This window comes from Aulonocara stuartgranti (assembly GCF_965226115.1).
Source record: "Aulonocara stuartgranti genome assembly, chromosome: 18".
Lineage (NCBI taxonomy): Eukaryota > Metazoa > Chordata > Actinopteri > Cichliformes > Cichlidae > Aulonocara > Aulonocara stuartgranti.
The window spans coordinates 26,961,234-27,077,165 of record NC_138954.1 but is presented as its reverse complement, the minus strand read 5'-3'; the positions used below and the strand labels follow the sequence as shown (position 1 = coordinate 27,077,165).

The following is a 115,932-nucleotide window of genomic DNA, read 5'->3' as shown; positions in this document are numbered from 1 at the left end:
AAATTCTACTTTGGTTTCATCTGACCACATGACATTCTCCCAATCCTCTGCTGTATCATCCATGTGCTCTCTGGCAAACTTCAGACGGGCCTGGACATGCACTGGCTTCAGCAGCGGAACACGTCTGGCACTGCGGGATTTGATTCCCTGCCGTTGTAGTGTGTTACTGATGGTGACCGTTGTTACTTTGGTCCCAGCTCTCTGCAGGTCATTCACCAGGTCCCCCCGTGTGGTTCTGGGATCTTTGCTCACCGTTCTCATGATCATTGTGACCCCACGGGATGAGATCTTGCGTGGAGCCCCAGATCGAGGGAGATTATCAGTGGTCTTGTATGTCTTCCATTTTCTGATGATTGCTCCCACAGTTGATTTTTTCACACCAAGCTGCTTGCCTATTGTAGATTCACTCTTCCCAGTCTGGTGCAGGTCTACAATACTTTTCCTGGTGTCCTTCGAAAGCTCTTTGGTCTTGGCCATGGCGGAGTTTGGAGTCTGACTGTTTGAGGCTGTGGACAGGTGTCTTTTATACAGATGATGAGTTCAAACAGGTGCCATTCATACAGGTAACGAGTGGGGGACAGAAAAGCGTCTCACAGAAGACGTTACAGGTCTGTGAGAGCCAGAGATTTTCCTTGTTTGAGGTGACCAAATACTTATTTTCCACCCTGATTTACGTATAAATTCTTTACAAATCCTACCATGTGAATTCATGGATTTTTTTTTCACATTCTGTCTCTCACAGTTGAAGTGTACCTCTGGTGCAAATTACTGACCTCTGTCATCATTTTAAGTGGGGGAACTTGCACAATCGGTGGCTGACTAAATACTTTTTTGCCCCACTGTAGTTTCAAATTCAGCTCATTTGACCCACTTAGCCTACAGATCAAAACAACACACAAAGGATACTGTATACTGAAGGTAAAGAAACTCAGTTGCACAACCTAAACCTGATCCTTTACATCACATGCAGAAGACTAAACTAAAGGCAGAAACTAAGTTTTAAAAGTATTTTATTACTACATTAAATTGTTTGTTTATACTGGAGGTTCTAAAAACTGGGAACCATTGTTTCTGTTCTTGTCAGTCTTATTCAGCAGGAAGTCTCATTCTATATTATCAATAGACATTCTACGCTGTAACTGAAATGTGTTTCGATACACACCTAAATGTGTTTTCTATCAGCTCAATAAGAAGATTAGTCATTTATATTGACAATAGGCCTTCATCGCCAAATTGCAAACACAAATTTGATAGCTCCACAAAAATTTTGAAGGTCAATTCATTTCACCTGAGGAGAGTTGATGATGTAACTATAGTTAAGTGGCGTTTAAAGGTTTTTTTTTTTATCATGTTTTTCCAGTCTGAGCAATTACAATTCATTTTGCTGAAGAATGCATTCTGAATGACCACTTTGAGATATTTAAGTGGTTTAAGTGTCTCCCGATCACTGCAACCTAACCTTATACACTAAAGTTGCCACTATTGATGAATCATTTAAATGTAGCAGAGGTGCAAGGGGTGAGCCCAGGATGGATATTTTTTCTTTGAGTCCCTAGGTAGATGTATGATCTATTATACTTTAAAGAGAGGTAGAACCACACAAATTAAAAGTGAATGAGATCGGGGCTGCACAGAATTGTAGGCTATTGAACTGAATTACTTCTCCCATGTCACACCTAGTTGTAGCCTAAAATTGGTGAAATGGCTTGAGGGAGCGACTGAAACACTGAAGACAAGAACGCCTTCAGGTGTTCGGCAGATTCTCTTTAAAGTTAAAGTGAGAGAGAAATCACAGTCAGACTAAAATGTCTCTTGCTAGACGTTGTTGAGATGGCTGGCAAACATATAAAGTGGAAAAACCAACATAGTTTAACTTCCTGAGGGGGATAAAACCCTCCTCTGCAACCGCACTGGTACTGAGTTTTCTGACAAGGGGATTAGAGTGCCAAATACTAGTAGAAATCTGCGTTCATGGTTTTTGAAAATCAGTTGAAGAGTGCCAAAGGCATTATGGGAAACACATGGTGATGTAAGGGTGGGTCAAGCTTATCTTCCAGAATGATTGTCTTTAAGGAAGTTTTCTAGCAGAACAAACCTCTGCCAAACGTCTAACATCTTTTGCCATTTGGTAATTCTGGTGACATCTCAGCCGAACTTTTCGAGCCAACTCATAGAGAGGAATTTACATTTTCTTTCCAAGCACAAACAGAGGAAATAGTGTAGCTCGATCTGATTCGCTACCACTGTAACATCAAACAAAAACAGAGTAGAGATTCGTCTTTTGCCATCGCTCCCAGGGAAGCTCAAATCGGCTGATGGGAATTATTAAGGGATTCAGAGGAGTCTGAATTGAGCATGTACGCATGTGTTTTGTGCATTTGGGTAAGTGAGGCCCTTTCTCTGGAGGATGTGTAGGAAAGCTGTCAGTGAAATGATGGATGAATTGTATGTTGATCTAGCAGAAATGGCCAGGATGTATTCATTTGAACTGACTGGTCAGTATTCTGAAGGAGAAACTGAGGTCCAGGTGTTGGGGAACGAGGAACAGGTAGAGAAAGAGATTGTCAAAAAAAATGACAATACACACAGTTTTATTTTTTTGAATTTCCACCCACTCAGCAAAAAATCTATATCCCCACATGAAAAGCCTGAAAGGGATGGAGACTGGCCTAATGATCAAGTGTGTTAAATACTGAGAAGGTGAGTAATGGAAATCCCTTCATAATGTGGGCCCATCTAATTAGATGAGGCCAAGGGGTATAATGAAGACCAGCAAAAGCTAGTCTAATTGTGACATCTATCTAAAACTGGAATGATTCCCTTGAATCCATCATTTCTTTAAACTGACCCCTGGCAAACACCACCACCTGCACCGTCAGAGTCGATGCTTTTTACTGATTTCTTTGACAAACCCAAAGGTCAATTCTGCTGAAGAGCAGAGTTACATCTTTGAGACAAATGTGGATTGAATTTTGAGGGGAGAAGCATCTCCAAAGTACAGCCAACACTCTGAGCTCTTGAAAGGTGACATTTTCAAAAATCGGTATCATTTCCTGTCAGTTATACATACATACATAACTTTCCATCAGTTGCCATGACCTTTTCCTGTCTATGTCTTTTTGCTTTCCCCCCTCACATGACTGCACGTACTGAGATTAGAATCACACTGAGAAAAAAATCGGATTTTGTTGTTATTTATTTAATTATTTACTTATTTATATTTCTCAGTGTAGCTGTAAATAACAGCTTCAATAAAACTGTTGCTTATATATTAAGTGATGTGAAAGAAAAGCAATGTTTGCAATCAGAAGAAGAGCATCTTTGCTGTGAGCACATTTTCACGCTGCACTGCTACAGACAGGAGGAGGACACCGAGGAGAGCAAATTTAATGGTTTAAATCAAATTTACTGAATTAAATTCAAATTGGTCAGTTTAGCCTAAGAGGTAGGTAAAATGATTAAAGTGCTAATAGTAAGATTGTGTGATTGTGGTATCATAACATCGCCTGGGTGATGCAGGAGGGACATAAATCCTGGAGTTAAACTTATTTTTTAAGAACTTGGTTCCGTTATGTGGTCCTCCTCGAAAACTTGATGGTATAATGATCACATCTTTAATATAACAATGTTCAGACTGAGTTTGGAAAGTGCAGCTCAGTTTAAGAACCTTCTGCCAGTTTCTTGACCTTTTTGTCTCCAAACTCGTGCCCTTCTTATACAGCTTTACTGACTCCCAGTGGTGTTTTGTTTTAAAAGCACAGGAGAGGTTAGTGTTTACAGCCTGTTGGCAAGCTATGGGGCAACATGTGCCACCATATGTCATATATCAAATTTATTTTGCAGATATAACACAGAGCAGAATCTTCCTTTGAGTTAGATGATGAAAGCTAGATGTATTGCTTCATCCATATGTCCAAACAGCAGAGACCAAAGATCATCAAGTCAGGTCATTGAATTTGACCCAAGGGTCGGACTTTCAATGCTAACTTGTATGTGGCAGTCATGAGGCATCTCAGGTGCAAATAACCTAATCTGGCATGATGGCAAGTGTTTTCTCCATCATGACAACACGGCCGCACTGTGACAGTAATAAAAGTACTTTCCACACACTTGGTGCTCCCTTGCAGCTCCCTCCTCCTTCTGTGTGCCGGAGCAGACCTATTTTTAGTAGTTCATTACTGCCGTACCAGCTGGTGGCATCCTCACATGCTTTTTCAATAACCTGGGTTCTTCTACTCAGGCACCACCCAATAATGTCAATCCTGATGCATAGAGAAATTTCAGATTTTGCATATTCAGCAAGTGTTCTCAGCTAACAAATGTAATAAATGAGATGCTGCCTTTTTGTGCTTTTGCTGAGCTGACATCCCACTGCCTTAAGGGGAGCACTCATCGTGAACGTCTCCTCCACACTATTCTGTACACCTCCATTTATCCCTTTATCTTGGGTCCATCCCTCCACATGGTGCATGAAGAATGGGAAAGAGTGCGCTGGCTACAGTGGAGGCGAAGAGTATCCTCCCTCACTCTGTCACTAATGCTTCATTAAATACTTGGCGGGGCCATTCATCGCTGTTATCGCATGGCCACAACGTGCCCCTGTGCCTTCTACTCCTTATGTGCACACACACACACACACACACACACACACACACACACACACACACACACACACACACACACACACACACACACACACGTGCATGCATTGTTTCACACACACATACCGCCACACATGCACATATGGGCACACAATCACAAATTCACGTCTCTATTGCCTGTTCAGCACTGCTGACACCCCCTCTGCTCAATAAATCTTGCTTCCTTTAATTCCTGTCTCAACATTTCAACATCCTGTGCAATTCAAAAAGAGTGATTATTCAACCTAAAAACAGTCTCAGGCCAGTAGGTGCAGAAACATACAGATCTTTATCAAAGAAGTAGGCAGTTTCCACACATACACAAACATGAACACACACACATGCATGCTAATGCTATCATTGATTCACTGGGCCTCAGTGCTGATTAATCCCTGTGTTGGTTGCACTGGATAGGACTGTTCCATTACCTGATTTCAGTTGCTCAATACATTGATTAAAGCATTACTCTGATGAGTAGATGAATTAGACACACTTAAGGTTCTCCTCTCATCATCCATTTAAATCCCTTTCGTGCTGCCTTGGCTCGGTGCATGCTAAAACTGCAAACAGGCTTCATTATGTGTGTAAATCATGCTTTGATGTTCTCATTAAGATAACATGGAGATTTCTATCAAGTTAATTATTGTAATGGCCACTGGTTCTGCATTACCTGTAGTTTTTGCCTTTACACAAGCAGAACCTATACAAAGCATCCTCTGTGTGGACCGTTGTTAGCCAAATGAATAAGGATTTTGTATACGATTGATCTACATTCTTCAATATTCATGGTAGTTAATATTTAGTATAACAGTTTGCTGAGATTAGGGCATCTTTTGGGCAGATTTAGTGTTTGAAATTGTCAGGATTATTATTTTTTTCTGAATCCAATGTGAATGCAAATAATTTATCTGAAGGCAGTTGATGCACAGAACATAAAACTGAATTAAATTTGGACACACCACCTTGCGTGACGACGACAAAAAAACTTTCGTAACTCAAGCATGCCACCTTTATCATTTTATATAAGTAATTTGAATATGATATATTATTATGCATTAAAGGCTATGTATATACGATGTTTTCAGATTGTGCTGAATGTAATTTATATACATTACAAATAACCAATATCTATGTTACGGTTAAAAATTCTGAAACAGTATGACACTGGGTTTTCATACAGTCTTGATAATTCTGGATTTATCATCAGTGATGTCTGGAATCAATCGGTGGTTTAGGTCTTAACATCAGACACCTTAAAGGAAAGGTTGATCACCACCCATGATTCGTTGATCAGGTAGGGCTACTTCCTCAGTAGCTCAGTGTATTAGTTTATGTGATCAACACAATATCTGGCATAATTAGCATCCATGGCCTTTTCTTTGTAAGATTTTTCTTACTGCAAAATCTTCCTAGTACAGGTCACCTGGAATTCTGCAGTCATTAAAAAGTGTGAGCACGTCAATAAAGGCAGATGTTGTGTCGGTTTACTGGTTTGGAGCATTCAAGTGTGTATTAACATAACATGTCATTGTCTTGGATGTTCCAGTTCACCTCAAGGTCAAACTGTGCAATGCTCAAAGAAACTGCAAAACCCCCAAGAGCTCCAACTCCGACCCAACAGACCTTAGTTAAGATGTTAACTGTTAAAGTTTGTGACAGTAACCTACTTTTAGCTGCATCCTTGTCACAAGGGATCGCCACAGCAGGCAGCATCACATGTTTCATTTAGTAGTTTTACACCAGGTGCTCTTCCTGACAAAGCCCCAAGGGTTAGTTGAGTTCCCATCTGGAATTGAACCAGTGACCTCTCACTTGCCAAGTAAAGGGTTAAACATTACACTTACAGTAGAGGCACATTAAATACCAATACACTTTGCATTTTTATTTTGCAGCCACAGGGCTTTGGCACCTTGCTGTCACTGAGTCAACCATGAACTTCTCTGTATAGTATTCTAGATTCAAATGTGAGGCCATCTGTCTGACAGTCTGACAACAGGATGATGCTCCGAAGCGCTGCAGCAAATCTACAACAAATTATATGACTTCAAGTCTTTGTAGACAATATATGAAAACAAAGATTTATTCCGTGCTTTTTCTTATTCTTTTTCACATGTGATTTGAAGAGGAAAGGTAAAGTGAACAACTCAGCAGATCCTCTTTTTTTTATCATTACCTTGCATGATCTTTGTTTTTACCCCATATGTTTGAATCTTTCTTAGAATTGCGAGAGACTCAAATAGAGATGGAAAGACTTGAGTTCTGTGTAATGAACATCATTTCCTAGTTTTTTTCTGTGCATGTAATGAATGCTCTGTAGTCTTACTTCACTATCTGAAGACATTATGATGATAAAAAGACAAAATTGTTTTGATGCACTTGTGGGTTTTTGCTAGAACACTAAGAAGTTTTGTGAATTTCTTTTAAAAATTCTTTCCTTTTGTTTTGATTTTTGAGAAGAGGACTGGTTTAGAGAACTGTGTCTTAGGAATAGTAAGAGAAAGATAAACAAATTTGTTCTGATGACAAGTTGGTGAAGATTCTCTGATTGATTTAGTTTTTTCCTTTAGTGTTTGTGGTCTTCCCCTTTTCTTTAGACCCCACATTACAATGTTGATGATTCAATGATTGTAATCAACAGTCATCTTTAAAGTTGCCAAATCTCATTTGCTTTCCTAAGACATTTCTAGGCGCTCACCATCTAGTCTGTGTGAGTGCAAGATGAGAAAGTTGAATGTGGGGACATACAGTCACAGCACATTAATTCAGCTTAGGTTCAGTTTAAGGTTTAGTTACAATAGAAGCACCACTAATCATATTAACTTTGAGAAATTCATCAGTTATGGGGTGTAGTCAGTGTTTGGACACAGCATTGCCTCAGTTCTCAGAGCGCAGAGTCTTCCTTGGACCTGTCGATGGAGTGGTGTATAGTGTTAGTATCTTTGCTTGTTCTGTCGTGGTGGCTCTTTATTACTGAAAGCAATTAAGGTTCTCTTTTATGCAGGCTGGGAGAGTACCAGTGACATATCAGGCATAAAGTACTCCAAACAAGTCCAGGCACATCTCCACCACACTCCCTGGTTGGGTCACAGTGACCTCTCTTTGCTGCTATGTGCCTCTTCCTGACAGCTCCATATTTCAGCTCTGCAGGCATCCACCTTCCACTCTGCAGGGTTACAGCACACAGCTTTTATTTACTTCCAATTTCTCATCCCATTCATAACACTCTCAGTGCCACTCATTCAGCCTCCTGCAGGAAACAAGGGAGTACTCCATAAAACTAGATAGATAGCCAGGTAACAGGCAAGACAATTAACCTGCTGCATATCCTCTAGAACAAAAGTTACATGCTTCCATCATGAGAATGATTCATTATAACAAATAATATTTCAAATCATAGCTTTTTATTAACATGTGTTTAGATAACATGGGGAATCAGCATGGTTGTGGCAGGACAACTAGGGGTCCTTGCGAGGGAGAATGACTTACAGCTTTGTGGAAGGAGAAAGCTAGTGCTTATCATTATTTATTGATCAGTATGTAAATGGATTATTGATCTCTGGCCATGTTTTATGATCATATTTTCAGCATTTTCTTCAGACTGCCACATACTTAGTTAGCATTCATGCTTCCAATGTCTAATTAGAAAGACACTGGACAGCAGTTTCAATGTCATTGTGTCATTACTGTGAGTATGAGTCTAATTAATCTGAAGCCTTTGCACTTAAAGACCTTTACCAAGATGAAAGAAATACTGGAAATAGTGTGAATGAGCTTTACAGCTCAGATGTGAGTTTATATTTTACACTTCTGGTTCCCTCACATTAAAGTCAGTGTTTTTTTTTTGTTTTTTTGCTAGATGCCTGAAATAAATGTGCGGTCATGATTCTACAGTATAAAAAAACATGTACCTTATTGTTATAATTTCAACATCATCACTTTGCATACAGGGCATTAATGGTGCTGCCGAAATGATGAGAAGACGGTAGTTATAACTCAACTGTTAGAAGTTAAATTCTACTACAGTAGAATTTAACTTCTAACAGTTGAGTTTATGCTTCAAAATTTATGAAACTGTTTAAAAAACATCCAAGTGTTGCAAGCTTTTATTTCCCACAGAGTTTACTTTTTACATTCAAAAGCCTGTTGTAAAATCCTGTTGGCTATTTTTGTTGAAGAGTCAGGTGCAACACAAAAGAGAAAAAAAGTCTTCCCTTTCCCAGCCATCCACTAATGAGATTATGGTTTTGTTTGTCAGATCACTGGACAGAAATGTTCTTGTTTTCCAAAAATAGTTTTTGCAAAGAATTGTTAGAATCAGCAACATTACAGTTTACAGTTACATTACAGTTTAAACCAGGAAATGACCGTTATGACATTAGACCTTCAACCAAGGTGCACAAGGTTCACTCCTTCCCTTTTTCAGAGCCGCCCTTACTCTAAATCCCACAGCTGACGGCTGTGGGTACATGGGAAATTAATTAAATGTCTGAAAATGACAAGCTCTCCTTCTCCCACTTATGACAGCTCAAGACATTTTTTCTCAGGGCCCTAGAGACAGCAAATTGATTTCCCTGCTGTCTCATTCTCTCAGCCTTCTTTGGATTCTTTTTCTCTGTGAATTGGGAGGATAAAGTGGAGAAATGAATGGGATGGCTCGAGAGGCCGTAGAAATACCAGCAGTGATGGTGGTGCACGTGTGCGAAATCATGTGGGTGGTTTGCTGATCTGTCTAGCAGAGGCATGATTGTGCATCCGTGTGCCTATAAACATCCCCTGTCAGTTGTGAAGGCTGTTCATTAACTTTCTGCTCAGTTCCCTTGGCAGTCCCCTCCTCTTCCTGCTCTGCATTTTGTTAGATGTGTACAGTTCAGAGAGGAAGGTCACTCAGTGAAAAAGCGTCCTACAGGGACATCATTAGCATACCAGCAGGCAGTTTTTACTAGTTCTGTCCTTTTCTGATACTATGCCTGAATTAAAGACTATACATTTTATATAAAATATAAAACACTAATACCTATGCAATTAATTATATTAAACTAAATAAACGGATTTAACACAGATATTGATTTAGCCAATCATATGGTGGTAACTCAGTGCATTTAGACATGCAGGCATGGTCAACACGACCCAACGATTTTCAAATCGAGCGGGCTGATCTAGCAGAAACTGCTGGGATTTTCACACATAACCAGAATGAGAAAATAGTGCCAGTGGTTGAGGGAGACTGGTCAGATTGCTTTGAGCTGATAGTAACACAAATAACCACTGGTTACAATGAAGGTATACAGAAGAGCATCTCTGACCGCAAAACACACTCACCCTTGAAGCAAATGAATGCATCAGGTTGGTGGTGGTGGTGTAATGCTGTGGAGGATATTTTATTGGCACAGTTTGGGCCTCTTAGTACCGACTGAGCATCGTTTCTGACTATGTTCATCTCTTCGTAGCTACAGTGTAGCCGTCTTCTGATGGTTGCTTCCAGCAGGAAAATGCACCACATAACAAAGCTCAAATCATCTCAAGCTGTCTTTTTGAACATAACACTCACATGGCCTCCACAGTCACCAGATCTCAGATTCACCTCGTGGATATGCAGCCAGCAAATCCTGGGTCCACAAGTATGCAAACATCCGTAATTTTGGTTAATCCCAGACGTTCAAAGTTGTTTCACTCATTTGTGTGGCTTTGTCTTTTGGTGGGATCAGGCACATTCAGTCAACATTGCATGGCATATATGTGACTTGCAAGCAGTTAGCAAGTTGTATCAAATGAAGGACTTCATTGTTTGTGTTTTTGAGGGAATGTGGAAATTCTACTTGATTTTTCAACAACAGTCAATTAAACGCTCAGAGCAAATGGCAGAAAAATGGTTACGACACACATTGTAAAACATTTATTAATCTCACCACAGCATATTTTTAAATCGAAAAAAAAAACAAATCAAAACCAATGGTTTCTGTGTTTGACACTGGAATCTCAGTAAATCAGTCTGTATTGATCTATAGCTGGAATGAGGGATTCAAACAGTGCTTGTTCTCCACAGCTGCTTTATGTTGCATAAAAAGTGTGTGCTTGAGCTCATTGAATCCCATTGGAAAGCAGCAAGGTACATATAATATATTAATCAGTCTGCAGCCTGTGGGTTCTGCAGTGCTGTGTCAGAGTGCAGCACAGTGCAATCATGCAAACATGTCTACCAAATCATGTGCAAGCGAACACAGTTGAATATATCAGACTATTAGGTCATGACTCAGGTCAGGTCAGGTCAGGTCAGTTACTGGATCCTTGCCAACTGTTCATTTTTACTGCATTAGGGTGCCATTGTTGCTGAGTCACATTTTATGGCACAATGTGGTGTTTAGAAGCCCACTGCTTCTCTTACTCACTTACTTAGACTTAGGTCCTCCTGTGCCGTTTGGCGCATTGGACGGCAAATGTCCGCCAGCATACTCGATCAGCTGTGGCTGCTTCGGCCTTATGCAATGTCTAAGGTGCATAAATCATCGATGAAAGTCCTCCGCCATGTTGTACGGCCTGGTTTGCGTCTTAGGTTCCACATGATGGTGATCTTGGGCAGTGAGTGTGGGGGTTGGGCTAGAACGTGACCTCCAAAGCACACACACCGCTCAGTCACAATGACATGGAGGGGACGTGTGGCAGTCTGACGGTGTACTGCTTCTCTTTACATGAGTTTATAGGTTAATATGTTTGATTCTGGAGATGGGAAAAAATTACAACTCCAGCCTCATCCAGCTGACTAATCTTTTTTTTCTCCTGTCTCTGGGCTAAGTTGAGCACCTATGATCACCACGCAGAATATTTTGCAGATCTGTTGCAATTAGGGACAGTTTTAACCATCTGTCACGGCAGCCTGACAGACTGACGGCTGGTTTGCGGTTATTAAGCAGCAGAAACAACTCAGCGCTTTAGAAGCGAGTAATCATCCTTCCTATATCTACTGCAGACAGTGACTTTCTGTCTGCTGGCATGACACTCGCTGTTGACAGTGCGACAAATGCCAGATTAAGAGAAACCTTGAGGAACTGGCAGGAGAATTCAAGCACTCTCTCTCTCACACACACACAGACAGACAGAGGGCTGAGCTCAGATACATGAAGGGTTAATATTGCTGAAGCGCTTATCTAAACAATGTTTAAATAAAGTTAATTTAAATAACAAACATCGCCCCTCAGTTAATTTACCGAAAGAAAATACACCAGCCACACTTCTGTAATTTATCAAAATAAATAGTTGGCTCTTCCTTCTGTGCTCTACAGATGTTAATCTTTTTCTTCATTTTCCTGTTGCCAAAACATGAATAAGAATATTTTTTAGTCTGGGACTGCAAGTCAAAGCACCTTTTTTCCTATTAAATGTTTAATCGTTACTTACAGCATGAATAAGCTTCGGGTTTGAATGACGCTGCTAGCAACATAAAAATTTGTGCATACTTAATTTGAAATTCATTTAATTCCTAATAATTTGTCATTTTGATCTTTTCTCACTAAAATAAATGATGAACAACTTGCTGCAGCCCCACAACAGCCCCACAGCAGCAACACGCACGTCCCGATTCAGGGGTAAAAAGCCCATTAAAATAACCGTTTGTTTTCCTAATTGACTCACAGTGACCTCAAAAGCACCTTGAAATAATTGTACGTATGTACGTGTCCGCCCTTCATTCCTCGTCAGGATGGATGGATCTTTGACCCGGTCTCCTGAGAGTCTCACTTCCCTTGTCTGCTGCGAGGCATTGGGAGATGGAGGCAAACCTTGTCTGTCTTTCTATTGCTCTTTGTTGTCATGTGTAATGTACCGTGACATGACAGTGGAAGACCCATGAATATAAATGGTAGCTCACAAATGACAGAAAGGAAAAACAATCAGCAGATTCTGAGTGTATGATCTTAATTAAATGATTGTTTCCACCCTCATTTGTTCTCTATATTGGTTAATATTTAATTAAATCTTTATTTACACAAGAGTTGTAAATGTTTCTGATAACATATGATGTTTAATTAGTTTTATTTGGTTCTGTCACATAATAACAGCTCTGTCTTTCATGTAATTCATGCATTTTAAACATTAGTACTCTACCTAGTAGACAATATCCTCCAGCGGTTATGGGTTAGGTTCTATTTTGTACCTGGACTGAAATCCAGTCTTTCTTCACTGCTATTATTCAGTAATGTAAATGATTTGCTGGTAAACTTTTTAGATTTAATACACAATCCTTGTATTACTTAAGAAACAATGCTGTACCAAAAGAAAGAATACAACTATAATAATCAGCAGAGGCATCACCATTATCATCATCAAAAGACTGACAACACTTGCTGGTAATGAAATTCCTTGGGTCTCTTCAAGAGTACTCATCTCCATTAGCGATTTTCCACTAGTATCTAATCAGCTCTGTTCAGCTCGACTCCAGCCGAGGGTTTTCCTTGTGGTAGTTATTTTTCCCATTTCTCAGTACCTAGTACCAAGTGCTTTTTTAGTACCTGGTACCAGGTACTGGTAGAAACCCAATAATGAGTGAAATGGCTACACAAAAAACAACACAATGATCCCCTAGTCTGACAAAAAGCCATACACTGAGCAGCAGGTATACCATTGGTTCAGCGTCCTCCACGGTTGATGTTACGGGACTTTCTGCAGCATTACAATAACGAGCCCATGCACATTAGGTGTAATGGAAAATCACTGAAAATGAGTCGAGCTGAGTAGGTACAAGTGGGAAAAGGCTACAGAGGAGCTCAAGTTCAATGGTCGCCCGAATGCCCTGATGTATTCTGTCAAAAGCCAGAACTTTCATGCTGGAGACAAGAATCTGACCAATACTGAAATTCTGGGGCTGATAATGACACCACGAAAAAAGATTGACATTGATACATCTGCTGTTGTTCTTGATTTCAAACTACCGTCTCTTCATCTATGATGCATAATCTGGGGCATGTACAGAAGAGCATTTTGAGCGATGGGGTTTGTGGCTCAAACTGCACAACAAACTGTGATAACACTGTGGGATCTGTTATTAGTGTAATGGGCCAATATTGTCCTCTGCTGGAAATTTGTACACCTATTTTAGTTAAGAAGTAGGGGTGTGTGGATGAATCCAGATGTTGATTTATTTCCACTACCAATACTTCCTACTGGTCCATCTCTGACACAGTGGTCTGCATAATGTATGTGTGGGAACACAAACAGTGGAGGAATTGTGTTGCCAATGGCATTAACCGCATATACAAATGCGACCAGTGAACCTCTCTCTGCTGATGTCGTTGCCCCAACTTGTTTAATATAAGTTAAAGTAATAGTGTGGCAAGTTGTAACATCTGCATTATTGTTACAACTGACCCAGACTCCTATAGCCATGAACTAGCTAACATTACAGCCAACGGCTAAAACACTAGCTCTAAAGACCTACACAGAATATATCCCCATAGACATACAAATAACATAATTTAAGTTTGATGAGTTTAACTGCAAAGCAGATAATGCTATTAGAAATTGAAATAAAGTAGAAAAACTTACTTTTTGGCATACAAATTACTTTTTTTTCGTGCTAAATTGTCTGTATTTGACAAAATGTGCTGATTTTTCACATGTGATAGCAGAACTGAATTGGGCATGCACAGGATGAGTCACATCATTTGAAACTTAGCCCTGATTGGAGAAATTGGAAGTGTTACAACTAGAGATGGACCGATCCGATATTACGTATCGGTATCGGTCCGATACTGACCTAAATTACTGGATCGGATATCGGAGAAAAATAAAAAATGTAATCCGATCCATTAAATATCACGAAAGCACCTCACAAAACTCGCAACACGCCGTAACTCACCTCAGAACGTATGCATCACGTGATAGAGCAGCTGTGGCATGCGGGACCTGTCGGTGGTCTGGATAGCATGTGGAGCTTCGCTAGCAACCTGGCATTTCATCTCCGACAAAGTTATCCCCGAGAGAAGTAAAGCAAGTGTGTAAGTCCATCTCTGAATGTTTGTAAAGCATTCCCACGTTAAGCTTAACGAGCGACTGCCTCTCGCTCTCCGGCTGCTACTTCAATCGTGAAACTGCTTAAATCAGCTGATCGGCTTTTCTGTCGCGAGTCTGTCTCTCGTTTGTTTTTGGTCCACTTTGCGCCAGAAAGAGCAAACCAGCGGCTGAACAACAGCAGCACGTTTAAGCTTGATAAGCTGTTGTTAGAATTTATTTAATATTAATTTCTACACCAGGATCTTTTTCTACGTAGCTGACGCTGGTAACTGTGCAGGGGCGGATCTAGCAAAGTTTAGCCAGGGGGGCCGATAGGGCATTAACTGGGAAAAGGGGGCACAAAGACATACTTTTCTTTCTTATTCTCATTTAAAATGTCTAGCTTTTAATAAATAATTATCTGACACCCAAAGTTTTAATTTGATGTAAAATGAATAGAAGTCAATTACTGTACATAGTGACTATTAAGTCTAATATATATACCCTAGTAAGCTATAGTACTTTTTACTTTGGGAAGGTACCATCTGTGCAGTCTGCAATTTTGTTGAAGAAAGATGTTGAATCTATTTAATATTTCTTGAAAAATAATTGATTTCTGTGCATTTTTTTCACACTGCATCAAATTAAGGTTGATTACGTCGATTAAGCATCATGAGGTGGAGCGTGAGGGGTGGTTCCCTATTTTTTATTTATTTAATTTTGTTGTTGCTGGGAGTTGGAACCCTATTAGTTAGGTTGCTTAATATTTACGCTAAGTACTCTTTAAAATACCAGAATAGGGAGGATGGTGTAGGTCTAAGTTTATTAGATTGATCAGTATTGCTGAACTATGAAATATTTTTTTTGTATACAGGTATAACAGAATAGCTTTAGTGTAGTTGTTGTTTTAAACTTGAGTATGAACTTGCAGACTTGCAAAATGCAGCAAGATATTTTAAAAAACAGTTTTGTTGATTAAAAAACACTATATCGGATTCATATCGGTATCGGCAGATATCCAAATTTATGATATCGGTATCGGTATCGGACATAAAAAAGTGGTATCGTGCCATCTCTAGTTACAACTGACCCACGTTACAACTATCCCCGGTCTCCCCTACTCGCCATCTCGACTTTCCTGGAGCTCCCCCGCGGACCCTCACCCCTCCCTCCGGCTCCCACGGCCCCGCTGTCACCGTAAGACTCATACTCTTCCCTCACGTATGCTGCTATTTCCCCGCGCCCCAATAATTCTTGTCCTTTTTCTGTTGCAGCCTCCCACAGTCCCGTTTTCGGCGGTCCTGCGCGACTCATCTTCCGGTCCCTTGGTTTCTCGAGTTTCACGCGTGTTTTCCTTCTACCCTCCCGGGACACCTTCAGTTAAAATAAAGTTTATTTTCTCGTGCTCCTGTGTGTGTTGGCTCTGCTTCTGGGTCCAGCTTGTGCGCTGAACTTCGGTTCATGACACAGAGAAGCTTTGAAGATTGTAGACATGTTCTCAGCTCTAGCATTATTAGTATTTTTACAGTCTGACTTTGTATTGTTGACTATGTATTTTTCTTCCTCTATTTTTATTCTTCACTTTCACTATTACTGCTGACATTGCATATGAATGTGCTGCCCATTAAGCCGCTGGAGGTTGGATACTCTTCACTCCTGTATTTATTTTAACAAAATATGGCACGCACACACACACAGCCATGTGTGTCTTAGTGGGACATGTAACTGACATAATGCTTTCCCTAGCCGCTTACCCTAACCATCAAAAATGAATGCCTAACTCTAACCCTTAGCCTAAACACAACCATAACACTGACACTAAAACTACATTTTGAGTCTCAAAAATGCCTTCTAACCGGGCATTTTGTCCCCATCAGGGCTGTGGGTCCCCACAAGTATAGTAACATTCCAATTTTTGGTTCTCACAAAAATATGTAAACATGGTACACACACACACACACACACACACACACACACACACACACACACACACACACACACACACACAATTACACACAAGAAAAATGACATGCAAAATGTAATTTGTGAGTTTCCTCTTTCATGTGTGCATTATAGGCATATGGTTAGATGTTTTTCATTATTTGGCTCTATCATACCTGCTGCGTGGAAGGACAGCAAGAACAAAGTGTGCGTGGGATGTGACAAAAAATGTGGAGAAGTGAGACTGAGATGAGGAAAAATATAAAATATATATATATATAAATGACATTTCAAGGTTTACACAAGAAAAGAAGAGATTGGCTCAATATGCCTGCCTTTTCAATTAAGTCTAGCTGTCACACAAGCTAGTGATTAATGAAATATTTGTTTCCCCTAGGAAATTCACCTCTCTATGTTCAGAGATTACCCTCCCAATACTTCCAGAGCATTTGAGCTTCTTGTATTCCAATGTACCTTTCCCGGAGAATTCACTAATTTGGGGTGGCCCAGTTTACTGCTGACTGGGGATACCGGAGTAAAGTTGTGGCAGCTAATGAGAAATTGATGGAAATTGGCAGAAAGAGTGGGGTGATAAAAATGGACTGAAGTATGCACTGAGGAATAGATGGATACTTGATGAACTGTAAGTAAACAAGGTTGAGGGACATGGCTTAAAAAAGAGAAGCTCTTAAGAATGCTGCCATTGGCAAACCAGGGGGATTTTTGGAGCAGTGAACTGGGACACTATAATTTCTATTATTATTTCTATTATTTCTTCACTACACTTCAGTAGGGAGTATTGATTTTGTGGTTTGAAAAGTTTGATTTTTAAAAAATAAAAAATAACTACGTTTACTGTGTGCACTGCAACTTTAAGGTCCAGAATCAAGTTTCATTTTTTATTTTTTATTTACACACTATCACCTAAAACCTAAATATTGTCCCAGTAGAGTTTGCTGTGAATCTAGCATTTCAATTGTTCTTTAATAACAAATAACTGTTTTTTATCTTGTGTACACGTCCCAGTGACTAAGTACATTTTTCCTCTGCATTATATCAAGGCAAAACAATACTTGCCTTGTATTGTGGTGCTGTACATTGTGGCTGTTTTGCTGGTAACATTTAGCTCAGTGTGGCGATTTTCTTTCAGTCTCGGAAGCAAGTTCTGCTTTTTTGGACATTTTCAAACTATAATTTAAAGGGTGGTCCTCAATCCTCCAACTAGCTTAATTTACTGGTTCCCTAATCACACAGTTCTCAGCTTTTTGTGGAAAAGTGATTATTCACCGATCCATTAGCTCTTTCACATGGTAAACCTGAATATGTGATTGGAACAGCAAATGCTGTGATGTTCTCTGTGCACCTGCATTGAAGAGTCATTAAAAAACCTTGAATAATGATGAATGATTTCATTAATCGTTTAACTGCGATCTACAAAATTTTTCATCAGTGTAATGAGATTTTAATGAAAAACTAATAACAGTTTGAGCAGTACTGATTACAGCTTGTATAGTATACAGCAAGTTTACTCTGCAGTCTGATTCACTCGTCCTTTGTCACTCATTTTTACTTCAAGCCGTGCTTTGGCATAGGAATGTTGTTCCATTCTTGTCTGTTACAGGATTTTAGAAGTTCAACAGTCCTGGATCTTTGTTTTTCATTTTATGATGGGACAAATGTTTTCCATTGGTGAAAAGGTCTGCACTGCAGGTACGCCAGTTCTACTGTTCTACTCTGAAGCCATGCTGTAGTAACAGCTGTAGTATGCGATCTGACCACAGAACACTTTTTCACTTGATCTCGGTTCATTTAAAATAAGCCCATGCAGCGATGTCCATGACAGAATCATACCTGTTTTAATGCCTCTTTGTGCAAGAAACTATTATCACACAGTAAGATTCTACAAATCATTGCACATTGAGTCAAGGTAAGAAACACCGCAGACCAATCAACAGAATATATGTGGGACTAACGGCATGGCTACCCACATTCTGACTTTGCAGGAGACCTGATGCAACCACTAACCACAGTTATTATAGCTGAATGATTAGAAGATTACATAAATTAACTATCTTGAGCTGCATTTTCCATCAAAAGTAATTGCCAGTGTAGAACAGATCTAGATTATATAAATAGCCTAACTGAAAATATTAAATACGGTACCTGCAGTTGCCCATCTGTTTATTGCTGGGAGATCCTGTTAATGGTTCCATCTGATCTTCTGTAAAGTTTACAGAATGTGTGAAGCCATGCAGTTAGTCCCACATACATTCTCCCGATTGGTCTGCAGTGCTTCTTACTTTGACACTTGTTCCGCCTTGTGCAGAGGCAACATGTATTGATTCGTAGAATGTGACTGTGTGTGTCAGTAGTTTCTCACGCAGAGAGGCAGGGGAGTTTGCACTCAGACCAGCTTCACTGATTTTATTGTGGAGGAGTGCACTCTGAGAACAATTTGGATTGCAGACACTGAGTGGCTGCTGGAGGCAATCTCCTCGTGGCATCGGCATCGTCATCAGTGTCATCCAAACAAAATACATACTATATTAGCTATTTGTATGCTTGTGTTTGGTGCTTTTGTATTCACGCAGTATTAGATCTTATGTCACACTCAAACTGGTAAATGAATATTTTTGTCTGTCAGACATGCTTGCCATCTTTCACAAAGTCATTGGGAAGGAGAAGTCATGTAAATGTAAGCAGATAACATCAATCAAGGTGGTGTGTACAGCATCAGAGTTATAGACCTGCTCAATAGAATTTAAGTATGACTTAAATTATTTACTACAGTTTTGTTATGAACTGTAAACACCTATATCACTGACTATTTACTGCAGTGTGAACTGTCCTAGCGTGTGTTGAGCTCATTGATCCAATTGTACATCTTGAGAAATTGTCTCTCCTTTTTGTCTCCTGCTTTGCATCTACAGTCTAAGAAAGATACGACTTTTATAAATGTGGTTACATTTCTGAGTCTACTATCGGTTTATGGTTGTTAATATGCAAAGCATGATGTTTTTTGTAAGGTATCCAAGATCTAGTTGTTTTTATTCATGATTGCTATTTGATTGACTGTCGTGTGTGATAGGCAGGTGGAAAGGCCCTGCAAGTGTTAGAGAAAGAAAATTAATATATATAACAAAAAATAAAAGCAATTTTAATTGATGGCCTTGCTTGAAGTGCGAGTGTTCTCCTTCACAATCTTACCTTCCGGCAAGAACTCACAGTTTAAACAGGGTACGGCTAGACTCAGATTTCCTCACAGGTTGATATTATGACACTGAAGACATCGAGGTCTTCATACCTCTATCAGACTTCAGAAGCAGTGCGTTCAATGCTTCTGATCTCACCAGCTGACACCGAAGGCACTCTGCTCATCCTGCCTGTATATACTTTGCACAAGCTGATCTGAGGTTTTTAAGGTTGTGTTCTAGCTTTCATCCTGTTTCCTTTATTTCTGTATAGCTGACTTAAAGCTTATGTCCAGTATGTACACTGGACATGTGGAGAGAGGAGAGTTTGCAATCCCAGTAACATGTTTTAAAAAAACACATCATTACTATTTGAGCTTGAGCGAGCATATAGGGTTAAGGTGTGGCCACACAAGCCAATTAAGAAAGACAGAGCAACCCTTTATTTTAGTAGCTCACTTAATGCAAAGAGGAAAACTTAGTAGTAGTGCTCTATGATAATGATTGAATACCAAGTAAATACAGGGCCAGTATTGCTGATACCAGTACTGATCCTGATACATATACAGTGGGGCAAAAAAGTATTTAGTCAGCCACCGATTGTGCAAGTTCCCCCACCTAAAATGATGACAGAGGTCAGTAATTTGCACCAGAGGTACACTTCAACTGTGAGAGACAGAATGTGAAAAAAAAATCCATGAATCCACATGGTAGGATTTGTAAAGAATTTATTCGTAAATTAGGGTGGAAAATAAGTATTTGGTCAATAACAAAAATACAACTCAATACTTTGTAACATAACCTTTGTTGGCAATAACAGAGGTCAAACGTTTACTATAGGTCTTTACCAGGTTTGCACACACAGTAGCTGGTATTTTGGCCCATTCCTCCATGCAGATCTTCTCGAGAGCAGTGATGTTTTGGGGCTGTCGCTGAGCAACACGGACTTTCAACTCCCGCCACAGATTTTCTATGGGGTTGAGGTCTGGAGACTGGCTAGGCCACTCCAGGACTTTCAAATGCTTCTTACGGAGCCACTCCTTTGTTGCCCGGGCGGTGTGTTTTGGATCATTGTCATGTTGGAAGACCCAGCCTCGTTTCATCTTCAAAGTTCTCACTGATGGAAGGAGGTTTTGGCTCACAATCTCACGATACACGGCCCCATTCATTCTGTCCTTAACACGGATCAGTCGTCCTGTCCCCTTGGCAGAAAAACAGCCCCATAGCATGATGTTTCCACCCCCATGCTTCACAGTAGGTATGGTGTTCTTGGGATGCAACTCAGTATTCTTCTTCCTCCAAACACGACGAGTTGAGTTTATACCAAAAAGTTCTACTTTGGTTTCATCTGACCACATGACATTCTCCCAATCCTCCCAATTTGATTCCCTGCCGTTGTAGTGTGTTACTGATGGTGACCTTTGTTACTTTGGTCCCAGCTCTCTGCAGGTCATTCACCAGGTCCCCCCGTGTGGTTCTGGGATCTTTGCTCACCGTTCTCATGATCATTTTGACCCCACGGGATGAGATCTTGCGTGGAGCCCCAGATCGAGGGAGATTATCAGTGGTCTTGTATGTCTTCCATTTTCTGATGATTGCTCCCACAGTTGATTTTTTCACACCAAGCTGCTTGCCTATTGTAGATTCACTCTTCCCAGTCTGGTGCAGGTCTACAATACTTTTCCTGGTGTCCTTCGAAAGCTCTTTGGTCTTGGCCATGGCAGAGTTTGGAGTCTGACTGTTTGAGGCTGTGGACAGGTGTCTTTTATACAGATGATGAGTTCAAACAGGTGCCATTCATACAGGTAACGAGTGGGGGACAGAAAAGCGTCTCACAGAAGACGTTACAGGTCTGTGAGAGCCAGAGATTTTCCTTGTTTGAGGTGACCAAATACTTATTTTCCACCCTAATTTACGTATAAATTCTTTACAAATCCTACCATGTGAATTCATGGATATTTTTTTTTCACATTCTGTCTCTCACAGTTGAAGTGTACCTCTGGTGCAAATTACTGACCTCTGTCATCATTTTAAGTGGGGGAACTTGCACAATCGGTGGCTGACTAAATACTTTTTTGCCCCACTGTAACTTATAAAGGCAGCTCATGTAGTGGAGAGCAGTGACACCTAATTTATAGAATAGAATAGAATTCAACTTTATTGTCATTGCACATGCACAGGTACAGGGCAACGAAATGCAGTTTGCATCCATCCAGAAGTGCTTTAGTGATATAGATATATTACAATATATATTAGCAATAATATAGATATGTGAGTATATTACAGAAATGGGTCTATTATGGTATGTTATAATGTACACGGTATGAAGTATGTTGTGAATATTCTATAACTATAAGTATGTACAGGCTGTAGTGAGTACAAGCTATGTACAGGATATGAACAGGATATAAATATGAAAAACTATACAGAATATGAAATAAATAACTTTACAGAAATCTGAGATATACAGTTATACAGAAATGGGAACTATGCAAGTTGTAAACAGTTGTAGGATTAAAAATTATCGTGTGCAGAATGATTATTTACAGAGCTATACAGTAGTGCAGTTAAGATAAGTGAGATATGTGGATGATTTCTACAGAGGCTATATAAAGTGCTGGTGGTTGTGAGTGGTGGTTCAGTCCATGTTATTATTGTGTGTTTGAGGGTACAGTTGTCCATTGTGTGTGTGTGTGTAGGTGGTTGTGTGTGTGTGTGTATGTTCAGTCCATGTGTTAACGTGGGTCAGATGTCAGGAGGCAGAGTTCAGGAGTCTGACAGCTGTGGGGAAGAAGCTGTTCCGGTACCTGGTGGTCTTAGTCCGGAGGCTCCTGTAGCGCCTCCCAGAGGGCAGGAGGGTGAAGAGTCCATGTGATGGGTGACTGGGGTCTTTGATGATTTTCCCAGCCCTTTTCAGACACCGCTTCCTGTAGATGTCTTTTATGGCAGGAAGTGGTGCTCCGGCGATGCGCTGGGCAGTTTTCACGACCCTCTGCAACGCCTTCCGGTCCGAGGCAGAGCAGTTCCTGTACCAGACTGTTATACAGTTGGTCAGGATGCTCTCGATGGTGCAACGATAGAAGTTCACCAGGATGTCTGAGGACAGGTGGTTCTTCCTCAGAGTCCTCAAGAAGAAGAGGCGCTGGTGAGCCTTCTTGACCAGCTTGGAGCAGTTGGTCGTCCAGGTGAGATCCTCGGAGATGTGGACTCCCAGGAACTTGAAGCTGCTCACACGCTCCAGAGCCGTCCCCTTAATGTGGATGGGTGGATGTGGGTCAGCATTCCTCCTGTAGTCCACGATGAGCTCCTTGGTCTTCTCGGTGTTAAGCAGCAGGTTGTTTGTGTCGCACCACTCAGCCAGACGATCCACCTCCTCCCTGTAGGCGGCCTCATCGTTGTCACTGATGAGGCCAATCACCGTGGTGTCATCTGCAAACTTAATGATGGTGTTGGAACCATCAGCAGGTCTGCAGTCGTGGGTGAAGAGGGAGTAGAGGAAAGGCTCATCACACAGCCTTGTGGTACACCGGTGTTCATTGTGATTGTAGATGAGCAGCGGTTATCCAGCCGGACATGTTGGGGGCGGTTGGTCAGGAAGTCCAGTAACCATTTGCAGATGAGGGAACTGATGCCCAGGTCTGTCAGTTTCCTGATGAGTTGTGAGGGGTGGATTGTGAGATGACTCATCAAAATGTGCAAATTTGAATCACAATTCTAAATCACTGCTATTTTTGGGTCACATACTGAATTTACAGGACATTAAGTAAGTATTGGTCCTATTGTGCTACTATTGTTTTAGTACCAGTACCAGTACCAGTGTGGAGAAGCTGATTAATGCTACTTAAAAATACAAAAAATGTTGGAGCTTAACGACCAACAGTGCATAATATAAATGAAATGTTCAGAGGTTCTGGCAGGATTTGTCGTACCACGGGACAAGGACTAACATATATTGACTGGTTAATCTTCTGGCTGTCATGATCCTGGGCCATTTCGACCAAGCGTTTTGAGTTTTAGTTTGTTTTTATGTTTAAGTCCTTTAGGTTTTCTAAGTTCATTTCTGTCATGCCTAGGTTGTCATTATAGTTCTTTGTTTATTAGTTTCCCCTTGTGTTTTCAACCCCTGTGCTAAGTCTCCCCTCTCCTTTATGTGTTTCATGTCTGCACGTCATTTGTTGTCAAGTTCATGTTGCCATGTCTGTCTCATTATGTTTCCTTTTATTTTGAAGAGGTCATGTGTTCATGTGTTAAGTTTTACTCTTCCACTGTGACGTCATTATGTTCCTTTGTGTCAGCTGTTTCCCCATGTGTTTCCATTTCCCCTGATCACCTCCTGTGTGCTCTTAGTCTGTGTGTGTTCATTCATTCCTTGCCCGAGCGTCTGTTATCCCACCTCGTCTCCAAGATTATGCGTTCATGCCAGGTCTATGTCTTTGTCCATGTGCCAGGCTTTTGTTATGTTTAGCTCACCCAGTTTAGGTTATGATTTAGTTTTGTATTTGCTTTTGTTTGTTATTGCTATCAGCCTTCAATAAACGGCTCGTTTTCAGTTAATATAAAGTCTTGTTATTTTGCGTGTCCGCCCTTGGGTCCACCTTCTTCACTCCATATAATCTGCCTCAGCCAGACTGTGATACTGGCACATAAGCAGCACTTTAGAAATCACTGCATCCTTTTGGCAAAGAGGAGAGGGACCTCCTGCCATCCTTTAAAAAACTCACACCCATCACCCTAGGGACCATTCTCAGCCGCGCCATAAAAAGACCATATATCCATATTTTATTCCACTTTAAATTAGCCAACCTTGTAAAACTACTTCTCCCTGAAATATTCATGTAAAGTTTTAATTATATTTTCGTTGTTTTAACCCTTCAAATCCCAGTGTTATTACATGAGCGCCCTGTGTTATAAGCCCCAAAAACCAAAAAACGAAACTAAATATTTCCACAAAAAACCAGTTGAAGTAATATGTGATTGTCATTATAAGTAGGCCTTTAGATGGACCAAAGATTGGCACCAACATACATTTTGACCTGCCATTATTTTTTTTGCATTTTTTTTGCAATTTAAAAATTAAAACTTCAAGGCCCTGAGTCTTCATTGACATCCAAGAAAAGAAGAAAAAATAAAATCATATGATGATAATTTGGGGTTGAAAAATAGCGTTTATAATGGAAGTCAATGGGCAGAAAATGGTCCCCAGGGTGATGGGTGTGGGGATTTCTGCTGCTCAGCCATTTTAGGCTGATTTAAGGAATTCACACTGGAATATTAACATTGACAGGTAAAAACTATCCTGTGGCAAGTTTGGTTATATTCCACTGAACACAGTGGAAATGGCAGCCATTTAACACATAGCAGTGGCACAAAAAGGTCCCAAGAAGGCAGGAAGGTTAAGCGTACTATCAAATTGCAGTTTAAGTACAAGCTTTACAACAGCATGCAGCTGATGTGCATTACATCTGTTTTGCAGAAGGCCTTGTTGTTTCAGCAAGACAATGCCACAACGCCCTTTGTATGTATTACATAACAGGTGTTAGGCGTTACTGTAGTCACATTACATTTTTCAGTAGTGCAGTAATGCATCTATTTAATGTACTAAATTCAGTAATTACATTACAATTATGTTGATGGTAAAAAAAAAACCCAAACAAACAAACAAACAAAAAAACACACACACACATGCTTTCTTCTTGTGCCAGTCAGCTGATTTCAGTTAGTGTGCAGGAGGTGGGAGATGGTGGAGTTTCTACAAATTTTCAGAAGCCAAGGTATGGAAATAACTTTTTATTCCACAAAAGAGCAAAAGAGCAATGATAAAGCGTAGACTATAGGTTTATATTGTTAACTGGTATTTATGTAAGGTGTTTCAGGTCATTTTATAGAGTAATGAGAAGGTAATGTAATGACTAGTGTAACAAATTACTTCCTCTAGTGCATAGGTGTCAAACTCTGGCCCACGGGCCAAATTTGGCCTGCGAAGCCATAACAAATTACTGTTAGAGCTGGCCTACTGGTATTATACAGCTAATATATATATTGTTTAGTATTAAGCTTTGCTTGTTCCATATTCAGTTTTTCAGCAAAACTTATTTGAGTCCATAAGAAAAGATTCCTTCTTATATCTAGAGGAAGATTTTTTTTTTCAATAAATATTAATGTTAGCCCGCGACTTTGTTCCAGTTTTTAATTTTGGCCCACTGTGTATTTGAGTTTGACACCTCTGCTCTAGTGGGTAATTAAAAAACATACTGCAGTACTTTTAAGAAAAGTATGATTACTTTCTAACAGCATGGCTTCATAAAGATTGTTTGTAGCTGATCGAGGGTGACTAATGTTTGACAAATCATGAAAAAGCTAAATAATTTATTTTTACTTACATTTTTTAAAATGACAACTTTTTGGGAGATTTGATTGCACGTGGTTGCTTGAGTCTAACATTTTATTGTTTGTATAATAAAAGCAAAAGAACACAAAAATGCTTGCTTTTTAATGAAAGCTCAGATTGGTCGAGTCTGATTTTTAGATGTGTACTCATAAAATTCTAAAAGTCATATCTAAAAATCTGTGGTCAAGGGGAAAAAAACCCCTCATTTTCTTACTTTGTGAGAAATACATTTTTGTGCTGCTCTAGTTTTTTCTGTCTTCACACTAAGATTTGTGGCTATCCATCTGCAATTTCTGGGATTTTTCTCCCCTCATGTTCTTGTGGATTTCTATAACACAGTATGCAAATTTTCAGCAGGGTTATGTGTAATAACCTTACATTGTTGACACTTTTCCTCAGTTAATTGGTATTAGTCACTGAGTAATTAAATTCAATCGCATGCGTGGTCTCCACTTGGATGGATGATTACAAAGACAGTGCAACCCTAACATAAATCACTGTGACATGCATAGAAAGGCCGCGCACACACATTTTTCACTGCTTTCAAGTGCCTGAGCAATTGTTTCTCTAGACAAGTTTACCGTTGTGTGAGAGGAAATGAAAACAATGGCAAGCTCGATATTGTAATATATCTATATCACTAAAGCACTTCTGGATGGATGCAAACTGCATTTCGTTGCCCTGTACCTGTGCATGTGCAATGACAATAAAGTTGAATTCTATTCTATTCTAAGCTCGATATGCACAAAAATGTGATATGAAGCAAATGATCCCTTTAATCAAAGATTTTGAATTCAGACAAGCACATTCATTAGTCAAGTCCACCTCCCCATCTGTTTATATTACAGCAAACAAAACAACAATGTGCATATGTTTCTTTATACACTGAGTATTTCTTTCACATCAGAGACCTCAGAGTGGATCTATTTCTAGATGGTCCTCATTGACTTCACAGAAAAGATGACCTGATACTGTCCACTTGGCCTCCTTACTGACTCCCAAGGCTCCAATTAAAACCTTATGATTGGGCTTAAGTGTGTCAAACTAGCAGCATACAGCAGCTCTTTAATGTCACATGACTTGTTGAAAGCTATGTGCACGATGGGAGGCATGCAGTGGGCTCTATGTCATGCTTTTATGCTGAAACAGTAATGTTTCCCATCAGTTATTGCTATTATTATTTTTAATAACTAATATTATTTTTGATTGTATTAAAAGTCTCAAAGATTTGGACTTTAAGCAGGATGAGGGACTGAAATGTCATTTTGCATGTTTGAAGTGGAAAATCATCTAATATTGCAGTAAAAGGCATGACTAGCCATCTACATAATTTTCTGTGGTTCTTATACCACCACAGGGGATCAGAGATTTAATATCTAATGTTGTGAGTTCAGATTTTTCTTGGTTGAGTGCCCATTGTTCAGCAGACGGTTTGTATTTCACCCTTCAGTTAATTACTTTCTCCGGGCAGAAGAGTCAACACAGTGCACCCAAAACGTGAATTTTATTCTGAAAACCCCCAAAACATACATGAAATTAAGGCATCAAATAAATGTAGGCTGTGTTTTTTTGACTTAGTCTCATAAAGCAGTGGTCTCTTTTCATAAATTACCCACTATAACTTATTGAGTCTTTAATAAAGCAGAACTCAACAAAGCGAAAAGAGGATGTTTGCTCATGACCTTGAAGCACAACTGAATGGGAGGCTCCAAAAAGCTTAAATGTTCTCTGAATAAAGCTTTTGGCAAGAAGTGACAGTTTGAGCCATCATGGGAAAGTGAATAGGCCCTTATCAATAGCAGCAAGAACCAAGAACTGCTTCAGGTTACACCCACCAGCTATAAAAGGACATGAAAGAAAAATGATCTCTCAAGTTTGCAGGAGATGTAGTGGAAAATGTCTCAGTGATGAATAAGAGAGCAACAGACTTTTACTAAGCTTTGCCTTGAGAGCACTTTACAAAGTGGGCGAACAAGATCTGTGGCTAGCAACAGGGTATTAACTATATGAATAATTATAAAAAATAATCACAATCAATCCAGCGCCTACCACTGTTTCCTTTTGCACTCTATTGCCAGACGGGCTTCCATTGTGAGCCACCTTGGCAGAGAAATTCCCCATCGGTAAATATTTTATTGTATTAATGAATCTCATTTTGACCAAACTGTCAAACGAGTTTTAAAGCTGAATACACTAATTAACCTTGACAAAGTCGGGTCGAAAATTCTCACCAAGCAGAGTGGTGCATTCAGAGTTGAGCAGACCACCAGATTTTAAAACGTGCTTGTAATTTAGCTGATTTTTAAATAATTTGCATCTTCAGTTAAAAGTGCAGCAAAATCAGATTCCAAAGATTGTCTTTGTGACATCACTGCAAAGGTTTCTATACTACAAACCCTGTAACTAAAAGAACAGGCGCCAGGGAACAAAACCTACCTACATTCACTAAGTATACAGAACCACCAGATGCAATAAATCTTTGCATCCAGAGGTCATGGATCAACAGGAGAAGAACAGCAAACCAATAAGGAACTGTCGTGGGGGTTGTGACAGAAATTAATTGGGAACCTTTTAGAAAGACCAAGGCTGGTTCAGTGAGATTCTCAGAAAGAGGAAAAGTTGGGAAGAAGTGGTGCTTATATGATTATTTATAGAAACCTGTTGTTTTCCTATCATCTTCGAGCCTCAGTCACTGGCTTGTTGAACACTCGACCTGTATAGTCTCCAAATGCAGCATGTACTGAGTATAACCTTGCATTATACAAAGTTGCTATTCCAAGGATGATGCACTCAGTAGCACAAGCAATTTGAAGGAGGCAGCCACTGTATATGCAACACATACTGCATTACATTTTTTGCAAGAGAGCTAACTTTTTCCTATTGGGGCCACTGCAGCAAGGAAACAATACAGTACAGAACAATGGAATACAATGCAGTACAAATTATTTCATTAATCTCAAGGGCAATTTGTTTGTAGCAGCTTGTTACAGACCAAATGCTGCAGTATGTCGCAAGATACAGTTACATGTAAATAACAAAGCTAAATGGGGAAAAAAATTAAATATGAAATCATCTCTGTAACAATATGTGTGTAACTTGGCAGATGCAATGAAACGTATTAACAAATCAAATAAAAGAAAATCAAGGTGACAATATCTAAAGCTAAATGGCAATCAAGCTGTAAAATGAATAAATTATTTAAATAATCATTTACAAGCAGGTAAAACATAACAAAACCCTCACAGCCACAGCAACAATCTGCAAGGATATTCTTTGATACTGTCTAAATGTTATTGGGTTGAGCTCTAAGCCTGTCCTGTGGGTGGTCAAACATATAATTTGGGGAGCCTGCGAGAAACGTCATGGTGGGTGGTTTCATGTGACAGTGGACTTTATTAATCAATTATCCATAGAACCGCCTGAGCTGTCTGCGCTCATTTACAGTGTGTTTTATCATCAGAGAGCTGGCTGGGCCCACCGGTTACCGGGCAGCCTGCCAGATACTACAACTGCCTTAGTCTGGCTAGTTTGGCAGGACTCAAAGATAAACACTCCATGTGTTTCAGGAACCATTAGTATCAGACAGTTTACAATATAACAGGCCACTATGTGCACATCACACCACAAACATAACTAAGTTTCTTACCAAAGCACCATCGGGAATCCCATCTGCAGGGAAAATAGGTCATGTGTGCGAAGGAAAAACAAAAGAAAGTAGCGGCTCCAAGAAAGAGGTACCACACTTTTTTGAGACCTTTTGTTTTTCCCTAACATCATCTCACTGACTGGATTACTTCATATTAGAAGTGAGGAAAAGTGAAGGCCAAATGTAAGTGAAGGATTTTTTGGGGAAAAGAGAGAATATTTTATTTCATAAAAAAGTGCTGATAGCATCTTGCAAACATCAGGAACAACTGGAAAAGCTGGAGTGTCGACTCGTCCACACTGTTCTTATTTATAAAGTGCTTTACAGACCCAAACATTACGGCTAACAGCAGGATTATCCCGTTTGAGTGCAGCTAGCTAAACAGCGATCAGCTACTTACTGCTAAAGAGACAGATAGTAAAAGTGGACAGTATAGCCTCGGTTTCTTAACATAAAACTCATTGTTGCATCCAGGGGCAGAATAAATGTGATCCCTTTCAACTGATTTTTAGTTTTATTGTAGTTATTTTCCTCTGAGTTATCGATTCTGTCATTAGTTAGCTAACATAAACTAATGTAAGTCTATTAGCTGCAATCAACCGACCAACTACATGACATCAGGACATCAGAGCGGGGCTCCATGGTGTATATTAGCCTTTATGTGTGTAGCATTTCATGTCCCCTCTAATAATTTATTTAGCAAGAACAAAGATAAAATGCATCATGAATGTGCAGTCGACAGAGTCCTTTGGTGCAACCTGAACTGATTGTACAAGGCAGAATGGATCCATACTTTAACGTTTTGGATGCCAAATTCTGACTGAATCTGTTGCAGCAGAAACTGAAGGCATTGGACCAGCCAGCATTTTTCCAATCATCTGTTAGTTAGCCAGTGTCCTGTTTTTAGCTGACAGGAAATAGACAAAGACATAGAAAATAGAAAAAAATCCCAAGGCACCTGATGTGGTCTTCTCCATGCCATGTTCAAAGTTACTTAAATCACCTTCCTCCCTCATTCTGATGCTTAATTTGAACTTCACAGCTGTATTTCCTCCTGGTAACTGTAGCCCTAACTGGGTCTTTCTTATACTCAAAGCTAAATTGAACATTGGAGTTTTCTCAGGAAAACATTAGGCTTCTGAATAATGACATGCTCTGTTTTTAATCAGACTGCAATAGTGTTGTTAGCAACAGAGTCACAAAGTCCACTGCAAGTGAGAAAGAGAATAATAACAGACTAAAAGGACGAACTGAGTATCTGCTGTTAGAGCTGCTACTGGCACAGGGTGGACTGGAAATAAGGGGTTACCCATTTTTACTCTCAGTTGCTTGAATAAAAACACAATAAAACATTTTAACTTACAGATTAATACATGTTGACATGTTTATGCTCTATACCCAAGGGCGTAGATTTGGTTTTGACATTGGTGGGGACGGATGATTCAACCACCGAACCCTGCCCTGCTTCTTATTTTTTTTCCTTTTTGTCTTTGCTTCTTGATTAAAGAAAAGGAGAAATATACTTGTCTACATATGCTATTCTACATGCTTTTAAACCATTTAAAATTACAATTCATAGTTTTATATGTGAATTATATAATGTTAAATTACTATTAAACAAATGACCAAGTATTTTAGACTTTAGTTTTCTTCAGCCATATTCCATATAAAAAGTGAGACATGTCAATTCAGATTCTTTGTAAAATTACATCAGCAGCCAAACAGTTGTCATGACAATAAATACTAGTTAATCAATAGCACCAAATCATGAGTCAGTCACCTGTGACCTCGCCTCTTCACCTCTGTCTGAGCTACAACATGGCAGAGCTGCCTCTGTCACCTGATGAATAACAGTGAGACATTCCAAATACATGCAGTCACACATGTGCTTCAAATACAGTCATTGAACCACCAAGTCATCATCCAATTTCACCTGTGATCTTGTATCACCGTTGCTCTCTGAGCTTTGTGTTGGTTCTTCTGTCACCTGACAAATAGGACATACATGACAATAAGAATAAAATGTGGAGCTGCTTCAGTGTTTCTGTCATTTTGTGCAGATCTTGACTCATCAGTAATGTTTGTAGGGTGAGTGCATTTTTAAAACAATTTGTGCAAACTGCACTACAAGGTGGAACATTTGCAAAATCATGACTACCTCATGATATTTTGTCTCAAAAATTAACCCTATGAATATGTCAGTGCCATTAGGATGAAATTATTGTGTGCCCAACATTTTAACGTTAGACATATAATTTTAACAGCCTCTGTAAACTAATATCCTGGCTTACTCGAGGCTCCGTTTTCTCTGACAGTTTGAATCAAGATTAGAAATGCTGCTCTGAGACTGAGAGAACTAATAGTGCTGCCTGTTGTGCAGTTAGTTTCCAAAACACGTTATTCATGGTTACATACAATTTTAGACTGATGTGGGCCAAAGCCTAGCATAGCCTGTAACGTTATTGTGACGGACACATTTCATGGGTTTACTTGGCTTTAAGTGACTTGCAGGTTTCTTTGAAAAATACTTTCTTATATCCAGGTTCTTCCTTTGTGCTGCCATCCTCCAGCGCAGGCTTGCCGCTGCTAAAACTAAACAGAACTCCCTGAAAGGCACAGCCAATAACATTGGCCATATTTGTCACATGAGGTAGGACTCCAGTAGAGAACGTAATTTATCTCTTTCTGCACCGCTGGGTGAATGAGACGTTGAAAGATCGTTTTTTTCTCTCTATCGGGTTTGTTTTTCTTTACTTGAAGAGATCAAATTATTGGTGGGGACAATTCATTAATCGCTGGATATTAGTGGGGACATGTCCCTTCCGTCCATGCCAAATCTACGCCTTTGTCTATACCAGATGGGAACCCTATTAAGTGAATGCATCAAAATCAACCAGCATCCTATTACTATCTCATTCATGCTTCCTTTAATAGGCAAATAAGACATACTTTATTTTTGAAGATAAAGCCATATGGTTTTATTACATTAAGGGACAAATCTGTGTTTGAGCAGTGCAAAACTTTTTTCCAATCCTGTTTTCTCTTTGCACTATAACTTAAGGAGCCCTTGGCAAAACACTTGGCTGAGATGCGTGGAGAGGTACTAAAAAAGTAATAAAGAGAAAGATTGAATGCATGGATTTAGGTGGGTGAATGGATACCACCACAGTTCAGTAATAATGTGGTAATTATGGGGTGGTAACAAGAAGATAATATTGTGGAAATAGGAAGGTATTACCACCTAATTACCAAAGTAATATCCAAGTGACTGTCTTTTATGAACAGTTTGTTTAACTGGATAATTACAGGTCAAAGGCTTGGAGTGGTAATGTGGTAACAAGCATGCCCATGAGGCAAAACCAATTAGTAATTGTATAATAATATCGGTACTAATATGATAACCTGCTGGAAGTAAAATGGCAATATTTTGCATTAGAATGTTACTGATTTGTGGTAGTGACCACAACAGAGTCATTTTCACCCTTTGGCATTTTAACAATCATATAACTGTTCAAATAACACCCATCATCTCATATTTCAAGACTTACCCTAAAATACAGTAGAACCCCGACTTACGAATACCCAGTTTCATGAAAAATTCAAGTTAGGAAGGCACTGAACAGCAATATTTTGCCCGTGTTACGGCAAAATGCCCGAGTAATGAAATCCGCTGGCTCTGATTGGCTGAGCCTACAATGCCCACAATGCCTTCCGAATCATGTGACAACCCCTTGGTTGTTGTTCTAGATAGCAATTAGCCTATAACCTGTCGTTCAGCATCGCCTCAGTCAAAACGCGCGATGGGTGCTTCGTCTTACGAAAATTTTCGTTTTACGAAGACTCTCGGGAACAAATTAATTTCGTAAGTCGGGGTTCCACTGTAGGCATATTCATCATACTGTGAATTATGGGGTACGTGGGATAAAAAGAGGACATTATTTCTCAGTGAGTGCTCAGTTTTTAATAAGTTCTTTATTTTTGTCTTACTCAATTTATTAGTGAATTCAGAAATATATTTTAACTTTACAATGTGAAATACAATCATTTTAATCACTTGTAAGTAACAAAACCTCCTAAAACATCATCTTAGACAGTTATTTTGTCAAATCTGACTTACAGTCAGGAAAATTTGATGAGACTCCTTGACTCACAGGCACATATTTGTTTTACATTATTACTCACAGCTTCTGGAACAATGCAATATTACTCAGTTATAATCACTGTTGAAATAAGATCAAAGAACAAAGGATACTACTCACCCCATCTTCAGTCTAGCCTTGAGACTATTCAGTTAAATAATCAGACATTATGCCCTGAGACTCAGGTTTAATGAAGTCCATCATCATAATGTCAGAGACAGATTGTCTCCTGACTCTACCCAGATTTGAGATATTAAAGGTCCTTGGAAGTAGTTCCCAGGACCTCAAGTAATGAAAAAACATCTTCTGCTATCTGACACACATAGTCTGAAATTCAGTATTAATAACAGCATGCAAAAAGCAATGCTTTTTAAGATTTACTTTTTTGGTCTTTGTGCTTTTGATACTGAGAGCCAGGAAGAGAAAAGAAGAGAAGAATCAAACTTGGGCTGTAGTGTAACCACTTGTGTTCATGCACTATGAACACAAGATGCATTGGAAAATACTTTCTACACACTGATCAACATTTGCAGCTTGGAAAGAATAGATAATAATAATTTATTGTAAAAAATCGATCTTTCTATGCTCGTCATTTTATAGTTTAAACACTGAAAAACCCTCGGAATAGAGATGTTCCAAAAGTGTTGAAATCTCTTGAATCACTGTTTAAACACTTTTTAAAGCAGCCGAAGGTTTTATCAGCTATAATTAACATCTCTTGTTAGCTTTTTTCTTTTTAAATGTCTATACATTGGTGGTGCTCTAAGAGCTTCACCACAAAATGAATGTAGCTCCTCTAGGCTCAGGGTTATGCAGGCAATATGCTTTTTAGACTGAGAGCTCACAGTCAACATTTTCATTTTAATATGTGTTTTGATCTAGTAACAAAAAATGACGCCAGCCCTCAAACTACACTAAATAGCTCTATATGCACCCATAACATCCCCTGAACAGCTAATGACAAATCATTGCTTAACATATACATACATGAGACATTACTGATGTCCGTCTTCTTTAACCTATAAGAGCTCAGACCCATTTTTACTGTCAGGAAAACTATGGGTGAGTCAGTTTTGAAACTTTAACAGAAACGTTCCTCAGTGTGTAAAGGGGCAGTGACACCTGTGTTACTGTTGGAGCCTGTGGATTATTTTTGCTGGTGACAGTACAGGGTTTTGTTTCCTCCCCAGGATTTCGCCTCTCTGTTTCTTCGGGTCGCCTCGTCTGGTTCGTTTCCTTCTGGAGGTTTTGGCAAACAGTACCAAATCGAGTGCGCTACCAGTGTGTGTTTCTTCACCTGCACGTCCTGGCTCCACGTTCCCATTCACATTCTGTTGTAAATACACTGTCCATGAAAATTCGCCCTTCACTGTAAATAAATTTGCTTCATTGCAGCTCTGTGCCTCCGTGCGTTCTGCTGTCTGAGTCCATCTGCATTTCCCATAACACATCGAAGTCAAACATCTAAAATCTTTGACCGTTCTGCTTTAGAAAGATTTTTCTAAAAAAACCCAACAAAAAACCAAAATCACACTGCAGGTATATTTAGATGTAAAAAAATATTGAACAATGCACCTCCAAAATTGTTTTGTTTTGTTTTTACTCAAAACAGCTTTTGTGGTAAAAGTGATTTACAAAAATTGCCAATACAAACTTATACCATTCAGCCACAACAGTGTGTAATTTTGTGCTCCCCTCTTGCTAAAACAGCTCTGAGCAGTCGATGAATGAACGCCACGAGACCTCCTGGGTTGTCAGGCATGAAGACATTAACAGTTGTTTTGGTTTTTTGTTTTGTTTTGTTGGCACATCCCAAATCACAAATCAAGGGAATTTAATGACCACATCAAAACCATCAAATTTTTCTTATATTAGTCAACTTTCCCGAACATTGCAGTTGATATTGCAGCATAGTTTGCTGAAAGAGCCCATTGTCATTTCAGAATACCCTGCCATGAAACATACATGGTGAGCAACAATATTTATGTGATACCTCTTAATGTGTCACATGAACTCCAAAACCAACCCATATGAAAAAGATTTATATTAATCTTATAAAGTTTGTATCTGTCTTGTGTGAAACTTGTATGAAAAGCATAAAAGAGTGAAAACACATATAAGATCCCTTGAAAAATTATATGAATGAAACTTGTATGGTTTGGATAGTCTGTGTTCTCTAGTCCAGTAGAAGAATAAAAGAATCAGGGTTCAATATTTACTAAAACAATATATGAAAGTAATGAGAAAGTGGCCACTTTCATGAGTAAATCATATAAGTTTTATAGGATTCATTATATGATGTAGACCACATCTTATGCAAGTCTTTTATAAGTTTTTTCCATTTCTTTTCCATATGGGAAAGCTTTCCCAGCAGAACATTTCCCATAGTATTACACTACCTTGGTCTGCCTAACTACTTCCAGTAGTGCATCCTGCTGCCATCTCTTCCTCTTGTAAATAATGCACATACACTCAGCTGTCAACATAATAGAAAAGAAAATGTGTTCTTCAGCCTTCAACCCTCCTTCAAGGAATCATCGTGCATCAGTGAGTCTTGGGTGCTCATGACCCTGTTGCTGGTTTACTTGTTTTCCTTCTTTAGCTCGCTTTTGGGAAAAATTCACAACAATCACTATTTTGGAAATGCTAGTAGTCCAGTTGTCCAACCATCAGAAGCTGACCAAGAAAAATGGGCACACTTACCATTTTCTCTTGTTTGTAAGTTATTTCCAGGTTGGACTTAAAAAAATGTTGATTTTTGCTGCCCAATAATTCCTACACACTGACAGATTGGTAATAATATAATCAATGTTTTTCACCTCACCTGCCATTGCTGTCCTTGTTGTAGCCAACAGGTGTATGCTGTATGCAGTAGCAAAAGTGGCTCCACATCATATACAGTTTAAACATTTACTGACAACACAGCTTTGATGCATTCAGAAACTCTACTGTAATCTTTGCATTTCAAGAAGGGAGAGATTTTTAATTTCTTAGCAAAAAAACCCCCAAAAACCAAGATGCTGACAAATACATGGAAAACATGATATGATAAAGCAAATTCTTTCCATTTAACTTATATGAGTTGCTTGCAATGGAGTGCTTTGGAGACACTTTGGAGCACATTGTCAGATGTGATACTGATTATTGAACTGCAAAACTCTGCAGAATGACTCTTGAGAAAATAAATATATCAGCTACTGTGAAGATTATGAGCTAAGCTGATTTGTGCCCAAACTTTGCAGACAGCATGCTTATGAACAATAAACTAAACTCGTAGTTATCTGAATCTTCTACTAACATTTTAGGATGTTACCTCTTTCCTCTGAATACACATTTAAAACTCTAACAAAACACAGCATGAATATAAAATTCGAGGTATACAAATGCTAAATATTTAACATTGCTAGATGCTGCATTTCATCAAACTCCTTTACATTAGACTGCACATTCACAGCCATTACTGAATGGGCTGTACAGTGATTTCCAACTTGCAGTTACAGTATTTCTTTCCAAAGTCTATCTCCCTGAAAAAAATCCAAACACCCCCGGCATACTAGCAATGTTAAATGTACAATTAACTTTTTATTAAGACATTTAATTGTGAATGCTACTCCTTCTCTTTACCCAATTTAACATCTTGACTTATTGCACTCGTTTGATTTTTTTCTTGTAACTGTTATGGCCGCTACTATTGCTGGTTTGAAGACTTAACTCTATAGTTTTCTATAGAATTTGCCACTCTATGGTGGTAAAGTTATCACCACTTCCATTTAAGTTTGCACCTCTGTCGTTTCTCAGGTACTTTATTGCATTACACTTTCTTGTGTTTCTGTGTAATTTTACAACTTTCTTTTATTTGTGCAAGTGCTGCAAAAGCATTCCCCTTGCACAGATTATTAAAGTTTTCTCATTCTGAAGGACTTCAAAAAGCTTGCAGTCATAAGTGGCTGGTGTTCTTCAATTTCACTTCACTTTGTAACTGCTGTCAGTAACAATCAGTACAGACCAATCATAGCCCTTCCCCAGCACTCCTGAACACGCTATTGTTATGACATTTTAAGAGAATGAGATATTGCACAAAATTATCCTTATAATTCCTCTTTTATTACAGTCTGACTCCAGAGCTCTGATAAGAGCATCCTTTAAATGTGCTTTCTAAGAAAGGATCATGAGTGTTTCTTTTCTCAGTAAAATATACAAACTCCCAGCTTCTGTAGATTTACTGTCATCTCTGATAGTTGCTCACATTTTCCAGAGACAGCCCTTTCTTACTGATCTATCATCTGTACTAGGCAGGCCAGAGTTAATGCTGGAGTCACATTGAATCCACCTGGACTGGCAGACCGCCGCTTTCCAAGTCTCAGTAAAACCACCTCTTTCTTTTTCACTGATCTCCTGGATGGGGACCTTAGGGTTTTATGATTATATAACCAATTGTCAGCATTCACGGTGAGCCACTAGTGAGACTACAACAGGTTTATTGTCTGAAGAAGGGGCTTTTGTGATATCAATAGTAGGTTCACATGAGAGCCCCAGTCGGGGGACTGTAGCAGCTGGTTGACCCAATGAGGCTACCATAAATAGGAATTCGTTAGTACGGCGGGGACCAGTTCCTGCTATTCCCCTCATGGCCTTGGTGGGGACCTTGGAGGAACTCTTTAAGCTGGAGCCTCTTCGAGGAGCTTCACACTGCAGCAGGGCTTGGAAGCACCTGTAAAACTGAGGCAAGCATACAGCACAAACATATGGTCAAGCTTCTTTTAAACTACACAGTTATATGCAAGAGACCACAGAGGACAAAACTTTATGAACTAAACACTTAGTTCTAATGTTTCTAGGCTGCATTTTATACCTTTTTCTAATATTGCTTTAAGGACAATACCAGCTTGATGCATTTTTAGCAAAGTTGCTGCTTCTTCAACAGGGAAGTTTATAGTGACTCATAATCTTTATTTTCTTAGTCTCACTCTTCTCTCTCTTAATTATGAGTGTGAGCCATCACTGTATTTTCAACTGATGTAGGTTATTTGTGCAAAGGATCATCGGTGTAACTTTGTGTTGAACATTGGGGGTATCAGGGTCCTGGGTCTCCTGACCCAGCGTTTTAGTTCTTTGTGATTTTTGTATTATTGTACTTGGTGTGAGTTTCTATGGTTTCTAGTTTCGATCCCTTGTCTTCATGTTTCTGTGTCCCCTCTGTTCTGTGTAAGTCTGTGTCTGCATGTTTGGGTTCCCCTCTGTGTCTCTCGGTTCTTAGAGTCCTCTGCCTTATGGTTTATATCTCTGTGTTTCTTAGTTGCTGTCTCCACTGTGTCAAGTTCGCGTCTCTGTGTGATCCTTCCTGTTTTACTTTGTAGGTCCGTGTCTTATGTGAATGTGTCCTGCTTTGCTTGTCTCGTCAGTTCTAATTTCCCCCAGCTGTGCTCTCCTTCTGTGTCTCATTCTCCTCGTTACTTCCCAGTGTATTTAGACCAGGGCTGCCCAATCCCAGTCCTCGAGAGCTACTATCCTGCAGCTTTTAGATGCATCCCTACTCCAACACAGCTGAATCAAATGGTTTGATTACCTCTTCAGCATGCCATCATGTTTGGCAAAGGCCTGATAACAAGCCATTCATTTGATTCAGGTGTGTGGGAACAAGGATGCATCTAAAAGCTGCAGGACGGTAGCTCTCGAGGACCGGGATTGGGCACCCCTGATTTAGACCCTGTGTTTCTCTGAGTCAGTGTTGCGTCGTACCCTCAACAAGCTGTGTGTGTTTTGCCTCCGTGTTACCAGTGTTTTGTTTCCAGCTCTAGTTTCAGTTCAGTATTTCTGCTTCAGTGTTTTAGTCCACCAGCGTTTTTGTTTGTCTTTTGGTGAGTTTAGTTAGTAAGAGGTTTTACAGCAATAAAGCTGCACTTTAAGTTGAACTTCTGTGTCTGAGTCCTGCATTTTGGATCCACCACTCCTGCTTGCCCACCTGCCACACAGCCAACCATGACAGGGGGGGTGTCAAGATCTCTGTCTAAATAAGTAAATAAATCTGGGTAAATTCCCAGATGATGAAACATGCAACTATTTTACTGGTAATAACCAGTGATGGGAATAATGGTAATTAGTAATCTAACTAATTACTATTTCTATCGTTACAACGTCGTTACAGTTACTAACAAGAAAATGTGGTCGCGTTACTATTTTTCAGCAAACAGACGGTTGAAGCTGTCTTCAGCTTACCGCACCTTCAGTTGCATGGAAGTAGCTGTCTATGTAAGTAATCTGGGCGCTACAGCTATAAGCAGCTGCGCGCGGTCTTGCAGACAGCAATCACTTTCTGCCTGACGATCACTTTTTGGCACAACACCTGGAGCTAAGGGGGCAAAACAAACGCATGACTGCTGCTGTTTGACTGAGAAAGAATAAAGTAGTCGTGGTAAGCCAATCACATGACCACGTCGAGATGACAAAGAAACAAGGTGATATATACCAGTTTTTAAATTGTGCTGATAGGGCACGTAAAGCCAGAGTCATGATAAACAATATATACGCAGCGTTTTTTTCCTGAATAGTTTCGTCACGTTTGCTGTCTAAGGACAGCGCAGCAAGCACGCTCTGCTTATGAGCAAGAAATGAAAAAACAAAAAACACCGCTTTCGTGTTGGTGGAAAAATTATACACCTCCTGCTGTCGGGGTGTGTGTGTGTGTGTGTGTGTGGGGGGGGAATTACGCCCTTGCAAAGGATGGCAAGTGGAGGGTGTATCCAGGTTCTACTGTGTTACCTCTGCTGTGCTGTGAAAAATTACTTTATTGCCAATCAGATGCTCTCCAGATGGCTTTGCATGATGGATTACAGTCTGGTGGTATTTTAATTCTGCCGAATTTGACAAGATCCCCAACAAAGCCTCCACCGTCTTTTACAGATGGCTGTAGACTGTCACTGCTGGATCTCTCTCCTGACCTCTACTTATGGCTGTTTATTTACATTAACAATTTCAAATTTGGATTCATCACTCCATAAGTCCTGTTGCCACTGATTCTCACACAAGTTATTGTGTCATTTGGCATACCTCATCCTTACTTAGGAATGGCTTGACAGCTACCCTTCCACCTTCTTTTTTTAGGGCTACCATTTCTTCTTTCACCCCACTTGTTCAACTCCTCTAATATATAACACTATATTAGATTTATTGTATTCTGGCTTTGAGAATGACCTTGTTAGTGCAAAAATACTATTTTATTCCTGTGAAACTCTATCATCTTTAGCATTTTTCATAGATTAAAACTTAGTAAATTACTTCTCTAGAAAGCCAGGAGAACTATTACTTGAGCTTTTGGCTTCCAGTCTGGTTGATTGGAAGCAAATTATGAAGAAATAAAAGGGGTGTGTTGTATTTTAAAAGAAATGTTTAAATTTAAATGTGAGTTCAGTGCTTACTGTTCACACACACAAAAAAGGGGTGAGAAAATGGGCTTATTTTGTATATGTATTCTCATACGTGGTTATTCCAAATGTTCCCAATTAGGTTCTCAATGTGTTTTGTGCAGTGCCACAAATCATTTAGCACTTTTAACAACATGAAAGTTGTGCCAGTTAAAACAGAAAGTGCACTCCATGCTGAAGCCAAATCTGCTAAATGCCAAATCCAAAAAGTTTAATCATTTCATTAAAAGTTTGTACAGCAGGGGAAGCAAAAGGTGCTAAAAGACAAAACAAGAAGAAAAAGAAAACCTTCAGCACAAGGCTTCATTCAAGTGGCCTTTCAAAACCATGGATTTCTTCCTGAAGCCAAAGCCCTCTTTTTCAGATTCACACACACACACACACACACACACACACACACACACACACACACACACACACACACACACACAAATAATCACATTGTTAAGTTTATTCTGCTTATACCACTTACATTTGTGTTTGTGGTCTAGCCTCCGTTCACCAGCCTTTGGGGTTTACCTTAAAAACTGTGGCATTGTCTTGCATTTCTGAAAGCGTTGGCTGTTTGATGTAATGAGGAAAATGTGAATGTGTAGCAAATAGAATGAATTTGATTTTTTTGTTTTTGTTTTAGGGAAAATAAAATGATATCATGCTGCTCTGAATAACTGACTTTTTGCATTAACCTTATTCGATGTAGGAATAATGTCCCATTGGTTTTGGAGCAGCACTGGCATCCACAATCATTATCTCCATTGTTCTTAATGCTGCAGAGTCAGCTTTGGATAAACATAACAACCCTCTGGAGACGAGAAATTGAGGACCTGTGGTGTCGCTCGGTCTCTGTATAACAAAATAGGCTGTAAGGGAAGAGGACGCTGACTCTGTAACTCTGAACATGAATGGTGTTAAATTAATGAAGCAGAAAACAAAGCTAGGGTTCATGCTGCGTTCACTGGGCTATTGGTAAGCTACTGCACTTTAGTTCCAGAATAAGGCTGACTCTAGGCTGAGACCTGCCCTGCAGATCTACAAACAGAGGTGATCCCCTACTGTGTGCTGCTACAGAAAAACAAGGACTTCAGGCATAGCAGAACACACCCGAGCCCTCCTTGTACCAGGAAAATTACAGTCCCACTGCTGGAGAAATGATGGCTGGTCTTTAGCATTAGGAAGGGGTACAATTATGTACTCATCATGTAGGTGCAAGGCTAGTAAAGAAACAAAACAATCATTGGGGAAATGCTGCAAAAACTCCCAACAAACTCTGACATGGTGACGACAGGGTTGTGTCCACCTGGTGGACCCTAATAACATACATTTATCACTTTTTTGGGCCTGCTTTAATCAGAAGTTTCTTCTATTTTGTGACAGAGATGTGTTTGATGTGAGCTGTGACAAAATGAAAATGTCTCTGAAGTGGTGGGAGGCAAAGATCTCAGCACCTTTGCCTCTTAATTTTGCAGCTCCTGCAGTACTCTGTTATTACCAGCTCCATTACTGCAACTTCACCGGAAAGGCAGTTTAGATGTTCAGCATCTTGTTTGTGAAGGCTATAAGCATCGTTGTTCTTATTCCACAAACCTAATATCCTAAATCCATATTTGATGATGTATATCATATATTCACTGCCATACACTGCCCTAGAGTAGAAGACAGTAGGAGACAGTGGATTTATATCTTTAGTTTGAGAGGTAATGGAGTGTTACCTTTCTATATGAGTGTGAGAGATCCAGACTTGCACTATTGAAAACTGGAATTAACATGCTCATCAGATGTTTTATATGGTGGACGTTTTAGACATGTACTTCTATTCTTTCTTCTGCATAATGCCAGGAGGAGCCAGTCAGAAGACTTAAAGGCTTAATTTAGAGAGGGGAAGACCTTAAAGAAGAACTAAAACAGCTTGATTCAGACTGTGGATGAATTGTAGGACTGCACCAAGGCCTAATATGAGATAAATAAGGTTTATTTTGAACTCTAAATCACTTATATAGTAAAGTCACTTTAAAGGTTGTAACATGGGATGTAAAAACTTATAAGTTATTGAAAAATGTGATAATCCTAAGATTCCACAGATACATAAAACATTGAAACAGTGAAATATTTTTGCAGAGTGTTGTTCAGTCTAATTAATTAACAGATAGTCCTTGATTAGGACATTTTGAAGGACCTCTCAGTTCTTCATTCATTTCCCAGTAACTACTCAGAGTGGGAAATAATAACAAAAGTACTGTTTAACATAATCATGGATTTTGCACTGTTAGGTTCTGCACTATAGTGTCACTGCTCTTCACAGGTAAATGGGATGATTGCAGGGCTTCACCTGAGCTCACGCTTCGGAATTATCACCAGTACATTCCAGTGCTTCTCAGCATATTAGCTTAATGGGTAATGAAAGACACGCACTGTGCAAAAAGCTGGATGCATGATTGAAGTTGCAGAAGAGCTTTACAATATAAAAGCAATCATAACTGCATTTCTCTGTAATCAAAATAAAGACATAAAGCTTTTATTAAATCAGCTGGTCTCTAAACATCACTTGGTGGATCCAATCAAATAAGCAGGAAATAAATCAGCTATAACTTAAATGGATAAAAGCATTTTAATCTTATAGTTGATCATGGCCTCTTCATCAACAGTAACATCATGCAGTAAATTGTATTATCTGCAAGATGAATACAAAAATGAATAAAGATAAAGTTAGGTTAAGTACCTTTGGACCGAATTCTGTAAAACTAGCTTTAAACTAACAAACAGCAAACTGCCTTAAAGTAAACAGAACTCTTTTAACTGATAACATTATCTTTCTGAACCATTACTGGTCTACACTTCCACAAATACTGTATTCTCACAAGCACCAAGAGTCAGAATACATCACAGTTTGTGAAAAGAAAGGACAGGCTGTCTCCAAGGTACAGAGGGAAAGCATTGAAATGTATACACCTTCTGTCAGGATATAATAAATAGTCAGTGGACCTCTGGATACATTTTTAAATCCAAGAAACAGAACTGGAAGTCTCGAGATTGAGATTTCATGCAGATTTAGCTGTTTTATATCAATCTCTTAACAAAAAAAGAAAGAAAGAAAAATAAAGTGTTATCCAGCATAAACCTGGGTATTTCTTGCACATAGATGGATAGAAAGATTCTGAATAATTAAAGGCCTCAGCAGCAAGTTAAAAATGTAACAATGGATTCAAGGTATACAGGTTTATTTTCAATTCTATGCATTTCTATCCATGTCTGTAACATATTCTCAACACAACGGCTGGCATTAAACTCCAATTTAGTCCTCCTCCTGAGTTCGTGTTAATGTGGACTCTGAAGATGCCACTCTTGAGTAAACGTAGTATACTTAGTATACTTTCTGAGTTTCATGTATACTTATAGTCTACTACATTTTCTCATGGGTGCAAAATACAGTGAAACTTTTTCGCAGCATGTGCTTAGATTTAAGGCATCACAGCAGTGAAATCGCACATGTGGCATTTGGAAAGAGACAAAAAGGTCGAGTGTACACAGATAATTAGTTCAAAAGTCATTTATTGATTGAATTAGATTCACGACAGTAGCATGTGACCCAGACATGTGTTTGTGTAATTGAAAGCATGTGTACAGAATATCACAGATTGTATCTTGACCATTTTTTAACCACTGATCATTAGAGACCAAAAAATGGCTTCTGTTAAGTGTTATTTGTGGAGCCAAAACGCAATGGCTTATTCCACTAAACCTCTATTGCTGCTTAAAATGAAGAAAAAATAAACCACAATGGGAATTCTGGAATTCTGCACTTCTCCAGTACAATTAGCGCAGGTACCACAGTCTGTTTATTTATTTGTTTTGAAATTGATTTTAAATATTCTGCCCTTTGGTTGTTGGTACTTTCAAATAAGGGTGGATAACATATCAATATCATGTGACTCTCTTGTGAGACAGTCATTCTTATATGGATGCTCTAAAAAGATTCCCCTCACTAATCTGATTACTTTATGTCTCCTTATATATTTGCTTTTTCAAATGAGAGGACAGTGAATCAATGTTTACAACTATTTTACAGAAAAGAAGAAGAAATTCAGACACAGGGGAAACGGTGAAAGAATGAGCGAAAGCTTACTCAAGGGCGGCTAAGATGAACTGCCACAATAGTGTAACTCAATCATACACAGACACAACTGCCAATCAAAGCTTGGACACACCTTCTCATTTAATCGTTTTCCTTTACTTTCATGACTATTTTTACATTGTAGATTCTCACTGAGGGCATCAAAATTATGAATGAACACATATGTCGTAAACAAAAAAGTGTGAAATAAATCCAAATATGTTTTATATTTTAGATTCTTCAAAATGGCCACCCTCTGTTTTGATTACTGCGTTGCACACTCTTGGCATTCTCTCGATGACCTTCATGAGGTTGTCACTTGAGACGGTTTTCCAACAGTCTTGAAGGAGTTCCCAGAGATGCTGAGCACTTGTTGGCCCTTTTGCCAGCTCATCCCAAACCATCTTGATTGGGTTTAGGTCAGGTGACTGTGAGCCAGTTTCGTCGTAGTGCTTGATGGGTTTTGCAACTGCACATTACTATTGACTGACTGACCTTCAGTTCTTAAAGTAATGATGTACTGTCGTTTCTCTGGACTTAGCTGGTCGGTTCTTGCCATAATATGAATTCTAACAGTTGTCAAATAGTGCTGTCAGCTGTGTACCAAACTGACTTCTGCACAACACAACTGATGGTCTCAACCCCATTAAGAAGGCAAGAAATTCCACAAATGAACCCTGATAAGGCACACCTGTGAAGTGAAAACCATCTCAGGTGACCACGTCATGAAGCCCATTGATAGAAGGCCAAGGGTTTGTCAACAAAGCAAAGGGTGGCTACTTTGAGGAATCTAAAATATAAGACATATTTAGAGTTTTTTATCATTTTTTTCTTTGCTACATAATTCCACATATCTTGCTTCATCTATTTGATGCCTTCAGTTTGTATCTACAATGTAGAAAGTAGTAAAAATAAAGAAAAACCATTAAATGTGCAGTGGTGTGTCCAAACTAGACTGTATATATGTAGGTGTGTGTGTGGTATATATAAAACCACTCATATAAAATTAAAAAGTAGCTATTTTGTGTGGATAATAGAATAATATTAATATAAGAGAATAGAAACTTTATTTCAAATTAAATTCTAATTCTGAATGAATGGACACAACTTGAACATCTGTTTTGCAGAATACAAGCAGAGGAAAACAAAGTAAATGTAAAAGAAATATCTGTTTCCTGTTGCTTACATTGTAGATGTAGATGAGTGACTGTCTCCACTCACAGTCACGGGTTAAAGTGAGATTCAGCAGGTGTTGGAACCCCGAGACTGGTTGTAGTGGGGCAGCGTTGGGAGAAGAGTCACTCTGAAATATGTCACAATAATTTCTATTGCTCTAGTTTTAGTTAAATGGTGGCCATGTTAACGTGCATGATAACTGTTAAAAACCTCAATGTTGAAACTGGAGCTGACCTCTCTTCAGTGATGTTAACATTCACTCATGTCGATGTATTCAGCTGCTGAGTGCCGGCCTGTCAACAGAGGTGCTGTGTAAAGTTATGCTGCAGTCACACTAGAGAAAAGAGTTGGGGAAGACTGCTGTGCTACCGAAAGTCGGCACTTACATGCCACCAGTTTGCAATAACATCACAATTAACTGTGATTAATCTCAAATCTGCAAATCCGTACCTTAGAGCTGGACTCGCCACCTGTGTGCAGAATTCACACATCAAGCATGATACCCTCAGCCATAGACTGGTCCACAGCTGAATGATTTAATAGCAAATAGAAAGTAGTTAATTTCATTAATAACCTGCATTCTTTTAAGAGCATTGCAAATTTGCAGCTCAAAAATGAGAATGCCAGTAACGCACTAACAAAATAACACAGTGAAAGTGCAGGTTTAATGCTGTGTTTCTCTCTGACAAGAGCATGGCAGTTTAGATAAAGATTCTGAAGGATGCTGAAGAAGAATCAATATGTTTATGATACAAGGGTGAACTTTTCTCTTAAGATTTACTGAGGAGTGTGTGTGGTTCTTACAACTGAGCAAAGAATGAAGGAGTGGATTTATCCAGAGTTGCTGTATTAAAAACTATTATTTCATGCAACCCTGAAAGCTTCATTTTGTAGCAGCTGACATGTGTGATGTGCAGAAGAAAACAAAACATTATATACTGTCAGACATTTGCAGCTCAGGTTTGTGTGGTTCAGTATTTGATGGAGCAGATCGTTTGCACCAATCAGCACAGACTGACTCTGATTAGAACATGTTGGCAGTCTGTCTGTATTTATAAACTAGATGGTGAATGTACTCCGTCTGTAAACCTTCACCAATCTGACTGAGATTGAGATTGGAGAGAGACAAGTTGCTTTCCACCAATCGCATTGTGACAAAAGTGGTCACCCGGGCTGAGGGTGCTGCATGCTCGTTGGTTGCCGTGACTACTTGCAATAAGATAAGATAAGATAAGATAAGATAACTCTTTATTGTCATTGCACAGTCATACATGGTACAGTAGTACAATGAAATTGGAAAAACTGTCCTACGTCGGCACTACATATAACACAACACGACACGATATGACACATCACAACGTAACAAACAACACAACACAGTATATTAACTTAGTATAAAAAAGAAGAATAAGTGTATGTGTATTGCACACTGTTATTATTGCACATTAATTATTATTGCACCTTGTTATAAATATAAATATTCTATTTGTTCGGGACCTCAGCAGCCTGAACCTCCTGCCAGACGGCAGCAGCTTAAACACCCGGTGTCCTGGGTGTGTGCAGTCCCGTAGGATGCTGCGTGCCCTCTTGAGACAGCGAGTGCTGTACAGGTCCTTCAGGGAGGGAAGAGGATGTCCAATGATTTTTTGGGCCATGTTGATGACCCTCTGGAGTGCCTTTCTGTGTGCTGTGGTGCAGCTGGAGAACCACACACCGATGCAATATGTCAGCACACTTTCAATGGAGCAGCGGTAGAAGACGGTCAGCAGCTCCTTCTTCAGGTCCATTTTTCTGAGGATTCTCAGAAAGTGGAGACGCTGTTGGGCCTTCTTTAAGACCGCAGAGATGTTAGAGCTCCATTGGAGGTCTGTGTCTATGTGCACACCCAGAAACTTGAAACTGGAGACCCTTTCCACGCACTCCCCGTTGATGCTGACAGGCTGCAGCTCGGACTTCCTCCTTCTGAAGTCAACTACCAGTTCTTTTGTTTTGGTGGTATTGAGGTCCAGGTTGTTGTCTGCACACCAATCTGACAGCCTCTGAACTTCAGCTCTGTATGCAGTCTCATCTCCCCCTGAGATGAGCCCCACCACAGTGGTATCATCTGCAAACTTGATGACTGTGTTGTCTGGGTGGGAACTAACACAGTCATGTGTGTACAGAGTGTACAGTAGGGGACTCAGTACACAGCCTTGTGGAGAGCCGGTGTTGAGGCTGAGGGCTGAGGAAAGATGAGGCCCCACTCTAACTCTCTGTACACGGTCTGAGAGGAAGTCTCTGATCCAGCGGCAGGTGGTGGAAGGAAGTCCAATTTCCAGCAGTTTATCTATTAGTCTGTCCGGGAGTATCGTATTGAAAGCAGAGCTAAAGTCAACAAAGAGCAGCCTGGCGTAACGGCCCTGCACTTCCAGGTGAGAGATGGTGGTGTGGAGCGTTGTAGCAATGGCATCTTCAGTTGATCTGTTAGCTCTGTATGCAAACTGGAGCGGGTCGAGTGTGGGTGGCAGGCAGGACATGGTGTGACGTCGGACCAATCTACCCCAGACAGCAAAAAACTGAATGACTCACCAACTAATGGCTTTTCTTCACCAGATGGAAATTGCCATCCTATTTATACTCTAGTGTGACTGAAGCCTACGTTGGATGAGGCACTGTTATATTAATAGGCTACCACTACATGTGAATATCTAGTCTGACAGTATTTTTTAATATTGTTACTTTGTGGAACTATCATGATAGCATTATACTGTGTGTTACTCAATGATTTTCACCACTATTTCCAACCAAATGTCTACTTTAGTTTGGAGAAACATCTCTAACTGCAGCACGTAGACGGCTGTTTTACTTAAATATCACAGTTTTGACATTTTGTGGGTTTCTTTTGGTTTGGAGACCAGATTCTATTCCTAAATTTGGTTTATAGTGTTTTGTGTTTCCATGTGTTCGTGATTTTTATTGTTATATTTTATTAATATTCTGACCCCTGTTACTAGTTTCCTATTTTATTATTTTTGTCTTTTATCTTTTGGTTAGTTATTGATGAACATAGGTTTATAAGTTCCGCTTTGTATTTCCTTCCTTTTCCCTCAGGCTCGTCTTTGTGCTAGTCTCCATGATTGTCTTTCTGTGTCAAGTTCATATATTTGAGTCCTTGTCTCCGCTTTAGTGTTTCCTGTTTTATTTTGCTAATCCTTGTCCTGTGTGTTTAGTGTTCAGTTTTAATTTTCCCAGTCTTGATTTCCCCCAGTGAGTTTTCCTGGTTTGTCTAATCTCCCTGATTACTGGGTGTGCGTTTATAGTTCTTGTCTCGCTGTGGCCTTTGGTTACGTCATCCTATTCAGTGGGAGTTCAGAATTCAGGGTCATGTAGCCTAGTGATGTGCGATACCACTGATTTCCTTTCCGATCCGATACCAAGTAATATTCAGGGTGGTATCGACGATACTGATCCGATACCGATACTTTGTACAAAAATGTATTTTATTTATTGTATTTCAAATTATAGCGTCATAATGATTACAGGGCATCAGATTACTTGTTCTTATCACTTAATAATGCAGGGTTCATCATATAGAAATAAAAAAACTGAAGTTGTGCCTATTTGAACACTTTGCCTGCCTGCAGCACTAAAGGACTCGTGAGAGACGTCTGTCTTGCCCTAGCAGCACCTGTCCCTGTCCTCCCACATCACTAATGTAGCCTTCAAATAGTTCCAGCAAGCGCTTAGTGGGCAGTTGGAATGTGTGTTCTTCTATATCTCTATGGCACATCTAGTACATTTTGCTAACTTTGACAACTATTGTGAGGCTCCACCATTCCTGTAAAAAATGGTCTAATGAAGTGAATGGAGATGACGCGACTCTTTCATTTAATAGTTCTGGTATCCCTTATATCCCTGCGAGCCTTACTATAATTGCATTCTTTGATGTGTTATGATTTACCTCTAGTGAAAGGTTGTTTTAAGTTACGAGTCTGCACTGGGGCCCTTATGGTGGCCCCTAGAGACAAAGCACGTACAAACTCCAAAATATGTACAAACTCCAAAACATAACGGAAGTGCTCCAGGATGCTAGGAGCAGTGTTGGGCTTCTCTCTAAGCCAACCACACTGACTGTTAGCTAACGTAGGATTTGACTCCACCATAAACTAAGCATTCATAGCAATTTTAAAAAAATCAAACAAACAACAGTTTGCACATTACCTTTCTTATAAAGCGTGGTTGTTCTATCCTTGCAGGTGTTTTCCGCCGGTATCCAACTCCATGTTTGCAACAAACTTGCCGTTTATTTTGCAAATTGAGCTCAACACTGCCCCTAGCGTCCTGGAGCACTTCCGTTCTGTTTTGGAGTTTGTACATCTCTAGCGGGCACCGTAGGCCCTCGCTCTTCCTTAAATACAACATTAAATAAGTAGTTTGTGTACTCCACCTGCTTCAGTTTAATCAACAATCTCCTGATTTAAAGCCCCTTACAGGTTGGCAAAGTTGCGAAGTGTTGTTGTTAGATTTGTATTGTTGATTGTCATTTATGCTTAGAAATATTTACTTATATATGCTTAGAGTTTTGTAATTAGTTGTAGATTGGTAGAGGTTTTGATCCTTGATAGTCTGCAAACTTTGTGTGTATTAGACAGCACTTTGGGAGCATGAGAGGTCATACCGTGTCTTATTATTTTATGGTAGGATTAACGTAGTTGCGTCTGTTCTAGTCTAAGTGTTCTTTGTTTAGATGAACTGCAGGACTTCCTCACCGTGTTATCTAGGATGAACCATCTAGGGTGAGGGGGAGGCTACCCTCTTCCTGACCAAGGATGTTTGACCCTTTGATCAGCAGTCCCCACACACACACACACACACACACACACACACAGTATTCTTTGTTCACATGTATACCTATGTAAGATGTTATATGTTAATGACCCTATGCATATTCATGTAACCACAATAAAAGGAGTGCTGTGGGGAAACCTGGCTGAGAGTCTGACAGTGGTCAAGTGGTGGAACGACGCTTGGCTCCAGCCAGGTCTCCCTCATGCATGAGTAACCAGAGAACTTTGGTGCCTTGAGTCTTGCTTTTGCTGCGTAGCAGATTGTCCTTAACGTTCCAGCGAATAGGTTTATGCTACAAACCTAACAGTTGTCTTTTTAAGACTTTTTATTCTTCGACTTAAAAACATATCTCAAACTTTTTTACCACACTGTGACCTCATCTCATGAGAGCCTGTAATCATTTGACTCGTCATTGAACTTCTCACGCACACTATGTCTCAAAACCTTGCTGGGCATGAACAGATGCTGAGGAGAAGAAGAGCAAAATGCCCCAGGACATAACCAAAAAGATCTTTCACGCACTGCGTCTATAAGCAACATGTTTGTCCCTATTGTCAGTATTTCAGTAACCTTTAGGTCATCGGAGAGTGAAAGCTAGCAAGGAGATGTAAAGAAACAAGATGATCAGCACCTCTCTGTAATGTTGATGCACACTCCCCACTTCCCTCAGCTGTCCAAACACCACACTGATGAGGGCTAGAAGGACGGGAGAGAGAAAGATGGAGACAACAAACAAATGCTAAAGTATGAAGTAAATTAGGGCACAGAGGCATCAAGGTTGAGGTCAGGAGAAAGGTGAAGATAATGACAGATAACTAGATAAAGCATGACAGGGAGATTGAAGGAACAAGATGCACTGACAGAATATTTCAGAGAGAAAGGGCTGCAGAGAATTTATGAAGAGTCATCTCAGACTGGTTAGAGCAGGTGTGGATGATGATGAACCCTGTGAACTGAGCGGATATTATATGGAAAGAGGAGCTCAACTTTCTCTTAAAAACATCAGACTTTGTCTTGGGTTTAATGTTATTCAGTTTTGCTGTGACTGTACATGAGAGTAGTTTTTTCCTAAAGGACAGATCTTTATTGTCTGTGTTTGTAAAGGTCCAGCACATTCCAAAAATATGTGGCATTTGTATTGAATGACATTCTTATTGGAGGATTAGATGGAAAATGGATAGACCCAAATAGATAGATTTTAACTGAATTCTCTGTATGACATACATCAAAACATTTGCAGTGCTCTCTCCACAGTTTCAGAAGAGTTAAACTGCAGTCAGTCATTCTTCTACATTACAGAAGACAGTCTCGTAGTTTAAGGGACTTGTATGAGGTGAGTGAATGTCAGGAAGCTTCTTCGATAGCCATCAGCAGATACCTTCTGCTTCATTTGACATTTGCTTGACTTAATCCAGGAAACTCCCCAGTGCTATGAATTACAATGCAAACCATAGATTGTATTAAAAAATCAGAGGGTTGGAGCTGGAAAAACAATGATTCATTCACATAAGAACTTGTGAATAGAATGATATTTGGGAAAACATTTTTGGCACATCACCAATTCAGCAGAGGCTGATCTTGGTTTATATTGTAAATCAGTCATATCCTCACTCTGAGGTGAAAAGGTAGGAACATTTTAGATTTCCTGCAAATTCAATTTTTTGTGATGTAGAGCGTCACTGAATGAATTCTTCCCAGGAGATCAGCAAAATATTCATAACCAGGAAACAAACCTCTACAGTTGTTTTGAATTTTGAGCCTAGTTGGTCCTTGTTGTCTTTCTTGATTGTTTTAAAATTAACATCAAGAAGTGTGACTTGGTACTTATGGGGCTGGACTGAGGCAATAACACCATTACACATATAATTTACCCTAACATACATGCATGTTCTCCCTGTGTTTGTGTGGGTTCTCTCTGGGTACTCTGGCTTCCTCCCACAGTCCAAAGACATGCTGTTAGTGGGGTTAGGTTAATTGGAAACTCTAAATTTCCCATAGTGAGTGATTGTGAGTGCGAATGGTTGTTTGTGTCTATGATTAGCCCTGCGACAGACTGCCGACCTGGCCAGGGTGTACCCTGCCTCTCGCCCTCAGACAGCTGGGATAGGCTCCAGCACCCCCCGTGACCCTGAAAAGGATAAGCGGAAGCGAATGGATGGATGGATGCATGCAATCCCTGTCTACAATGACAAGGTTAGGTCTTTACACAACTTATTGTTGGATTAAGAGATGCGGTAAGGACTTCAAAGACTGCAATGATCTATTAGTTGTTTCAGTCACCATCTTTTCAGTTTTTCATGTTTAACATTGAAAATGTATGTATTTTCTCTTTGCATTAAAGCGCTGTAACATGTACAAGATGCTACACAAGTGACAGTTCCTGTATATCTTTATTTTGTTTTAGTATATTTTTCCAAGTACACAGTCTGGTGTCATTAGTTCACTTTTTAAAAATGCCTAGTTTTTATTTTTATGTCAGTCAAATAAAATCATACTCAGGTTTTAGTTTTGAAAAGGTGACAATTGTGACAATATACAGATATTTTTGGATTGGTCTATATATAAAGCAGTGTATTCACGAGTATTCACAAGTTTATTTTCAAGTAGTGATTAAAAAATAAACAGATGATTAAACTTACCCATAATCCCTGTTTTTTAAACCACCCCGGGGGTCTCGGCTGTGAGCAGAGCTGATCGTTGACGGGACAAACCAGCTGATCCTTGTATCTGTACAGCATTTTTAGTCTTCAACTCGCCTCAACTCACAGTTTCCATAGTAATGGGCTGGGAGGAATTGAAGACTGAAAATGACATACAGGACATTTGGTTTCATTCTCTCCCACTGGCTCCCTCCCAGGGGAAGTTGAAGTTGATGACGTGTCGGCTAAAATGTCCCTGTAAGGTCAGTTAGCTGTGGCGGTGGCCTCAGCATCTGATGTAACATGTAAGGAGAAGCATGCAGTATCTCCAGATGACAGCAGCATATTGAGTTTGTATGCTTTTTCAGTAGATTTCCAACTCCACAGTAAAATAAGTCTTGGCAGTAACACAGTAACTTTCCAGTAAGGAAAGTTTAAGCCTGAGAAAAAGTATTGCACTTTGAAAGGCTCTCCAATATACTGCACTGCATATAATTCTTTGTATAGTACATCTCAGGATCTACTGCACATAGATATCCTGAGAGGGCTAAAGCCTTACATAGCATAATGCTTTTCATTGAGAAAGAAAAATAAGTTTTATCAGTCTGCTTCAGTGAGACAGTCTCGCTTATCTTCTCCTATTTATGCTCACGATGATGAACTATGTTTCAGAAACGAACAAAACATCTTAAATCTTGAGTTTAAATGTATTGTTTGCACAGAGAGCTTGAGTTGAGAGAGAACCCTGATAAGGAAGGTGGAGAATAAAGTAAACTTGAAATTTAGAGTTAACTTTGGGAGCACAGTAAAAATATAACTAATGTGAGGTGAATAAAAATACGAGGCATTCTGGCGTATCTATTCGTGTGGATGTTACTTTGACATGACCGCTCACCTAACGGGGGAAATTAGGGAGAGACCACAAATGCAAAAATGCACCAGTGATTGTGGAAAGTATTGTTCCATAGCTGGTAGTTTGTTGTAGTTTGCCTCTGTACACCACCACAGTGGATTGTCAAACAATCCAAATGTTCTTTGGTAAGAAGACTGCCAGGTTTAACTCTAAAACTACAAAAATGTTAGTCTTTTAAAAATATAGCTAGTAATTAATTATTTGATTTAAAACCCCCTGTACTGGTATGCAGAGGCAAAACTACAAAAAGTTTTCATAAATAGTCCAACTATTTATGGAACTAACCCTGCCATTAATGTACACATTAAAATAGCTCTGTCAGAATCAGCTAATTTCAGTATTGACTCATGTAATCTACCAAGAGCAACACAAATCAATCTGTCAGTGTCCAATTTATTAAAATGAGGTAAAACTAAATTGTTATTTAGATTAACCAACACTATGAACAAGTGAGCCATCGCGATGCTTTGGAATGTCTCTATAGCTCTATGCCTCAACCATTTATACAACCAATGAATTAAACATTTAAAACTTGAGTGTGATTTTAGCACAAACAATAGAACACACCAGCAAACAAGGCCAAGCCAAGCACCCAGAAATGATCAGCTGACAAAAACATCCCCACCAGTCACATTCGTCGGGGTAAACTGTGTCAGTATTGGTTCCTACTGGTCAAAAAGTTTCACTTAAGGAAGAAGAATCTAAGATCCAGTTCAACTATTGCACTGGGCTCTGAGCTCGGTCATGCCCGGGATGACACTGCTCGATAAAAAAGTAGTACTGCATCACTCAACAATAACATAAGCGTTTACTGTTGGTCTGTGGGTTTAATTAAATAACACAAAACAACAACAGCTGCATGACAAATGTGAAACTACTTTTAAGGTTTACTTTGATTATTTATTTGGATGTAAACTTCTTTGTGTGCCATAGTATTTAATCATTGAATATGTACAGCTAGTTTATAATCAGAAGAGATTCTCTGAATGTTGGGCCACTGACACACGGAAAACAAACATTTCTGATCTTTGGTTCTCTTCTCAGTCCTCAGTGTCTTCTGTCTTTCATCCTTTCCCCCTATGTCTTTGGCCCTCCAGTCAAAAAGTACGAGCAGAGCCCACGCTGACGCCGGCAAAGTTTCTGTATTCCTGTCAGTTCCTGACAGATGAATAGTTATGAGTTTTGCTCTCCTGCTTCCACTTAAATTTGGCAAATGTACTGTATGTGACCACAACTGTAACGGTCCTGAATGCTTCTCAGCCAGTTTTTCTACTCTCAGTAATCGGATCCTAAATAAAACAAAATAAAATAAAAACAAACACATTTAGGTTAGAATATATTTCCCAATTTTCTTTTGTTCTTTGGAGTGATGCCATTAGAACTAAGTGATTTTCTATAATTTCACACACCACTGATCGCTGACAGTTTATTTATTGTTTTGGTCAAAACAAAATTTTTCATATTGCATCAAAAAGTTGACAAAATCACACCAGAACAATCACACTGAAGCAGACCAGCTCAGGTATTGACTGTTTAAAAATGTTATTTTGTTGGGTAGTCTCCATGCATTATGTACTTCTTGCTTTGCAAAAAGTAAGCCGGGATAGAAGAGGTTACAGCCGATTGGAACTTTAGCGCAGCACAAATAGAAAACACAGTAAAAGGAAATGAGCTATGAGGGTCATATGACACACTGTAGGCTCCTGAGGTGAGCTTTATTAATTCTTCTCACGGGCAACTTAACAGTAATTAAAGTATAAAAGCAAATAAGACCAAGACAGCAAGCTCCAAATAATTGCTCCCAGTTAACACCCAAAGGGTCTCATCATATTGCCTCACGTGAGCGTGGGCCAAGATTAAATGAGATCTTTTACAATTTTAATGACGAACACCTGATAAAACGGGTACTTGCACGACACTGCAAATACCCCCCTCTGACGTGACAAACAGACATGTAAGCACTCGGTTTTCATTAGCTCATCACAATGTCTATTATTTATTTAGACGTTATTTATTTAGACGAACAAGCCGAGTTGGCAGAGTTCGTCAAATATGTTAGAAAAAAAGGTAGATTCAAAGACCTTCTTATTCACCATGCACACACAAGTACATAATTTAGTTTATTCAGTGTCAAGAAGCCACTGACTCACCTGACAGGAATAGAAAACAAGGAGTAATTTCTATTATTTTAATCCACCTTGAAATAATCATTCGCCTCAGTGGGCAGGAAGACCTCCGGCTGCCACTTTTTGACAGCGAAATAGAAAAAGGTACTGACCCCAGCCTCAGCCCTCCCTCCTCTTACCTGTTTATTCATGAAGACGTAGATGACTGGGTTGATGACCGTGCTCGTTTTGGCAAGGACTGAGGGGATGATGCTCGCCTCCGGTGTGACCAGGCCCGGTGGGCCGAAGGTGGCCAGTAGGGCCATGATGCCATAAGGCAGCCAGCATATTAGGTAGCACATCACCATAATCACCACCATGAATAGCACGCGCTGCTCACGTTTCCTGCTCATCGACGCATTGATCCCGCTTACCTGGAGACAATGGGAGAAAAGACGTGGAAAAGAAAGACCTTAATAAGCCGGCGATTTCCTGTGATGAGACATTGTGGTCGGACATTTTCCCTCCTTTTGCTGTTGGAAGAGGAGGATTCTGGGGGATAAAATGCTCACTATATAGTCAATACATCTACTTCTGGGTTTCATTTTTGTAACATAAGCCTACATTCCCATCTGTAATAACATTACACTCAGCAAGTTAAAGCAATTGATTGACATTTTGGGAAAATTAACTTACCAGTGTCTTTACGTAGAGTTAAATTAGAAGGTCAGTACTATTCTTAGGCCTCTTTGTTAATATAATTATAGCCAGCAGTCCCTGAGATAAGTTTAACTGAACTTATGTAGCAAAGAGTCCCTTTGCTGGGAGCTGCACAGTTGTCTGCTTAATAATAAACCAAGTGCATCATTCTTATAAGTGAGCATAAGAAGTTCTGGGAGGCATATTCTGTTTTTTCTTTGGACTGCCTTGGTTTGTATCCTGGGGATAGTCTGAGTTTCTGCAAAAGGTCAATCAGCACATGTCCCAAAAATGTCAAATTGTAATATGTAAACACTACTAAAACTGACAGATAACTTTGAGTTAATTAGTAATTTCTGTGCAAAGATAAATGAAAGTGTTGACTACATTTACGACTACATCTTTATGACCTGATGAAAGTCTTTGATAGAAATCTTGCATATTTCTCAGATTTCAGAAAGTTCATTGGTGAGACATTAACTGAAAATTATAAAAATAAATAAATGAAATACAAAGAAGAATCAAGTTTGAATAAACTGAAGTTTTTTGTTTGTTAAAATATCAAAGTATCGGGTTGAATCTAGCAAGTATAATGCATCCTCCCGCACGGACATGCACGCACTTGACAAGCATCTTCGCGCTCCCCAAACCCAAACTGTCGAGATTTGTTTTGCTACCCGATGGCCACATGTCTGCTGCTGTCACTCAGTTTCATGGCGGCGGAGACGCACTCTGGCAGGGAGCCTCTTTTAAGAAAGACTCCAGCAGTGTTGGGATTTTTTTTTTGTTTTTTTGTTTTTACACACATACACACACTAGTGAAAAGAAAAAGATGATGTAAACATTCAAAACTTCCTGACCCCAGTGATCAGTCATCGTCGCCATTGTGACATCTGATCACTCTAATATCCTTTAACCCTCACTCCAGATTTGCAGCTATATTATTTTACTATGAATTTCATTGCTGCTGATTCTCAGTGTTTTATTCTTGGTGTACGGCCTGAACATGTTTATGTATGCTGTGAGGGTTTAAACAATATGGCGAAGCATGATTAGCATTATTCAGGCAGGCTGTCAACTCACAGTCTCGTGGACTCCCTGGGCCGCCGCTCATATGCCATTTGTATTCATATATACACATCAGTATAGAAGTACAGTATGCTTTCACCAGACAGGTGTGCTTATACATCTAATCAAGCCAAGCCAGTGACTGACAGTCTCGTTACCTTTACCCCCACGAGACGGCTGCAAATGTGCAAAGGGGAACTGTGTTCACACAAGCCTGTTTGGACCGTCTTCATCGAAAACACAATTTCCCTGAAAGAAAGGCTTTGTAATTCGTGAAACAATGGGGCGATAGTTTTAAGAAGGGAAAACAAGCTGGAAAACAAACGAGCTGGCCCCAGGGAGGGGTCACTTGCCCCTCCCTTCCTTCCCTCCCCATCTCCAGCTGCCTCCCTCTTCCCGCTCCACCACAACCACCCACACATGCAGGACCTTGGAGTAGGGGTATGTCACCAGGGTGCAGAGGAGGCCCCCCCCCCGTCCCCTTCTGGCTGCCTCTGCCTCAATTTTATCCCACAACTTAGACATTCACATTACTCACACTCTCATTACACATACATATAGGATCTTGGGGGTGGGCACGATACACGGAATCCAAAGTACCATCAGGGTGTACACCCCACCCCTGGCGTCGTTGCCCACCTCTCAATGTTAAATACACGTAGACATTGAGGGCCAGCTGCTCTCTGGCAGGTAGCTCCATGCCCTCCTGGGTTTTAAATGCACCTTAGAACACACATGCATCAACACTACAATGAGCGGGTGGAGGGAGGTTTGGAGTCTTCTCTCACCCCCATTCTCTGCGACCTGCTGGAGCGGGGGGGCTAGGACTAGGAGGAGGAGTTGGCCGTCCGACTGCGGTCTGGAGTGTGGGGCCTCCCTGCTGCTGCGGAGTCGGGGCGGTCTGCCTCCCCCCACCGCAGGGAAAAGGGTAACACCACCTGGGTCTGGGGGCAGTTCCCCCCCTCCAGGGGCAAGGGTACCTAGACCCGGGGCTTAGAGTACGCTTGGGGAGTGTGATCGTGTATACAGCGTCTCTTTATGTCTGTCTCCACGTTGGTTGAGTGTGGAGTAAGTGTATATGAGAGCATGAGGGTGGGAATGGATGTTTGTGTCTGTGTGTGCCTGTATGTCTGTGTCTATATGTCAGGTTGGGTGTCAGGCGCCACCTTTCTGAGGACATCTTAGGCCCTCCAAGGTATGGAGGCCTATCTCCCCCTACCACCACTTCCCCTGCCAGTGGCGGACTCCCTCAGACATCGGTGCGTTGGTGGTTCTTTGTGTCCGGGGATGGGCGTCCAGGTACACACCGGCTCACTCCTTGGCGGCCGCTTATCGGGGCCTGGAGCCTGGGGCTTGCTCGGGCCACTTCGGAGGTGGGGTGCCCCCGGCCTCTCGGCCTGGGGCTCGGTCACTCAGGCACGGCTGGCTGCCGGCGGAGCTCACGGGCGCGTCACTGCAACTCCCCCTGGTTTCTGCTCCGCGGCTGCTGAGTGAGCCCTCATCTGGGACTCTCCTCAGCTCTTTCTGGGACAGTGGCGCAGCTGCCCCTCTGTTGGTCTTCCTTGGTCTCTTGTGTTCTGGGGGCCTCTGGATGTCTGGAGTTTTGATCTCCTCCATACCTGCTTCATGCCCTGGAGGACGGGGCTGTGGCCCCCCCACACCCTCTAGCAGATCATTACATGAAGGAACCTTTTAAAAAACAAAAAACAAGCGCGTCCATGCTCACAGGTGTACACACGGGTGCTCACACCCACAAACTGTACCCTTTTTTTGGCTCCTACCTCAAAGCACACTGTGTTCTGTTGATCTTATGTGCTGCACAATAATGTTTAATATTTAGTATTTACTGTCATATTCCCATATATCATTGTGATGCTGTTTATTCTATTACTCTTGTTCTCTTCTGCTTGTTTTCTTTTTTCTTTCTCAGCAGGTGACCCAGGTGATTGATATATGCTTTTTTTTTTGCTTTTTTTCTTCTTTTTTTTTCTTTTTCTGCTCATTCTGTTGGTTTTTGGTTTTTGCCCTTCTCCCCCGTCCCTCTTCTCAGCTGTTTCTCTTTCCCTCTTTCTTTCTCCCCTTCTTTCCCCCAGTCAAGTCTGTCCCATATTCAGTAAGTGAAAATAAAATAAACAATAAAAGGTGAATCAAATGGACCATTACGGCAAGGCTGGGATGGTCAATTTGGTAAAGTAAATCCGTTGGGCATCTTTCTTTGCCTTTAGACAACAATTCTGATGGCAAAAGAGCCAAACGGGACAGGCCAAAAAAAAAAAAAAGAAAAAAAAAGAAGGGAAAACAAGTTTTGCATTTTTATTGCAGCAGACAGACGTCAATGCTGCTGTTCAATATGGCACCAGTCGCTAGCCGATTTGAACAGTTGTGGTCTGCAAGATGATGGAAAACACTGTGTGGCTGATTTTCTTTTAAACAAACGGGACGCTATATATTAAAAATAGAGTTGAACATTAGCTTTTAATTTGGGGTATTTCTAATTATTTTGTTACTTACAAAACTGCCAAACTGCCACACCTGTACTTTTAATTACTTTTATCAGTGCTTAGTATAGTATTTTCAAAGCCTGATCAAGTGAAAACTAACAAAGACATGGCATATAGAGAAAAAGAGCATTAGTACTTTGTGCTATTAGATTTTCAATATTGTATCTTCAATGCAATTTTGATTAACGATTTAGCGTCTAAATCAAACTTTTGAGTGTTTTCTTTTCTTCTCGCTGTGAAGTGGTTTCACATCAGATTTGGTATGCTTGTCTATCTTTCCTTTTACTAACAAGTCATGGATCGCTGCTTTGGTATTTTGACTCTTGTTGAAAGGAGATAAAAAAACAGTCTCACAGGAATCCAAACTTTTCCACTTAGCTCTAAAACCCCGTCCACTTACACCTGCACTGTTTCATTCCCACTTCTGACGGTCTGTGGCTGCTCATTTCTCTCTCCCTTTGTTCTTGCATACAAGCACACCCAGACATGTACGCCTGAAGCCTGTATACGCTCACAGACTGGTTGGGATTTGGAGCTGATGCCTTGCAGTTGATATCATTTAATAACATTGTCTGTATTTGTGTTGCTTTTTGAGTGTAATAACGCCCATTATACTTAAGCCACAAGAAGCTATCATGGTTTTGTTCTGAAGTCTTCCTTTGCAAACAAAGTACTCTCTATTTACTTTATATTTATAATTTATTTATGCCTTAAACCTGCTTGTTATATGATAAACTTGTTCATTTTATTAGGCACACCCGTTCACACCTGTTTTATGCTGCTGTGCTTACATTAGAGTCAAACTGTTGCTTGTGTAGTTTTGATTTGGAAAGGTTATAGGTCATATTTTGCCACATTGCTTACTTGAACACCAGAGATGGGCAGTAACGCGTTACTTGTAACGCGTTACTGTAATCTGATTACTTTTTTCAAGTAACGAGTAAAGTAAGGGATTACTATTGCAAAATCGGTAATTAGATTACCGTTACTTTCCCGTAGGAACGCTGCGTTACTGCGTTACTAAAACCGTGATTTTTTTTGCGAGAATGTCTCATGACAGTGACGTAAGCAAGTGTGACGTTGGTGACAGCAGCTGTGTGCAGATCAACAATGGATAATATATCGAGTGCGGGAGAGAGTATGAGCGTGCAGCGTTTAAAGTGTGGAAGTACTGACCTTACTTTGAGTTTGATTCCATAAAAAGTGACAAAAACATTAGCGTCCATCGTGCGTGGGAAGAAAACTTCTTTTTACAGCGAAAAAAACCCCTAAACTTCCGAGCAAGCACCGAGTAGCTACGACGTGATGGGAAACTCACAGAGACACTCGCGCGGATTCTTCAACTGACCGCAGCACACCTACACCAGGGTAACCCTCCGCCTACCCTGCTCCTGCTTTACAGGTGAAAATAGAGCAAAAGGACCGCTGAGTCTTTGACTTTATTTATTTTCTGCTGTGTTTTACTTGCATCTGTTTGAAAGAGTGAGTGAAAACACAAAAAATATTTTATTTTATGTGCTGGAATGTGTAGAAAATAGGTTTAAATGTTAAACTAATTTATTCAAGTCAGAGAATGTTGCATATAATTAAATGTTTTGCTTGATGCATAAAGTTAAAAGATTAAAACTGATAAAACAAGTTAAAAAAAGAGACTTTTCCATTTGATTACATTTTGTATGATGGATTATGTAGAAAAAGTAGAATTGGGCTGAAAGATCTATCACTTTATCACCTCTTCAGGTTGTAAATCGTGTTTTTAAAAAGTAACTAAGTAACTAAGTAACTAAGTAATTAATTACTTTTGAAAATAAGTAATCAGTAAAGTAACGGGATTACTTTTTGGGGGGAGTAATCAGTAATTAGTTACTGATTACTTTTTTCAAGTAACTTGACCAACACTGTTGAACACGCACATTTTTGCATTTTTACTGTCTCGTCTTGTGTATTTTTAAGGTCCCTGGACGTTTTTTCAGCTTTACTTGTAGTTTCACTCTGCTCCCACTTTGTCAGCGCTGCAGAATAGGTGGCTAATAGCTTCAGTCTTGGCTCTGATTAAATAAATGAAATGCCAGAGATCACAGGCAAATTGAGGAAATGAAGAGTAAGTGTAGAATGATTGCAATCAAAGGCTGAGTGGCTTTTGAAAGAAGCTGACTGACAAATTGACTGCCCCAACAGAGAACTGTTTCATATGCTAAACAGCGATCCCCAAAGCAGTGGAATTAATATTTATATTTTGAGTCCATGTGACGGCCCAAATGTTACAGCCTTTTGTCAAATTGTTGATAAGTTCAAGCTTTATAACGAGCCTCAAAAATAATAGATGATTCTGACAAAGGACAACATGATGTTGATATAAGAAGGCAGTCAGTGAAACAAGAACATTTGCTTCTCTCCTTTTCGCTCAGCATCATGACAGTTGGAAATAGAGCTGTAGATTAATGGCAACGGTCCAGTATGGTATTGATATTTAACAGCATATAGTTAGACAGGTGGGAAAGAAACGAGAGATATTCTTGTCCAGAAAGAATATCTTTACAGCCTTTGTCAACTTAATTAAATATCCCATGGCTAATTTTCCCCTGTGACGGCAGAAGGAGCGCTGTCTCCTTTTGCGTCCCTGGCGGCTGTCGCTTATTCACACAAATCATCTGGCCAGTGAGCTGTGATTTTAATGCTAGGTTTCTAACTAAAAGGAACAGCAGGGCGCATGAAACAACTTTTTGCTTTCATCATCTGTAAATCATCTTTGTAAAAAGAAAAAAAAACTTTAGCACAAATAATTTCCCTTATGCCTTTTTTTTTTAACTTATCAACTTAAAACTAAAATATAACAAACACAGGACATCTCAGGATACAATTATGAAGCCAAAGTGTAACATTTGAGTGGATACTATTTAAAGCATCTATAGAGTCAACGAGTACTGTTATTTGCATTCAGTCTCCAGTGTTGGTCAAGTTACTTGAAAAAAGTAATCAGTAACTAATTACTGATTACTTCCCCAAAAAAGTAATCCCGTTACTTTACTGATTACTTATTTTCAAAAGTAATTAATTACCTAGTTACTGTAATCTGATTACTTTTTTCGAGTAACGAGTAAAGTAAGGGATTACTATTGCAAAAACGGTAATTAGATTACCGTTACTTTCCCGTAGGAATGCTGCGTTACTGCGTTACTAAAACCGTGATTTTTTGCGAGAATGTCTCACGACAGTGACGTAAGCGAGTGCGCCGTTAGTGACAACAGCTGTGTGAAGATCAACAATGGATCACATATCGATTGTGGGAGAGAGTATGAGCGTGCAGTGTTTAAAGCGTGGAAGTACTGACCTTACTTTGAGTTTGATTCCATAAAAAGTGACAAAAACATTAGTGTCCATCATGCGTGGGAAGAAAACTTCTTTTTGCAGCGAAAAAACCCCCCTAAACTTCCAAGCAAGCACCGAGTGCGCTATGATGTAATGGGAAATTCACAGAGAAAGTCGCGGATTCTTCCACTGACCGCGGCACACCTGCACCAGGGTAAACCTCCGCCTACCCAACCCCTGCTTTACAGGTGAAAATAGAGCAACAGGACCGCTGAGTCTTTGACTTTATTTATTTTCTGCTGTGTTTTACTTGCATCTATTTGAAAGAGTGTGTGTGTAAACACAAAAAATATTTTATTTTATGTGCTGGAATGTGTAGAAAATAGCTTTAAATGTTAAACTAATTTATTTAACTCAGAGAATGTTGCATATAATTACATTTTTGCTTGATGCATAAAGTTAAAAGATTAAAACTAATAAAACAAGTTTTAAAAAGAGACTTTTCCATTTGATTACATTTTGTATGATGGATTATGTAGAAAAAGTAGAATTGGGCTGAAAGATCTATCGCTTTATCACCTCTTCAGGTTGTAAATCGTGTTTTTAAAAAGTAACTAAGTAACTAAGTAATTAATTACTTTTGAAAATAAGTAATCAGTAAAGTAACAGGATTACTTTTTTGGGGAAGTAATCAGTAATTAGTTACTGATTACTTTTTTCAAGTAACTTGACCAACACTGATAATAAACAATGCTGATCTGATCCTCAGCAGGATTTAAAATTAGACAGATATAACTCCGAGTGATCAACACGTGATATTTGTATTTATTTAACAAAAATGAACAAAATGTCGACGCAATGTCTGAAATGTTTCTATAAGAATTAAGAGGGTAGGTAGCAGCCAGGTGCTGAAAATCAAATGCTCTTGATGAACTGATCATGTGTGAGCACCTCCGTGAAAGCAGAGGTTTTGTCAGTTTACTGGTCTGGGGGATTCAGGTGTGTGTTGACACAATGCCAAGAAGGAAATACATCAACAATGATCTCTGAGAAGAGATTGCTCCAGGAAAGGCCATTTCCAAACAATTTGAAGAAACTCTGCAGTGGGAAAGATTATTCACAAGTGGGCAATATTCAGGACAGCTGCCCGTCTTCCAAGGAGATCAGAACTGTGAAACTGCAAGAGCTACGTTTCAGAATCTACAGGCCTCAGTTTGGATGTTAAATGGTAAATTTCATGACAGTACAATTAGATAAAGAGTGTTTAAGTTTGAAGTATGGCTTGTTTGGAAAGGTTACGAGGAGGAAGTCTTTTCTGTCTTAAAAAGTTCAGAAGGGAAATTGTGTCTGAACAAAGACTTCTGGAACAATAGACCTCTTCTTTACAAAGCTGCACATAAACTGTGCATATGAACATTCCCTGCACAAACGAGTGATTCATCCATATTGTCATGTTTGAATTTGTTCATACTTTGTGAACAAATTTCGAACATCTCAAACTATGTGTGTAGACAAATTACGAAGGTCTGTCTGCCTTAGGAAATTGAACTCTTCTCTCTTAGGAAATTGGGTCATACAACAGGACAATGATCCCAAGCACAGCAGCAAATTTACAGCAAAATTTAAAAAGAAAAGAAAAGACTCGAGATAATTTTTCTAAGATTAGATCAGATTAGACGACACTCATACTGGCTATGTTGGTAAGCTACACATGGTAATTTGTTGGGTCAGTTGAGGAACTTTCTTAAGCTCATCAATATAAATGATAATATGATAATACAGAAATATTAAGATGTGGCCTTTTGTGTAGTCATCCCAATCTGAAGCCCTTTGTTTAGTCAACAATGCTGTTTACACAGTCATTTCATTCTAATCAGAGCTTTTCACTCATCTGCCAAATTTTGATTCACTTCTTGCATGTGCTCTCTATTGATGCTGTATGACCGAATATCTTCTAAAGTAAATCTGTGTTATGATTAGCACTGAGGCTTTGAAGCCCAGTGTATTGTGTGCCAAAAATCAGGGATGTCCTTGTTGAATTCTTTCTGTTGAATTCTCAGAGAGCGAAAGGTTTTTGATCAGAGAAGACAAACATGCTAAATTATTAGAAGTGTTGGCATCGCTGTAGCTGGGCTCAGCAGCAGAAGAAGCTGTTGTGTGCATGCAAACTACTGAATATAAAAAGGCCAAAGTCAACAAACTCAGAAATTCACACCTAGAAGATGGATTCAGACAGAATGTTAAGAATAAGAAAACAACAGTGCACTGCCAGTTAAGCTGCCGACAATGAAAAAGCAGCGCGATATGTAGTATGTTAGGAAAAAGTGTTTGTATTGTACCATGTTTGGATAACATTTACAAACAAACACAAATCCCATTCCTAACAGTGGCATTATACACAAAAGCTTTACTTTTAACCAAGATGTTACTGTGCTTTCATGCAATTTTTTAAAAAAAAAAGAAAGAAAAAGAAGCTATTTTTTTTATCTTCCATTGCTTACTACTTGAGTTTACTATTTGCGGTTACTTATATTAGAATACATATACGTAAATATGGCAGTATGCACAATAGAGAATACCTGTTTTGTGGAGTTAACTTTATTATACCTACCTGCCTCTACATATGTATTCATATGTGTGCATTCTGCTGAACAGATTTTGTCAATTAAGTAACTAAGTAGACATTAGGGCTGCCACGATTAGTCGACTAGTCACGATTACATCGACTATCAAAATCGTCGACGACTGATTTAATAGTCGACGCGTCCTTTGAAGCTTTGTAAGATCACAAAAGACGCAGGAATAAGTAGTAGTATTTAAGAGTGTAATAACGGATTGAAACAGAAGATGGCAGCACTGCATGTACAAGGATGCCAGCTGCCGTTAAAGGATGACATGACGGTTAAACCCTGAAGAAGAAGAAGCTGTGTCTCAGAATTCATAGCGCAGCCCTGCTCAGTTTCCAACAATGGCGGCAGCTAGTTAGTTTTAATATTGCTCTTATTATTCTTTCTGGATCACAAAATAAACTTTTAACATATTTTCAGGCGAGAATGTAACCGTGTAAACCTCAAATATCTGCTCAGTTTATCAAGACACCACATATTTTCAAAAGCGCTCTGACGTTTTCGGAGACGTCTGTTACCCACTAGCTCGATAGCGAGCCGGGGGCAAGGCTCACTAGAACCCGTGAACTCTCGGAAAATCGTTTTCAAACCCACCGCTGTCTTTCGCTACTCAGGTTAAACATATATAAGTCACTTAGATAACTTCAAAATGTTATTGTTGGCTTTTTTTTTTAGTATTTTATTTGTTCCTGAGTAAATCGGTTTGGCTGAGATAAAAGTTATAGTTTTTACACAGCTGAATAAACATCAAGCAGACGGCTGATTATCAGGAGTGTGAGATGCTGGAGAATATACTCCGGTGTCCCGTTATATTTTAGATAGCAAGGAAAACTTCACCGAAACAATCTGAAAATTTCATTAAAATTTAACAAACTATCATCTTGTCTTTATTTTTAGTTAGCACATACCTTAAACACTTAAAGCTGTAAGCTAATGATAGTTCTATAAGAGCAGATGCATGCTGGTGCAATAAGCTGTACGTTTTACGTTCAATGGATGCATGATCTGATTAGTCGACTAATCGCAAAAATAATCGGTGACTAGTCGACTATCAAAATAATCGTTTGTGGCAGCCCTAGTTGACATTAGAACCTGTTTTCAGTCTCAGCTATGTTCTGTTTTTCTGTGGCGGAAGATATTCGCTCTTTTGGGTCACACTGACATCAGTAGGCAAAGAGATCTATTCTAATATCAATGTGCCACATGCAAAAAGATGAAGACGGTGTGCGAAGTGAGGAAGACACGCTGAATACATTGTTACTTGTGATATATGACAGTTAATGCTTTACTCTCATTTAGCCATTCACACATCATGTTCACAAAAAGATCTTCAAATGAGTGAATGGTAGAACCTGTTCCTTCTCATGTGATTATAAACCACTGGGCAAAAACACAAAAACAAGTGAACACATACTGAACACGATGTACTTTCATAGAAAAATAACCTTCTTTCTTCTGCTCAGTGTAGCGATCATTCCAAAGCAAGAGGAGTGATGACCAGGTTGTGTCACAGCAGCACGAATCATTAGCCTTTGTAAGGTTCAGGCATATTTCTATTGTTTAGCGGCAGTGATCGTCATAACGACATTCAGTCCAAAGAGACAACAACAATAAATCACCAAGCTAATGAAGGAAAATGGAAATCAATACCAAGTACAAATATGCCAATGTGTCAGCATAGTGAAAGTTAACCAGGTAGCCAGGATGTGAACTGCCAGGGTTTTAATAGTTTTGCAATTTTCATTAGTTTTTATTTTTATTTAGTTTTGACTTCAGATTTTCAATTTTATATCAGTTTTAATTAGTTTTTACCAATTGTTTGCTAGTTTAGTTTAGTTTTTTGTTTTTCAAAATCCTTTGTTTCAGTTTAGTTTTGATTAGTTTCAGTTATAGTTTTAATTGTGTTTGCAATAATTAAGTGTAGCAAAATCCCAGTTTCATCATATCAGTCATGCTCTTCTGCTTATCCTTGGGTATGTTGCTATTCCAGCTACCATACCCTGCACCCTGGACAGGTCGCCTGTCTGTCGCAGGGCTAACACGCAGAGACAGACAACTCACATTCCCACCTATGGGTTCTTTAAATAAATAAATAAAGGCAGATGAACAACCATTGATTCCAGGAAACTACAAAATGTATATCTTGGTCCCAATGAGACTATTAACTCTTGCAGCACCGGGTGTTCGTAATTTTGGTTCAAGTGAATTGATAAACTTTTTGAAGGCAATTGACTCACACAGTTATGTAGATATCCCAGTCCTGTTGTCTCGGGATGCATCACGCTGCCTTGCCTGGGGTTAGCTTCTGTTTTCTGGGGATGAGGGTTGAGTGTGCTCCCTTCTCAAGGTAAGCTAGGTTAGCCTTCTTGTGTGAGCTTTTCAAGTGCACTTTAAGGTTTGTGGGATTTTTTTCCCTTTAGAAATGTCCCTCATAATTTGTCTCTTTCCACTACAAGACACTTGCTTTATCCAAAACAGAGTCATATTCAAAGTAATCCCAAATTGGACTCTGGTGCTTTCTCCCGACTTTTCCTGACATGATTCTGCGCGTGGACAGATCAGCAACACAGACGACTCGACTAACGTACTGACCACCTGCTGGCATAATGAGACAGCAAGAAAAAAATCTGGAAACTAAACTTCATTTTCACCCTTGACTATTGTATGACACACACACATCTACGAAAACTAAACACATTTTTGCTATAAATTCAGTTAATTTTAGTTAGTTTTGTGAACACTCATTACAGTTTTATTTAGTTTTCCTTTTTTTGTTTTTATTTTTATTTCTGTTAACGAAAATGTTTTTTCACTTCTAGTTTTCGTTATTTCGTTAGTTTTCGTTAACGATAATAACCTTGTGAACTGCTTTTAAGAGTGTAACTCAAGATCAGAAAGACAGAAAATTTTAGTCCTCCTTACGAGCACCTTAAATGGGTGACCTGAGGTCAAAAGCTCGAGCTCCCTGTAGTGTAGCTTAGGGTTAGCTCAAATAAGAAATGATCAAGTGTTTGCCTGAGTCCTCACTGAGATCTTACAGGCCTTTTTAATGTCCAGGTATGACACATATTTAAGTTTCCTAACCAAATGATTAAAACTTCTGCGAGAGGGAGTTGAAGATGAATCTTCCACAGAAAGAAATGTGACAATTCAGAGGTATCATCAATACAGGATTCAAAACTCAAAACAAAAAATTGTAGATCTAAAATATAAGAGGTAAAAAAAATGTTTTAAACCCCATTAAAAGTAATTTGGTGGCAACTTTCTGAAATGATTGATCAGATCTTTTGTTTCTGACACAACAACCAAATCAAATCTTCTGCAAACTCTCTAATGGCTCTGTCATGGTGGTTGCTGCAACACTGATTTGTGCTGATGTAATAACCAGGGGAGACACAGCAACCTTGAGGGCAACCAGTGGGTAAGTAGAGAACACCATTAAGTCGCACACTCTCTAACCTGCTGGTTAAAAAGTGGTTAAAAAGTCAGTTATCCACCCAATTAAGGTAAGATCAAAACCAAGTTCAAAGCAATAATTGAGGCTCTCTGTGAGCAGCAATGACTGGGGTGGTATTGAGCGCTGAAGAAAAATCAATAAGTAAGAATCTGGAATAAGGTTTGTGGCCCTCAAGATGCAAACTGTAACAGTTCTAGCTGTTCCAGCAAAAGCATTAAAGGGATGGTTTTATAGCCAAAAGAAATCAAAGCTGGAGTTGGTGCAGTGGTTAGCAAGATGTTTATTTGTGTGGAGCAGCGAATTATTTGTGTGGACTTGCCATGTTCTCCTTGTGCTTGTGTGGGTTTTCTCAGCGTTCCAGTTAGTCTTCCAGTCCAAAGACGTGAATGTCATGTTAGCATGTGATTCTAGGTTTTCAGCTATTTATTAAGAAGTGACTTTTATGTATATATATGCATGTATATATTATGCTATTCTTAGTTAGTGTATTGTCTGTCTTTGTTCATGTTTGTTTATAATGGAGCGCTGTAACGAAAAATAATTTCCCCTAGGGATCAATAAAGTATTCTGATTCTGATAGGTCTGCTGTAGGCATGCATGTGGGTGTGAATGGTTGTCTGTCTCTGTGAGCCCGGCGATGGTATGTATTGACCCTATACCCAGCTCTCACCCAAAAATGCCAGCTGGGATAGGCTCCAGCAACCTCAGCCGGATAAGTGGATGAGATGAATGGATGACTGGATGAATTGATGGATGGATGTCAAAGCTAAGGGCCTGAACTTGTCTAACAACTTAGGAGATTACTTTTGACATTCGGGACAATAATGGAATGTTTCCAGACCTCGGGGACCCTCTGCAGCTTAAGGGATTGTGCAAAAATATACTTTAAGATATCACACAGCTGCTCTCCATAGTTTTTCAGTTCCTGGCCACAGATGCTGGTATGACCTAGACTCTTGTGGGGGTTTTTGGGGGGTGGGGGGGCTTTTATATCACTCACGACTACAATTAAACTCCAATTAAACTCAACCAACCCCTTACTCCGAACTCCAATTCGAAGTAAGGGGGTGGTTGAATCCTATCCCAGCTGCCATACAGTACAAGGTACCCCGTGGTGAGGTATAACCTGACAGGCTGCTAGTCTATCACAAGGCTAACACAGAGAGGCAGAAAAGCAGATAGAAAGAAATTCAGAGTACCCAGAGAGAGAGTCTACACAGGTACAGGGAGAATATGCAAAATGACTGAAAGGCCTCAGTCAGCTGATGGTTTTGAACCCAGTGAGGTTACAGTGTTACCCACGATGCCATCATGCCAACCTTGATTTTTTTCAATAATATTTTTTTTCATTGTTATTCAGGCACGTTTATATTAACATAGCTTTAATGTGTTTGGTAAGTTGTTGTTTACTTCTTTAAAAAAGGTGTGCTATCACAACTTTCAATTCAGTTCACTTCAGTTTTATTTATACAGCACCAAATCACAACAAAAAGTCTCCAAAAGCACTTCATATTGTACGGTAGACCCCACAATAATACATACAGAGAAAAATCCAACAATCATATGACCCCCTATGAGCAAGCACTTTTGCATCAGTGGGAAGGAAAAACTCCCTTTTAACATACAAAGACTCGTGTGGAAGATGTTGTATCATTCGTTATCAGCAGAGTTCTGCTGAAACACTGACAAGAAGAGCACTTAAAACATTGCTGAAGGGCAGAAGACATGTTCTCACTTCAGGACATCGACCTTCTTTTTCCGTCTTCGTCTCCCTCCTCTCAGCTGAGATCCATACACAGGAAAAAGGTGTCACATATGTGTATGTATCTATGATTGGAGAATCGCAGACATCGCCTAGACCTAGTACTTTTTACAGTGCAATTAAAATCAGCCAATTTAAAATTTGGAGCATTATAAGCGATAGACCAGAGTTTCTGTGTCACTTTAAAAATAATATCAGAGGCAGATTAAGCCTTGAGGTGGATGTCGTCAAAGGTATCAAATATTTGGGACAACTCTGAAATCAAGCTGTCCTGATAAAGCTGGAGGGGATGAACATCTACTAGTCTAATATTCTACTATTTCAAGGTGAAAGTAGTAGAACATACAGAGCTTGGAAAACTTGGGGATGATTTTCATTTCAAACCAATATTTCGGCAGCGTGGCTCCAGTAGGTGTTGCAGTGGTCAAGGTGGAGGATGATTAAAGTTTCAGTAAAGAGCTGGGCAGAGCTAGGATGAGGAGAGATGGAGGAGATTTGATGGATTTTGGGGAGAGACATCCCCATGCTCCAGTTGCCGCTGCTATGTGGGCTTTGTATGACAGTTCCTTGTCTAGAAGCAAGTCAGGACTCCTGCAGGGCTCAGACAGGAGTCATTATAGTACTGTCAGTGGTGATGGAAGAGTCTGGAGGGGAAAAGCTCGGTACACTCCATCCTATCCATTTTTTAGTGCTAGTTTTCAAGGAGAATATTTCACAACCTGTTGTTTGCTTATTTCGGTATAGTTTATACACTGCACGCACAACTTGATGTGGAGATATTAAAAGCTTTGGATGCTTTACAAGCGGAAATTTATCCTCTGTTCTTGCTTCATTCAGCAGTGCCCAAGTAGCACACATTTATTTTTATTTCCAAATAATTGTATGTTTTTTTTTTTTTCAATCAAGGCAAATTCGTTTATTTTCCAGGACATGTTGACTCAATAGGATATTTCCGTTGCTGTGCAGACTGGGCCACAAATTAGCACTTGAACTTGACACGAGGAAAGGTTAGGTCATTAGATTAAATATTTTAATTTAAAAGAAAAACATCTTATCTAAAACTCAAATATTGTCTTCTATAGATAAAATAAAAAGTCTGCACAATGTCGTTCTTTCATGACTCTGTTTCCGAGTCAGACTTTACACTCATCTTTGACACTTGATTGGTTTAGCCATTAGTTAAACTCCTTTCACTGATTATATATCAGCTGCTGTCACTGATTCCACCTCACACATCTTATTTTACACTTCAAACATTTAAACACTGGAGCTTCTTTCTGTGCTGTGCACACATCTGAAGCGTTCAGAACTCCCACTTTGTTTTCTGACTGTCAGCTCTGCTATATTGCGCACATTTTCTTCAGAGTAAAATAAAGCAAAAAAGCTGCATTCAGAAGTTTGACAACAAAGTCCCGCATTGTGCCAAATTAACTTCCAAATCTGTATTTCTGTCACGATATCCTGTTATGGTTTAGAAATGAATTTTTCAGGTTTCAGCACCAGATAATCCCGATTTGGAGGCATGTGGCAAAAGGAAAACAAACAGCAGGTTATTTCAAAGCATGCATGAAAAACTCTGAAAATTATGGGCTTGCATGTAATAAGGAGGGTGCAACTTCAAGCACGGCAGCCATTTGTGTATTTCTGTGCCTTATACTGATGGGATTAGCTGCTTTTTTTACAGCACTGTAATCAAATAGACAAATGAGCCAAGATGACTCTGAGATCACAGTTGCTTTCTTAATTAACCAGCTGCGCTGGTTTATTGCTAAAACACTGGGAGTTTGGTGGTCATGTATAGGTTAAGACTGATGCCAGGTGAGACGGTGTGCCCCTGGCGTTAGGGTAAGTCACCTCCAGCACGTCCCAAACAAACATAAAACTGGTCTGCAGGTGGACGGAGGAGAGAATCTGATAATCATCTTGGCGCAGTGCTCAAGGAAGGCAGAAATAAATCAACACAAGAACAGAAGAGTCATTGCATTTAACGCTTCTTATCAGCTCTCCGCTTTAATTTTGTTTCTCACAACTTCTTGTGTTCAGATATTCCTCGTCTCTCTCTTTCTCTCCATTCACTGCTATTTACAATTGTGTCCTAACTAACAGAGTTACCAGTAGAGAATAAAATCTTGTTCATAATGACTTCTGGTGACCGAGAATTTCCCCACGCTTATACCAGATGCTTCCAACTCCTCTGTCGCCCTACACATGCAACAGTACTTGCATACCCTAAATGTTCTTAATTAATCCACATAATCAGTTAATTTGGAGTCTTCTGGCTGGCTAACTTGATCACACGGATGGAGGTGGTTGGCAGACTGGCTTCTGAAGCCATGGGAGGCCCTAGACAGCCACTATACCACCTGTGCCTTCCCCAGCTGCTGCTGCTGCTTTCCTTCACACCCGCCAGCACAGCAGAATCAGCAGCAGACACTAGCTATTAGCTTGGGAGATTGGAAGCGGTGCAGCAATGGAAAGCAAGCAGTGTGAGCAAGACATCGGGGTGAAAACAGGCAGAGGAAGAAGAGGCGAAGAGGATAGAGCGAGATAACTTGGAGAGAGGTTGTTTGAGAGGTAAACGTATGGTGGTTGTGGCCGGGGGTGGATGGGTTCAGAAGGGAGAAATGAGAAAGCAGTGAATTTCTCAGAGGGGTTGAAATGAAGAGATAGAAGGCGTAGCTGCATGCAGGTAGATTTATAGCTGAGTTCTCCTCCTGTGAGTCCAATTTTAAAGCCAAATTAGCAGAGACTAAAGTGCTGCCGTTGATGAGGCTTCCCTCCGCTGCCCTCGTCTTTCTGTCCTCATTATGGGCTGGCATTGTGCAATTATAAACAGCAGGTAATGTTGGTAGAGCTTTGCCAGATCTACCAAGCCAGAGAAAAATTTGTGGCCGCACCATGTTTGAGTCGCTGATTACGCAAACATGTGCTCAACCTTTAGAGACGTGGCTGTCACGCAGGCGCAAATAACCCTCCCTGACCCTTCTCTGAGTGCGCACACCCTCAGAGACCCTCTGGGAAACTGAGACCTAAGCCAGATTGCTCAAAATAATTAGTGTCTAACATGCCTGAATGCACCCCAGAACGCACTGTCAACACCTGGAAGAAAACTCAGGAGAGAGTTGAGCTGGAACAGCTTTGCGAAGCTACACCTCCTCAGCCAGGAAGGAAAGATTAGAAGCAATTTTCTGAAGTGCTTTACAACCACATCTCCTACTGTCTTTCAAAGAAACCATTTTTTCACACTCTCAAGTCTGTAAAATAGCCACTCTAAAAAAAAAAAAAAAAAGAAATGGTGCAAGTCAAAAACTGATGTCGCGACTTTTGAGTGTCAGTGCAGTTATGTGGAGACATGCGTGCTTGTTGCAGGGGTTCCTCTTCTGTTCATTTAATGAGTTGCAATTTGAACCCCTAATGCCACAGCTCACCTCACCCTCACAAACACAGCGATTCCTCGTAGCTTTCAATCGTATCATTTATTAAACGCAAGCGTATCATGTGTAACTACCAAAACTCTCAACTTCTGGATGATCAGGGCCAACTGGGATTGCAAATGTAATAAAAGTGGCTCACCGGGTTCAGACACCATCGTTATATTGAAAATCTACACATTAAACAGTTAAATCTTGTCGGTACTTGTTAGGAAAATTCCCTCGTATGACTTGTGTTCAGCCCCCGTTGGCGGGATTCTGACAGTTAAAACTGCACCAGGATATCAAAGCAAAGTCAAAATTCTGGCACCAGAACATGAACACTTCAGAAAGATACATCCTCACCAATCTAATCACACTTTTTCGCCCTTCCATCATATCCCCAATGTGCCAGAGGGGGGGGAGGGAAAGAGCAGTGACTGAAACAAGACGTGCAACTAATGCTGAGAGTCACATGAAAACACATCAGTGATCGTATGAGACATTTCTCTTCTTAAAGCAAATGCTTGATGTTGGCGAGAGAGGGGAAATGGTTCTTGCAGCCAATCAGCTGTGCATAACTCCAGTCTTATGCTGACAATTTCTTTTTTTTCTGTGCATGTGTGTGTGTGTGGCTTCTACACTCACTCAGATGTACATACATAACGTACAAAAATATACACTCAGAATCATCCGTGTATGTACTCTGCAAATATAACCTCAAGAACTTCACAAAGATGTTCCAGCATTTGAAAACAAAAATATAAAGCAGATCTATCTGAAATATAGTTTTATATTTAAACACACACCTGGTCGCAGATACCAAACTGTACGCACACACAAACACAGATATACACACGTAGACAAAACCCAGGAGGGGAAAAGACATAGGCGCAGCACTTTCAAATGGCTTGTTTTGCCTCAGCATTTCAGCTCCTGAGTCTGCCCGGGTGTTCTGCCAACACAGTTGTTGGCTGCTAAACATGATTGATCGCAGGATTTGTGTCTGCTGTATTAGTCCTGTACACCACCAGTCTCCTGGTCTGCCAAACACTGCGCCCGCCTGTCGCCCCATCAAAGGGTCTCTCTCAGCAAGAATCCCTAACGCTCCACTGAGTCACTTTACAAACACTCGCTGCTGCCTTTTCTCATCCCTCCACCCGCACCCCCCTCAGCCGTCACATCGAGGTGTCTGTACGGTCGTGCAAAAAAGACTGATTGTAGCTTGAATTGAATCGGGGGGAGTCGAGTAAATCTGTCGAGCGTAGGGGAACGAGCATCGCCAGCCGCTTTGTCGGACAAACAACTTTTTAAGCGTAGAAATCAGAATCGCATTGAAGATGACGTTCTGTCTGGCTGCTGCAGAAATTCAGATGTGGTAAATGGATGGGAGCTGCATGCGTGCGTATGCTGAAGTGGAGGCCATTCATTTTCATTCAGAGTAATAACACTGAGAACCAAAAGGAGAGCGGAGCACTGTACCAGAGATGTAGAATTGAGTTGTTGAATTGTATACCTAAAGGGCTTTTCTCACTGTTAGATTGCTTTTGGTAATTTCTGGAGATCCTGCCTCATGTCCTGTTTCCTGCAGCTCTAAATGGACTTTAAATTGAGGAGGTGGGGGGGGGAATTGAGTGACTGATGCTTCCTTGATGTCAAAAGTCTTTATAGAGCTCACTAGCTACAGAAAACGAAATGATTCATATCTGCTGGGAGTGAGGAAGGTTTCAAAGACACATTTATAGCAGTTCATGCACATGCCTTCCATGCCAAACACAAATTACATTTTTGACATTAAAAATGCCTTAAATCCAGCTCCTGAAATCTTTAGCTTAGAACTCATTGTAAATTGAAGAAAGGAAAAAAATGAACTGGATTTAAGGTGGAAGTCTACAGGGAAATTGTCACTTCAATGAACTAAATTGGACGCTTGAAGGCTTTTATTTGTGACAGGCATTGTGAAAGACCGAGTGTTTTATCCCAACTCATTTGATGGGTCTGTCTGTGTGTCGATAGCTTGCTGGCTCAATCAAATTGACTCCCAAGTGTAGCGGTAACTGACAAAAAGACAGGTTTAAAACTGCTTCACTCAGAACTTTGCAACCACATTTGGAAGGATGGCAAACAATCGCTGTTGGCAATGGCTAAACCAAACCGTGGCATGAAATGAATGAATAACAATGAAAGGCAACAATCTACCATGTGATAGACATGGCTGGCTTCACTAGTGTGGGCCTGAAATAGTTTGTTACATCTATATCCAGACACATTTTCCCAGTGTCACATATTATAGATGCACATCAGCACCTTGCCATAACAGGAAGTTTGAAGTTTCAAAGAGACATCTTTAAAGAAGTCCAGTTCACTTCAGCCGTCGCACCCTTTATTTATGCAATAAACATAATGTGTTTTCTGCATCAAGGCAATAATATTCAAACAGTAAAAGGTTACTTATCCAATTTTTTTTGGACTCTTTCAATGAGTTTTTGAACCAATAAGGGATGCTGATGGGGATTTACTGCAATTTTGCTTTGTACTACAGACAAAATCCAAAATTAAAGCAGATGTCTTGACCTGTAGTCCATAAAATGAATATTATCATCACAATTTATATAGTTCAATTGCACAGCGTCTTTAATTAAAGATTAGAATTAGCATCATAGGATGAAGCCAGATGATCTGGGGTTCCTCCAGCAGGAAAATTGTAAGTAATTTGACTAAAAACCTTAATTGTTTTTACATAGTTTGTGGCCATCACCATCACAGTAGTTCTAAAGTTAAGTTTTTCACAGCAAATGAACAGTTTTTCTATTATGTGTTACACAGAAAATCGGCAGATTTGGTTTGTTTCACGAGATATATAAAAAGAAACAGTTTTGTTATTCCAACTGGAAATTTTAATTGTGGTCTAGGGAGTAGTTTGACTATCTGAATGAGTATATAAGGCATTAGTTAAAAACTACAATAATATCCCGTCAAACCTGAAGCAGTCTGCTATGCTAAAGGGTTTGACTACATACTTAATCACTGCAGTTTAGAACTAGGCCAAATATGATGCTGTATAAACTTACGATTTCTTCTTTCTTTTTTTTCCAGGTCATTTGCCACAGGCCCTTTAAAAAAGGCTCAGACCTAAGTTTTAAAAAGACAGGAAAAAGCCTTTAAACAAATAGTGTTCCCCATGGAAAGCAATTTTATGTGTTACTCCCTCAGACATGCTCACTAACGTGTACACAAATACAGTCATAGTCAAAGAGAATGGCTGTGTTATGTCCTTGTGTTTCATCAGTTACCAGCAGGGAGCTAACAGCTCATCTCTCAGTGTGTCCTGAAACTGCCTAAAACTAGCACGTGCACACACGTGCACTCACACACCAACACCTTGCCAGAAAGATTTCTCTCTGTATGATTTTAAACACATTTAGTATGAAAATTATAGTTTGCCCCAGTAAGGCTCCAGTTTAATACATCAGGGGGACATAAAACTGAAAATTAATGAGCTACATGAATATTCAATTTGTTATAGTGGAGGGAAAAGCAATTAGACAGTGCAACACTACAGAGCTTAGGGCTAGAAAGGTTTTCTGTATTTTTAGGCTCCATTAGTATGTTTGATGCCCTGTTTATTGCAAACCTGACCCCACATATTGCAGCAATCCTTCTTCTGTCACATGTATCATGGGTCAGAGGCAGTCATGTGGTCAAACTTGCAATGAGTGCAAAAAATGTGGACAGCCTTTCACAAGTTGAGTCATTTATAATATAAAATGCGTAATGAGCTGACGAAGGGCTCATAATAAATGCATCAGGTGCAACTCTGTCACACTCACTTAAAGACTGTATGCTCTCACCACAGCATCTATCGGGTCCATAACATGCAGGTGTGCACCCCAAAGACAAACATCAATGCACACATAACAACCTGTCCAATTGTACCTGTCAATAGAAAGTTGGTAGAGAGGAGGAACAAATTTTTAAAAAGATGTAGCCAAATGCTGAAGCACAGTACCAGCTGGGTAGCAGGTCAGGAAAAATCACTAAAGAAATGCACTTATTCTCTTTATATGGTTGCAGCTTAGGATCAGTTTAAGTGTGCATGAAGTTTTCAGTTACTCGATGGTTGAATATAAAGATAATAATTTGGAAGTTTCATCTCACTCTGCATGTCAAAGCTTCTACGTTTCTCTTTAAAACACATCAGTGTGAGCTCACATTGTTGTGTTCCTGAAGGCTCAGGTTCCTAAATAGACTTGTCTAACAGTCCAAACCTTTCTACGTACATAATCTGGTTCACTTTTTCTTTCTTTGAAGTTCTCCACCTCCCTTCACTCATGTTTTGAGTGAAATTCGTTTTCCGAAAGGAGAAAAAATACACAGTATAGTTAGTCTTTGTATTATAGCGGGTAATTTGAGTTTGGTGCATTATGTCTTTGTTGTAACAATGCTTCTTGGTATTACATTTTATGCTTTTGGAAAGCCTCTTTATTTCCACTTAGATGGTTCACATTTGTAAGGAAAATGCGTTTGTGGGTTGAGTAGGAGAGTTGAGTGTGTGGGTTGCTCCCATGAAAACCTTGTCAGATCTTCTCTGCCTGTGCCATACAGCTTGTTCAGCTACTGACTCTTGTTTTGAGCTGCTGGTACTCGGGTATGTGAGCATGGACACTGCTACAGTGGTTAGTTGGCGTCTGCTCCAAGCCTGCTATGTTTAACTGATCTGGACACGGCCTGAGCCGTAAGGCAACTTCTAACATGGTAACAGTAAAATCAAGTTACAGCGTTATTTGTAGAGAGCCTCCACAGTGACTCCTCACAAAATAATTTTCCTTACAAATGTGGCACCATTTACAATATCATTTTCTATTTAGTTATATCAGTTCAGCCAGTAAAATCATTAAAGTGAATTCTTTTAACCATGTATAGAAAAACTGATATGCTGACAGTCCTAAGAAGTGCTTCTTTAAGCAGATTGTGTTTCAAGATTTTAAATTTAATTTGAGGCAAAAAGAAGACGGACTGCAGGGAGCCAATCAGAAAACACATAAAAGCCAGTAATGATGCAGGTAAACATTATATAATCCCACAATAAGCCTAAAAGGATTGTTGTTAGAGCTTCCTTTCAACAAAGTATGGTTTCTTTCCACTGTTAAGCTCTGGAGTAGGAATCTTTAAAGGCAACTCGGTTCACTAAAACTTAATTGTTCTATTGCCAGTGAAGAACGTTAGGGCATTAAAAGAAAAAAGAAACACATTACAAATGGAGACTGAAGTGTTGTATAGAAGAAGAGGACATCTACAAAAAGCTGGAAAAGCAGAAGGAGAATTATAGAGCATCCAATTACAGACCTTGATTTTCAAAAAAAACACCAACAAAAAAACGAATAATTGCCAAGTTAGGAATATCAATCTATGACAGAATTCAGCATTCCCTTAAGCTTACCAACCTTATGAAGGAAGGCCAGGGAATAAGAGAGTACACAGATGTAGGTCAGGAAGGACCCAATCAAAGCAATAACACGTCTGGCCGCTGTTCCATTTTCAATGCAGAATTCTCAAGAGGTCTGTCCTTAGGAAGAGACAGCAGAGCCAGGCAAGCACACACTGTGACAATAGCAGGCAGGCATCGTCAATGAACATGCAGCTCGAAAAATATTTCAAAAAAGCACCGCTATAATTCCCAAGAGCCCATTTGAGTTCGGCTGCATTGTTGAGTTAATAAGTGTGAGTGCAGGTGTGTGTTTTAGCCAAAAATGAAATGACGATACATCGTACAGACAGATGGCTGCAGAGGCTGGAAATACCACAGAAGAGGCTGCCTGACATTCAAATAGTTCAATTAGGACACAGCTTCCTAGGTCAAGACAGGCAGAGAGTGAAACGCCATACAGGTACAGCGATTAACAACTTTATTAGACCACCTGTCACAAAAACAAGGAAACACAAATATGTTAGAAGTCTGTCAAAACTTTGTAAATATAAAAATTGCATTGCTATTTATAAGGCAAACTACTGAATTGGAGCCGGCACAGTCATGCTCAAAGTCAGAAATTAATCAAGTCAGAAATTAAACAAGCAAATTTCATACTTAATTAATTTTAACCTTTTATTATTTGTATTTTTTCTGTTTCAAAATATTAGTAAATGACTGTAATCTGGCATTTCCACCCAAAAAAGTAAAAATATGTAAAACTGTAAATTTGAAAATTTATGAATATAATAACAACAATAATATTTTTCCATCCAAGCTATAATTTTAGTTAGATAGCTTTTTAAAACTGACTGATTAACAATTTAAAAAAAAACACGTTTTGGTAATTACTAATGGTTTTAATTTAGGGCGGCTGTTGTGTAAACCTCATAGTTTTTTAGATTGTACATCACTCACTTTTTTTGTTCTACAAAAATACACAAAAAGAAATGTTGTTGTTTTTTATTTGTTGATTTTTTTCCGCTTTTTGCTTCTCTGCTTGTTTTATTTTGTTTTTTAATATTCACTCATTGAGGAATTACAGAGTTGTCTGCATGTGACTGTCAGTCTGCCAAAGACACATCAGGGTGTGACTTTCTGTTCTGACAAAACAAAAAGCTGACTGTGATTTCAGAAAGACCAACAGTGTGGTTCACTTTGGTTTGCCTTGGAAGCTCCACAATATATACTAAGTATTAAGTTTTGATCTAATCAAATTAAATCATTTTCAGGAATAATAGGGCAACAACCCATGCCTCCACATGTTGCCAATAAACATTAATTATATTTCCCACAGAACCATCCAATTACATTTACCAGTAAAGACTGGGAGTCTAGAAAGTAAAGCACTGTAGTTAATTCGATGACGGAAGAGCCTTGAGATTTACAGTGTTTCAGTTTTACTTTGTTGCCTGTGTTCTGATTTCCTCTTTGGGATGCCAACTTGAAAGCTTTCAGCACAAGGAGAATTGGGGCTGATATTTACAGATTTTCCTGTCCCAGTTTGGTTTGGAGACAAACGTAATGGGAATTATCAGGATGCAAGTTTACACTATTTGGTATTTTAGTGACAGTCATCCGAACCTTGTCTCCTAACAGAGGGCCATGGCGCAAGTGTCAATAATTAATGCAGTAAGAATGAATAATTGAATAATTTTCTCCCCATGTGGTGCAACTGGTTTGAGTTATTGGGTCAGTAATACACACAGGAAATCCTTTCAGTTCAAATAATGTGGACATTGGAGATTTGTGGGTCAATAAAGTAGCTTTTTCCATGTTGAAACTTTCACCGTGTGGCCAATTTGTCTGCTGATTGCCACTGATGGATCACAGGTGGACGATGCCAGTGTGAAAATGAGCCCACATAGGTGGATACCAGAGTACCAGAGCCAGCATGGAAAAACGCACAAAAACAGCAGATGCTCACTCAGATCATGGCACAGTTTACACTAACAGAATTTACATAATATTAGAATCCAAGTTAAATCTACATTTCACATTAGTTTCTTAAACAAAGGATGAATTAACGTTTAAAACAATTATATTTTAGTATAGTGTGATTGTGTGTACAGCGTCTCTTTATGTCTGTCTCCACGTTGGTTGAGTGTGGAGTGAGTGCATATGAGAGCATGAGGGTGGGAATGGATGTTTGTGTCTGTGTGTGCCTGTATGTCTGTGTCTATATGTCAGGTTGGGTATCAGACTCCACCTCTCTGGGGACACCTCAGGCCCTCCAAGATTTGGAGGCCTATCTCCACCCACCACCACTTCCCCTGCCGGTGGCGGACTCCCTCAGGTGTCGGTGTGTTGGTGGTTCTTTGTGTCTGGGGGTGGGCGTCCGGGTACACACTGGCTCACTCCTTGGCGGCCGCTTGTCGGGGCCTGGGGCCTGGGGCTCGCTCGGGCCCCTTTGGAGGTGGGGTGCCCCCGGCCTCTCGGCCTAGGGCTCGGTCACTCAGGCGCAGCTGGGGGCCGGCGGAGCTCACGGGCGCGTCACTGCAACTCCCCCTGACTTCTGCTCCGCGGCTGCTGGGCGAGCCCTCATCTGGGACTCTCCTCAGCTCTTACTGGGACAGTGGCGCGGCTGCCCCTCTGTTGGTCTTCCATGGTCTCTTGTGTTCTGGGGGCCTCTGGATGTCTGGAGTTTTGATCTCCTCCATACCCGCTTCACACCCTGGAGGACGGGGCTGTGGCCCCCCCACACTCCCTAGCAGATCATTACATGGAGAAACCTTTGGAATGCAAGCATGCTGATCCACACAGGTATGCACACATGGGTATTCACAGACGCGGACTAAAGCTTTCTTGGCTGCTGCCTCAAAGCACACTGTGCGCTGTCTATCTTGCGTGCTGCACAATATCGTTTATTACTTAGTAAATACTGATATCTATGACTAGCTAGTTTATTGTGATGGTGCTTTGTTTTCTCTATTATTATGTTGCTCTTTGTTGTTTGCTGTCTCCTCTGTTTGTTTTTGTTTGTTTGTTTGTTTGTTTTTTTCTCCATACAGGTGACCCAGGAGTTTTTTTTTTTTTTTTTTGTCTCTCTTCCCCCCCCTTCTCACCGTCTCTTCTCCCCTTTGGTTTTCTTTCTTTCTCTCCCCCTCTCTCTCTCATTCATTCCCCCTGTCCTATTTATTAAAAAAAAAAAAAAAAAAAAAAAAAGACAAAGGATGAACTGAAGCTCTGCCATCACGTAATGTCGCATACTGCTGTTTCTGATGTCATTTAAAAAATAAATAAATAAATAAATAAATAAATAAATAAAAAAATAAAACAATTATATTGCTAAATTAAATAAAAGCCTTAAGGACACTGGGAATGGCATTATGATTACAGTATTCTTAAATATTGCCACTTATTAATATTCTTTCATTATGTAGATTTCACAGGGCGTCATTAAAAAGTAATGAGGGAGGTCGACATGGGATATGAAATAAAGACTTATGGTTTATTACTGATGCAATTTAAGTTGTAACCTTGCCCACAGCTCTGACACTAACTCCGCCCACTGCACCACATTTTGAAATTGAATTGTCCGAGGGGCTAACAGAGGCAGAGTATAGGCTGGGACAGCGACACAGAATGGCACCTTTGTCGCAAAGGGTTCATTGGGATGGAAGGACTAAGACCCTCAATAATCCCCCGACGGTTTAGAACCACTGTCCTGTTCCTGTTTCCACTGTTGGCTCCACCTCCAGTAATGAGTGAAGCCAGAGTTCTCTGAGCCTAAGATTTTCAGCACTGGGTTATCAAGTTTCTATGTCTTAAATGTCTTTAATGGTCAAGAACTGACACCAATTAGCTGACACATGTAAACCAAATAATGGGTAGGTAAATGCTATTGATCACCTAAACATTGTTTGAGACCAAGTCCAGTACTACTGGTGATGATTTTCCATGATGGGCTCCTCCAGGAATAAAATAAACTCCATCAAACTGCAAAAAGCACCCAGGAAAGGCCCAAACAAGATAGCACTGACTTAGCTTCCCAATTCCCCAGATCCTATTTGCAGATGTATCACAAGCCAAATCCATAAAGGTCCTAATTCACAGCATCATCACTGAACCGTTGTGCTCAGCTATACTGAGACTAAAACTGTGGAAGGGTGTAAGGAGAGGAAGTCTTTACACAGCCTTTAAAAAAAATTACAAATACATTATAAAGAAAGTGACCACTGTCATCATCAAGAGCTGCAAAGACAGAACCAACCTCCTGTAAGAGTGTTTCCCAGAAGACATTTAGTGTATTTGATTTGTTAAGAAAAGAAAAATCAAACCAAACCTTAAATTCTGAGAGACTGAAAAGTTTATTACATTTACCTGGATCATCGCTAGAATTTGAGAGTCAATATCTCAGATCTGAAATATTATACAGCATCTTGGTCTGGCAACAATAAATGTGTTTGTGAATGATGCTTTGAATGACAGTCTTCTCACCTATGAGCGTGGCTGTTCCTCTCTAAATGCCCCTCAGAACTGCTGCACCATCAGATGGAAAAGCCAGCTATCCATTTGTGTTATTTGTTTAATGACACCATTAAATAGCATAATAGCAAATTAACAAGTTAAAAATAAAAATCTGAAGATCTCACAGTTATAGGAATTACTGGAGATAACATTCAGCCGTAGTAGGAAAAGTTCTTTCTTCGTGAGTCTCTTTATGCTCTGAGTCCTGTTCATTACACTTTCATTTAATTAATCGTAGTTTTCACTTTGTAACAGCGCTTAGTGGCTTAATTAAAAGTTGCAATAGAATGGATCCAAATCATCGCCCCATATGCAATGACGTTCTGCGTATTTTTAATTGTTGACAGGACAAACTTTACAGCATCTATTTATTCTTGTTTGTTTGCATTCATGTAACTTTTTTGTCAATAAATTAAATTTTATGCAGTATTTGCATCAGCTGGGAACACAACAAAGCAAAATAAAACATCAGGCATATGCACATCATTCAGAACACGGGCTTCCCACCTTCTGTTTTACAAGTTTTGCTTTCAGGCGTTAACATCTGGCCCATTGTTACACAAACAACACTTTTTGGGGTGCTTTATGGCGAGGTGGTGTGAACTGAATGGAAACAATAATGGCAAGTGAGACAACCAAGGTGAAGAAGACGGATGATAATGGCACAGAATAAGGGAAAGAATATAGGAGCAGGGCACATGGAGACGGAGAAACAATGTGAAAGAGCTAGCAAGAAAATAGAGACTGAAGTAGGTACTGCAAAAAGATGAAATGAGCCACTCTTATATATGATATGTGTGTGCGCAAAGATTGGAAATGTAAGTTGCTGAGATGCACAGAGTGTGAATGTGTGGAAAATAAGAATAAGAAAGAAGAGCGCACAACTAAGATAAGAGTCCAGACATGCCAACAGAGCAGACACTGGGTTAAAGTTGGATGCGTAGAGAGCAGAGGGGTTGCCGGTAAAGCATGCAATAAAAACAAGGGACCAGCGAGACTGAGACAAGGCACTTGTAGCACACACATAAACAGCATAAGTTTAATCCAATCGGACATCCAGGAGTATTGTATGTTTTAATTGTGCATTCTAGTGTCAAGTATTCTGCCAAACAAAGTTCATATCAAGCAGAAGCAAATTTCCTTCTGAGTGTTGCCAAGAAATATTTTCACAGCTGTGTCTCCTCCTTCTGATGTTTGAGTGTATTGTGTTTATACACATGGTGATTTTTTAGTGTGAAAAACATCAGGAGTCCTAATATGAACCAAAGAAGTAAACACGGATACGGGTTTTGTGCCCAAAGCACACTTGGACATGAGCGGCATGTTCTTTATGAAACGTGAGAAGAGACGAGGAGCAGGCATTAAACTGTCCCTGAAGTTTTGTTATGAATTGTATTTTGTCTGTTCATTCCAACAGATTTCTGTTTTCCTTTGACTTTTTGATGCTGTTACCCTGGGGAGAGTTACCTTCAATGGCACTAAAATGGGGAGGTTGTGTTTGCAAATAACACAACACTCAGCTGTTCACTGTTGAGTCTTTCTTGTCAAATACTGTGGAATTAGATTCTCAAGTTAAGCTTTTCACAACATACAGCAACATGCATATAAGATCCTATATCTTCCTGCTTTACACAGAAAAAGTAGTCATTAGTGGTGTTGGTATATTAAAGTCAGTGTTGGGTAAGTTACTTTAAATTAGTAACTTAGTTACATTACTAGTTACTTCTATCAAAAGTAACTCAGTTACTTCAAGTTACTCGTTACTTTCAGAGTACCTAGTTACTAGGGAAAGTAACTTTGGTTTTACTCAGAATTCTCTTGTTAATGTGTTGCTTCCGTAACTGGATACCCAGCAAGACTGCCAGTCTTCTAGCTTGCTTACTTGCCGCAAGTGCACTGTGCCACCTACCAATAGAAAGGAAAAGATAATGTGCATATTTCCACGAGAGAAATCCCACGCCTGGACCGTCATTGACTGCTGCCATGATTCTAGCCTGCTTTTTACATCCAACACAAAAACTGCAGTCGTGGTGCTTTCGATTGTACTCAGAACTCGGAAATTCTTCCTTCTGAATAGGAAGATGTAGGCAACACCAGACTGCAGATGAGCTGCATACAGAGCTGGACTGGGACAAAAAAATCGTCCCGGGCATTTTGACTAGAGACCGGCCCACCATTATAGGAAAAATCATAAAGCCTTTGAATGAAAATAAACACTGTTGTGACAGTGATGTACACTGTTCTGATGGTATATATGCATCAATCTATCAATTGTTTGTTGTAAGACTCAGATAATTATTTTTTGAGTGAGACATTTTAAATGAGAATAAGAAAGTATTTCTTTGTGCCCCCCTTTCCCTTTTAATGCCCTACATGGACCCCTGGCAACACTTTGCTAGACCCGCCCCTGCACAGTTACCAGCTGTCAGCTACTTAGAAAAGGATCCTGGGGTTATTTGTCTCTCAGAAACAGTTCATAACTTCCCTTCAACTCATTCATGTCACCTAAAAGGTAAACCTGTTTCTCCATCACAGCTCTGATGATTCAGTAAGGACATCTCCTGGTTTCATCTTCATGTTTCCCTCTCACCAGATAACCAAACCATATCATGACCAGCAGGTTTACAGCTGTGGCTCCAGCAAACATCAGCTGATACTTGAAATTAATATTAAATAAATTCTAACAACAGCTGATCAAGCTTAAACGTGCTGCTGTTGTTTAGCGCGACATCCGCTGGTTTCCTCTTTCTGGCGCAAAGTGAGCGATAAACAAACAAGAGAGAAAAGCCGATCAGCTGATCATTGATCAGTTTCATGATTGAAGTAGAAACAGGAGAGGGAGGGTGAGAGGATGAGAGAAGAAGAGGCAGCTGTGCGGCGTAAACACAGAATAACTCCAGCTTTGTGTCTTTTTCATTGTAGCTGAAGTCCGGGACAAAATGTTCCTTTTCAGCTCAATAGGAAACCCGTAATATTTTCTCTGAATACGAGACGATTCCGTTTTTTACGGGAGGGTTGGCAACTCTTAACCTTATGAACAAAATAAAGTTCAACATCAGTAACATAGCACCACCCAGCTGTATAGAAACTCCGTCATGCTAGCTAGCACGCAGTACGAAAAAGTCAGCATAGCGAAAATAAACTCCACCTAAACTTGGTTCATATCTGACCCAGATGGACTGCAGGTCATAACTTCTTACCTGAAGTTCAGTTCACCTGACACTCTCGGACCGGCGGCCGCATCGGGTCTCTCCTCTTGCCTCCCTTTTCCTTCATCCACCTGCTGGCCTCCAACACTTGCTAATGTTACTGAATCTGTGGAAGCTCCGCGATGGCCACCACACGAAGTAACGAATAACGAGCCTATCTAAATCCCAGTAATGAGTAATGCGTTCCTGATTTTGGCATAATAACTAGTTACCGTGCTCGTTACCACAATAATAACGTAGTTACTGTAACGCGTTACTTAATAACGCGTTAGTCCCAACACTGATTAAAGTATACATATGGTGTGTTTGCTGACCAAGCACAGAACTCCAACATGATCTCAACAGTGTGACTAAATGACTAATAAGTCTCTAGGAAATGTGACAGACTGGCATTCACCACTTACAAAAGGGTCCCAATAACGTGAATCTGTGTCGTCTGTGTCTGTGAGAAACTAAGTACACCCTTACTACTGCTTCCACGGGATTTAAGGTTTAAGGGTAATTAAGTGCTGTTAATCAAATGCACTTAATTAACTGATCATCAGCAAATGTGACTGCATAAAATAGCAAAGGTTTTAGCAGTTTGCTGGTCTGGAGCATTCAGGTGTTTTAATACGATGCCACAATCTTCCCAGGAGTGGAAGTCCAAGCAAATTCACCCCAAGGTCAGAAAATGCAATCCTCAGACAAACTACAAATAAAAGCACAAACACCTAATACTAAGTGTCAGGCATGGTGGTGCAGGGTTAATGATTTGGGCTTGTTTTGCAGCCACAGAGCAGCTTGCAGTCATTGAGTTAACAAAGGATTCCTCTATATACCAAACTACAACAGAGTCAAATGTGAGGGTGTCTGCCTGGCAGATAAAGGTTGGTCCAAACCGGGTCATGCAACAGGACAATGATCCCAAGCGCAGCAGCAAATTTACAAAAGAATGACTGAACAAGAAAACATGGGACCCTAAGAGAGCTGTTATTAAATGTCAATAGACTGAAGCAATGTTGTTAAGAGAGTCATATGGAAAGCAAGTTATTGCTGCTAAATATGGTTCAAAAAGCTGTTTAACCACAGGGTGTACATAGGTTTTCACAGGACTTTCACTGTATTATTTTTTTCCCCAAAAAACTGTGTTATGTGAGAGAGTGACCAAAAGGAGTTGAGATCCTCCTTTAGGTTTGGTAGAAAGAAAAGACAGAGAGATAAGTGATGGAGTGAAACTATGAGGAGCAAAGGAGATAAAGTGAAGCCCAATCAGGTCCAGAAGGTTAAGCCCAGCAGAGCACAGGTCTGCAGGAGAGTGGGGACAAATCATGGCCTCGTAAGATAACTGTGCCTAGTGTGATTACAAGACAATATAGCTTGTCTGAAACCCTCTGCTTCTCTTTTGCCATTCTCTTCACAATAATAGGGTGCAGCTAGTTTTGTCTGACTAATATATCCAAATATATTTAATGTACAGTAATAAAGAAACCCGACATTTGATAAGTTGGGAGCCAAAATATGAATTCTACATAAAAACATTTCCCTCTGTTGATCAACTTTATTATTTACAATATGAAAAATGCTGTTTGCATTGTAGCTTTTTATGCATTATACTAGTGCAACATACACATGATCCCTCAATACCAGTGCTGTGTGTGATGTGGAGTGTAATTTCTCAATTGAAGCTTCACCAGCTAATTTGCACAGACGTTCCCCTGTAGTGCACTGCCTGGCTGTTTTTGTGAAATAGTAGGTCACAAAATTACCAATTGGGTTAAGGTACGGGGAAAAAACTCTCCTCGTGGCCATTGAATTAACACACGATCCGCACAAGGTCACTACATGATGTAGGCCAGTACAAAATTAGGACCCCAGTAGTCAAAGTCTGAGAGCCGCCCCACCATAATCACCACCAGCACTGCTTGTTATTCCGTCATCTCTTCCTCCTGCACTTCCTCTTGAAATCTTCATTTCCTTGCCTATCTCCAAAGTGACCTCAGTGCCATACAGCCCAGAAAAAGCTTAAGACGTATTTTTCCACAGGGACACATAATGAATTCAGACCAAAGGTAAAGATGTTCACACAAGGGAGAAGACAACTGGTTATCTAACCAAAGACCGCTTAGTGTGTGTGTGTGTGTGTGTGTGTGTGTGTGTGTGTGTGTGTGTGTGTGTGTGTGTGTGTGTGTGTGTGTGTGTGTTCTATTAAAAACCTAACTATTTGTCATAGATAAAGTTCATTCACGTGTCTCTGTTGAAACTGCTGTTCTTGCTTTCTGGCGTTGTTTACCTGTCGTGGAAGGCAAAAAGTCAGAAAGTCTTTGGACTGGGAAATATAATGGCTGATGGGAGCCAAGGGTGGACCGTTTGGTAACACAATAAAAAAGGGAAGCATTGCTTGGTTACAACTCTGTGATATGCAGCCCTTTACTTAAGAGGATACAAGGGCAAGTGATTACAAGATTATAATCGGTTAATCTAATATAATCAGTTATGCCATAATCCTTGTAACCATGGACAATGAACTTTCAGTCTTGGTGCCTTTGAAACATTGTAGTCAGGGAGCAGGTCTGTGACCACTTAGTCAGCTGCTGTGTTCAAAGTTACCTCAGTGTGTCTCGATGCAGATGAAACAGCAGTAAAACAGGTTGTGACTGAATGTGATCAGTCAGCCAATTACATGCAATCTCTTTGCGATAATACAAAATTAACTGTGATAAATCAGCCATTTGTTGCAAATATGTTACCATTTAAATACACAGAAATTCACATTAAGTAGAAAATCATATAAACTACTTAGAATCATATTCCAGGCAGAACCTCATAGAATTGAAGCTAAAATTTAAAAATCAATGTTCTATCACTCAAGTACCCGAGAAAGGACAGACAGCATCTGTTTCCTGCAGTGATAAAGACCGCCGTTTCACATTATAAGAAGAGAGCAGGAGAAATAAAAAAAGATGGCAACACTGCCAGCTATGATCAAACAAGTAGAGACAGGCTGCACCCATTTGGCTGCCTGCCCGTTTTCATTTTTTTTTCTTAAAATTTTGAGAGGATTTGATGGAAACCTTGAAGTTTAGTTTCCTTTTTACTGGGGCCTGTTGTGTTCATTTCCAACTAGAGAAGCTTTGCCTGGTTCACAATTCAAACAATCCTTATTTCTTTCATAGTGAATCTTATGAGTAAATTTGATTAGGACATCTTGTATTAGCCTTCAGTGATCCAACCCCTGCATTCCTGGTTGCTCGGGCTGCTGCAGGCTCTTTACATCACTTCCTCGTTTCCACGCTGTCAAGCGAAATTCTGTTATCATCACTCTGGTCCAATCGTTTTCTTCCCTGCCTTCTGCAAGCCAATCAGCCCACTAAAATGCTCCTTTCTTCTGAGTGTCTGCCCCTCGGTGTGGATGCTATGAACATAAATTCTAAACCTTGTAAAAAACAGAAATTCTCATTCTTAATGGGAAATCTCAGATCTGTCTTTACATATTTGAGCCCATTTACAGTTTGGTTTATAAAAGTAAACACTATTAAAACCGGCAGCCTCAAAGACCGATCTGTGTGATCTATATTGCAATACATAAAATTAGTCTTTCAGTCATAAGCTGGAAAAATCTCCCTGTCTACAGGCGGTGATTTACACCAACCTGGACTAAACCCAAAGCTGAATCAATGTTTTCCACGTTGACTGCTCCAGCTCCACATTATCAGATTGAGGAGGTTCAGGTCTTTTAGCTTTTGCTGAACAAGTGGCTTAGCTGCTTTTATCTGTCACAGTTGTCCCAAGTGACCGTGACGGGAGAAGCTTTGTTTTACATTGCACCGTCAGTGGGAGAAGAACTCAGAGCAGCCATTAAAACAAGCAAAGATAAAGAAAGCACATGTGATCACCAAAGACGAGGGTGACGAAAAGAAAGAAAGAAGCTCCAGCTGGCACATGGATATATGAGCAAGAAAGAAAAGTAGGAGAAATGGGATAAAGACAAACTGAGAAAGGGACCTTTATATTGTTACTTTCTCTTCTTCATTCATACAAAGAACTGTGTGCACTTGAAAAGGAAAGAAGCATGCTTTTTTTATTCTGCAAAGTCATAAAAATAGAGGAAAACTACCACGTTGTTGCCATTAGATTCATTGTTATGCATCTTAGGTGACCAGTGTGTCTCTGTCTCACACTGGAATTTATCAGGATACACACACACACAAAATTGCTCAGGGACCTGTTCTTGCTGCTCTGTCTTGCTCTCTCTGTTTCTGTGTGTGTGTGTGTGTGTGTGTGTGTGTGTGTGTGTGTGTGTGTGTGTGTGTGCGTGCGTGCACGCGTGCAGACACACTTGTTTGGCTTTCCTGGAGTGAGAGGAGGAAGCGCTGCCTTCCACACTGTCTCTGCACATACTGTTTGATTCAGTCAGCGTGGAACAGAATGTGGAAAAGCAAACGTCGGTTGGCTCACATCACAGTTCTCAGCCGAGGGGAGAAAAAGGAGCAAATCCCAGAAAACACAGAAAGTTTGGATCATCTGTTGTCCTTCTCACGCCCACAGCAGGGAACTGCTGTTAAATATTCATTACTGTGATCAGGACCAAATTTTCATACAGTATTTTAGATTTCCTTGTTGTGTTGAAACTTGCCCAACAGAGCAGGGCTTGTAGGCTAATTCAGTATGTTGCCATCCCAGGGTGCTGCGGGCTTCTTCAAATTATGCGTGGGATGGACTTTGGAATGTGAGCCTTGATGCACCAATGATAGCAAAATGATTCAAAGAGGAGCAAAGTCCACGTTAAGAGGTTGGTGTCACAAGAAGGTGGTGCCAGAGATCATATTTTAGTTACATGCGTATTATGTTTTGATCTTTGTTTTGTTCAGCTTTCATTCTGATTTGTTTCATTTTGTAAAATTTCCTTTCATTTCGTGATTTAACCGACTGGCATTGATCAGTGGATATTGAAAAAATATGTGATGGAAATAGCCACTGTGATGTCACCAACTGATGAACAAACTCATTTTGTGAAGCATTTTCATATTTCATTCTTGGTGTTATAACCGAAAATGATAAGAAAGAATAAGGAAACAGAAACTTTACAATGAACTTAGTGCAATGGTGCTAAGGGCAAGAGTTGCCCCCTGGTGGCCATTCTTGGTTTCATTGTCATTGTTATCTTCATCCATCCATTCTCTTCTCTCTTCCCCTCTCTTCTCTTCTGCTTATCCTTGTCAGGGTCGCGAGGGAGGAGGGGGGCAAGAGGCAGAGTACACCATGGACAGGTCACCAGTCTGTTGCAGGGCTAACACATAGAGACAGGCAACCATTCACACTCACATTCACACGTATTATCATTCTTTTTATTATTATTAGTAGTAGTGGTGGTGTTCCTTGCAAAAAAAACACCCTATGGGCGGTTTTTGTCAGACCTGTGGTTCTTCACTTATGTATTAAAAGAAAGACATTTATGTTAATTTATAATATTCTTTCGATCATCATTATATGACTGTACATTAATAAACACCAAAGAAAATAATTAATATATAAAATAAATACATCAATTTATTAATCATTTGTTTGGTTTAATGCAGAATGAATAATAGGAATAGACACGTGTATATACACTATAACTATTAGAGTAAGATGATGATGATGATGATTATTATTACCATTTCTAATGGCTACCAGGTAACCCAATGCAGAGCAGTTAAGCCAAGGCCATCTTTTATATACAGTCTATTCACTTAACAAGTGTGTGTCAGTGTGACACCAGCAGGTCCACTACAAGCATCTTTTCGCGATGTGTCACTGTGTAAATGTGGTGACCAAAGACATGTCCAGTGTAATTCACAGCAAAGTGATATTGACTATCTATAGAAGGGAGGGCAGTGTGAAGAAGTGGCCTGTTGCATGGAAGGACATGTTTCTTCCTGAAAAACACTTAGTCCACAATCACCACTTGTGATTTCATTAAGAAACTGTCAGTGTCAGGGACACTAATCAATACAAGTATGAGTGTATGTAGTCGTAGAAAGAGCAGGATTACCTGTCGCATGTCAGACAACATTTCAACTTGTCTCCATAGAATAACGAAGACTGAGGCCCAGAGACTTTCTTCAGCACAGACAAAACGAAGCAAAAACAAACAGGAACAAGCGGATCGTGCTATCATTCAAAGACATTGTTCACCTAAAGTCATTTTATAGTAATAACTAATCTGTTATGCTCGGGCTACCGCAGCATTGTACACTTTATTTTCAGTTGTTAAGCACTTATGTAAATTCACGTTATGTAAATTAGGCTCTTTATTGCTACCAGCAACTGAAAACATTACTCAGGATGCTAATTCAAACTAGCTGGAAAGACAAGCAAAATAATGTGATACACAAACCCCGTGTAGAGACCATTACTTTAAAAGTCTCTGTGCTTTTAGGCTGATTCAGATAACGGCGGAAACTAAAAGATGTGTGTGTGTACGTTTGGTGTGTGTGCAGCTGTCCTGTGGCCCAAAGACAGACACGCACTTACCGATGGTCATTTCAGTGTAACGTTTCACCAGTTTGAGGTTCCAAACCATAATTAGCTCTGCTATAGAAATGAGTATATAAACCAGCTGTAGGTTTTGGTTCACTGGTTCACATCACTGGAGGAAAGTTATTCAAACTGAAAACTATTGCTTTAACTGCCAGAAAACAGAAATGGTTGAATCACTGTTCTGTATGGTTTTCAAAGATTTTTTCTTTCTTTTTCATTCACTTTTAAAGTAGTTCTGATGTGCATATATGCAGCTCTGGAAATGATTCTGAATCAGTGACCTGTGATTTTGCTGTTCTAAGTAAAGCTGGGAAGACTTTGAATCTCTGTTTTTGCTTTGTGCTTTTTCACATTGCCTGTTTGATTTACTAGAATATTGAGTGTCTTGAGGTGTAGACAGGATTTAATTTCACTCTTTACACTGAGAGCATCTGCTGAGTCACATATGAGTAATGTTACCACTCTATAAGCTGCAAGCACAACACTGACATATGTTAGAAAAACATTCGCCTAAATGTTCAGCTGATATACACCCACCAGCCACTTTATTAGGTCCAGCTGTTCAACAGCTTGCTTATTTAAGTCAGCCAATCATATGTGATTCAGAACATGGTATGTTTGCAGGTGCCAGCGAGGCTGTCTGAGTATTGCAGCTGATCTGAGGGGATTTTCCCACACAGAAAGGACAGGCTCTCCTCTGCAAGTCCTGCAAGGTGACTGAAAGTCTCCTCCATCCCCATATTGACTCACCTGTCTGATGGCGGACAGTAGCTTTCCGTAGCAGAACACAATCACCAGGAAGGGCACGATGAGGCAGAATATAAACAGACAGATGATGTAAGAGATGTTATTTGCTGTCTTGGCTGTCCAATCAACAGAGCAGGTGGTCCCAGGTCCCTCTGGGCCGTAGTGGCTCCAGCCGAAGAGCGGCGGCAGGGTCCAGATAAGTGAGTACGCCCAGGACATGATGATGCCAAGGGAGATTTTACGGTAGTTGGAGGAGTCCGCCTCAGTGGGAGCCATCATAGTGCTGTAGCGCTCATAGGAGAGGACAGCCAGAGAGATGAGGGACACAATGCCTAGAGCACAGAAATACAAAGGTAGGCATTATATGCACATGTGGTACAGACACATATGGTATTTCCCCCTTACTATTCAGATCATTAAAGTCTTTTTAGTTAGTTTGATGTTAATTAAAGAAAGATAACCAGAGTAAATATATAATGCAGTTTTTAAATTAGGATTTCGTTTAGTAAGGGAAAAAGTTTCCAATCCTACCCGACCCTGTGTGAAACGTAATCTAGTAAATGGTTGTGCCACCCACGGCAGCAAGAACTGCAATCAAGAGTTTGTGATAACTGGGAGTGAGTCTTCCACATCGCTGTGGAAGAATTTTGATCCACTGTTCTTCGGTTCAGCCACACTGGAGACTTTTTTTAACAGCGTGTTTAAGGTCATCCATAAGCATCTGAATCTGACTTGAGTTGGGATTTTGACAAGGCCACTTCACAACCTTCATTTTGCTTTTGTTCTTTGTTTTCTCTTTTTCTTTTTTTGAGACATTCAAAGGTGGACTTGCTGCTGTGTTTCGGATCATTACTCTGCTGTATAAACCAACTGCTCTTGAGCTTCAGGAAATGAACCGATGGCTGGATATTCTCCATCCGGAATTTCTTTGCAGTGAGCAGAATTCATGGTCCCATCATTTAGAGCAAGTCACCCAGAAGCAGCCCCAGACCATCACACTAGCATCACCATGCTTGACTTTTCAGATGGTGTTTTTTTTAATGAAATGCTGTGCTAGTTTTACACCAGATGGTGAAAGTTCAACTTTTTTCTCCCCAGTCCACAGAATATTTTCCAGAAAGTTTTGGGGATCATCAAGACGTTTGTGCAAATGTGAGACGAGCCTTTGTGTCCTTTTTGGTCAACAGTGGTTTTCTCCTTTAAACTCTCCATGGATGCCATTTTTGCCCAGTCTCTTTCTTTTTGTTGAATCATGAACTCTGGCCTTAACTGAGTGAAGTGAGCCCTACAGAAGTTTAGATGTTGTTCTGGATTCTTTTGTGGCCTCATGGATGAGTCGTCGATGCACTCTTGGAGTACTTTTGGTAGGCTGGGAAAGTTCAGAAGGTTCAGTACTTTTCTGAGTTTTCTCCATTTGTGGACCGTGGTCCAATGGAGTCCCAAATTTTAGAAATGGCTTTGTAACCCTTTACAGACTGATAGATGGCAGTGACTTCTTTCCTTTTCCTTCATTAGCTCTTGTGTATTTAAATCTTCAGTTTGCTTCTGTTTGTTGTACTGTGTAGTCTGCTTGTTTGTTTCCTGTTCGTTCCTGCAGGGTATTTCCTGTATTCCGAGTGTACGTACTCATCTTCTATTTGTCAAATATTAAATTATATTTCATGATCTGAAACGTAAGTGTGACACATGCACAGACATACAGCAAGACTACAGACTGCTTGTTCAGTGTGCTCCTGTTGTAAGCTTGAATATAATATTTCACCTTTAATGGGATCATAAAATACAGACTGAAATGTACCGCCTGTCCAAATGTTTTTCTTCTCTAGTGAGAAAAACATGCACAGTCACTGTGATATAAAGCCTCCCAAAGACGTCCTGGCATCACAAGTGCAGCTAAAGTGAGCTTTAAAATTTATCATAGCGTAGAAAACTATAGCAAAAGAAATCATCTTATATTTATAGTCTGGAGCCTGCAGCAAACCCACACTGCACATTATAAACAGCGGCACTACCCACGGCGTCTCAGTGCAGCACAAGACAGAAATCTCAGAAACCATTTTCATATATATGTATGTAACTGTTCAATACACAACATAATTTTAGTCTTGTCATCCTGTTCACTGGGCCATGCTTAATGACCACTTTTAATTATTATTGTTATTTTACTGTATTTTAAAAAATAAACTGTGCATGAGGTTAGGTAGAGAAAACTAAGTCAGCAGAATAGAAACAAAGTTTAGTTCTGTAGTTGAAAACTTGAGTATTTTTGTCTTGTTTATCCAAATACATTGACTTGACTACACAGTCTCTGTGGTACAGTGTGTTGTGCTTGTCTGTTTACCCCCAGATATTAAACTCAATGTGGTTTGTCCTGCACAGACTGTTAGCTCAGGGCTTTTATGAGCTCTGTTACAGCAATATTCTAAAGTCAACACAGTTTTACAACAGTCCACTTATGTTTCTGTTTGATCTGGGCTGGCTCATAAGAACCAAACCTAAAAAAAAAATTCCAGTTGTTTTTTTAATTTAAGCCAAATCTGTTACTCTCTCTCCCCCTTTTTTTCTGTGAGTTTTGACATGAAAGCCTGGTAACACCGTCCTCCCACAGCAGGTGGACGGGCTACTGTCATTTTTCAGCTGAGATCTAAAGCGGTCGTGTTTATAGCTGGGTATGATCTGTAAAATCTGCTGTAATCCAGTAGCAACGCTTTCAAAAAACTCCTTTTCTACTCCATTATGTGTTTAAATCGGTCTTTCCTCAGGCATCCTCAGATGTTTGACCTTTCCTGTGAGGAATGATTCAGTGACATGAGAGGGAAGCATTTTCTGAATTCTCTGCAAAGTTCCCAAATCTTAAGCATTACACATCATAGTGATATCTGATGAGTGTTTTTGTAATAATCACGTGCAAAACATTTTTAAAGACAGTGAGAAAAATAATTTTCTGCTGATAAGAAAATAAACATCTCTCGTTATTTAAGGCACTGAAAAAAAGATGAAACTTCGTGTTTTAGTGACCATGAAATGTGCAAAGAAGATACTTCAGTTAAGCAGAATCTGATAATACAAAAGTTTTTTGAACTCATGTGGTTCATTTTATTGTTGTTTGCACATCAAATTCTGTTATAGTGTTTTCTCTGCTGCTGTGGACCACGGACTACCAAGTCATCAGCTTAGGAGAAACAATATAATAGATGTAATTTTTGTGATTATAGTGATTATAGTGATTGTAAAGGCTTCCATATTTTCGGCAGAGGAGTTTATTTCAAATAAACAAACTCTCACTGAGCAAGATTGCAATTTCTTTTTAATTCTGCCAGCTGGTGGCCATGCAGCTAAAAAAAAAAAAGCGTATTCTCAGTTGTGAGATATGCACTGGAGAAAAGAGGAAAGTAGAATGAGAGAGAAGCAGGTGTAACAGTGAAGCTGCAACAAGCAAAGGCAGCAAAATACATGGAATCAACCACCCAAGAAAACAGACATTGCACAAGAGGGGTGAAAAAGGGTGCGCAGGCAGCGTGGAGTGAGTGGGTGAGAGTGTCAGGAAAGTTTACAAGATGGCAGTGAGACCTGCTGTGATATGAGATTTGAAAATGGTGGCACTGACAAAAGACGGGGGGTGGCAGAGTCGATCATATTAATATTTTCATTATGAGTGACCATGATGGACATGATTGGAAATGAGTGCATCACAGGGAGAGCTCAGTTTGATCAGTGTGGAGAAAGGCAACGTTAAGCTGGTTTGGACATGTGCAGAGGAGGGGGAGTGGATAAATTGGCAAAAGGATGTTGAAAATGGAGCTACCAAGCGGCAGGAAAAGAGAAAGACCTCAGAGAAGATTCTTAGATGTAGTGAAGGAGGACGTGCAGAAGGTTGGTGTGACAGACAAATGCTAGGGAGAGGATGAGATGGAGGCAGATGATCCACTGTGGCAACCCCACATAAAGGGAACAGATGACAGAAGAACAGCCACAACGAAACAGCATTACAGTTTTGGATGGTTAATGGTTGGATAACCATCGCTAGAGTTTGGTGCAGCATATGTGCAGGCTTCAGATGTCTTTAAGCACTCTGCTTTAAATGGTTTTATTCTGTTCTTTTCTCTGTATGATGCCAAAGATAGGGGGTGTGATGAATACAGTCATCTCAGGAACAGCAGCCCCGCCCATCTGCTGTTCAAACCTTCTATTAGTGAAGGATAGCCAATTAGAAAAAAGTTGGCTTAAAGGGAGAGAAACGAAAAAATAAACTAGATGAGCTGACGTGCTTCACAAAGACCCAGTATGAGATTAATAGAGTCTGACAGTAATAATATGAAAATGTAAATCAGCAGAATGGGTCACCTTTAAGAAATGTCTTTAGTTTTGAATGTACCTGAGACTGCGGCAGGACTAAAAGCTGAGCTGGCAGCCTGATGTAGCAGTATAAGGTAAGGCAAGTTTCTTTATATAGCACAATCAACAGCAAGGTGATTCAAAGTGCTTTACAGAGACATTAAAAAACAGAAACAAATAAAAACCATGATTTAAAATGAAAAAGAAAGAGTACATTTTGAAATTTAAGCTTAAACGTGTGGATTTGGTGTTTTATTCAAATGCAGCCGAGAATAGGGGAGTCTTCAACCTGGATTTAAATAAACTGAGTGTTTCAGCTGATCTGAGGCTTTCCGGGAGTTTGTTCCAGATATATGGAGCATAAAAGCTGAATGCAGCTTCTCCGTGTCTGGTTCTGACTCTGGGAACTGTGATATTATTCTGTTATTATATGTTACCTTATATATGTAATCAAAGTAGTTGAATTAGAATACTGCTGTAGATCATATTATACCCTTTAATATAGAGTGTGTGAGCTGTATGTAGTTTAGTTCTCGTTATACTTTTGAGTTAAAAGAACATATTCACGTATTAGTTTATTAGACAAGTGTGCATCACTCTGTATCCTTGATCTGCTGTGAATGTGTTACATGCTTAATTGTTGAATCATGAAGAGAAGATTGTAAGCAGGAGACTCTGTGTCTAAGACAGGGGAGATAGACAGACCACATTCCATACCCCCACCTTACAGAAAGCAGAGAAACAACTGCCGAGGTCATAACTTAGGCGCTGTAACAGAGAAAGAATGTGATGTTTTGGCTTTTATGACTAGATGGGGGCCACTAGAGACTATAAAAAGCTGAGCAACCCGTCACCATTTTGAGACTTGCTGTGACCCTCTTCAGGCAGCTCTCCCCATCATGATGGTCCTTATGCTCTTAAGTGTTGAATTGTATGGAAATAAATGATTGTTGATTGAGCATAAATACACCGAGTATTGTCCTTCCTTCAGCCCAAAGATTCAAAGAATTGGGAGATTTCAACAGAACAGATAAAAAACCGGATCCAGATGACCTGAGGGATCTGGAAGGTTCATACTGGGTCAGGAGGTCACTGATGTATTTTGGTCCTAAACCATTCAGAGCTTTATAGACCAGCATCAGAACTTTAAAGTCTATCCTCTGACGAACAGGCAGCCAGTGTAAAGACCTCAGAGCTGGACTGATGTGGTCCACTTTTTTGGTCTTAGTGAGGACTCGAGCAGCAGAGTTCTGAATGACTGCAGTTGTCTGACTGATTTTTTAGGTAGACCTGTAAAGATGCTGTTACAGTAATCAAGCCTACTAAAGATGAATGCATGGACTAGTTTTTCCAGGTCCTGTTGAGACATCAGATCTTTTATCCTTGAAATATTCTTGAGGTGATAGTAAGCTAATTTTGTTATTGTCTTAATGTGTTTTTCTAAGTTTAGGTCTGCATCCATCACCACTACTGGTTTGTGGTTTTTAGGTATATTGAAGTTCTCTGGTGACCTGTAATCATTTTTCTTTGGCTCCAAAGACTATTACTTCAGTTTTGTTTTTGTTTAGCTGGAGAAAATTGTGGCACAACCAGTCATTGATTTCCTCAATGCATTTACCAAGAGCCTGTACAGGGCCTTGGTCTCCTGGTGACATTGTGATGTATATTTGTGTGTCATCTGCATAGCTGTGGTAGTTTATTTTGTTGTTCTTTATAATCTGTGCCAGTGGGAGCATGTAAATGTTAAACAGAAGGGGTCCCAAGATGGAACCTTGGGGAACTCCACATGTGATACTTGTCTGCTCAGATGTGAAGTTACCTATTGATACAAAGTATTTCCTTTTTTCTAAGTATGTTTTGAACCAGTTTAGTACAGTTCCTGAAAGACCTGCCCAGTTCTCCAGTCGTTTGAGTAATATGTTGTGGTCAACTGTGTCAAATGCTGCACTGAGATCCAGTAAAACTAAGACTGACATTTTTCCACTGTCTGTATTCAGACATATGTCATTGAACACTTTGGTCAGAGCGGTTTCAGTGCTGTGGTTCTGTCTAAAACCTGACTGGAAGGCATCATAGCAGTTATTCTGTTTTAAGAAGTAACTCAGCTGTTGAGAAACTGCTTTTTCAATGATCTTACTTAAAAATGGGAGATTTGAGATCGGCCTGTAGTTGTTCATTTGTGTCTTGTCAAGATTGTCCTTTTTCAGTATAGGTTTTATTACAGCAGTTTTTAGTGGTTCTGGAAACACACCTGACATTAAAGAAAGGTTGATGATCTGTAACAGGTCTGACTCCAAAGTCTTTGAGACCTTTTTGAAAAAACTTGTTGGCAGGACGTCTAAACAGCAAGAGGAGGAGTTCAGTTGACCCAAGATGTCCTCCAGGTCTTTGCTGTTAATAGGGTGTGGCGGAGGCGTGGCCCCGGGCGCAGCTGGAGGGGAGGAGTGGAGCAGAAGGTTCAACAGGGCGGCGCCGCGAGGCCGGTAAGAACAGCTGATGGTGTTTATGTACTGATGATGGTCTCCCTCCGCTGTGTTTATAGTGAGACGGGGAGGAGCGGCCAGGAGAGATCAGCTGGGCTCGTGAGCTGTCAGGCTGTGCGACTGATTCAGCTGTCAAAACTAACAGTGACAAATAAATGTGGAAGTTGGCAGTACATACCTGCGTGTGCGTGTATTTGTGCCTGGTGTATCCCACAAGTGGTGCCGAAACCCAGGAAAGTGCTGGTGGGGGAATGTCCGACCCACAGGCCGCGCCACCCGCCCAGCCCCTGCAATTCTTGGCGCAGATGCTAGCGGAGATGGCGACGATGAGCCGGGATCAGGCGGCCGACCAGCGTGCCCACCTGGCCGCGCTGTGGGAGCAAACGGACCGACAGACGCAAGTTCTGGAGCGGCTGGTCGGGGCCGCTGCCACGCCGAAGCCCTCGCCACTGTCGGTGGCGGTGCCCCGGATGGGGGACGGGGACGACCCACAGGTTTTTTTGGAGACCTTCCGTGCCATGGCGGAGGCTTGCCAATGGCCGCGGGAGGAGTGGGCTCTGCGGCTGCTCCCCCTGCTGTCTGGGGAGGCACAAACAGCGGCCCTGAGTCTGCCTCCGGCGTCGAGGAGCAGCTTCCCGGATGTGAGCTGGGCGGTGGTGGACAGGCTGGGGCTCACCGCCGAAGACCATCGCCGGCGGTTCCGGGCCTGTCGGCTGGCTGCAACGGACCGACCATTCGCCTGGGCCCGGCAGCTGCGCGACGCGGCGGTGCGCTGGCTGCAGCCGGGAGCATCGGAGGGCGAGACGAAGCTGGTGGACAAGGTGGTGCTGGAGCAGTTCACGGAGGGATTGCCAGCGGAGACGGCGAGATGGGTCCGGTGCCACCGGCCCGCAAGCTTGGAGGTAGCGGTGACGCTGGCGGAGGACCACCTTGCCGCTGGAGCAGGGGAGCCCGGGGACACCGGACGGAGGCCGAACAAACAGGCCCCAGTGCCGGCCCCGAGACGCCGTGTGCCGGCACCAGGGCAGGCAGAGCGGCCGCCAGCGCTGAGCCCCACTAACCCTTTCGCGGCATTGGTGCCGTCCAGGGGAACCGAGCCGAGTGGAGCCGCCCCCGAGCCACGGAGGGCAGCACAGACGCCGGGGCCGGAGTGTTGGAAGTGCGGGCAGCCGGGACACCTGAGGAGGGAGTGTCCGCTTATGGAAGTGGGGCAGGTGTTCCGCGTTGTTGGCGCCCCAGCACCCTCCCCCGGTCCAGGAGGGACATACAGTATTCCGGTAAGGACTCGAGGGGGTATACGCCAAGCGTTGGTGGACACAGGCTGCACACAGACCCTCGTGCACCAAGGCTTGGTTCGCCCCGGGGCATTATTGGAGGCAGAATGGGTGGAGGTGAGGTGTGTTCATGGTGATGTGCACCGGTACCTCATAGTGCCGCTGCTGCTAAAATACAAGGGCCATACACATAGGGTAACGGCGGCGGTTAGCCCGCGCCTGTCGCACCCCCTGATTCTGGGTACCAATTGGCCGGGGTTTCATCAGCTACTGGGGCAGTACGCGGGGGTGCGATCACGACCGGAAGCGGGGTGTAGCGTGTGCGCGGCATTCAGCGGTGACGCGGGGTCGTCCGACACCGACTCCGGGGGGGAGGAGCCGGCGGGTCCCTCACGGGACGTCCCGCCGGCCCCGGAAGTGTCCCCCATGGGTGATTTCCCACTGGAGCAGTCTCGTGACGGCACCCTACGCTCAGCCTTTGACCAAGTGATGGCTATTGATGGTCACGTGGTGCGCCCTGAGGCCGCGCAGACCTACCCGCGTTTCGTCTTATTAAATGACCGATTATATCGAGTGAGTCGTGACACTCAGACTGAGGAAACACACACCCAGTTGTTGGTGCCGCAGGGCCGCCGGGAAACACTTTTCCAGGCGGCCCACTATAACCCCATGGCAGGGCATATGGGCTACGAGAAAACTCTGGAGCGAATAACGGCCCGATTTTATTGGCCGGGCATCCGAGCGGATGTGCGCCGCTGGTGCGCGTCCTGCCCGGACTGCCAGCTTGTTAACCAGCCGGCCATACCGAGAGCGCCTCTGCGCCCTCTCCCCCTCATTGAGGTCCCGTTTGAGCGCTGGGGACCTCATCGGGCCGTTTCACCGGAGTGCACGCGGTTACCGCTTTGTGTTAGTCCTGGTGGATTACGCAACGCGGTACCCGGAAGCAGTTCCGCTGCGCACCATCTCGGCTAAGAGTGTGGCGCAGGCACTGTTTCAGGTCATCTCCCGAGTCGGAATCCCGAAAGAGATACTGACTGACCAGGGCACGTCGTTTATGTCTCGTACACTGCGGGAACTGTACGAATTACTGGGCATTAAATCTATTCGGACCAGCGTCTACCACCCTCAGACTGACGGGCTGGTGGAGCGGCTGAATAAGACCTTAAAGTCCATGATTCGGAAGTTCATTAACGAGGATGAACGCAATTGGGATCACTGGCTAGACCCTCTGTTATTCGCAGTGTGGGAGGTGCCCCAGGCCTCCACGGGATTTTGTCCCTTTGAACTGCTGTTCGGCAGGAGGCCACGTGGGGTGCTCGACCTGATTAAAGAAAGCTGGGAGGACGGTCCGAGCCCCGCCAAAAATGAGATTCAGTACGTGTTGGACCTGAGAGCAAAACTCCACACTTTGGGGAGGTTGTCACGGGAGAATTTGCTCCAGGCTCAGCAGCGTCAGCAACGCCTGTATGACAGAGGGGCTAGACTCAGGCAATTTTCACCGGGAGATAAAGTGCTTGTGTTACTCCCTTCTTCCAGCTCGAAGTTGCTCGCCAAGTGGCAAGGTCCCTTTGTGGTCACACGGCGAGTCGGGGACGTGGACTATGAGGTCGCTCGGTCGGACAGGGGAGGAGCCGCGCAGATTTATCACCTCAATCTCCTCAAACAGTGGCGAGAGGTCGAAACCGCTTCTCTGGTGAGCCTGGTGAAGGAGAGAGATGAGTTGGGGCCTGAGGTGCCAAATTCTATCATTCCCACCTCCCTCCCTTGTGATGACCATCTCACACAGGCCCAGAGAGCGGATGTTGTCGCGTTGCAACAGCGTTTTGCGGACGTGTTCTCCCCCCCTGCCCGGCCGGACGTCCCTCATCGAGCACCATTTCGTGACGCAGCCCGGCGTGACGGTGCGTTCACGGCCCTACAGGCTCCCGGAGCATAAGCGAAAAATCGTGCAGAGGGAATTAGCGGAAATGCTGAGGATGGGAGTAATAGAAGAGTCGCACAGCGCCTGGTGTAGCCCCATCGTTCTGGTGGCGAAGAAGGATGGGTCTATATGGTTATGTGTCGACTATCGCAGGGTGAACGAAGTGTCACGCTTTGATGCCTACCCCGTGCCTCGGGTCGACGAGCTCCTGGACCGGTTAGGCACGGCCCGCTTTTTCACGACGCTGGACTTAACCAAGGGCTATTGGCAGATTCCCTTGTCTGCCGAGGCCAGGGAGAAAACGGCCTTCTCCACTCCGTACGGTTTGTACCAGTTCGTGACACTCCTGTTCGGCCTGTTCGGGGCCCCGGCCACTTTCCAGCGTCTCATGGACCGGGTGCTGCGTCCGCACGCGGCGTATGCTGCCACCTACCTGGATGACGTGATCATCCACAGCGACACCTGGGCGGAGCATGTGCTGCGGGTGGCCGCGGTCCTGGAGTCCCTGAGGGGGGCGGGGCTCACGGCCAATCCGAGGAAGTGCGCGGTTGGACGGAGGGAGGTGCAGTATCTGGGGTACCACCTGGGGGGCGGGCAGGTGCGTCCACAGGTGGAGAAGACGGCGGCTATCGCATCCTGCCCGCGCCCCAGGACGAAAAAGGAGGTGAGACGGTTCTTGGGGTTGGCGGGTTACTATCGTCGCTTTGTGCCGGGGTTTGCGCAGCCAGTGTTGGGGAGTAACGGAATACATGTACCGCCGTTACGTATTTAGAATACAAAATATGAGTAACTGTATTCCGTTACAGTTACCGTTTAAAAAGGTGGTATTCAGAATACAGTTACTTTGTTGAAATAAATGGATTACACTGCGGTACTTTCCTGTTTCATTTTGTCGCGGGTCAGGACTGTTTGGGTTTTGTTTGACAGCTACGTTCTTTCGTTCCAGGCAGCAGCGTTACGGTTGCCATGGTTACATGGCGACGCTCTCTCTCTCTGCGACTGTGTGTTTCCTGGGTGAGAGAGCGCCTTTTCGTTGTTGTTGTTGTTGTGCTAAGCTAACAGGCAGAATGCTACAAGCATAGCTCTAAAGAATGTAGCATCATGGGCAGTATAGTCCGTGTTGCAGGGAGAATGCACTGCCATACACGTTATGTGTCTGTGAGCGCGAGGAGGGAGAAAAAGGCGAGTGGAAAGGTACGAGTTGTCGTCGAGGAAAAACGGGAGCTGGAAGCATGTAAATATAATAATAACCACTGCAGCCAAGAAGAGTGCCTGACGAGCCCAGTTGTAAGTAAGCTATTAAGACTCGACTGTACACCGTGTTCGTGTTTTCCTCCGAAAACAATAAGTTCCGTTGGAGCAGTCTTTCAACGCCTCTCTCTGTCTCTCGCAAGAAAAATTGACCCACACAACAAAGTAAAGCTATTTTTCGGCTATGAGCCGACAGGGACCCCGCTGTATTAGTCAGAGGTCCCTTTACTACAGTTCGGAGTCGCGGACCTTCAGTAATAGTAATAAATCACACAGCAATAGTACATTCACGTTGTTGTAAAAAGCACGATAATATATTAAGTAATCCAAAGTATTCAGAATACGTTACTCTCATTGAGTAACGTAACGGAATACGTTACAGAATACATTTTGGGGCATGTATTCTGTATTCTGTAACGGAATACATTTTAAAAGTAACCTTCCCAACACTGTGCGCAGCTAACCAGCCCCCTGACCGATCTCACTCGAAAGGGTGCCCCGGATCTGGTCCAGTGGACGGGGCCGTGCCAGGCAGCGTTTGTGGGAGTGAAAAATGCTCTCTGTGGGGAGCCGCTGCTTCACACTCCTAACTTTTCCCTCCCGTTTGTTCTGCAGACTGACGCCTCGGACAGAGGGCTGGGAGCCGTTTTGTCTCAGCAGGTGAGGGGGGCTGACCGCCCTGTCCTGTACATCAGCCGGAAGCTGGCGGAGCGCGAGCGCCGGTACAGCACCGTGGAGAAGGAGTGCCTGGCCATCCGGTGGGCGGTCGGCTCCCTGCGCTATTACCTCCTGGGACGCTCATTCACCCTCTGTTCGGACCACGCCCCGCTGCAGTGGCTCCACCGCATGAAGGATGCCAACGCCCGGATCACCCGGTGGTATCTGGCGTTGCAGCCCTTTAAGTTCAAGGTGATCCATAGGCCGGGGGCGCAGATGGCGGTGGCCGATTTCCTCTCTCGCTCGCGGGAGGGGGAGTTGGCTCGGCCGGACGGCTCCCCGGCCTCGAACGGGCGGTGGGGGTGTGTGGCGGAGGCGTGGCCCCGGGCGCAGCTGCAGGGGAGGAGTGGAGCAGAAGGCTCAACAGGGCGGCGCCGCGAGGCCGGTAAGAACAGCTGATGGTGTTTATGTACTGATGATGGTCTCCCTCCGCTGTGTTTATAGTGAGACGGGGAGGAGCGGCCAGGAGAGATCAGCTGGGCTCGTGAGCTGTCAGGCTGTGCGACTGATTCAGCTGTCAAAACTAACAGTGACAAATAAATGTGGAAGTTGGCAGTACATACCTGCGTGTGCGTGTATTTGTGCCTGGTGTATCCCACATAGGGTGAAACTGTTTCATGGTGTTTAAACTGTTTTTTGGTGGACACAGTACATATCCTGAATCTGCTGTTGATGTACCAATTGTTTGTCTAATCTTTTGGATTTTGTCTTTGAAGAATTTGGCAAAGTCATTGCAGGCCATGGTTGAATGAAGTTCAGCTGCCACTGACACAGGAGGGTTTGTTAGCCTGTCAACTGTAGCAAATAAGACTCGAGCATTATGACTGTTTTTGGTGATGATGTCAGAGAAGTAGGACCTCCTTGCACTCCTCAGTTGTAAATTAGAATTGTGAAGTTTCTCTTTATAGATGTCATAATGAACCTGGGGGTTTGTTTTTCTCCATCTGCGCTCAGCTTTCCTACGCTCTCTTTTTTCATTTTTCACCAGTGTGGAGTTTCTCCATGGAGACTTCTTCCTTCCAGAGATAACCTTCACCTTAATGGGAGCAATAGTGTCCATTACATTTAACATTTTAGCATTGAAGCTATTGACGAGCTCATTGACTGAAGTATAACTGTAACCTGATCCAGAGTACAGTACTGATGCATCCCTAATAGCATGAGGAAAATAATATACTGCTGAAGAGAAGAGCATTTCATCTTAAACAACATACTTTATTGGCTGTGGTCATGAGTCTCGAGTCAGGTTGGTGAGCATGTGCATATTGTATATCTTCCAGACAACAGCTGAATATAAATTTCTCCAATATCCCTTAAGCAGTTTTTAAGAACTGTCACAATAAATCAAACTTCACATTTACTAAAAACTAATTAGCAAATCTCTTCCACGGCTCAAAATTAACCCAAAATTGAATACTGGCATCATGTTGCTGAAGTCTTCTGGTCTCAGGCTCATGGAAACTGTTGTAGTTGATTTAATTCATTGCTTTTAATGGGAAAACTAGATTATAGCAGCAGATCCCCTACAACTTTCACCTACCCGATGAGTACAACACTGTCTCTGCTTTGCAAGGTTCTTTGTATGAATAAATCCATTATTAGAGGCCATGTAATATCATCATGAAAGACACCCACACATCTTTGGATATAACTTTGATAGCATCTGAAATCAAACATCACCCTGCATCAATCTTTTACTGCTCTGGCAGGATCAAATGTATCAGCTGAATGTAATATTCCAAAATGAAACATCTTATGATGTGATAACATCTGAAATATATATATATTTATATGTATAAAGGAACAGTCTTTGTTCTCCTGCCTGTGTGACATTCACTCGCCACTTCTGTCTTGCTTTTCTGTTAGAAACCATCTGCTTCTGCATCACTCCTTTGATACCGTATATCCAGGAAAAGACAGTTTGAATGAAAAACACAGGATTGAGTAAAGCTGTGTTTATTCAGAAGATCCCGCGAAACCAGCGCGATACGCACCGAGTCTACTAAGAGACATCAAACGTGCGTACCTCTTATTCGATTTTCCCCGCTTTGGATAAGAAGTCAGAGCATACGGACATGATCATTCACACTAATGAATGCTGAACACCAGACACACATCACGTCCTAAACATATTTTTGGGTCTCTGCTATGCAAGACCTTTAATTCAGTATTTATTACCGTGCCTCATTAGTCGGCTTGCTTGCTATGACCTTTACAGCAGGGCAGCATTGTTCTGCTTTCTTTCTCCCTACTGAGAATTCTGCGTAGCGTCCTGACAAATTAACATCACTCAGGCCAAAAGTTGTGCGCACCAACATGATGCACATATTCGTGCATTTTCCTTTCCCCCCACGTGCACGCTCATCAGTTTGCCCGCCTATTTCGGTGATGCTGCTGTGCGCAGGTCAGCGAGTGAGTGTATGCGGAAAGCAATCTGACTCCAATATGTGGTGAGTGGCCCCCAGCAGTGCAAGGTTAATCCAGCGACTGTGTGCAGAGCCTGCTTGAAGAAGGAGGCATGCAGGAAGACATAGACGAGCTGTCAGAGACAGAAAAAAAAAGATCCTGTCCTGTTCATCTTCAGTATAATGGAAGACACTAAAAGTTCAGCAAGACAGAGAAGAAAATGCAAAGAGGCGGGTAGAAGAGGTGAAGCAGCTAAATGGATGCCAGGAGGCTGATGGCAGTGGGTGAGGAGGTCCAGATAAAGACACACACACATGCACATGCATGCGTCTCCACAAATTGTGTTCAGTGGGTGCTCTTGGCACAAAAGTCAATGCAATACATCTTCAATTGTTCAGTCATTCAAACATCTAAGACTGTGAGCAGAAAGAAGAAATCGATGTGAAGAGAGAGCAGGAATACGACGTGCTAACGCCATGCTAACAATGTCTTCTGTCACTGACAGTGATGCCCTCTAATTTGAAGGAACATCGATCACTCAGAAAAGCTTCGCGGAGATTCGACGAATACAGAGACTGTCGCTTTGTCAAAGCGGCACCCGGCATAATTCACCCAAACAATCAATTTCACTTTTCCTTTCTCTGGCCCTCCCTCACTCTTTCATTCTGGTTTTATGAGGCCATTGAGGAATTACTCATCCATAACCAGTGGAAGCTCTAATGATGTCTGTGAGATATTTCTCTCTCTCTCTCTCTCCCTCACACACACACACTGTCTCCCTACAATATTTAAGTTTGTCGAAGCCCAGTTTTTTTGTCAGATGTTTAATAAATTGGCTCTTTGTGGAGGTCAGTGTTACATATTTTCACATGGTGCTTAATCTTGGTCTAACACTCGAGTTAGCGAGACGGTGGATGCGATCAAAGCTCGCTCAGATACTGTAAAATGATTGGAAGTTTGCCTTTTTTGCACCATGATAAGACAGAAATAAAGTTTTGGAACTTATCCCAGAGGAAGCGAGTGTACCAGTCGAGAGCCTGTTTTGAATTTAAAAGGCTGACAGATTCACGAGGCTCTTGTGGAAAGTAAAATGCAATTTAGTTAGTGTGCACTGCGGGTAAATGTTAGCCAGAGATCAAGGTGTGAAAGAGCTGATAAAAGCAGGGGATTAAAATCCCTGCTGGACTTGTTTGCTCCGTGTTTAGCCTCTTCCTTTGTCGCCTGGATAGGAAGGTTTCGGTGCTCACATAATGCACAAAGTGACCACAAAGAAGCGTGACGACCTCAGGGCCACAGAATGACCATAAAGTAAGGATGGGAAATTATGTAACACAAATGTTTCTCAAGTAGAAATCAGACTTTTATCTGGGAGGGATTTTTGCTTCACAGCAACTGGACTCTCACATAGGTGGCTAACAAGCTGTAATCCTATTCGAGATAAGATCAAACGCCCGAAATCTTTAGTTGCAGCAGGTATCAGAGGACCTAATGTTTGGCTCCAGTGGCCATTTCTCAGCTTAAAGCAGGCCTTTAAACATCAGAAGATTAGATGTGTTGAAGTGAGTGAGAGAAGTTTTAGAAAAGATTTATCAGCCCTTGCAAACTTCATCAGTGAAAGGCTGCCACCGCTGACCGCAGACATCCAGCATGAACACTCGGTCCGTTCGCAGCTGCACAAAGAATTTGTGGTCTCTGTAACTGAAAAGCTCAAAGTTTTTCAGGTTTTCATCTAATGTTTTTTTAAGTCTTCCCAAAGGTGACTTGTGTGTTTTGATTCAACTGAAAAGTGAACTTTAGGAATTCTTCTTTTTCAACTTGTTACCTGTCAAGCAACTAAAATATGAACTGATTTAAAAGCAAGAGGGAACTGGTATAATATACAGCAGTGATAAAGATTCAAGATGGGACATCCTGCCTTTCAGTGTCTGTGACTCTGTTCATTAAACACTTTAAATCAGGCACTGGGCCAAGGACTCCTGCTGACAGAAGAACATTTTCATCTTTTATACAGAAATAAGGCTTGCAAAAAAGAGAACTTCATCCAAGTGACTCGGATGTGTGCACTGACGGTTTTAATTAATACAACTCTTAGAGGACAATTAATGTAAGTCTGTGTTTAATGCTAATTGAAACTCCTTGTTTGCTGCTGGTATAGAGCACACCTGGTCTGATCGCTCTACTTTAATTCCGCAATCCAGTCTGGCCCAGTATCAAGCAAGTGCGTACCAGCATTATTCTCTATTGTGTGCATCATTATACCCAATTTATTTATGTCAGCACTGCTGAGCAAAGGTATAGCAGCATCCCGTTTTCTCATTACACAGCTTTCCCCCTTGGAAATGTTTTATTCTGCAACAAATGCTGCAGATGTACCTGCCATGGAGGCAGTCAGCGTCGCCACAGCCCGCTACAGACCTGCAGGAGCAGCTAAATGAACAGTGCACAGTGAGGAGGTTTGATTCGCCTCAGGTACAGCCTCTCAACTAAACGGTAATAAGCATTTAGCGGCCATTTAATAGCAGGTTGCACACAAAAATCACCAGCTGACAGTACTGTGACATGCTGCAGAGTTCATAATGGAATTCGAACAAACGATTTCTAAATGACTAAATTACTTTCGTGAAACCGTGGAGCTGTCTTATGACAAGGAGAATGTCAAAATGATGCACACAGCTGCAGAAGGGACCGGTACCGGTTCATGAACCAGTTGACTCGTGCAGAATGAGTTTTTTATTTGCTTGTTTGTTTGTTTTTTAAAACAATAAAACGTAATAAGATAACCTCCACTTTAAGCGATACCTTAATGAAAGACCTTAATGACGTAGGAGACTGCAGGATGATCCCACCCAAAATGCACGAAACGAACGAGAGAAAGCTTGCAATAAACAAAATGCCTTGTTCCAGCAGCGACGAGTCATGCAGAACGAACAAACAGCTGTAATAACAGGCTCTTATTGTCTCCAGAGTGGCACACGAGCATTGCTCATTATCTCCAGATTTAATTCATTAGGAGTCCGAAGATTTTTAAGCTTTTCTGTGAAAGTTTGATATGGCTTCACACATGACTCAGTGCACGAGAGACAGTTGGACATTTTTACGTTTTCTTTTTCAAAATCATCATTTCGTCTGTACGAATAAAGCATACCACGATCCAGTCTACAAAGCGCAGTGCTCTGGAGAGGATCCACGCATTCCGCGCAGCAACACTCACGACCTCGTGTGAAATAAAGAATATAGAGCCTGTATACAGTACAGAAACCTATAGCACCACCTAACTGATCCCGCATTTGTACTCACCACAGAGCGAGTTGGCGAAGCCGTACCACACGCAGCCCCGTTCCCCTATGAGCCACCTTCCTTGCGTGCTGGCCGCGAAGCTGAACGGAGTCCCCAGTACGCACACCAGCAGGTCGCTGATGGAAATGTTCATCAGGAGCAGGTTGATGGGCGACCGCAGCATCTTGTAGCGGCAGAAAAGAACAAGCACCAGCAGGTTGTTAATAAGTCCGAAAGTGCCGATAAAGCCCAGGCACACAGCCACTACCAGGTTCCCAGTCGGGGTGAGAGCGGTCCGGTATGATCCGCCCCCCAGGTGCCCTTCCCCGGCTCCGGCACACAGAGCGCTGTTGAAATCCGCGCAGCCGCTCAGGCTCACGTTGGACACGATCATGGCAGTCCTGGTGTCACTGCGGTGCCACACCGAGTGACCACGGTAGCTAATATATCATCGGTATTTCTTTTTTTCCTCCTGTGTGGAAAAAGAACCGTAGCCGACAACACTTGTTGCTTTAAAAAGAAACGTCAAGTAGAGCCAAGCGGACAAGTGGGGTGATAAATAGTTGTTGTTTTTGCTCTTTTTTTGGTGGGGATGTCAAAACTTTGTCTTTGTTCAGGGGGAGGGGAGTGTTCGTAAACAGGAATATATCTTAAAAAAGAAATGAAAGAAAGAAAAGGAATAAAGTTTGTAGGCTTTGCTACACCGTGTGGATGTCTACAGTGTGCACTCGCACTCTTTCCGGAGACGCTCCTGTCTCTCACGCAAACACCTTCTCTCTCTGTCCGTGTTTAAATCACCGTGGCCCGCTCTCCGGTAGCTGACGTTCGGTGACTGGGAGGGTGTGTGGGTGGAAGGAGCGGCGTTGGGCATCCAGCAGCATCGACCAATCGGGCGATAATGGCGCTCCTCGAAGAGAAACGCCAACCCGCTCTTGCTCAGAGCGCGACTCGACAAAAAGTCCCGCTCAATAAAGTTTATGGAGCTGCTCTTCCCCACCACCACCCCAGCCCCACCTCTGCTCTGACGTCCTCAGTGCAGGTATCGATGCTCGGCGCTGTCCGAGGTGCTGAACCAATTCCACTAATCAACGGTGCGTCCAAGTCTGCGTGCATGTAAATGAAGTCAATACCGTAGCAGTAGAAAGGTAGAAGCCCCCGGCTCTTTAATATATCACCACCAGTTATAGCATTTCACTGTCTTTATTTAGAAAGCATCTCTCGCAGTGGGAAATGTTGTGCAGTCTTTCTAAATCAGGCACAAAAGCAATGAGCCGCCCTAAATGAATCAGGTGAATAATCACTAATGGGGAGATTTCCAGCCGACTTTGGGGCTGTTTTAGATTATAACGAGGTCACCGTGCAGCACTGGGTTTGAGCGGAAGGTTGAAACTCTGCGTGTGAAGTCACAATGTACAGATGTCTGGGCCTCACCCGCCTCCAATCTGCCAGCTCTGTAAAACTCCATGAATTGCATTTTCAGCCAGGAATAACGAGGAGCAGTGAAATGCTAAAACATGAGTGTCAGGCATCTTCTCTCCTGGCGTCCATATATTCCGCTGCAGGCAGAGAGGAGTCGTAGCATTTGTGTGCAGATAGCACACCGTGCACTGCTGAACCTTGACTCACTTCTGAGTCAAACAAGTGCAACCTTTCCTCCACATGCTACACTAACCTCTCAACTCTTATCTCTAAACACGCGCGTGGCATGTCTGACAGATAATGCAGTTGTTGTTTTTTTCGTTTGTGCGAGGAACAGCATGTCGCCTTTCACTTTGATTTAAACGGAGTTTTATGTTGAAGCGACAGTAAGCAGATAAAAAAAGCTGAGTGAACAAATAGATCCGTTTGCATCAGCAATAACATAACTTTGAGTCTCTTCTGGTTGTTGCAGCTTTATGTGTCATGTCAGCAGACACAGACAAACAGT

The 115,932-nt window shown here is 41.1% G+C and overlaps 1 protein-coding gene across 1 annotated transcript; it reads right to left on the bottom strand.

Annotated features, from left to right (window-relative positions):
* Window positions 1-37,676: 37,676 nt before the first annotated feature.
* tmtopsa (teleost multiple tissue opsin a) lies at window positions 37,677-114,399 on the bottom strand (the record flags this gene model as incomplete). The annotated part of the gene is made up of 4 exons (XM_082513814.1): window positions 37,677-38,645; window positions 57,316-57,549; window positions 96,346-96,674; window positions 114,027-114,399. 4 exons carry the CDS (start codon window positions 114,397-114,399, stop codon window positions 38,364-38,366), a joined length of 1,218 nt encoding a protein of 405 aa, XP_082369940.1. The 3' UTR covers window positions 37,677-38,363.
* Window positions 114,400-115,932: the final 1,533 nt, after the last annotated feature.